We start from the raw sequence: 144,179 nt of genomic DNA on the forward strand, positions 1-144,179 counted from the left end.
GGCTTTTTAATACAATTAGAGAGGGAATAAAAAAAATAAATAATAAATGACATGTCAGGTTGAATTCAGTGAAGATGAAGAAGGTGCTTCAATAGGCAGACAATCTATCATGGTAAGAACTTTGCATAACAGCAACCATCAGCATGAGAGTGAAGATACATTTAAAAAAAATAATAGCAGTTCACCCCCTTTCACTTGGTATTGAAGTTCAAAAGTAGTGCAACAATGCAACTCTGAAAGACACACATTTAATGCGAGAAATTAAAGGCCCCCTGTCAAATAAACCAATAGTACTTCACCCGTTTTTAAGCAAGATGCCCAGTTGAAGAGCACCATCTATATGAAATATGAGGATAGCTATTTTAAATTAAATGAAAAACACACACAAAAAAAAAATATTCAAACTTCAAAGATGAAGGATGTCACCCCCAGGAACAAAGTTTCTAACAACTCTAACACCATAGTCTCTGCTTCTCCCTTTCACAATACTTCTTAAAAGCCTAACGATACACAGAAAAATATAAGAAGGTTTTTTCTCTTACATGCCCCCTTACCAACCTCCTCCTTTGCATGCACCATTCACTAAATCTGGACTATATTAACAATGAAAGAGAATCATACAATCATTTAGGTTGGAAAAGACCCTTAAGATCATCGAGAACACCCATAAATGTAGCACTGCCAGGACCACCACTAAAATAAAAACATCCCTAAGCTACATCTATGCATTTTTTAAATACCTCCAGGGATGGTGATTCAATCACTTCCCTGGGCAGCCTGTTCCAATGCTTGATAACCCTTTCAGTGAAGAAATTTTTCCTAATATCCAATCTAAACCTCCACTGGTGCAACTTGAGGACGTTTCCTCTCATCCTATCACTTGTTACCTGGGGAAGAGAGACCGATATCTACCTCATTACAGCCTCTTTTCAGGTAGTTGTAGATGTCTACCCTCAGCATCCTTTTCTCCAGGCTAAACAATCCCAGATCCCTCAGCCACTCCTCACAGGACTTGTTCTCTAGACCCCTCACCAGCTTGTTTGCCCTTCTCTGGACTTGCTCCAGAATCTCAATGTCTTTCTTGTAGTGAGGGGCCCAAAACTGGACACAGTACTCGAGGTGAGGCCTCACCAGTGCTGAGTACAGGGGGATGATCACTTCCCTAGTCCTACTCACCACACTGTTCCTGATACAGGCTAGGATGCTGTTGGCTGCCTTGGCCACCTGGGCACGCTTCTGGCTCATATTCAGACGGCAGTCAACCAACACCCCCAGGTCCTATTCTGAGTGGCAACTTTCCAGCCACTCTTCCTCAAGCCTGTATGGTTGCATGGGATTGTTATGACCCAAGTGCAGGACCTGAAACTTAGCATTGTTGAACCTCATACCATTGGCCTCGGCCCATGGATCCAGCCTGTCCAGATCCCTCTGTAGAGCCTTCCTACCCTCAAGCAGATTAACACTCCCACCTAACTTGGTGTCATCTGCAAACTTACTGAGGGTGCACTCAGTCCCCTCCTCCAGGTCACTGATAAAGATATTAAAGAGAAGTGACCCCAGTACTGAGCCCTGAGGAGCGCCACTTGTGACTGGACGCCAACTGGATTTGACTCCATTCACCACTACTCTTTGGGCCCAGACATCCATCCAGTTTTTTACCCAGCAAGGAGTACGCCCATCCAAGCTATGAGCAGCCAGTTTCTCCAGGAGAATGCTGTGGGAAACCATGTCAAAGGCTTTACTAAAGTCTAGGTAGACAACATCCACAGCTTTTCCCTCATCCACTAAGGGAATCACCTTGTCGTAGAAGGAGATCAGGTTAGTCAAGGAGGACCTGCCTTTCATAAACCCATGCTGACTGGGCCTGATCACCTGGTTGTCCTGCATGTGCCATATAATGGCACCCAACATGAGCTGCTCCATAACCTTCCCAGGCACTGAGGTCAGACTGCCAGGCCTGTAGGTTCTCGAATCCTCCATGCGGCCCTTCTTGTAGATGAGCATCACATTTGCTAACCACCAGTTAACCGGGACCTCCCCGGTGTGTAAGGAATAATAAAGTATGGTCCGAGTGAGACACAATGGAAAATTACTAGTTGAACCAAACCCAGTATACGTGCCGAGAAAAAGGACCTCAGTACTGTTGCTGCAAAGACTATGTGCGTATCCATGAGAACCTGACCTTCAAAGAAGAAGATAACAAGAAGGGAGTACAACAATGTGGTCGCGTATCAGAAAGCTGCTGTTAGCAAAGCTGGATCATGAGCCTGGTGGGGCTCGCTGCATGCGCTGGCCACGCATGCAGCGACTCTAGCCTGTACTTTTCCACTCAATCCGGTGCAGGATATAGGGGGGCTGTCTCGGGGTGGGAGAGAGAGACATGAGCGCACTTTGAAGATACAGGGGACGCCCTGAACAAGCGCTGTGCCTGCTTCCCTCGGCTGTACTGATGTGGCTCCTCGTTATCCTGCTGCTCGGCGGTGCTACTACAGTCTATGGGTTGGTAAGACTCTCTGAAGTAACTTTTGGGACATTTGGGAACCGCTTTGCAAGGCTTCGCAATAAAGCAGAGTTAACCTTTTTTTTCCTTTTTGTGGGCTCTGGTTTGTACGTTGGAATCTCTCAAAAAAAGAACCCGTTACACCTGTTTTTCCAGGACTGCTGATAAATGACGGAAAGTGGCTTGGTGAGCACTTCTGCCAGCTCCCTCGGTACCCTTGGGTGGATCCCATCCAGCCCCATAGACCTGTGTGTGTCTAAGTGCTGTAGCAGGTCACTAACCATTTCCTCTTGGATTATGGGGGCTTCATTCTGCTCCCCATCCTTGTCTTCTACCTCAGGGGGCTGGGTACCCCGAGAACAACTGGTTTTACTATTAAAGACCAAGGCAAAGAAGGCATTAAGCACCTCAGTCTTTTCCTCATCCTTTGTCACTATGTTTTCTCCTGCATCCAATAAAGGATGGAAAGTCTCCTTAGCCCTCCTTTTGTTGCTAATGCAGTTCTAGAAACATTTTTTTATATTTTATGGCAGTAGCCAGATTAAGTTCTAGTTGGGCTTTGGCCCTTCTTATTTTCTCCCTGCATAGCCTTATGACATCTTTGTAGTCCTTCTGAGTGGCCTGCCCCTTCTTCCAAAGGTCATTTTTTTCCTGAGTTTCAGCCAAAGCTCTCTGTTCAGCCAGGCCAGTCTTCCCCACCAGCTCATCTTTTGGCACATAGGGATGGCCTGCTCCTGCACCTTTAAGATTTACTTCTTGAATAATGTCCAGACTTCCTGGAATCCTTTGCCCTTTAGGACTGCCTCCCAAGGAACCAGTCCCCTAAAGAGGCCAAAGTCTGCCCTCTGGAAGACCAAGATGATAGTTCTGCTGCCCCCCCCCTTGCTTCTCCGAGAATCAAGAACTATCATTTCATGATCGCTGTGCCCAGGACTGCCTCCAACCCACAAGTCCTTCTCTGTTTGCTACAAAAGGTGTGGCGGGGCACCTTCCCTAGTTGGCTCATTCACCAGCTGTGTCAGGAAGTTATCTTCCACACAGTCCAGGAACCTCCTAGACTGTTTCCAGTCTGTAAGACTGTAAGACTGTAAGACCTCCTAGACTGTTTCTAGTTTTTTCCAGACTGTATTTCCAGCAGACATCTGGTAAGTTGAAGTCCCCCACAAGAACAAGGGCTAGCCATCATGAGACTTCTCTCAGCTGCTTATAGAATATTTCATCTGTCTCTTCATCCTGGTTGTGTGGTCTATAACAGACTGTGGGAGTTGGTACATAAGAGGTTAAAAATGCTGGTGTCCACTTATCTCTTGTGCGAACTTTGTGGGTGGAAATCAGAGGTCCTTGTGAGAAGCAGAGGAAGGAGGGAGTCTTGTGGTGGCAGGACAGTCCTGTTCTGGCTAAAGATTGCAGGAAAAAGCAGATAAACAGTTTCAGCACAGAATCTTGAAGGCCGCGGTGCCCGGAGTGAGATCTTTTGCTTGATTATCCATTAAATGAATATTAAAGTTGACACCCCTGAATAAGATAATGAGCTTAAAGAAGGACATGCTAGACATATATGACTATATGTCGTGGTTTTGGCCAAATTGGCCAACGACTGGCGATAGAAGCTCTCTCCCCACCTCTCGCACACGGAAAGGAGGAGGGGAGATAAAGAGAGATTTATGAGTTTAGAAGAAACTAAACTACTTTAATGAAATATTAATAATAAAATAAAAAGGAAATAAAATAGATACAGTATATATAAAACCATATTAAGCTCCCAGGATGATGTCACTGGCAGGCACTGGGGAAGTCCCAGACCGGACTCAGCGACGGGTGGGAACTGGATTCCAGAGCTGGAGTCAGGAACACACAGATCAGGATCAAAGGCAGATGAACAGACAGGGTCCTCCTCGGACGTTGGCCACTGAAGAAAAGAGACCCTGACCCTTTGGTCCCTCAGCTTTTATACTGAGCATGGGGCAGATGGGATGGAATACCCCTGTTGGTCAATTTTGGGTCACCTGTCCTGTCCAATCCTCCCTGCAGGTGGGACCCCTCTACACTTTTCCGTTTCCAACCCTCCAACGGGGCAAATAACAAAATTAGCTGACCTTGGTTGTTATAGCAATAAGTATAAGGCAAGAGCCTCTCCGCGTACCATTCCTTGGCACTAATTGTAACGTTGGTCTTATCACTCTGAGAATGAATAGTTTTCTGCACAATATGCTGTTAATTTCAGAGTGTTAAAAGAGACCTAGATAAGAAGTAAAATAGTTTTGCTGGATGCCACTTGATGAAGGTGGCTCATCACTACTATGTTATCCTGAAAAACACTTCCAGAACACTGTTAGTATTATATAATATTAACATCATACAGCTCAGAATTAAGAATTCTCACTCAGGGTCAAATTTCCTTGAGGTACACACTGAACTTCTCCATTCTCCAGCATCACCCACCAAGTACATCCAGGTCCTTGAGCAAAAACAGTCCCACGAATGGGTTTGCCTTTGCCTGAGGCAGGAAAAACCCAAACAGCTTTCCCCAACATATTCCTTTCATGCACCGCAGGGACTTTATCCCCTTCTACTGTATGTAAAAGGCCTGACTGAGCAGGACCAGATCAATTGATGTATTTAGCTTGCGCTAAATGCTTGTCCCAATATTTAAAGGATCCACCGCCCATTGCTTTCAGGGTAGTTTTTAGCAATCCATTGTATCACTCAATTTTCCCTGAAGCTGGTGCATGACAGGGGACATGATATACCCACTCAATGCCATGTTATTTGGCCCAATCACTTATAAGATTATTTCTGAAATGAGTCCCATTGTCTGACTCAATTCTTTCTGGAATACCATGTCACCACAAGACTTGCTTTTCAAGGCCCAGCATAGTATTCTGGGCAGTGGCATGGGGTATGGCACAGGTTTCCAACCATCCGCTGCTCGCTTCCACCATTGTAAGCACAAACCCTGACATGTTTGAGGGAGTGCGATATAGTCAATTTGCCAAGCCTCTCCATACTAATATTTCACCCATTGTCCCCTGTACCACAAAGGTTTTAACCTTTTAGCTTGCTTGATTTCGGCGATGTCTCACAATCGTGGATAACCTGTGCAATGGCATCCATGGTTAAATCCATCCCTCGGTCACGGGCCCATTTATATGTTGCATCTCGTCCTTGATGACCTGAAGTGTCATGGGCCCACCGAGCTAAAAATAGTTCACCTTTATGTTCCCAGTCCAAATCTGTCTGGAAAATCTTAGCAGCCTAGTCCACTTGCTGGTTGTTCCAATGTTCCTCAGTGGCCTAACTCATGGGTACATGGGTATATACATGGCGTACCTTTACGACTAGTTTCCTTAGCCAGTCAGCAATATCCCTCCATAATTCAGCAGCCCAGATGGATTTCCCTCTGTGCTGCCAGTTGCTCTGCTTCCACTGCTTTAACCATCCCCACAGAGCATTTGCCACCATCCATGAGTCAGTACAGAGATAGAGCATTGGCCACTTTTCTCATTCAGCAATGTCTAGGGCCAGCTGGATGGCTTTTACCTCTGCAAATTGACTCGATTCACCTTCTCCTTCAGCAGCTTCTGCGACTCATCATGTAGGACTCCATACAGCAGCTTTCCACTTTCTATGTTTCTCTACAATATGACAAGACCCATCAGTGAACAGAGCATACCGTTTCTCATTATCTGAGAGTTCATTATATGGTGGGGCCTCCTCAGCGCGGGTCACCACCTCCTCAGGTGGCATTGTGAAGTCTTTGCCTTCAGGCCAGTTTGTGATCACTTCTACGATTCCTGGACGTTTGGGGTTTCCTATTCGAGCTCGCTGAGTGATTAAGGCAACCCACTTACTCCAGGTAGCATCGGTGGCATGATGAGCAGAAGGAACTTTACCCTTGAACATCCAGCCCAGCACTGGTAATCGGGGTGCCAGGAGGAGCTGGGCTTCAGTACCAATTACCTCTGAAGCATCTCTAACTCCTTCATAGGCTGCCAAGGTCTCTTTCTCAGTAGGGGCATAGTTGGCCTCGGAGCCTTTGTATCCTCAACTCCAGAATCCCAGGGGTCGACCTCGAGTCTCCCCTGGTGCTTTCTGCCAGAGGCTCCAGGTAGGGCCATTGTTCGCGGCTGCAGTATAGAGCTCATTTTTAATGTCCTGTCCTGTTCAGACTGGTCCAAGTGCCACTGCATGCACGATCTCTTGTTTAACTTGCTCAAAGGCCTGTCGTTGCTCAGGACCTCACGTAAACTCATTTTTCTTTTGAGTCACTTCATAGAGAGGTTTCACAATCTGACTATAACCTGGAATATGCAGTCTCCAGAAACCCACAACACCTAAACCAGGTTGTGTTTCCTTTTTGTTAGTAGGTGGGGACATGGATGTTATTTTGTTCATCACATCCATTGGGATCTGGTGGCAAGGAGGACTGGGGAGATGCAATGTCAATGCCAGGAAGAGGACTGGGGCGAGGCAGCGTAAACGCCAGGAAGAGATGTTGGGCGACGCAATGTTGACACCCAGGAAAGGTCTTGTCAATGCAGTGTCGATGCCAGGAGAAGGACTGGGTTGATACAGCAGTAACGCCAGGAGGAGTGTGACACAGCATCCTTGTGACGCAGCGTAGTTGCCGGCAGAGGACTGGGGCGAGGCAGCGTCGACGCCAAGTGGAGGAATTGGGCAAAGAAGCGTCAGTGCTAGTGGAGGACTGGGATGACACAGCATCGATGCAAGCGAAGGACTGGGGTGACATTGCATCAACGCCAGGCAAAGGACTGGGGCGACGCAGAGATGCAGTGAAATGCCAAAGTTAAGACTCAATAGCCTCAGTGACTATTAAGCAGGTATTCTTTATTGCAGTGCTGGATGCACAGGGGACTGGTCCACCTAATGTGCACACCGACTGATTTAGATGTACAGTTTAAATACATACTATGTATGCATATTCACTAGTTTTCCAAGAAATTATTACCTATTCATTAACTCATTATTACAGGTTACTGCCCACTCCCGCATGCGCACTAGAGTCTCTCAGTGGTCTTCAGAGACATCTGGTGGTCATTTACTTCCTCCACTCCTCTTCATCGTTGTGACTTCTGGGTGAACTGCAGGCCTCTACTCCTTTATTCTTGCTGGCGCATCAAAAGTGTTAATTTTGACTAGTCTCTGCATTCCTCAGTAATCCTGGGCCCCTTGTTTTGAGAGATAAGCTTCTACTGCAAGGTTATATTGTCCTAAAGCATTCTTTCTTAAAAAATAGGAGATAAGTTCTGACATTTAGTACTACAACTGTTGCATCTGCTCTTTGTACAGCCTTAAGGCACCCAGTCTCCTAAATTAAGCTTCTACTTTAATTTACTTTAATTTATATTAAGCCTCTACTTCAATTAGTTTACAGCTTTAATATATCAAACCCTACTTCAATTCCCCCCTTTTTTTTATCATTGCAAATTCTTTTGCAAATTCTATAACACTCCATCTTTCTGAAGAGTCCGAGCTTCATTCTAACTTCTCTGTAATCTCAACTTCAAGGGTCCAGCCAGTTCAGAAGTCCATTGCTCATTTGGAGCCTTCTTCACGCAGGAGTAGTGGATCCAGGCTGGTTGTTCTCTGATCTTGATTGCAGTGAAGGTGGTCAGTAAGACTTGGAATGGTCCGTTCCACTTCTCCTCTAGTGGATCACCTGAAAAATTCTTAACATAAACCCAATCCCCAGGGCTAAATGGGTGGATCCGATGGTCCAACCCCTTAGCCCTAGCTCCCAAAACATACTTATTAATCTTTTCCAATTGTTTTCCTAAGGATATAACATAATTTTGTAAATACCTGTTCCCTATCTGATTCAAGTCTTCCCCTTGATATTTAGCTTGATATGGCCTCCCATATAATATTTCAAAAGGACTCAGATTTTCCTTAGTTCTGGGTTTTACATGTATCCTGAGTAGTGCAATAGGTAGTGCCTGACACCAATATAGGTTTGCTTCTTGACATATTTTGACTATTTGTTGTTTTATCACGTGATTCATTTTTTCCACCTGTCCACTGGCTTGCGGTCTATAAGGTGTATGTAATTGCCAATCGATTCCCAATAGTTTGCTTACCTGTTGCACTACTTGCACACAGAAATTAGTACCTCTGTCTGATGAAATGATCATGGGTACCCCAAATTGAGGTATTATTTCATTTAATAGTACCTTAGTCACTTCTCTTGCTTTATTTGTTCTACATGGAAATGCCTCTGGCCATCCGGAAAAGGTATCTGTAAGTACCAATAGGTATCTGTACCCTCCTCTTCTTGGAAGTTCAGAAAAATCGATTTGCCAGTGATCTCCTGGTATATTTCCCTTTCCAATGCTTCCCAATTGTACTTGATTTCTAGTATTAGGATTGTTTTTCAAACATACTTCACATTGCTGAGTTACCTGTCAGATTGTAGTGTATAAATTTTTCCCTACTAATTTCTGATTTAGAAATTTATACAGGGAATCTGCTCCCCAATTTGTTTTATTATGTTCTTCTTTGACAATTCCCCATATGTGTTTGGCAGGAACTATAATTCTGCCATCATTCAAGTAGGCCCACCCTTTTGCCCTCCTAACTTTTCTATTAGTTCTTTATCAGCCCTAGAGTATTCGATATTTTCCTGCTCATCCACACTCTTACCTCTATTGTCTGGCATTAGCATTAAGATCTTTTGCGGTCTTTCTGCTGCCTGTTTAGCCTCATAATCAGCCAATCTGTTACCTTTCTCCTGGTCAGTGTTACCCTTCAGATGTCCTCGACAGTGCATGACAGCAACTTTGGTTGTCAGTTGAATTGCTTCTAATAGGCGAAGTATTTCTTCCGCATGTTTAATCTGTTTCCCTTGTGTGGTCAGCGATCCTCATTCCTTCCAAATGGCTCCATGAGTGTGGACAATGCCAAAGGCATATTTGGAATCTGTCCATATGTCTATCTTCTTCCCTTTCACCAATTCTAGGGCCCTAGTCAGGGCAATAATTTCAGCCTTTTGAGCTGATGTTCCAGCAGGTAAGGGCTGGGATTCAATTACCTTATTTGCTGTTGTCACCGCATACCCAGCCTTTCAGATACCTCATCGGACGAAGCTGCTTCCATCCGTGAACCAGGAGTCCTGTGCATCTTCTAGGGGTTCTTCTTTCAGATCTGGTCTGCTGGAGTACCCAGTCTCTATGGTTTCTAGGCAATCGTGTGTCAGCAGTTCAGATGTCACCCCACTGAGGAAAGAAGCTGGATTCGTAACATTAGTCACCTCAATATTCACATCATCAGGTTCAATCAGAATGGCTTGGTATTGCAAAAACCAGGACGGGGAAAGCCAGTGATTTCCTTTCTGTTCGAGTACAGCTGATGCCATGTGTGAGACTAGCACTGTGATCTTTTGGCCTAAGGTAAAATTCCAGGCTTCCTGAATGTTCAAGACCACAGCTGCCACAGCTCGTAAGCATCCTGGCCATCCTTTGCTCACTTCATCAAACTGCTTAGAGAAATAGGCTGCTGCTCTTTTGTAGGGTCCTAGCCACTGAGCTAGGACTCCTAGAGCTATGCCTTGTCTTTCCTGGGAAAACAACCAGAAGGGTTTAGTGACATCAGGTAGGCCCAAGGCTGGGGCTTTCATTAGTTCCTTTTTAAGTGTTTCAAATGCCTTTTGAGCTTCCTTGGACCAGGTCAATTGAGTGGGATTATTCTTCAGGAGCTCATATAATGGTTTTACTATGATTCCATTTTTGTAAATCCATAATTGACACCAACCTGTTATTCCTAAAAAGATTCTGAGTTCTTTTACTGTCTGAGGGAGGGGAGTTCTGCAGATGGCTTCCTTCCATTCAGTTCCCAACTCTCGTTGTCCTCCAGACAGCTCATATCCCAGGTAGGTCACTTGCTGTTGTACCATCTGAGCTTTCTGTTGAGAGACTCGATATCCATTTAGTCCAAGAAAATTTAACAAACTCACAGTCCATTGGATACATTCAGGTTTTTTCTCAGTTGCTATTAATAAGTCATCCAAATATTGTAAAAGGGTTCCATTTTTGGAGGGAGGCCTCCAGGCCTCAAGTTCTTGTGCTAATTGATTTCCAAAAATTGTTGGACTGTTCCAAAAATTGTTGGGCTGCATAGGGAAGACTGTGGCCAGTAGGTCGAGGGAGGTCATTCTCCCCCTCTACTGTGCACTGGTGAGGCCACAACTGGAGTACTGTGTCCAGTTTTGGGCTCCCCAGTTCAAGAGGGACAGGGAACTACTGGAGCGAGTCCAGCGAAGGGCAACCAAGATGATTATGGGACTGGAGCACCTCCCTTATGAGGAAAGGCTGAAAGAGCTGGGACTCTTTAGCCTGGAGAAGAGAAGGTTGAGGGGGGACCTGATTAATGTTTACAAGTATCTAAAGGGTGGGTTTAAGGAGGACGGAGCCAGGCTCTTTTCAATGGTTCCCAGTGACAGGACGAGGGGCAACGGGCACAAGCTAGAACATAGGAAGTTCCGTTCAAATACACGGAAAAACTTCTTTACAGTGAGGGTGACAGAGCACTGGAACAGGCTGCCCAGGGAGGTTGTGGAGTCCCCTTCTCTGGAGATTTTCAAGACCCGCCTGGATGCAGCCCTGAGGGATGTGCTCTAGGCAATCCTGCTTTAGCAGGGGAGTTGGACTAGATGATCTCTAGAGGTCCCTTCCAACTCTGAAGATTCCGTGATTCCGTGATTCCGTGATTCTTGAAACCTTCGGGTAACACTGTCCAGGTAAGCTGGGTTTTTCTGCCAGTGGTGGGGCTTTCCCACTCAAATGCAAATAACTTTTGACTTTCTTTGGCCAAAGGCAGACAAAAGAACGCATCCTTCGGGTCTAGTATGGTAAACCATACCTGACTGTTTTTCAACTTGCTAAGTAAGGTGTAGGGATTGATGACTACAGGGTGAAAATCTCTTATCATTTTATTTACTGCCCGCAGATCTTGCACTACTCGATAAGTCCCATCCGATTTCTTTACTGGTAGAATGGGAGTGTTCTATTCTGATTCACATTCCACCAGTAGCCCATGTTGTAAAAAATTATTAATTGGACCTTCTATTCCTTTACGATCTAATCTCAAGGGGTATTGTTTTTGGCGTATTGGGCTTGCTCCCTCCTTAAGCTCTATTACTATGGGAGTGGCATTTTTCACCCTTCCTGGAGTTCCTGTAGCCCAAACCCCTGGGTATACTTGGTTAATGATTTCTTCAAGTTCTGGTGGTGATTCAGTAAGCTTTTCAGGGTTCATCAGGGCTAGGCTTAAAATTTCAATAAGCTGATCTTCTTTTACTTTTAATTCCATAGTTCCTTAGATTAGAAATTATTTCTGCTTCCAATTGCTCTAATAAATCCCGACCTAATAATGGTTTGGGTGATTTTGGTAAATATAGAAATCGGTGTATTCCAATTTGTTTCCCTAATTTAAATTTGAGCGGTTTCAAAAAGAATGCCTTTTCCTGTTGGCCAGTGGCTCCTATTACATTCGCAAAATCTTTACTTATAGGGATCAATTCTTGATTCAAAACAGAGAAAGAAGCACCTCTATCCACAAGAAATTCTACTTCTTTCTCTGCTTTCCCTAGCTTTATTTTAACCAGTGGATCCACTAGGGTAGATGCCCCAGGTCCCCATCAGTCGGCCTCTGCTTCAGCTATCAAAGCCTGCGGGGTTTCTCTGCGTTTTGGGCATTCATTTTTTCCAATGCCCTATTTCTCGGCAAATTGCACATTGATTTTTTCCTAACCCTCCTCTGTCTCCAAATGGCCTTCCCCTTCCTCTAAATCCTCCTCTATTTACCATCCCTTTCTGCTCTAAGGCTGCTATTACTTTTGTCAATTTCTTTGTGTTAGCATCTTCTCGGTTGCGAAAAACTCTCCACGCCTCTTCAAGTAATTTGTCTAAATTCCTTATTTCAGATTCCTTTAATTTTTGGAGCTTTTTTCTAATGTCGGTAGATGATTGTCCTAAAAATAAAGATACTAATTGCTGTCGCCCTACATCCGAGGAGGGGTCTAAAGTCATATACTTTCTCATAGCTTCTCTTAGCTTATCCAAAAACTCTGTAGGGGTTTCTATTGTCCCTTGTTTGATCGCATATAGAGCTGACCAATTAACAGCTTTAGGAATGGTACTTTCTATTCCTAATTTAATCCACTCTTGATACTTTCTTAACATTCTATAATCATGTGCATCATTGGGATCCCAATGTGGATCAGTCAGGGGAACATGATCGTCTACATGTCCCTGTAAAGTTCCCCCAGTAATTTGAGCTTGCACATGGGTTCGTGCTGTTTTTAACACTAATTGTTTTTCTGTTTCAGTCATCTCTCCCAAGATTAAATCTACATCTGACCAATCAGGATCTTGATTTTTGACTGTCAACTCAAACTGTTTTGCCACTTCAGAGGAGTCATCCCGATACCCTTTAGCTATTTCTTTCCAAGCATCCAAATCAGTGGTGGAGAAGGGAATTTTTACTCTAGCTGGTCCTCCTGCCCCCATTACCTCCTGCAGCGGGGCTATGATTTGTGGATCTGTCTTGGTTTTACTTCTGGTCCCTGCCGTAATTGGAGTAAAAGCTTCTTCCCCCTCCCTACTACTATTACCTGCTTCAGATGGTGATGTCAGATGTGGGGAGGACAAACCCTCGGGTGAAGGAATTTTTGGACATTGGACATTTGGAATTTTTTTGGACAGAATGTCCAAACTGTAACATTTTGACAGTGCCTTAATTCATGTTGTAACTTACAAAGCTTCTTCTCTTTCCATTAATTTCCAGTTTTGATTGCAGAATAGGAGATAAAAGAATGTCATTAAGAATCCACAGTATTAGGAAATATTGGGCGTAGTACGTGTCTAGAGAAATAAGCTCAGAGAAAGATGAATTTAGAGTTCAAAATTACCAAACTGGGTAAAACACAAAAAAACATATACTGTAAAAGTTTCAGGCAGGACTCTGACTGCTTATTTACTCAATGAGACCAAGAGTATTTTTACCAGGGCTAGGTAGGTAAGATAGGACAAGGGGTAACAGGGTTAAACTGAAAGAGGGTAGATTTAGATTGGATATAAAGAAGAAAGCTTTAAAATGTGAAGAAATCAATAAATGCATAAATGTAATTTTAAATTACCATTTATTGTTATTTTGCCTAACACTGGTAATGTGTTCAGAACTGTTCAAATCACCCAGTTAAGTCCCAGTCCATATTCCCTCAAAGTTGACATAATCCTTTCATTAAATGCACTTGGACCTTTTAGAAAAAGAAAACCTTCAGTGTCTTATTGAATTCACTCCATTTCTTGTAAGCTATCATTACGTTCTGTTAGATGTGTCATACAAAACATCCAAAACCCGATGACTAGGCAATCCTTACTTAACATATTTATTTATACAAAATATGTAAACAATTATTTCCATTACACTGATCAATTTCCATTTGAAGACTGCTATGCTATGGCTTGGTGAGAAAGATCCTAATACATGAGGATTTATTTTACGAACTGCTCTAATAAAAAAAAGGAAAGTCACAGAAAGTTTGCCAAAGAAAATTTTTATCCCAAGTAAAAATGTACTACAACACTGCAATTATACAAATTAAATGAATTAGGTGTATGTGGCAAGGTTTTGGTAGCAGAGGGGGAGTGCCGGGGTGGCCTCTGTGGAAAGAAGTCGGGGCTGAGATTCCTTGCAGCCTGTGGAGGACCCATGCCGGAGTAGATTTTTCCTGACAGGAACTGCAGCTCATGGAGAACTCAGATTTGAGCATATTTTCTTCCTGAAGGACTGCAGCCTGTTGTGAGAGTGGACATTGTTGGCTCATGTCCAGCTTTTCATCCACCAGTACCCCCAAGTCCTTTTCTGCAGGGCTGCTCTCTATCGTGTCATCCCCCAGCCTGTATTGATAACGAGGATTGTCCTGACCCAGCTGCAGGACTTTGCACTTGGCCTGGTTGAACTTCATGAGGTTTGCAGGGGCCCACCTCTCTAGCTTGTCCAGGTCCCTCTGGATGACATCCTGTCCCTCTGGCACGTCAACCGCACCATTCAGCTTGGTGTCATCAGCAAACTTGCTGAGGGTGCACTTGATCCCACTGTCTGTGTCATTGATGAAGATGTTAAACAGCCCTGGTCCCAGTACGTATCCCTGAGGGACACTACTTGTCACCCCTCTCCATCTGGACATCGAGCCATTGACCACTACTATCTGGATGCGACCATCCAGACAGTTCCTTATCCACCGAACAGTCCACCCATCAAATCCATATCTCTCCAACTTAGAGAGAAGGATGTTGTGGGGGACCATGTCAAAGGCCTTGCAGAAGTCCAGATAGATGATATCCATTGCTCTCCCCTTGTCCACTGATGCAGTCACTCCATTGTAGAAAGCCACCAGGTTGGTCAGGAAGGACTTGTCCTTAGTGAAGCCATGCTGGCTGTCCTGAATCACCTCCCTGTCCTCTATGTGCCTTAGCATAGCTTCTAGGAGGATCTGTTCCATGATCTTCCCAGGCACAGAGGTGAGGCTGACAGGATGGTAGTTCCTGGGGTCCTCCTTTCCACCCTTTTTAAAAATGGGTGCAATGTTACCCTTTTTCCAGTCACCGTGGACTTCTTCACCTGACTGTCATGAGGTCCATGAGCAAAAGCAATCTCACGGATGAGTTGGCCTTTCCCTGAAGCAGGACTAACCCAGACTGTCTTCACTAACATATTCTTCATGTGCACTACAGTGACTTCATCCCCTTCTACAGTATGTGGAAGTTTTGATTGGGCAGGGCTAGCTCAATTGGTAGATCCCCTGGTGTTAACTGAACAGGTGGCCTTTGCTAAATGTATATACCAAAGTTTGAAGATCCCACCACCCATTGCTTTCAGTGTAGTTTTTAACAGTCCATTGTATTTTTCAGTCTTCCCAGAGGCTGGTGCATGATAGAGGACGTGATATAATCACTCAATGCCATGCTCTTTGGCCCAGGTGTCTATGAGGCTGTTTCGGAAATGAGTCCTGTTGTCAGATTCAATTCTCTCTGGGGTACCGTGTCACTACAGGACTTGCTTTTCAAGGCCCAGGACAGTGTTCCGGGCAGTGGCATGGGGCACGTGGTATGTTTCCAGCCATCCAGTGGTTGCTTCCACCATTGTGAGCACAGGGCAATTACCTTGACGGGCTTGTGGGAGTGTGATATCTCCCCATATTTATATTTCAGTCATGGTCCTCCACACCAAAGAGGCTTTAACCGCTTGGCTTGCATGATTGCAGCACATGTCTCACATTCATGGATGACCTCTGCAATAGTGTCCATGGTCAAGTCCACCCCTCGGTCACGAGCCCATCTATATGTCGCATCTCTTCCTTGATGGCCTGAGGTGTCATGGGCCCACCGAGCTATGAATAGTTCACCCCTATGTTGCCAGTCCAGATCCACCTGACCCACTTCAATCCTAGCGGCCCGATCCACCTGCTGGTTGTTCTGATGTTCCTCCGTGGCCCTATTCTTCGGTACGTGGGCATCTACGTGGCGTACTTTCACAACCAGAATCTATCCAGGCAGGAATATCTTGCCAGAGTTCAGCAGCCCAGATGGGTTTGCCTCTGCGCTGCCAGTTGCCCTGCTTCCACTGCTGTAGCCACCCCCACAGAGCATTTGCCACCATCCATGAGTCAGTGTAGAGATAAAGTACTGGCCATTTTTCTCGCTCAGCAATGTCCAAAGCCAGCTGAATGGCTTTCACCTCTGCAAACTGGCTCGATTCACCTTGTCCTTCACTGGCTTCTGCAACTTGTCCTGTAGGACTCCACACAGCAGCCTTCCACTTTCGATGCTTTCCCACAATCCGGCAGGACCCATCAGTGAACAGGGCATATTTCTTATCATTTTCTGTCAGTTTACTATATGGTGGGGCCTCTTCCGCACGCGTCACCTCCTCCTCTGGTGAGAATCCGAGATCCTTGCCTTCTGGCCAGTCCATGATCACTTACAGAATTCCTGGGCGACTGGGGTTTCCCATTCGCGTTTGCTGTGTGATCAGTGCAATCCACTTACTCCATGTAGCATCAGTTGCATGATGTGTGGTGGGTAAAGGAAGGGTGGAAGGAAGGGCAGGCCACTCAAGAGGACTACAAAGAGGTAGTGAGGCTATGTAGGGAAAAAATCAGGAGTGCCAAAGCCCAGCTAGAACTAAACCTGGCTTCTGTTGTCAAGGACAACAAAAAAAGTTTCTATAAATATATTAGCAATAAAAAGAGGACTAAGGATTATCTCTGTCCTCTAGTAGATGGGGCCGGCAACATAGTGACCAAGGATGAGGAAAAGGCTGAGGTACTTAATGAAGTCTTTGCCTCAGTCTTCAGCAGTAGGACCAGTTGTTCCCTGAGTACCCAGACCCCTGAGCTAGAAGACAGGGATGGGGAGCAGAATGAAGCCCCTGTAATCCAAAGGGAAACGGTAAGGGCCCTGCTTCAGCACCTGGAGGTGCACAAATCTATGGGGCCGGATGGGATCCACCCAAGGGTATTGAAAGAGCTGGCGGAAGTGCTCGCCAGGCCACTTTGCATCATTTATGAGCAGTCCTGGATAACCGGGGAGGTCCCAGCTGACTGGAGGTTAGCAAATGTGACACCCATCCACAAGAAGGGCCGGAAGGAGGATCCGGGGAACTACAGGCCAGTCAGTCTGACCTCGGTGCCTGGGAAGGTCATGGAACAGGTCCTCCTCAGTGCCATTACACGGCACATGCAGGAGAACAGGGTGATCAGGCCCAGTCAGCATTGGTTTGTGAAGGGCAGGTCATGCCTATCAAACCTGATCTCCTTCTATGATAAGGTGACCCACTTAGTGGATGAGGGAAAAGCTGCGGATGTTATCTACTTGGATTTTTGCAAAGCTTTTGACACCGTTTCCCACAGCATTCTCCTGGAGAAACTGGCTGCTCATGGCCTGGACAGGTGTACTCTTCGCTGGGTAAAAAACTGGCTGGATGGCCGTGCCCAGAGAGTGGTGGTAAATGGAGTTAAATCCAGTTGGTGTCCGGTCACAAGTGGTGTCCCCCAGGGCTCGGTGCTGGGGCTGGTTCTCTTTAATATCTTTATCAATGATCTGGATGAAGGGATCGAATGCACCCTCAGTAAGTTCGCAGATGACACTAAGCTGGGCGGGCGTGTTGATCTGCTTGAGGGTAGGTTGGCTCTGCAGAGGGATCTGGACAGGCTGGATCGATGGGCTGAGACCAATGGTATGAGGTTCAACAAGGCCAAGTGCCGGGTCCTGCACTTGGGTCACAACAACCCCATGCAGCGCTACAGGATTGGGGCAGAGTGGCTCGAAAGCAGCCCGGCAGAAAAGGACCTGGGGGTGCTGGTGGACGGCCAGCTTAACATGAGCCAGCGGTGTGCCCAGGTGGCCAAGACGGCCAACAGCATCCTAGCCTGTATCAGGAACAGTGTGGTGAGCAGGACGAGGGAAGTGATCATCCCCCTGTACTCGGCACTGGTGAGGCCCCACCTCGAGTACTGCGTTCAGTTTTGGGTCCCTCGCTACAAGAGGGACATTGAGGTGTTTGGAGCGTGTCCAGAGAAGGGCTACAAAGCTGGTGAGGGGTCTGGAGGACAAACCTTATGAAGAATGACTGAGGGAGCTGGGGTTGTTTAGCCTGGAGAAGAGGAGGCTGAGGGGAGACCTTATCACCCTCTACAACTACCTGAAAGGAGGTTGTAGAGAGATGGGGGCTGACCTCTTCTCCCTGGTGACAAGTGATAGGACGAGAGGAAACGGGTTCAAGTTATGTCAGGGGAGGTTTAGATGGGATATTAGGAAACATTTTTTCACTGAAAGGGTTATTAAACATTGGAATAGGCTGCCCAGGGAGGTGGTGGATTCACCATCCCTGGAGGTGTTTAAAAAAAGGGTAGATGGGGCACTTAGGGACATGGTTTAGAAGTGGCTTTTGTCAGGGTAGGTTAAAGGTTGGACTCGATGATCTTAAAGGTCCCTTCCAACCTCAGCAATTCTATGATTCTATGACCCTTTCTTTGAACATCCAGCCCAGCACCGGCAGTCGAGGTGCTAAGAGGAGCTGTGCTTCCGTACCAACCACTTCCGAAGCAGCTCAAACCCCTTCATATGCTGCCAATATCTCTTTTTCTGTTGGGGTGTAGCGGGCTTTGGATCCTCTGTATCCCTGACTCAGGACCCTAGGGGGGTTGACCTCGGGTCTCCCCTGGTGCTTTCTGCCAGAGGCTCCAGGTAGGGCCATTCTCCCTGGCTGCGGTGTAGAGCACATTTTTAACATCTTGTCCTGCCCGGACTGGCCCCAGGGCCACTGCATGGACTATTTCCTGTTTGATTTGTTCAAATGCTTGTCGTTGCTCAGGACCCCATTTAAAATCATTCTTCTTCCAGGTTTCTTGATACAGAGGGCTTACAATTAGACTGTAATCTGGGATATGCATCCTCCAAAACCCCACAATGCCTAAGAAAGCCTGTGTTTCCTTTTTACTAGTTGGTGGAGACATAGCTGCTATTTTGTTGATCACATCCATTGGGATCTGATGGCGTCCATCTTGCCATTTTATTCCTAAAAACTGGATCTCCTGCGCAGGTCCCTTGACCTTACTTCGCTTTATAGCAAAACCAGCTTTCAGAAGGATTCGGACTATTTTACTCCCTTTCTCAAAAACTTCTTCTGCTGTGTTTCCCCATACGATGATGTCATCAATGTATTGCAGATGTTCTGGAGCTTCACCCTGTTCCAGTGCAGTCTGGACCAGTCCATGGCAAATGGTGGGGCTGTGTTTCCACCCCTGGGGCAGTCGACTCCAGGTGTATTGGATGCCCCTCCAAGTGAAAGCAAACTGTGGCCTGCACTCTGCTGCCAAAGGGATTCAGAAGAATGCATTCGCTATATCAATTGTGGCATACCACTTGGCTGCCTTGGACTCCAGTTCGTACTGGAGTTCTAGCATGTCCGGCATGTCCTGTTCCCTGCAAATAACAAAGAACTTTTCAAATAAAAGAGATTTATGACATTGGAAGTTCTAACTGTCCTGGTTTCAGGTAAAACAGAACGAATTTTCTGTTTTGTAATTTCACTTTTTATCTGGGCCTCTTCTAACTGACTAAACTCAGAAATTAACAGCATATTGTTCAGAAACTGTTCACTCTCAGAGTAATAAGACCTGATTATACCAAGGAATGGTATGCACAGAGGCTCTTGCTTAGACTTATTGCTATAACAACCAAGGTCAGCTAACTTCGCTGTTTTGCCCTGTTAGAGGGTTGGAAGCGGAGAAGCGTAGAGGGGTCCCACCCGCAGGGAGGAGCAGATGGGACAGGTAACCCAAAACTGACCAACAGGGTATTCCATCCCATATGCATCACGCTCAGTATAAAAGCTGAGGGATCAAAGGGGCAAGGGGGGGCTCTGGCTCGTTTTTTTTTCTTCAATGGCCGACATCTGAGGAGGACCCTGCCTGTTCGTCTGCCTTTGATCCTGATCTGAGCATTCCTGACTCCAGATCCGGAATTCAGCTCCTGTCCATCGCTGACTCCAGTCTGGGGCTTTCCCTGTGTCTGCTGGTGACTCGATCGTCATCCTGGGAGGTGGATGCGGTTTTGTTTATATTGTATACTTTTTTCCTTTAATTTTTATTATTCTATTATTATTTCTTATTTCCTTATTTATTATTATTTTCATTAAAGTAGATTAGTTCTTTTTCTAAACTCGTAAATCTCCTTATCTCTTCCTCTCCTCTCTGAGGAGAGATGGGGTGGAGGGCCATCTGTCATTCTGATTGGCCAATCTGGACAAAACCACGACAGATTTATTGGCGCCCAACATGGGGGCTGACTGTGGCATTACCAGAGTTCTGATAGATGGTCTGAATAGTTTGAATTCCAGCTTGCTCAGAGATTGAAACAGACAGCTCACATCATGCTGTTGTTAAACAGATTATTGTATCAACTCTTTGTAAGGATTTCTTTAAAGTTAATTGATACGACAATGCTTAGCTTGCCTTATGTGTTGTATTGCTTGTGCCGTGGTTTAGCCTCAGACGGCAACAAAGAACCACGTGTCGCTCGCTCGTGCCTTCCAAACACAGGAAGAATCGTAAGAAAAGGCAAGACTCTTGGGTTGAGACAAAGGCAGTTTAATAGAACAGCAAAGGGAACAGGCAAACAACAACAACACGGATAGGGGAATATACAAACGCGATTACGGAACCGCCGCTCCCCCTGCCGCTCGCCGCTCGCCGGCCGGACCCGGGCCGCCCCAGCCCGCTTTTAAGCAGCAACTTCCTGCCCCCTCCCCCGGCAGCTCAGGGTGGGCGTGGCTCACATGGCATGGAATACCAGGAAAAGTTAACCCTATCCCCACCGGAACCAGGACATTATCCACCCCTTATTCCATACCATCTATGCCATGCCCAGCAGGTTCCAATGAATTGCCACCACTTTCCCCTGTTATATATATATATATATATACACACATATAATACCCTTAGTTTATGGGTCATCCCTCCAAAGTGTCCGTTGAGTTCTTTTAATCCACGGCTTCGGGCTCCATCTGTTAGAACAGTCTCTCAGGGCAGGTGAGATGCTGGGTGGTGCTGGTCTGTTGCATGCTGTATTTTTCGGAGCTTGTGACTGGTGCACCTGGTGTGGCTCATGCACGCAGTCTGTAGGCTGAAGATGTAGATCTTGAGGAAGTTGCTGGGCGCCGGCTGCTGAGATCAGTTCTTATCCCATCACCCCTGTGCCTTACTTGTAGTACAACTGATAGCAATGAGGACATACAGTGACAGTGTTACTTAGCAATTAACAGCACACAATCTGATTCATTGGCTATTCTCGCCCAAAATCAGATCTCCATGAGGTACACATCGGACTTCCCCATCCTTCCGCATCACCCACCAAGTGCACCCAGGTCCTTGGGCAAAAGCAATCCCACGGATGGGTTTGCCTTTGCCTGAGGCAGGACTAACCCAGACTGTCTTCCCTAGCATATTCTTCATGTGCACTACGGGGACTTTATCCCCTTCTACAGTACGTGGAAGTTTTGATTGGGCAGGGCCAGCCCGATTGTTAGATCCCCTGGTGTTAACTAGCCAGGTAGCTTTTGCTAAATGCGTATCCCAGTGTTTTAAAGTCCCACCACCCATTGCTCTCAGTGTAGTTTTTAACAGTCCATTGTATCGTTCTATCTTCCCAGAGGCTGGGGCGTGATAGGGGATGTGATACACCCACTCGATACCATGCTCTTTGGCCCAGGTGTCTATGAGGCTGTTTCGGAAATGAGTCCCATTGTCCGACTCAATTCTCTCTGGGGTACCATGTCGCCACAGGACTTGCTTTTCAAGGCCCAGGATAGTGTTCCGGGCAGTGGCATGGGGCACAGGGTATGTTTCCAGCCATCCAGTGGTTGCTTCCACCATTGTGAGCACATAGCGCTTGCCTTGACGGGTTTGTGGCAGCGTGATATAATCAATCTGCCAGGCCTCCCCATATTTGTATTTCAGCCATCGCCCTCCATACCAAAGAGGCTTCAAACGCTTGGCTTGTTTGATCGCAGCGCATGTCTCACATTCATGGATGACCTGTGCAATAGTGTCCATGGTCAAGTCCACCCCTCGGTCACGAGCCCATCTATATGTCGCATCTCTCCCTTGATGGCCTGAGGAGTCATGGGCCCACCGAGCTATGAATAGTTCACCCTTATGTTGCCAGTCCAGATCCACCTGAGCCACTTCAATCCTAGCGGCCCGATCCACCTGCTGGTTGTTCTGATGTTCCTCCGTGGCCCGATTCTTCGGTACGTGGGCATCTACATGGCGTACTTTCACAACCAGATTCTCTATCCGGGCAGCAATATCTTGCCATAGGTCAGCAGCCCAGATGGGTTTGCCTCTGCACTGCCAGTTGCCCTGCTTCCACTGCTGTAACCATCCCCACAGAGCATTTGCCACCATCCATGAGTCAGTGTAGAGATAAAGTACTGGCCATTTTTCTCGCTCAGCAATGTCCAAAGCCAGCTGAATAGCCTTCACCTCTGCAAACTGGCTCGATTCACCCTGTCCCTCACTGGCTTCTGCAACCCGTCGTGTAGGACTCCACACAGCAGCCTTCCACTTTCGATGCTTTCCCACAATCCGGCAGGACCCATCAGTGAACAGGGCATATTTCTTCTCATTTTCTGGCAGTTTATTATATGGTGGGGCCTCTTCTGCACGCGTCACCTCCTCCTCTGGTGACATTCCGAAATCCTTGCCTTCTGGCCAGTCCATGATCACTTCCAGAATTCCCGGGCGACTGGGGTTTCCCATTCGAGTTCGCTGCGTGATCAGTGCAATCCACTTACTCCATGTAGCATCGGTTGCATGATGTGTGGTGGGGACCCTTTCTTTGAACATCCAACCCAGCACCGGCAGTCGAGGTGCTAAGAGGAGCTGTGCTTCTGTACCAACCACTTCCGAAGCAGCTCGAACCCCTTCATATGCTGCCAATATCTCTTTTTCTGTTGGAGTGTAGCGGGCTTCGGATCCTCTGTATCCACGACTCCAAAACCCTAGGGGTCGACCTCGAGTCTCCCCTGGTGCTTTCTGCCAGAGGCTCCAGGTAGGGCCATTCTCCCTGGCTGCGGTGTAGAGCACATTTTTAACATCTTGTCCTGCCCGGACTGGCCCCAGGGCCACTGCATGGACTATTTCCTGTTTGATTTGTTCAAAAGCTTGTCGTTGCTCAGGACCCCATTTAAAATCATTCTTCTTCCGGGTTACTTGATACAGAGGGCTTACAATTTGACTGTAATCTGGGATATGCATTCTCCAAAAACCCACAATACCTAAGAAAGCCTGTGTTTCCTTTTTACTAGTTGGTGGAGACATAGCTGCTATTTTGTTGATCACATCCATTGGAATCTGACGGCGTCCATCTTGCCATTTTATTCCTAAAAACTGGATCTCCTGCGCAGGTCCCTTGACCTTACTTCGCTTTATAGCAAAACCAGCGTTCAGAAGGATTTGGACTATTTTACTCCCTTTCTCAAAAACTTCTTCTGCTGTGTTTCCCCATACAATGATGTCATCAATGTACTGCAGATGTTCTGGAGCTTCACCCTGTTCCAGTGCAGTCTGGATCAGTCCATGGCAAATGGTGGGGCTGTGTTTCCACCCCTGGGGCAGTCGATTCCAGGTGTATTGGATGCCCCTCCAAGTGAAAGCAAACTGTGGCCTGCACTCTGCTGCCAAAGGGATTGAGAAAAATGCATTCGCTATATCAATCGTGGCATACCACTTGGCTGCCTTGGACTCCAGTTCGTACTGGAGTTCTAGCATGTCCGGCACAGCAGCACTCAGCGGTGGCGTGACTTCATTCAGACCACGATAGTCTACAGTTAGCCTCCACTCTCCATTAGATTTTCGCACCGGCCATATGGGACTGTTAAAGGGTGAGCGAGTCTTGCTGATCACTCCTTGAACCTCTAGTTGACGAATCAGCTCATGGATGGGAATCAGAGAGTCTCGGTTAGTGCGATACTGCCGCCGATGCACCGTTGTGGTAGCAATCGGCACCTGTTGTTCTTTGACCCTCAACAACCCCACAACAGAAGAATCCTCCGAGAGACCAGGCAAGGCAGACAACTGTTTAACTTCCTCTGTCTCCAAAGCAGCTATGCCAAAGGCCCAGCGGTACCCTTTTGGGTCCTTAAAATACCCTCTCCTGAGGTAATCTATGCCAAGGATGCATGGAGCCTCTGGGCCAGTCACAATGGGATGCTTTTGCCACTCATTCCCAGTTAGGCTCACTTCTGCCTCCAGTACAGTCAACTCTTGGGATCCCCCTGTCACCCCAGAAATACAAATGGGTTCTGCCCCTCTATAGCTTGATGGTATTAAAGTACACTGCGCACCCGTGTCCACTAGAGCCTTATACTCCTGTGGGTCTGATGTGCCAGGCCATCGAATCCACACCGTCCAATAAACCCGGTTATCCCTTTCCTCCACCTGGCCGGAGGCAGGGCCCCCCTAATACTGGTCATAGTATCCATTACTCACTTCTTGCAGAAATGACTTGGAAGTTCCTTCAGGAGGATCAGAAGCAAGATCAAGCCTTCTGCTCTGTCTGGGGAACGGCCCGCTGGAAACTGGGGCGGCACTTTTCCTGGAGGGATCCCCTTTTGTGGTTGTCCTTCCTTGCAACTCCTGTACCCGTGTCCGCAGGATCGAAGTAGGTTGTCCGTCCCACTTCCTCATGTCCTCTCCGTGGTCCCGCAGGTAGAACCACAGGGTGCCTCGTGGTGTGTACCCTCTGTACTCTCTCTCTTGAGTGGGGAAATGCCTGCTTCTAATAGCTGAGATGCTGGCCCGTGCAGGTGGGGAGTAGGACATATTCTCTTCAAGTTGCTGGACCTTCCGCGACAGTTTCTCCACAGCTGAGACAAGGGGGGAAGAGAGACTTTCTTCATATCGCCGGAGCCGGCCAGCTACCTCATCCACCGTTGGTCCCTCTTCACCTTTCCATTCCATTACTGCCAGGGAGTTGGCATATGACGATGGTGCGCTCCGTACAAACTTCCGCCACATGGGCCTTGTGCATCGCACCTCATCAGGGTCTGTGGGTAAGTCTGCATTGTCCAAGTCATAATAAATCATCTCCCGCACGGCTAATTCTCTCAGGTACTGGATACCTCTTTCCATGGTAGTCCACTTGCTTGGCTGACATACAACATCCTCGCTGAAGGGGTACCTCTCCCTCACGCCTAACAGGAGTCGTTTCCAGAGGCTGAGGGCTTGGGTCTTTTTCCCGATCGCCTTGTCAATGCCGCCTTCCCTAGACAGGGATCCCAGCTGCCTGGCCTCCCTACCCTCTAATTCCAGGCTACTGGCCCCATTATCCCAGCACCGGAGCAGCCAGGTGACAATGTGCTCGCCTGAAAGTCGGCTAAAATCTTTTCGCATATCCCGCAGCTCACTCAAGGATAGGGATCGAGTAATTATCTCTGGTTCTGCCTCTTCCTCCTGCTCTCGTGATGGCCCTGGTTCATCATCATCTCTTACTAAGCGAACTGATTTCTTTGTGTACTTCTTCTTCTGTATGGGGGCAACTGATACTGGCATGGGTTGGTTCCCTGGTTCAGTGGCAGTGGCTACCACGGGGGTTGCAGTAGCCGCAGTGTCTGTCGCAAGGATTGCAGCAGCCGCAGGGGCCGCCGCAGGGGCCGCCGCAGGGGCTGCAGCAGCCGCAGGGGCCGCCGCAGGGGCCGCCGCAGGGGCTGCAGCAGCCGCAGGGGCCGCCGCAGGGGCCGCAGCAGGGGCTGCAGCAGCCGCAGGGGCCGCCGCAGGTCTGGTTTCCATCTCTTCCCCTTGAGGGTGCTGCATAATTCTGAGCAGTGCCTGGTAGATACTGGCCAGGGCCCAGCACAGCGCGGTGAGTTGTGCCTCTCTAGAATAGCCACAGCATTTTCCCTTCAAATATTCTACCACTTTATCAGGGTCCTGTAATTGTTCAGGGGTGAAGTCCCAGACCATTGGAGGTGAGTAGTTCTCTAGGTACCTGCCCATGCTCTCCCACATGCCATGCCACCCCTGACTATCCAGCCTCGGAGCAGATCTCCGGGTGGTAGTCTTAAATAGTCGCTTAACCCTAAACAAGACCTGGAACGTATTCAGGAGACATAGCACTACGAACACGCTAGTTTGAGTATCCCAAGGATATTCAAAATTCTCAAAAGCTGTCATACCTGACCCGAAGGAGAAAAGGGAGGCAGAAGGGCTGGGGAAATTATTAACAAATTCTGAGAGACGGTGTCCAATGTACGGACAGGACAGCAAAACCGCATAAACACCCCAAAATAGCCGTCTGAACAGTGATGTTATCATATCATAAACAGATATCACACAGGACAGCAGAATGATAATCCTCATCCCTGATCCAGACATGGTAAACAGCATCGCAGGGAGTACATAAGCCATATAGGAATTTATGTAACACAGCCATGAGAACAAACCAAGCAACATGATGACCAGTGACTACTTACCTAATAAAATAAATGCATACAAAAAAAAACCAAAACCGTTTTTTCCACGTTCTAGTTGGATTCTGTCGTTATCTCAACCCTTCGAGCCCCACGTTGGGCGCCAAAAAGGACTGCCGTGGTTTAGCCTCAGACGGCAACAAAGAACCACGTGTCGCTCGCTCGTGCCTTCCAAACACAGGAAGAATCGTAAGAAAAGGCAAGACTCTTGGGTTGAGACAAAGGCAGTTTAATAGAACAGCAAAGGGAACAGGCAAACAACAACAACACGGATAGGGGAATATACAAACGCGATTACGGAACCGCCGCTCCCCCTGCCGCTCGCCGCTCGCCGGCCGGACCCGGGCCGCCCCAGCCCGCTTTTAAGCAGCAACTTCCTGCCCCCTCCCCCGGCAGCTCAGGGTGGGCGTGGCTCACATGGCATGGAATACCAGGAAAAGTTAACCCTATCCCCACCGGAACCAGGACAGCTTGCTTGCTCTTTGTGTCTGTATGCGGTGGTTCAAATGTGCTATTTTGCTGCTGTGTTTAATTCTGATCCAGGCTGTGATTGAATGTATAGCTTCTTTACCTGCATACCTTGGGCATTATGTAATGGATTCTGTTACTACTTACACTAATTATATTTTGAATTTTACCATGCACATGTTTACTTCGCCCTTTACTTCCTATGCCAAATTGTCACCATCAGAGCCAGGAGAGGGATCTCCTTTGGATATCATGAATGACAGTTTCTTTCCTAAACCCATGCTTTTGGTGTTGATTTTCCTGCATGGGTTGCAGGGGTGGTTTTCCTTTAAATCTCGGTGCAGGAGTAGGTGTTGTACGATATGCACTGCCACTACTCGAACTCCATCGGCACAAGTACAAGTTGCCCCGGTGACCAGAAGGAAAAAGAGGAGGTCAGTAAGTTCCTCTGTCCCTTGTGATAAAGACCAAGTAAAGCCAGATAGCAGGGGGGAGGACTCTTCTGATGAAGATCAAGGAAAGAGTTCTTCTAAAGATGATAAGGGAGAGGCTCCTGCGTCAGCCCAGGAGGAGGAATCAGATACAGAGGTGATCATTAAATCCTTCTCTATGAAGGATCTGCAAAATAGGAGAAAGGATTTACCCGTAATGATGGTGAGACACTTGTCTCCTGGTTGCTCCGATGCTGGAATAATGGGGCTGATAGCATGGAGTTAGATGGTAGCGAAGCTAGGCAGTTGGGAAATCTGGCCAGAGAGGGCGGTATAGATAAAGCTCTTAGGAAAAAGTCACAGACTCTCAGTCTCTGGAGGCGACTCATATCAGCTGTAAAGGGCAGATATCCTTTTAAGGATGATATTGAATGCCGCCCGAGTAAATGGACCAGCATAGAGAAAGGTATTAAGTACCTGAGAGAAATGGCTGTGAAAGAGGTGATTTATGGTGACTGGGAAGTGAATGTAGATCCTGATGAAATGCCATGTAGACGACCTATGTTGCGAAAGTTTGTACAGAGTATATCATCAATATATTCCCATACCTTGTCAATGCTGATTTGGGGAGGATGTAATGATGATTCACTAACTGTAAATGAACTGGCTGGCAGAATGCGACAGTATGAAGACAGTCACTCTCATCCCCTCACTGTAGCAGCTGTGGAAAAATTAACTGATAAAACTGAGAAAATGATTGAGAAAACTGAGAAACTGTTTGATAAACTGTTTGATAAACTATCTAGGATGGAGGAGAGATCTTATTCTTCCCCTGCACAGACCCGTGTTGCAGCCATTAGGAGAAGACCCCCTCGTATGAGACCGACTCAGAGGAAACAGAACACACTATGAAATATCCTGTGGTTTTGCCTCTGTGACTATGGAGAAGACACAAGTAAGTGGGATAAAAGACCTACCTCGGCCCTACAGACACGACTAAATGAGTTGCAAGGTAACACAGATAGAAGAACAAATTCTTCCAGGAGGACTGCTGCTCCAGTCCGCAGGGGGCGATTCTCCGGTCCAGATAGAAACTCATCTACTAATTATAGACATTAGAGGTGCCCTGCCTCCATCCAGGAGGAGGAGAGGGACAACAGAGTTTATTGGACTGTGTGGATTCGATGGCCTGGCACATTAGAGCCACAAAAACGTACAGCCCTTGTGGACACTGTTGCACAGTGCACCCCATTGCCATCAAATCATAAAGGGACAGAATCTGTGACTATTTCTGGAGTGACAGGTGGGTCTCAAGAACTGACTGTACTGGAGGCCAAAGTGAGCCTAACTGGGAATAAATGGGAAAAGCACCCAATTGTGACTGGCCCAGATGCTCCGTACATCCTTGGCATAGACTTCCTCAAAAGAAGGTATTTCAAAGACCCAAAAGGGTGTTGGTGGGCTTTTGGTATAGCAGCTGTAGAGACTGAGGACATTACACAGCTGTCTACCTTACCTGGCCTTTCAGATGACCCTTCTGTGGTGGGACTGCTGAAGGTTGAAGAAGAGCAGGTGCCAATTGCTGCTGCCACAGTGCATCAATGACAGTATCGCACTAACTGAGACTCCCTGATTCCCATCCAGAACCTGATTCGTTGGCTAGAGACCCAAGGAGTGATCAGCAAGACTCACTCACCCTTTAACAGCCCTAGATGGCCAGTGCAGAAGTCTGACAGAGACTGGAGATTAACAGTAGACTTTGTGGCCTGAATGAAGTCACACCACCACTGAGTGCTGCTGTGCCAGACATGCTAGAACTCCAGTATGAACTGGAGTCAAAGGCAGCCAAGTGGTATGCTACAACTGACATTGCTAATGCCTTTTCCTCTATTCCTTTAACAGCAGATGCAGGCCACAGTTTGCGTTCACCTGGAGGGGTGTCCAGTACACCTGGAATCAACTGCCCCAGGGGTGGAACCACAGCCCTACTATTTGCCATGGACTGATCCAGACTGCACTGGAGAAGGGTGGAGCTCCAGAACACCTGCAATACATTGATGACATCATTGTGTGGGGAAACACAGCAGAAGAAGTTTTCAAGAAAGGTAAGAAAATAAACAAGACTCTTTTCAAAGCAGATATTGCTGTAAAAAGAGGTAAGGTCAAGGGGCCTGCATGAAACATCCTGTTCTTGGGGATGTCAAGATGGGCATTGCCATATCCCAATGGATGTGATTAACAAAATAACAGCTATGTCCCCACCTACTAACAAAAAGGAAACACAAGCCTTTTTAGGGGTTGTGGGTTTCTGGAGACTGCATATTCCAGGTTATAGTCAGATTGTGAAACCTCTCTATGAAGTGACTCAAAAGAAAAATGAGTTTACGTGAGGTCCTGAGCAACGACAGGCCTTTGAGCAAATTAAACAAGAGACTGTGCATGCAGTGGCACTTGGACCAGTCTGAACAGGACAGGACATTAAAAATGTGCTCTACACTGCAGCTGGGGACAATGGCTCTACCTGGAGCCTCTGGCAGAAAGCACCAGGGGAGACTCGAGGTCAACCTCTGGGATTCTGGAGTCGGGGATACAGAGGATCTGAAGCCAACTATGCCCCTACTGAGAAAGAGACCTTGGCAGCCTATGAAGGAGTTAGAGATGCTTCAGAGGTAATTGGTACTGAAGCCCAGCTCCTCCTGGCACCCTGATTACCAGTGCTGGGCTGGATGTTCAAGGGTGAAGTTCCTTCTGCTCATCATGCCACCGATGCTACCTGGAGTAAGTGGGTTGCCTTAATCACTCAGCGAGCTCGAATAGGAAACCCCAAACGTCCAGGAATCGTAGAAGTGATCACAAACTGGCCTGAAGGCAAAGACTTCACAATGCCACCTGAGGAGGTGGTGACCCGCGCTGAGGAGGCCCCACCATATAATGAACTCTCAGATAATGAGAAACGGTATGCTCTGTTCACTGATGGGTCTTGTCATATTGTAGAGAAACATAGAAAGTGGAAAGCTGCTGTATGGAGTCCTACATGATGAGTCGCAGAAGCTGCTGAAGGAGAAGGTGAATCGAGTCAATTTGCAGAGGTAAAAGCCATCCAGCTGGCCCTAGACATTGCTGAATGAGAAAAGTGGCCAATGCTCTATCTCTATACTGACTCATGGATGGTGGCAAATGCTCTGTGGGGATGGTTAAAGCAGTGGAAGCAGAGCAACTGGCAGCACAGAGGGAAATCCATCTGGGCTGCTGAATTGTGGCAAGATGTTGCTGACTGGCTAGGGAAACTAGTCGTAAAGGTCCACCATGTAGATGCCCGTATACCCATGAGTCAGGCCACTGAAGAATGTCAAAACAATCAGGAAGTAGATAAGGCTGCTAAGATTTTCCAGACAGATTTGGACTGGGAACATAAAGGTGAACTGTTTTTAGCTCGGTGGGCCCATGACACTTCAGGTCATCAAGGACGAGATGCAACATATAAATGGGCCCATGACCGAGGGATGGATTTAACCATGGACGCTATTGCGCAGGTTATCCACGACTGTGAAACATGCGCCGAAATCAAACAAGCTAAAAGGTTAAAACCTTTGTGGTACAGGGGACAATGGGTGAAATATTAGTATGGAGAGGCCTGGCAAATTGACTATATCACACTCCCTCAAACACGTCAGGGTAAGCGTTACGTGCTTACAATAGTGGAAGCAAGCACCGGATGGTTGGAAACCTATGCCGTACCCCATGCTACTGCCCAGAATACCATCCTGGGCCTTGAAAGGCAAGTCTTGTGGCGACATGATACTCCAGAAAGAATTGAGTCAGACAATGTGACTCATTTCAAAAACAGTCTTATAAGTACTTGGGCAAAAGAACATGGTATTGAGTGGGTATATCATATCATGCATTGGTGTGTAGGAAAATTGAATGATACAACGGACTATTGAAAACCACCCTGAAATCAATGGGGGGTTGTGTAAGGGATAATAGAGGATGATCCGAGTGGGACACAACGGAAAATTACTAGCTGAATCAAACCCAGTATACGTGCCGAGAAAAAAGGGAACTCAGCACTGTTGTTGCAAAAATATGTGCGTATCCATGAGAACCTGACCTTCAAAGAAGAAAACAACAAGAAGGGAGTGCAACAATGTGGTCGTGTATCAGAAACCTGCTGTTAGCAAAGCTGGATCATGAGTCTGGTGGGGCTCGCTGCATGCGCTGGCCACACGTGCAGCAACTTTAGCCTTTACTTTTCCACTCAATCCGGTGCAGGATATAAGGAGGCTGTCTCGGGGCGGGGAGAGACATGACTGCACTTTGAAGATACAGGGGACACCCTGAAGGCGCTGTGCCTACCTCCCTCTACCGTACTGTACCAATGTGGATCCTCGTTATCCTGCTGCTCAGCAGTGCTACTACAATCTTTGGGTGGGTAAGGCTCTCCTAAGTAACATTTGGGAACTTTGGGAAATGCTTAGCAAGGCTTCACAATAAAGCTGAGTTAACTTTTTTTGTTTTCGTGTGAGCTCTTGTTTGTACGTTGGAATGTCTTTAAAAGAACCCGTTAAAGGGGTGGAACCTTTAAATATAGGGACAAGCGTTGAGCACAAGCTACCTGGTTAGTTAACACCAGGGGATCCATCAGTCGAGCTGGTCCTGCTCAATCAGACCTTTTACATAATGTAGAAGGGGATAAGGTCCCTGTGGTGCATGAAAGGAATATGTAGGGAAAAACTGTTTGGGTTTTTCCCACTTCAGGCAAAGGCAAACCCATTCGTGGGAGTGTTTTTGCTCAGGGACCTGGATGTACTTGGTGTGTGATGCTGGAGAATGGAGAAATTCAATGTGTACCTGAAGGAAATGTAACCCTTGGTGAGAATACCCATTCTGAGCTGTATGATGTTAATTGTTACGTAATAGTAATAGTGTTCTGTGTTTTTCAGGATAACATAATGGTGATGAAACCTGAGCTAGGTTCATCAAGTGGTGTCCAGCAAACTCTTCAGGATGGACAAGCTACCTGTGGACACAGAATCATAGAATCATAGGGTTGGAAGGGACCTCTGGAGATCATCTAGTCCAACCCCCCTGACAGAGCAGGGTCACCTAGAGCAGGTTGCACAGGAACGCATCCAGGAGGGTTTTGAATGTCTCCAGAGTTAGAGACTCCACCACCTCTCTGGGCAGCCTGTTCCAGTGCTCTGCCACCCTCAAAGTAAAGAAGTTCCTCCTCATGTTTAGGTGGAACTTCCTATGCTCAAGTTTGTGCCCATTACCTCTTGTCCTGTCACTGGGCACCACTGAAAAGAGCCTGGCCCCATCCTCCTGACACCCACCCTTTAAGTATTTATAAGCAGTGATAAGGTCCCCCCTCAGCCGTCTATTTTTCCAGACTGAAGAGACCCAAATCCCTCAGCCTTTCTTCATAAGAGAGGTGTTCCAGTCCCCTAATCATCTTGGTAGCCCTTTGCTGTACCCTCTCCAGCAGTTCCCGGTCCTTCTTGAACCAGGGAGCCCAGAACTGGACACAGTACTCCAGATGCAGCCTCACCAAGGCAGAGTAGAGGGGGAGGATGACCTCCCTCGACCTGCTGGCCACACTCTTATTATTGCACCCCAGGATGCCCTTGGCCTTCTTGGCCACGAGGGCACATTGCTGCCTCATGGTCATCCTGTTGTCCACCAGGACTCCCAGGTCTCTTTCCACAGGGCTGCTCTCCAGCAGGTCAGCCCCCAACCTGTACTGGTGCATGGGGTTATTCCTCCCCAGGTGCAGCACCCTACACTTGCCCTTGTTGAATTTCACAAGGTTCCTCTCTGCCCAACTCTCCAGCCTGTCCAGGTCTCTCTGTCTGGCAGCACAGCCTTCCGGTGTGTCAGCCACCCCTCCCAGCTTTGTGTCATCAGCAAACTTGCTGAGGGTGCACTCTATCCCTTCATCCAGGTCATTGAAGAATATATTGAAGAGGACTGGACCCAGTACTGACCCCTGGGGAACACCACTTGTCACTGACCTCCAACTAGACTCTGTGCCCCTAATCACGACCCTCTGAGCTCTGTCTTTCAACCAGTTTTCAATCCACCCCACTGTCCATTCATCTAACCCACTCTTCCCAAGCTTCCCTATGAGGATGCTGTGGGAGACTGTGTCAAAAGACTTGCTTAAGTCAAGGTACACCACATCTACTGCCCTCCCCTCATCTATCCATCCAGTCATGCCATCATAGAAGGCTATCAGATTAGTCAGGCATGATTTCCCCTTGGTGAATCCATGTTGAGTACTTCTAATAGCTTTCTTTTCCTCCACATGCTTTGAGATGACGCCCAGAACGAGCTGTTCCATCATCTTTCCAGGGATGGAGGTGAGGCTGACCAGCCTGTAGTTCACCGGGTCTTCCTTCTTGCCCTTTTTGAAGACTGGAGTGACATTGGCCTTCCTCCAGTCCTCAGGCACCTCCCCTGCTCTCCAGGACCTTTCAAAGATGATGGAGAGTGGCCCAGCAATGACTTCTGCCAGCTCCCTCAGCACTCGTGTGTGCATCCCATCAGGACCCATGGACTTGTGGATATCCAGTTGACTTAATTGATCTCTCACTTGATCCTCCTCAACCCAAGGGAAGACGTCTTCTTTCCCCATTAATTCCCCCAATGCCTGGGACTCCTGAGGGCTGGCCCGAGCAGTAAAGACCGAAGCAAAGAAGGCATTCAGTAACTCTGCCTTCTCGGCATCCTCCGTCACCATGGCTCCTGTCTCATTCAACAGTGGGCCCACAACTTCTCTGGTCTTCCTTTTGCCTCCAATATACTTGTGGAAGCCCTTTCTGTTGAGCTTGACATCCCTAGCCAGGTTTAATTCCAAGGAGGCCTTGGCTTTCCTTCTTTCATCACTGCACACTCTGGCAGCATTCTTGTAATCCTCCCAAGGGGTCAGTCCCTTCTTCCACTTACTGTAAACTTCCTTCTTCCACTTGAGCTTTTTCAGAAGCTCCCTGCTCAACCATGCAGGTCTCCTGCGTCCCTTGGCCGATTTCTTTCTCTTAGGGATGCACCCATCCTGAGCTTGGAGGAAATGGTCTTTGAATACCAACCAGCTTTCTTGAGCCCCTTTGCCTTCCAGAGCCCTAGCCCACCGGATCTCTCCAAGCAGTTTCTTGAAGAGGTCAAAGTTAGCCCTCCTGAAGTCCAAGGTTGTAATTTTACTTCTTGTTGTTTTGTGCGTAGTACCCATTATCCTGAACTCTATCTTCTCATGATCACTACAGCCTAGGGTGCCCCCAACCTTAATGTCCTCCACCAGTCCCTCTGTGTTTGTCAGTACCAGGTCCAGGAGCACTCCTCTCCTTGTTGGCTCCTCCACCACCTGTGTCAAAAAGTTATCATCAATGCACTGGAGGAGCCTCCTGGACTCTGCATACCTGGCTGTGTGGTCTTCCCAGCAGATATTGGGGTGATTGTAGTCCCCCATGAGAACCAAGGCCTGTGATTGGGAGGCTGCCTTCAGCTGTCTGTAGAAAGCCTCATCAGCTTCCCCATCCTGATCAGGTGGCCTGTAATAAACACCCACAACAGTGTCCCTCATATTAGCCTGCCCCTTAATCCTTACCCAGAAGCTGTCAACCCTCTCTTCATCTGCCCCTAGTGAGAGCTCAATACATTCCAAATGCTCTCTCACATAGATGGACCACAATGAATTTTAAATCATCTTTTCTGCCCTGAGAATGTGCTATGATAGATGAAAACCTGCAATTATGAACTAAATGAACTTAATGAACTTTGGTGTAAAAAGATAAATCATAAGTGAGAGATCTATGTATGTATTTGATGGAAAAGAAGTGACAGTAATCTGAGCACGACGCAAATGGTATGGAATAAGGGGTGGAATATCCTGGTCTGAGGACAAACTTCGCTGTTTTGCCCCGTTAGAGGGTCGGAAGCAGAAAAGCATAGAGGGGTCCTACCTGCAGGGAGGAGTGGACAGAACAGGTGACCTAAAACTGACCAACAGGGTATTCCATCCCATATGCATCATGCTCAGTATAAAAGCTGAGGGATCAAAAGGTCAAGTCTCTTTCTTCAGTGGCCGATGTCCAAGGAGGACCCTGTCTGTTCGTCTGCCTTTGATCCTGATATGAGCATTCCTGACTCCAGATCCGGAATTCAGCTCCTGTCCATCGCTGACTCCAGTCTGGGACTTTCCCTGTGCCTGTTGGCGATGCGATCGTCATCCTGGGAGCTGGACACCATTTTGTATATATTGTATACTTTTTTATTATTATTTTTATTATTCTATTATTATTTACTATTTCCTTATTTATTATTATTTTCATTAAAGTAGATTAGTTCTTTTTCTAAACTTGTAAATCTCCTTATCTCTTCCTCTCCTCTCTAAGGAGAGATGGGGGGGAGGGCCATCTGTCATTCTGATTGGCCAATCCGGCCAAACCACGACAGTGGTGATGAAGCCACAACACATAGTCCAAGGGGGATCAAAACAGACTTCAGGGCCTTGGGATGGTTGGAAAGGAAACCTGGAGCACAGGCTATTTTTTCCTCTCTCCTTCCAGTTGTGGGCAGCGACATTGGAAGAAACAGACAAGCCCAGTCTATTAATATGTGGCTCCATGGCTGGTGTCACCACACAATTTTGGGTTTTTCAATAATGGGATGGTCTACACGGCACCAGGCTTGCTGGTGTCAGATGGGGTTCTCCTTTCTGAAAGGGGTAAGAGTCTTTGCTCACAAGCTAACTGGGCTCACTAGAGCTTTAAACTAGGATTGAAGAGGGAGGGGGATAATATCAGGCTTGCCCATGACAAGGTGTGGATGACACGCCAAGGTTAGAGGGACGGGGTGCTAGTGAGGACCCTCAGACTGTTGCTCTGAGACATGCTGGCTACACTGCAACACGCTTGAAGTCTTACAGAGCGGTGCCAGGGGCTCCTGAGGTAATAGGAGCCAAGAGGAAAACACCAGTGAAATACCCCAAAGGAATTAAGGGGTGTTCCTCTAAGAAGGTGACACAGCCAACAGCCCAGCTGAAGTGCCTCTACACCAATGCATGCAGCATGGGCAACAGACAGGAGGAGCTGGAAGCCACCGTGCTGCTAGAAAGCTACGACCTAGTTGCCATTACTGAAACCTGGTGGGACGAATCCCATGACTGGAGTGTGGCTATCGATGTCTACGGGCTGTTCAGAAGGGAGAGGTGAGGAAGGAGGGGCAGAGGCATTGCCCTCTACATCAAGAAATGGATGGAGTATGAAGAGCTGTCTCTGAAGAATAGCCATGAGCAGGTTGAAAGCCTATGAGTAAGTATAAGAGACCGAGGCAACAAAGGGAACCATCCTGACATCTGCTGGAAAAGTAGGACAGCAAGCTGTAGGCAATCCAGGAGACTCTTGGAGTGCGTTGAAGATAACTTCTTAAGCCAGGTAATAGACAGCCCCACCAGAGGGGATACAATATTGGACCTGATGGTCACCAATGGAAGTGAGCTAATTGGTGACGTCAAGATTGGAGGCAGCCTGGGCTGCAGCGATCATGCACTGTTGGAGTTCGCAGGGAATATAATAAAGTTAGCTGACCTTGGCTGTTATAGCAATAAGTATAAGCAGGAGCCTCTCTGCATACCGTTCCTTAGTATTAACTATAAACATCAGGCCTTTTCTCTGCTAGAAGCTGACATTGAAAAATATGCTGTTAATTTCAGAGAGTTAGAAGAGGCTTAACTGAAAAGTAAAATTACTGAAAAGAAAATTGGTTCTGTTTCACCTCAAACCAGGACATGGTTTCAGCTAGGACAGAGTTAATTTTCTTCCTACTAGCTGCTGTGTTTTGGATTTAGTATGAGAATAACGTTGATAACACATATTGGTTTAGTTGTTGCTAAATAATTCTTATATTAAGTCAAGGACTTTTTTCAGCTTCCCATAGAAGCTGAGAGGGACCATAAATAGGACAAGCTGGCCAAAGGAATATTCCATACCATAGGTGTCATGCTTGGTATATAAATGAGGGTTTGCCAGGGGACCGAAATCCGCGATCACTGCTCAGGACAGACTGGGCAATCGATCATCGGGTGGTGAGCAATTGTATTGCATCACTCTTTTTGTATATTCTTTCACCATTATTATTATTTTCTCTTCCATTACTGTTCTATTAAACTGTCTTTATCTCAACCTGGGAGGTTTTTTTTCCTTTTTCTCCCTCTTCTCTCTACCCTACTGGAGGTGGGTGGGGAGTGAGTGAACGGCTGCATGGTCCTAGTTCTGGCTGGGGTTAAACCAGAACAATTAGGCACTTCAGAAATGCTGGAGAGATGCAGCCTTTGCCCCAAAGAGCTTGCAGTCTGTAGAACAAGACTCATTCTTCCTATTCTCCATTGGACAAAGTTTAGAAATTAACTTTAATACAGCAAATATTAACAAAGTCCTCACAAAGTGATGAGTGGATGAATACCATACTTTGACCACATTGAAACTCAAAAGATACTTTTAAAAACTTGTCTTCAATATAACAGAAAACAATAACAGTTCAAATGAAGTATAGGTATATTAGCTAATGCTTACTATCTAGACACTATTGACATCTGACTTTTTGGAAGAATTTAAGAATTTGTGAGCTAAGTCATGGGGAGAAAAAGAAAAGCAATTTAGAAATAGTAATATAGGGAGATGGACTGCAAATACTTTATTTACATGAGAAATGCTGCTTTAGTGATTGTGAATCCTACTGCACTTGGTTAAATGAATGACTGGCGTGCAAGAAAAGGACATAATACTTCTAATCCTCACTCCCTGAAAAAGATCTTATCTTAAACCAACTAAGCAGCTGCGCTTCATCTATTTTAGTTCTGTTGAAAGAAATGAGATTACTCAGGATAACGTTAGGAAAATCTTATTCCCTAACTATTGAACCAATTAGTCTTTATAGTATGGAATTGTATGAACTTTCTTAAGAGAGACATATATAGTTTACATTGTATACTGCACAGTCAAGCTTAAGTAAGCATGACTAAAGGACCCCAGCTCATTGCAAGTAGAAGGACAGCCCCCACCCTAAAGAATAAAGGATACCCCTGGATTACTGAGATATAACACCAGCATCCTAGCCCCTCTAACATCTCTGTGAAACCCTCCCATTATCTGGCATCATAGATAAGGAACTGTAGCAAGACTGACTCTAGGGATGTTTAGATCAAGAAAGAAGCAGATGGATGATAATGCCATAGAATTATAGTTGCTTTGCAAAACAGCAGTGTGTGTTATGTAGCGATTGGTCAAATCATGTTGTACCTGAATGTTTGAAACATATAAGAACCATGCGTAAAACCGCATTTGGGGTGCCCCAATTTGAATGGGACACCTCATGTGCACGAATAAAAGAATTACTCTTGTAATTCTATACTTTGCATCCTAGCTTCTCTCCTCGGTTGGCACAGGCCAGTTTCAAAATTTTTGTGACAATAACAGCCATATGTGGATGAGATTCCTAAAATACAAATATTTGGGGACATAGACTTTGTGTTCTATGAGAAGGAAGACTTTGTTGGATTTAAACAGAAATGACCAGCTTTATTAAACTATTTTATCACAATAACAATTTCAAATCACAGCTACCAGCAAACATCCAGTTTTTCAACTTATCTAGATGCCCTAATGTGGTGCACCTACAGCTGTCTCCTTTCATAGGAAGGGAAGGGAAACTAAAAGCCAGGCAAGTTACATGTAGTGATGTACTGTTAATGATGTAACTCAATTGATGGGGGAATTTACATCTACAGGTTTACTCATACCAGACAAGTCAATCCCAGCCAGGCCTAGGCAGGTACACAGCCACCCCAGTGCTTCCACTGAGCCCACCCCGGGCAAGGCCCAAAAGAAGTTACTCCGCAGGCGCACAACCCCCCCCCCCGCGACGGAGCCCGCAGGCCCAAGGACAGGCAGCCTTCAACGGGCACGGGCATTCGCATTCACAACCCTCTCCCCCTATTTCTCCGTTCCCATCTTGCCCTATGAGGAGAAACTGCGGAGGACGGGCGGGAGAAGACAGACACACACGACCCCGACAACGCGAGAGGCTGACACCTCCCACATTCCAACCGCGGCGATACTCGCCCACAACAGCAGGGAGAAAACGAGCTGCAGCGATGCAGGCGCGCACACTACCCTTTTTTCCCCCCTTCCTAGCTTTTCCAATCACGTGGCGCGAGGAGGCGGGGATCGGGGTATCACGTGAGAGCAGGAGGCTGGGGCTGGTGACCTAGGCTGTAGAGGAAGATGGCGGCGAAGGGAGAGTTTCCGCTATTAGTGGATGTACGGTCTGTTGACTTCGGGATGCTGGAGGATGGCAAGAATGTCTTTGCTAGCCCTGTGTCCGCTTTGGAGGTGAGAGCCCGTCCGTCCTGTAGCCGCCCTCTCTCCTTCCCTGGCGCAGTCTATTACTGCGGGGCCCGTCTGTTGCTCAGATCCCTGCGGTGGAGCGTGACTGTGCCGGCGCCCATCGGGCTCTCCTTGACTACCGGGGGTCCCTTTCCACCCTCATCTCGGCCTCGAGCTGCGGCCCTCGCCGCTGTCTTCTCTGGGAGCGGCGGCTCCTTGGTCTTTGCATTTTGGTAGGGAGAGTCGCCTCGCCAGGGGCCCTCTGGGCCCCTCAGCCCCGCATGGACTCAGTCGTTCCCCTGAATGAAGTCTTTCTCCTGTCAAAAAAAACCTCACGGAAAAGTCTTTCTCCAAGTATCACACCTGCAGTTGTTCAGAGAAATCAAGAGTCTAAAAATATATTGTGAATATATCTATAAACCACTCTTGCTTTCCATGCCAGGAGTCTAGAAAAATCACTGCAACTGAACGTGTAAATACTTCTTGGTTCTGAAAAATGCTCATGTGTTCATTAAAGTGGGAGCTTTTTTCTAAGTTGTGGCAATGTTTCATCTGTGCTAGTCTCTTATAGAAAAACTTTGTTCTCCCTGTACACAGTTATCTATTTAAAAATAAAATTGTTTGTGTTCCTCTTTTCCTTAAGTTTCCTGTCCCTAACCTTTACAGTCATAGGATCAGTGTGTATTTTTTTGTTTTGCTCTGACTGTTGCCTGTCCTTAAAAAGGTCAGTAAGTAAAGAGGCACTTAAATGTGTTTTTTAAAGATGCTTGCCTTCTCTGATGTAGCTTAAAATGTTTTGTTTATTTATTTTCTTCTTATAGATAATCTGTGCAATGCTACAGAAAAAAATCTGTGGAAAAATACTGTGAAGGAATAACAAATGATGTTATTTGTGAACCTGCAGATGTCAAGAACTATTTTAATAGGCTTCTGTACATCTGTATGTGGTACAGTGTGTATTATTGGAGTCTTGTTTTGTACTTTCAGAAAAACTGCAGTAAAACATAATTTCTTTATTGATGTGCTCTTGAATTAAATCCACAAGAGATATGATAGAATTAATGCCTAAACCACAGTCTAACGATGAAAAGTCCTCATCTTAATAGTTAAAAATAGTTACTGAAAACTTCTATAGCAGGAAAAACTGGTGAAGAAATGCACTTTCACTGTATTGAGTGGTTTGGTTGACAGTTCTGTTGTGCTGCTTTGTTTTTGTAGTCAGTTTATTTGGAAGAAAATAGTTAAGTAGCAAAGGGAAGCCTCATTGCTTAAAGAGAAACTTTGAAGACAAAGAGAGAGCTTTTTGACTTTTAATCAACTAGAATGCTTAGGAAAGAACCCTGCTCTTGTGAATTTCTAGCAAATTTGGAAGGAAGAGATCATAGAAGGTTGAGTTTGAACTTCTCCCTAGCTTAAAGCTAGATTGGTTCAAGCGTACAGGGCACCTTAGTCTAGAGAAGAATGATTATGTCATGGTGTGGGTCTAATTAAATTTATGTATTAGAGCATTGTCGTAGTGGTGTTGTAGTCCTATAATATTCATGAAGTAGTTGTTTTTAAATGTCAGTGGCAGCTGACTTGACCCTGATCATATGTTTGCTGATTAGAAAGGAGAGCATGGCAGGTGACAGTGAGGTCCAAAGCCAATTTTTGTGAAGGTTATGATGCTTTGAGAGGGTTCCTAACTGTTTTAATCTTGGAGCTGTACCCTTGCTTTTTGCGTGATTAATTTCTGTTCCTGCCTCTCTCCTTTTTTTGCCTCTCTCCCTTTTTTTCTTTCTTTTTGCACTTCACAGAAGACATGCTGTTCTGTTTTTTACCTATAATTTGGCTAAGATAAGCAGTGGAAAAGCTGTAAGATTGCTAATAATTCTTCCAAATAGCTTCAGTGTTAGCATTTTTTTTATAAGAGGAGATTTTGTTAACCCACCTAATTTTGTTCCAACAAAATATAAATTTCATATATAGTGTTAACAATAAAAATAAATTAAAAATTGAAATTTCTTATGGCTGCAAGCAGCTGTGTATTGTTTGAATGGAGTTAACTTGTTCACTTAATCTCTGAAAAACTGGTATGGAGTGCTTGGACGCTTTTTTTCTACATAGAAAAAAATTACTAAACAAAATCTAAATATAAGCCTTTCCAAAAGGACCTTCATAATCTAACTACATTCAGAATGCTAACAAACTTATTCTAGATATTTCTGTAGCAATTTTTCATGTAAATTAAACTTGAGGAAATTGGTATTATTTTTTTTTTTCTGACAGAAATTAAAAGAGCTGCTGACTAGGTTGTATCCTTTGTTTATTGTTATCCCACTAGGAGTAGGAAATGGAAATAGCTGACTGGGCTTCCTTTCTGTACATCTTGCTTTTTTTCTTTGCAATGAAAGAATGTTTATTGCAATACTTATATACTGATATGTGACAACTGGTTCTCTGCTATTTCACTTTTTTTTTTTTTTTTTTTTAACAGTCAAGTCCTTCATCTCCAGAGCCAGCAAGTCTTCCTGCAGAAGACCTCAGCACAAACTCTAATGGTCCAAAGCCAACAGAAGTCATGCCAGATGATGATAGAGAAGACCTCTTTGCTGGTAACTGCTTTTTTTTCTTCTAATGTGGCTGCATAGACTCTTTTCCTCTTGGACTTAAAGGGGTGTGCTTTTGTGAGGAGGAGGAAAACCTTTTAATGCTGTAAAAGGTAATTTCCATGTCTGTAAGGAAATATGAAGCAGTACCCTTGCAATGGAAACTCTGATTTTAAGCTTAAGCAATTTAATATTGTTGTAAATCTTAACTATTGTTCAACCTGTTGAAGATATACTTTCTGGAAAATTTATTAAGTAATGTTTTCCTTTGGATATTAGGAGTATCACTAGTCTTTGTCAATTATTCTTTATTGGATTCAATGATCACCTATTTAATTGAAGTCCTGTGATCTTCTGCAATATACTGTCAAATTTATGATCTTGAAATAATTTGCAAGAAAAGTGACATACGATAAAAGGAAAAACAGCTGACGTTCTTTGCGCAAAGTTTGTTCTACTGTTATTAACACATCTAGCTACTGGTTGAATATTGTAAAACTGTTTTGAAGTGTAGCCTTTTCTTTTTGAACTGCAAGTAGAAGACTTAATCTTGGTTATTAGAGAAAATAAAGTGATATGTGACTTCTCTTTAGGGGTAGATGAGTCCTGTTTAAATTTTTGTAGTAAATTAAAATAGGGGATTTTTTTTCACCAAGTTTGTGTGTTGTCGTCTAAGCAGTAAACACTTTATTACACTCTTGACAATACATATTTTTGTAAAAGAAATATTAAGAATTACATACTGAAGGAATGGCATTTTGAGAAGCTTATTCGATAGAAAAGTTAAATTTAAATGTCTTAAGATCTTGACAGTGATGCATAGGATTTTTTTCTTGTGGGACTCTAGCTTTAGTTAAGTTTGATTACTAAATACAGGTTTCTCTGATATGTACTGTCACTGCATAGTGTGGCAGTGTTAGCTAGTTAATAAATTGTTCTGCTGATGGTAATATAGCATGTCTTGTTATGTAATAATATTCAACTTCATGTGTGTGTAAAAACATGAGGCAAGTCCTTTTTTCCAGTCATGAAGACTGATAATTCAGATCATATTGTAAGCTGGAGGGTATATCTTCTTATTAAAAGACTTTTTTATTATAATAAAAACATGAGAAACTGACATATGGGATCAGTCCTGGCATTTCACTAGTGTAAGACTTGGTCTCTAATATTTGACAGTACTGGACTTTTTAGAGAGAGATGTATGAAAGTTTTGATAAGTAATCAGTCAATTACACTTATTTTTAATCCTTGGTCAGTCACTACTTTGATGTTGGTTTTCTACAGTCTGTTTTTCCTAACATGGATTATGGTTGCTGTCACCAGGTGTAGGAGCATTTACTATTCAAGAAAGGAGATGTAATGTTTAGAACGTATTGTGTGTTGAAAGATGGTTTTAAATGCTTCTTCTCAATGCTAACACTTTTCCTATTAGTGAGTCATTTGGCAGTCTTCTTTGAATACACTCCTTATCTTTGTACCCTGATGTAATTATTTTTGAATAAAGTTTATAGCATTTAGTTCTTGGCTGCTTTATATAGATAAGTGTATACATGTGCCGATTACCTTTGTTCTCAACTTATCAAACTTATATTTGCATATATTTGAACTTACATTCTAACAGTGTCATAAGAAAATCTATTGATTATTTTGCAAACTCTCTAAAATAGTCTTAAGAGAAATGGAGAATAATTAAGAAGTCAGTGATAATCCTAGTAGTTTTGTATTTATATTACCTGATCTTATCACCTACAAAGACTTTGAACACTTTACTAGTACAAGAAAGCTTTATTTTTAATTTGGTTATATAGCTTCAGTATATAAAGCCAGCTTTTTGTAGCTGTATCTATTCAGAATAGATATTTTAGGAAAGCAGATTCTCCTTTAGCTGGAAAATATTAAATTAAGAAAAAAGGTGGCTGGACTAAATATTGATGGGATCCAGACAGAAGTAACATGTTATCAGCCAGATTGTTGCAAGTGAATGGAACACTGAGAAAAGACAGAGAAATGATTTAATGAGTTTGAGTTTTACTATGGAAGACATTTTTTAAAATGCAAGCAGCATTCAGCTGTGAAAGCATCTGACGTGCTGCAGGCCTAATAAAACTACAAGTGATTTTTAAAAGGACAGTTCATATACAGATTAAGGCTAGTACAAACTCTCAAACAGGGAAAAAAAGACTGATTTATAGAGCCTAACACAACTTGCAGAAATGTGATATCTTTAACAGTAGCCTGTTCTAAACAGGAATTTTGCATAATACAGTTCTGTCCTAGTGATAAACATCTAACTTTGTATCACTGTCAGCATATGTGTTCTCAAAAACAATGTCTGATTTGTGTTCCAGTGCTACAGTACTATGTACTCACGAGGATACCTTCTTTTTTTTTCTTGGCACTGTTTTGCTAGACAGTGATGGTCATCCAGCCTTTCTGACACTGATTTGCAATGAACAGAAACAGTGTGAGAAAGCTACATGAGATATGTGTTTCCTTGCTTTCAGCTTGATTGCGTAAGCCTTGTTTTCTATGAAAGCAAGACTCAAGTTTTAAAAAAAATAAAAATTGAATGCAACTTTTTTTTCCCCAATATGCTGAAATTACAAAGAAATCTTATCTTTGCAAAGACTGTGATTCTGTGATTATAGGGACAGTTAACTGGAGGGGAAGAGAATGAACTTACTAGCTTGTGTTGGTCCTTCACGTTGAATTATTAGACACTATAAAACCCAGGTAAAAGGAAGTCCTATGAATGGCTCCTGAAAGGAGGGACTCTGACTTTTGGGGGGTATTAAAAAAAAAATGTAGTTTTGCGGCCTTATTTGTAAAAATGTGATGATATTCCTCTCTAGCTACTGTAGGCTTGATAAATCTTTTTCATTTTTCATCTAATAATGCAACCTAATGGAAAAGAAGGTGAGAGTTCTTTTATAATAATGCAGTTCAGAATCTGGAATTTTTGTAGGATTTTTTTGACTATACTTAAAAACTCTTTGCTACTGTGTTTTTAGGACAGCTATAAGGTTTATCTGCAGTAAACTGTTTTTAGATATTCCATACCTCATCTGTGATGAATCATAAGTGCTTTGGCTGAACTGTTAAGCTGGGTTATGGAGGTGGAAGAAAATGAGATGTTTTTTTTCCATCTGTTACTGGAGACGTAAACTTTGCTGTTCCATTTATTAGTGTTGTGATTCTCAGTTCTGCAAATAAAAAAACTATCTTGCTAAAACCATTTAAGAACTATTTCCTTTAGGATAAAAGTAAAAATGTTGATCATTTTGGCCAATAAAAGCTTAGCTTTCTCCAAATCATGTAGTATTAAGAGTATCTTGGAGGACTTTGGTGGCGTGTATTTTATGGTAGTGGTTGTTGGGGGGGGGGGGGGGGGAGGAGTGTGTGAATGTGCACACAGGGTTCTTTCTGGATCTCAATAAGAAAAGCCCAACAACAAATGTCTTAATAAAGTAGCCGTTTAAACAAGACAGAATAAGAAGAGTAAATCTTATGTCCCTTCAGATGGTGAGAAACCCATGATCGTGCAACCATCAGATTGACCCCAGATAGGTTTCTCCCATGGCATGCTGTGAAGATTCCGTCCGTGGAGCGAAGCTCCTTCTTTTTGGTCATTTGAGATATTATATAATTTTCTTACAAGAAAACAACTCTATTAATAAAGGATGTTCTCATGAGAACTCCTTGCTGCATTGTTAGCTAAAGGCAAGGCCACACAGGTGGCATAATCTCCAGTACCAAGTGGGAGCTGCCTGCAGGCTCCTCTGTTACAATGAGCTACTGAGTTTATCCCGCAGCCAAGGGATTTGTGCGACACAACCTGAAGGCCAAGCTGGGTGTGCTTCCTCAGGTTAACTGTTATGTTCATCGCTGACTCCTCAATGTGCAGTGGTCTCCCGGTCAGGATTCCACCCCTTGATCCACATACAGTTCACCTTTCCCAAAGATATATTTGAAATTACAGATTATATTAATAACATACAGGCTTCTTAAGACTTAAGTATGAGGCCCAATAGAGCAGATATGGCCTGTTCTAGGTCTCTAAATCCTCAAATACAATGTCTTCTGCAAAGCTCCCAATGCGGAGGGGGGGTGGATGATAATGTTGGTTTTCTGTTCGTGTTTTTTTTGGTCAAGAGAATACTGTAGGAACATCTGTTCAGATGATTGTCATCTTGAAACCTGGTCATCCATAAACTTTTTATATAGAGTTAAGAACTAAATCTTGAATGACTGTTCTAAAATGTTGGACTAAAGTTCAGTGTATGGATGAAGCTGACAAAACGTGTCCTGCCTGTGCAGGACATAGCTATGCCTTCTGCTTCTAATGCTTATAGGTGATGAGAGTAAGGCTGTGAAATTATATTATTGCTCTGTCACCTTTTTCAGAAAAATAACAATTTTTTCCACTTCTTTAGTCTGGTAAAAGATCGCTTTTTATGTGTTTTAGGAATGGGTCCTCTCATGCAAGCATCTAACTTCTGGAGAAAAGTGAACATGTTTTTGTTGTTGATTTTGGTTGTGTTTTGTTTTTTTTTAGTATCAGATGCAGATAGATTTGTTTTAGGCCTTTACTTCTCAGAGTTCATACAGAAAAGATGATGCTAATTCTGTGGAGCAAACAAAACATGTACTGGAAGTCCAGTTGAATAGCAAAATTTCTAGCTAATGGCATCTGTCAGGCTATTGTCATGTGAAATGTCTAATCAGAGTAGTTGTGTAGATGCCTGGCTGCTTTTTAGAAGATGGTTATTCATTTCCAGGTCTGTTCTGGAAGAAATAAACACACAGAGGCATTTGAACCTACAGTTTTGAAGTCAGAAGAAAGCCTTATTGGTGTCTGAATGTCCTGTTAATACTATTTATGTTTTCATTAAGATTATTCTTAGCCCTCCTATTATAACGGTAAGAGTCATGGGTTCTGACTTGGGCATAGTAGTTTCTCTCAGTTCTGTTAGGATATTTGCCTCTGAAATAGCACTAAACACTGTGAAGCCTTTTTTAGTAACTTGTCCTCTATTCTGGACAACAGTTTATACTTCAGTTTACTTCCAAATTTGTGTGATAATCTTAGTAAACATTGAATGATAAGCCACTTAAAATACTTAAGTGATGTCAGAATGTTAGAGATCTATGACATTTAGAAGTGTGATAAGTAAAAATAACTTATTCAGCTGAAGTGATGCTGGTTATGAGGAACTGCAAACTTGTACTTTCTAAGATGATGATATTTGACAAATACTAGTGGTGAGATGAAGTGTGGCCGGCAGGTCAAGGGAGGTGATTCTTCCTCTCTACTCTGCTCTTGTGAGACCCCCACCTGGAGTACTGCGTGCAGCTTTGGAGTCCTCAGCAAAAGAAGGACATGGACCTGTTGGAATGGGTCCAGAGGAGGGCCACAAAGATGGTAGGAAGGCTGGAGCACCTCTCCTATGACGACAGGCTGAGAGAGTTGGGGTTGTTCAGCCTGGAGAAGAGAAGGCTCCGAGGAGACCTTATAGCAGCTTTCCAGTATCTGAAGGGGGCCTACAAGAAAGCTGGAGAGGGACTTTTTATGAGGGCATGTAGTGATAGGACGAGGGGTAATGGCTTCAAACTGGAAGAGGGTAGATTTAGATTAGATATCAGGAAGAAATTTTTCACTATGAGGGTGGTGAGGCACTGGAACAGGTTGCCCAGGGAAGTTGTGGATGCCCCATCCCTGGAATTGTTCAAGGCCAGGCTGGATGGGGCTTTGAGCAGCCTGGTCTAGTGGGAGGTGTCCCTGCCCATGGCAGGGCTGGTTGGAACTAGATGATGTTTAAGGTCCCTTCCAACTCAAACCATTCTATGATTCTGTGTAAAGAAACAATAGGTATCTAATGCTGAAATTGAGTTCCAAGCTTAAGTGCTGAAGAATGCTGATAGAAACTTGGTATAGTTTCCTGTGGAATGTTAATTAAGCATAAATAGTCATCTTCTGCAGCAGGCTGAGGTATTCGTGTTCTGTTGGAGTTGAACATTGTGACAGTGATCTTGTATCAAAGACTGTTTATGGACTGTAAAGTAGATATTATTGCATACAAGTCTTACGGCATTAGATTGGTGGGAGTGCTTAATACGTGCTGATAACTGCCATGACTGATGTGACTGTTGGTCTCGATGTGTGGGTTTTTTTCTCCTAAAAGTTGGACAAAGCAGTTGCATCTATTTATGCAAGAAGAGCTTGTGCTTTTGAGTGTTTTCCAGGAAAGCAGGAGACCTAGATTTCATTTTTCGTGTAAATAGTAACACAGAGTTTACAAAAAAGCCTTAAAAACCATCAAAAAAACCTCAACCAACCAACCAAATACTTAAATTTTAATGGGAAAATCTAAACTGAATAACTTAAGAAAATGTTTCTGAACATACCATAGTTTCTACTCTGAAACCTACCAAATTCATCTTTCCATGAAAAAACAAAAGAATTGTCAATGGAACTTCTTAATCTGTAACATGCCCTCTGATTTCTTAAAGTGAAAGCAGAGTATGTAAGAAGTGTAAATGTCATAGAATCATAGAATCTTCATGGTTGGAAAGGACCTTTGAGATCGAGTCCAACCATACGCGCACACACAAAAAAAAAAAACCCCAACCAAACACCAAAAAACCCAACAACCTACAGTCTCTGCCAATAGAGCATGCCCTGAAGTGCCACATCTAGATGTTTCTTAAATACCTCTAGGGATGGTGACTCAACCACCTCCCTGGGCAGGCTGTTCCAGTGCCTGACCACTCTTTCAGTAAAGTAATTCTTCCTAATGTCTAATCTAAACCTCCCCTGCCGCAGCTTCAGACCATTTCCTCTGGTCCTGTCATTATTCACCTGGGAGAAGAGGCCAACACCCACCTCTCTCCAACCTCCTTTCAGGTAGTTGTAGAGGGCAATGAGGTCTCCCCTCAGCCTCCTCTTCTCCAAGCTAAACATGCCCAGCTCCCTCAGCCTCTCCTCATATGACCTGGTCTCCAGACCCCTCACCAGCCTGGTAGCCCTCCTCTGGACACGCTCCAGCACTTCGATGTCCCTCTTGTACAGAGGGGCCCAGAAGTGAACACAGTACTCGAGGAGAGGCCTCACCAGTGCCGAGTACAGAGGCACGATCACTTCCCTGCTCCTGCTGGCCACGCTATTCCTGATACAGGCCAGGATGCTGTTGGCCTTCTTGGCCACCTGGGCACACTGCTGGCTCATGTTAAGCTGGCCGTCCACCAGCACCCCCAGGTCCTTTTCTGCTGGGCAGCTCTCCAGCCACTCTTCCCCAAGCCTGTAGTGTTGCTTGGGGTTGTTGTGGCTGAAATGCAGGACCCGGCACTTGGCCTTATTAAACCTCATACAGTTGGCCTTGGCCCATCGATCCAGCATGCCCAGGTCGTGTTCTTTGGAAAAAAGACTTTCTTAGGAAATAGATTCTCAGCTTATTTACTACTTTAAGACTTCTTTTCTGAGGGGAAAAAATATCTAGACAGTTGTATTGGGTTTGCGTGGCAAGGTTTTGGTATCGGGGGGGGGGGCGGGCGGGCGCTACAGGGGTGGCCTCTGTTGTGCTTCCCCTATGTCTGATAGAGCCAATGCCAGCCGGCTATAAGATGGACCCGCTGCTGACCAAAGCTGAGCCAATCAGCGGCAGTGCCTCTGTGATAACATATTTAAGAAGGGGAAAAAACCCAAACCTGCTGCATGACAGCAGCTGGGAGAGAGGACAGTGAGAATATGCAAGAGACACAACTCTGCAGACACCAAGGTCAGTGAAGAAGAAGGGGGAGGAGGAGGTGCTCCACGTCCTGCAGCCCATGGAGGTTAACAGTGGAGCAGATAACCACCTGCAGCCCGTGGAGGACCCCATGCTGGAGCAGGTGGATGTGCCCAAAGAAGGCTGTGACCCTGTGGAGAGCCCACACTGGAGCAGGCTCCTGGCAGGATCTGGGGCCCCATGGGGAAAGGAACCCACACTGGACCAGGTTTGCTGACAAGATTTGTGGCCCTGTGGGGGACCCACGCTGGAGCAGTCTGTTCCTGAAGGACTGCACCCCGTGGAAAGAACCCATGCTGGAGCAGTTTGTGAACTGCAGCCCGTGGGAAGGACTCACTTTGGAGAAGTTTGTGGAGGACTGTCTCCCGTGGGAGGAACCCCATGCTGGCGCAGGGGAAGAGTGTGAGGAAGAATGAGCAGAAGAGACAGCATGTGATGAACTGACCGCAACCCCCATTCCCTGTTGTCGTAGTTTAACCCTAACCAGCAACCAGGACCACGAAGCCGTTTACTCCCTCTTCCCTCCTCCCAGTGGGATAGGAGAGGAGAATCAGGGAAAAAAGGAAACCTCATAGGTTGAGATAAAGACAGTTTAATAGAACTGTAACAGAAGAGAAAATAATAATAACAAGAATGATAAAAGAATATACAAAATGAGTGATGCAATACGATTGGGCACCACCTGATGATTGATTGCCCAGCCCATCCTGAGCAGTGATCGCAGATTCCTGCCCCCTGGGCAACCCCCATTTATATACTGAGCATGATGTCTGTGGTATGGAATATTCCTTTGGCCAACTTGTCCTGTCTATGGTCCCTCACAGCTTCTATGGGAAGCTGAAAAAAAGTCCCTGACTTAATATAAGAATTACTTAGCAACAACTAAACCAATATGTGTTATCAACATTATTCTCATACTAAATCCAAAACACAGCAGCTAGTAGGAATAAAATTAACTCTATCCCATCTGAAACCAGGACACCCATCCCCCTGTGCCACTTGGGGGGAGGAGGTAGAGAAAAATCGTGAGTGAAGTTGAGCCCGGGAAGAAGGAAGGGATGGGGGAAGGTGTTTTAAGATTTGTTTTTGTTTCTCATTATCCAACTGTGTTATTAATTGGCAATAAATTAAATTTATTTCTCTAAGTCGAGTCTGTTTTGCCCGTGATGGTAATTGGTGAGTGATCACTCCCTGTCCTTATCTTGACCCACAAACCTTTTGTTATATTTTTCTCCCCCTGTCCAGCTGAGGAGCAGGAGTGATAGAGTGGCTTGGTGGGCATGTGGCATCCAGCATGTGGTCAACCCACCACAACAGTGTAGTAGCCTTCAGTTTTTATTAGAGCTAGTACAGACTTCTTTTCCCCTTTAGAATCTGAGTCTTCAATGATAATAGTCTACTTCTGAAATTAACTTTTAATGCTTTGATTCTAAACAAAAAGTATAACATCCTTTTCTCTCTCCCCTTACCCCTTTCCACTGGCTCTTCTGTTTGCTCATCTGGAATTATTTAATGTGTTGGATGCATGCAAACTTGTGGGTGAGAGGTAAGAGGAGGGAGGATGGCATAAATTCCCCTTTCTTCTCTCCTAAAAGAACTGACTTGCTGCTATCAATCAGAAACAGTTAATGTTTCCCTGTCTAGTATAAACTGTCTGTAGTCATTTATCTCCTCTAGTTAGGAAACTGGAAAAGGAGGGTTAGTAGGCAGCAGCTTTAAAAATTTGGTAATGCCCAAACAACCTGGGGTCACACAGCTTGAGAGATACTGGTTCAGATGAAGTCTAATGTTATGTCAGTTGTAATTTTGAAGTTGCAAGTTGGCATTCCTGATGAAAGGAAGCCTTCTTCCATGTCCATCTGGTTGTTCCTGGCCCTTTATCTCTTGCAGAAGTAATGCACTAGCATAGTTTCATCCATCTGCTGAACAGTGGCAAGTAGCTGATCCTTTTTGGGGTTCATGTCAAAAATAATCTAGATCAGTTCATGATATTAATCCATGTGTGGATACAGGTCTGAAAAGGAGGAGTGGTGGGAGAGAGCATGCTACTGTTTCATCTTATAGTGCTGGTATGTTACTTTGAATACATGCTGTTTTTATGAGCCCATACTTTTACAGTAATGGGAATGTTTTCTCAATTGAAGGTGGGAAATCTGTGTGGTCTGAACTGTTTCATGACTTGTATTAAGCATGTCTAAAATTTGAAGATATAGCAAACTGCTTAATGGTGATTAATGTTTTGTTTACCAAACGTGTGTAGGAAAATAGCTGTGACAGAAAAAGAAATAATTTGAGTGGCTTTATATGTATTTTTTTCTTTTTGTGAAATAGTTGTATAACTTCTCTCATTTGGTGGCTAACAGCAATAAGGACTACCTCTTTTCCATACCTAAATGTTGTTCTTCCAAGATCTCAGTCTAAAAGCTGCCTTACGACTATTTTGTCATGGCTTCCCACCTGATCTGAAATTTTGAATTAAACTTCTTTATTGGTCTAAGATGCAATATCCTTCCTGTGGCATTTGAGGGTAGGAAGCCATAATAGAATCATAGAATTGCCTAGGTCGGAAGGGACCTTTCAGATCGAGTCCAACCATCAACCTAACTCTGACAAAAAACATCACTAAACCATATCTCTAAGCACTATGTCTACCCATCCTTTAAATACCTCCAGGGATGGTGCCTCAACCACCTCCCTGGGCAGCCAGTTCCAATGCTTGATAACCCTTTCAGTGTAAAAATTTTTCCTAATATCCAGTCTAAACCTCCCCTGGTGCAACTTGAGGCCATTTCCTCTTGTCCTATCACCTGTTACTTGGGAGAAGAGACTGACACCCACCTTGCTACAACCACCTTTTAGGTAGTTGTAGGGAGTGATAAGGTCTCCCCTCAGCCTCCTTTTCTCTAGGCTAAACAACCCCAGTTCCCTCAGCCGCTCCTCATAAGACTTATTCTCCAGACCCCTCACCAGCTTCATTGCCCTTCTCTGGACCCACTCCAGCACCTCAATGTCTTTCTTGTAGTGAGGGGCACAAAACTGGACACAGTACTGGAGGTGCGGCCTCACCAGTGCTGAGTACAGGGGGACGATCACTTCCCTAGTCCTACTCACCACACTGTTCCTGATACAGGCCAGGATGCTGTTGGCTGCCTTGGCCACCTGGGCACACTGGTGGCTCATATTCAGCTGGCAGTCACCCAACACCCCCAGGTCCTTTTCTGCCAGGCAGCTCTCCAGCCACTTTTCCCCAAGCTTGTAATGCTGCATGGGGTTGTTGAGACCCAAGTGCAGGACCTGGCACTTGGCCTTGTTGAATCTCATACCCTTGGCCTCAGCCCATCGGTCCAGCCTGTCCAGATCCCTCCGCAAAGCCTTTCTACCCTCAAGCACATCAACACTCCCACCTAACTTGGTGTTGTCTGCAAACTTACTGAGGGTGCACTCAATCCCCTCATCCGGATCCTTGATAAAGATATTAAACAAAACTGGCCCCAATACTGAGCCCTGGGGAACATCCCCTTGTGACAAGCCGCCAACTAGATAGAACTCCATTCACCACAATTTTTTGGGCCTGGTCCTCCAGCCAGTTTTTTACCCAACGAAGAGCATGCCCATCCAAGCCATGAGCAGCCAGTTTCTCCAGGAGGATGCTGTGGGAAATAGTGTCAAAGGCCTTACTAAAGTCCAGGTAAACAACATCCACAGCCTTTCCCTCATCCACTAAGCAGGTCACCTTGTCGTAAGAGGAGATGAGCTTAGTCAAGCAGGACCTGCCTTTCATAAACCCATGCTGACTGGGCCTGATCACCTGGTTGTCCTTCTTGTGCTGCATAATGGCACTCAGGATGATCTGTTCCATGACCTTCCCAGGCACCGAGGTCAGGCTTACAGGCCTGTAATTCCCCGGATCCTCCTTGCAGGCCTTCTTGTAGATGGGCGTCACATTTGCTAGACACCAGTCAACTGGGACCTCCACAGTTAGCCAGGAATGCAGGTAAATGATGGAAAGTGGCTTGATGAGCACTTCCTCCAGCTCCCTCAGTACCCTTGGGTGCATCCCATCCGGCCCCATAGACCTGTGTGTGTCTAAGTGCTGTAGCAGGTCACTCATCATTTCCCCTTGGATTACGGGGGCTTCATTCTGCTCCCCGTCCCTGTCTTCTAGCTTAGGGGTCTGGGTACTCAGGGAACAACTGACTCTACTACTAAAGACTGAGACAAAGAAGGCATTAAGTACCTCAGCCTTCTCCTCATCCTTTGTTGCCATGTTACTGCCTTCATCTGATAAAGGATGGAGATTCTCCCGAATCCTCCTTTTATTACTAATATATATATAGAAACTCTTTTTATTGTCCTTAACATCCAAAGCCAGGTTAAGCTCTAGTTGGGCTTTGGCCCTTCTAATTTTCTCCCTACATAGCCTTACAACACCTTTGTAGCCTTCTGAGTGGCCTGCCTTTTCTTCCAAAGGCTATAAACTCTCCTTTTTTCCCCTGAGTTTCAACCATATCTCTCTGTTCAGCCAGGCTGGTCTTTTACCCTGACAGCTCATTTTTTGGCACATGGGGACAGCCTGCTCCTGCGCCTTTAAGACTTCCTTCTTGAAAGATGTCCAGCCTTCCTGAACACCTTTGCCCTTCAGGACTGCCTCCCAAGGGACTCTGTCAACCAGGCTCCTGAAAAGACCAAAGTCTGCCCTCTGGAAGTCCATGGTGGCAGTTCTGCTGAACCCCCTCCTTGCTTCTCTGAGAATCAAAAACTCTGTCATTTCATGGTCACTATGCCCAAGATGGCCTCTAACCATCACATCCCCCACAAAGTCCTTCTCTGTTTACAAACAACAGGTCCAGCAGGGCTCCTTCCCTAGTTGGCTCACTCATCAGCTGTGTCAGGGAGTTATCCCAAACACACTCCAGGAACCTCCTGTACTGTTTCCTCTCAGCTGTGTTGTGTTCCCAGCTGATATCTGGTAGGTTGAAGTCTCCCACCAGGACAAGGGCTAGTGATCTTGAGATTTCTCCCAGCTGCCTGTAGAATATTTCATCTGCCTCTACATCCTGGTTGGGTGGTCTATAACAGATTCCCACAATGATATCAGCTTTGCTGGCCCTCCCCCTGATTCTTATCCATAAACACTCAACCCTATTGTTACTATCATTAAGCTCTTGACATTCATAACACTCCCTAACCTACAGAGCCACCCCACCTCCTCTCCTTCCTTGCTAAGCAATGGTAAGAAAATAAACCTTTTTTTCAGAGAAAGCTTTTAGATAATCCTTGATCTTATTAAAAAATGAAGAATGTAAAAGTTGATTGGTTTTTAGCTGAGTTTACAAATACTATGGAAATTTCTAATCTGAAATTAGGAAGAGCATTGTCAGCAGGTTGAGGGAGGTGATCCCCTCTGCTCAGCCTTGATAAGACACATCTGTAGTTCTGAGTCTAGTTCTGGGCTCCCCAGTATGAGAGAAGAGAAGGATGGTGGGGGGAAACCTTATCTGTTTATATAAATACCTCACTGGGGTCGGGGTGGGTAAAGAAGACTGAGCCGGACTCTTCTCAGTATTATCCAGTGACAGGATAAGAGGCAATGGGCACAAATTGAAATACAAGAATTTCCATGTAAACATAAGGGAAAACTTTCTTACAGTGAGGGTGGTCAGGCACTGGCACAGGTTGCCTAGTGCTGTTGTAGAGTCTCCCTCCTTGGAGATATTCAAAACCTGACCTGGATACAGTCCTGGGTAACTTGCTCTAGTTGACTTTGCTTGAACATGGGAGTTAGACTAGATAATCTCAAGAGGCCCCTTCCAACCTCAGCAATTCTGTGGTTTTATGAAATACAAAGTAGTGACATGTACTGGTTTTGGCTGGGATAGAGTTAATTTTATTCATAGTAGCTCTTATGATGCTGTGTTTTGTTTTTGTGATGAAAACAGTATTGATAACACATTGATGTTTTAGTTGTTGAATAGTGCTTATACAGTGTCAAGGCCTTTTCTGCTTCTCGTGTTGCCCCACCAGCGAGTAGGCTGGGGGTGCACAAGAAGTTGGGAGGGGACACAGCTGGGACAGCTGACCTCAACTGACCAAAGGGATATTTCATACAATATGACATCGTGCTCAGCAATAAAAGCTGTGAGGAGGAAGGGAGAGATGTTTGGACTTATGGCATTTATCTTTCCAAGTAACCCTTTAAGTGCGATGAATCATCAAATGGTTTGGGTTGGAAGGGGCCTTTAAAAATCATCTAGTCCAACTCCCTTGCAATGGACATCTTTCACTAGATCAGGTTGCTCAAAGCCCTGTTCAACCTGACCTTGAACACTTCTGAAGTCCTGCTTTACTGGAAATGGTTAAACGTCTGCCTGCCAATGGGAAGTAGTGAATGAATTCCTTACTTTGCTTTGTTTGCGCATGCAACTTTGCTTTATCTATTAAACTGTCTTCAGCTCAACCCATGAGTTTTCTCACTTTTGTCCTTCTGATTTTCTTCCCCATACCACTGTAGGGGTAGTGAGTGAGCAGCTGTGTGGTGCTTAGCTGCCTGCCGGGGTTAACCCACAACATGACAGCAAGCTTGCAATCTTTCTCATCCCTGAAATAGAGAAGGGTGTTTTTGTTCATTTGTGGAAAAAAAAATAAGGATTGGCAAAAAGTGTTATGGAAGAATGGGAAATAGAACTGACTAGCAGAACATCTTTAAGTAGCAGCAGGGGTGAAGTTGACTGGTTTTGATTGATTATGAATGATCATAATATCACTTTTGTTTGGTAATAATTGATTGGATTCACTTGCTCAGGAGGCTTTTTCCTGTTCTTATTTTTAGATTGCTAATAGGTTGCAATTTTTTCTGGAGTGGTACACAGTGCTGTGGGGGACAAAAATGAGACTTTTTTTTTTAAAAAACAGCATAACTATTCTCACAAATTTTAAAATAGATCTGGTCTTTAAAGTTGAATAAGGGTTTTTTATGTTCATTATACGCATCGAACTTTTAAAAGTTTGGAAGATTTTCCTTTGAAAATTAAATTGTTTATCTAGACAGAAGGTGCAAGAACAGCTCTTCTCCAAATTGCATGGTAAACTATTTTGGTAACTCTGTGAAAGTTGGGAGTAGATCTGCCTTAGTGCCTGAAGCTATATTTGGTTAAGTACTTGGAACTTGCCCCAGGAAGTCTAGTTTGTAACAAATCTTATAATCAGTTGTGACATCAATTTACATATCAAATGATTGTTCTGTGGTAAAATATTATCTTTGATGAGCTAGAGTTCTTTAAAACACACATTTATTGAGAACCACAGCATTAGTTACTTAAACTAGAACAGAAACCTCTGTATACCCAGGAAATTGCAATGGATGCCAGAACAGTTTGAGCAGCACCAGCAGTGCAGGACACAGAGGGATACATGGACAAGTAAAGGCTTGTCTGAGCAGGGGTTGTTCCCCAAGCAACTGACCCCAGACCTGCTGATTGGAAGAGACAGCAAGGGACAGAGCCTGCACCTGGCAGTGGGGGAGATTTAAGCAGGCAAAAAGAATCAGCCCAGCTGATTGCAATTGATGAGCATATATATTCCCAGCAGGCAGGTGCATGGCAGCATGGTGATCATCTGGCAAAAAGCAGTGTCCTCTGCTTCTCCTGGGTTTCTAACACTTGGTAGAACCAATGCAGCCACGCAGACAGAGCTTCTGTTCAAGCGTGTGACAGCCCAGGTTTCTGGCTGTATGGATATTACTAGAGGTGGAAAGTGATTGCAAGCAAGCCTGTGGGAGGTGTGACCAGATAGATAAACTGCTCTGCTTGGTGGCCGAGCTGCAGGAAGACGTGAGTAGACTGAGGAGTATTTGAGAGTCCAAGAAGGAGATTGATCAGTGGAGCCATACTCTGCCATCTGTGATGCATAGAAGCCAACTCAGCATGGCCACTATGGAGGCAGGTCCAGGATCTGCTTTGTGCCAGGAGGAAGGCAGCATCACAAGGGACAAGGAGGGGTGGAAGAAGGTTACTGCACAGAGCTGTAAGTGGAACCCCTCCTTACCCTCTAAGATATCCTTAAAGAACAGGTATGAGGCCCTGAGTATGGTAGATGAAGCGCATAATGAGAGAGAGGAGGAAACTATGTAAGCAGTCTTGCCAAGATCAGAGAGACCAACCCCTCACAACAAAACCTGCTTTAAGACCAGCACCAAGAAAAAACAGCAGTGAGTTATGGTCATTGGTGATTCCCTCCTGTGTGGAACAGAAGGACCCATTTGCAGACCAGACCCTCTTTTCAGGGAAGTTTGCTGCCTCCCTGGGGCCCAAATTAGGGATGTCACAAGACTGAAAAGCCTAGTTCAACCTTCAGACTACTATCCATTCCTGCTCTTTCATGTGGGTACAAATGATGTAACAACAAAAAGTCTGAGGTCAATCAAATGAGACTTCAGAGCCCTGGAAAGAATGCTAAAAAATTCAGGAGCACAGGTAGTGTTTTCCTCAATCCTCCCAGTAATGGGGGGAGACTTCGGAAGAAATGGGCGAGCCCAGGATATCAATACCTGGTTCCAGGACTGATGCCTGTGCCAAAACTTTGGGGTTTTTAAACCATGGAAGAGCTTTTGAGAGACAAGGTACGCTGGGGCCTGATGGGATCCACCTGTCCTGATGGGGAAAATGCGTCTTTGGGCATAAGCTGGTGGAACTGATCGAGAGAGCTTTAAACGAGAATCGATGGGGGAAGGGGATACCAACAGGATTGCAGTAAGTAAGCCAAGGGTTGGCGTGGCATTGCCTGAGGGTGGCAATGCTAGTGGGAATATTTACACTGTTTCTGGGAACACGGAGGTACTCAGGAGCATATCTGAAATGCTTGTACACCAATGCATGCAGTATGAGAAACAGGATGAACTAGAAGAGTTGCTTAGCTCCCATAGCTTTGATATCATTGGTATTAGTGAGACTTGGTGGAATGAGTCCCATGATTGGAGTGCTGGGATGGAGGGCTACAGGCTGTTCAGGAGGGACCGTCAGGGCAGGCGAGGTGTTGCACTATATGTAAGGGAGAAGTTTGATTGTACAGCCCTTACAGATAGTGATGACGTGGTTGAGAGCCTCTGGGTGAGGATTAGGGGGATGAAAAACAGGAGATGTCATAGTGGGTGTCTACTACCAATTGCCCATCCAGGAGGTAAGCACTGATGTCTCTCTCAATAAAAAGGGCTTTTTGTAAGTATGTTAATAGCAAGAGGAGGTCTAAAGAAAACATTGGACCCATACTTGTTGAAGATGGTCACCTGACTAATAGGGATGAAGAAAAACTAGAGGCATTCAATGTGGTTTTTGACTCAGCCTTTAATAATATGGATAGACCTTGAGCTGTCCTGTCCCCTGAGTTGGAGGACCTGTGTGGGAACAGTGACTTTCCATTTGTGGGCGCTGAAATTGTAAGGGACCAGCTGTATCAGCTGAATGTTCACAAGTCTATGGTGCCTGTTAAGATTCATCCCAGAGTACTGAAGGAGTTAGCAGATGGTATGGCAGGATCCCTCTCGATCATCTACCAAAGGTCTTAGGAGTCTGGGGAGGTGGCTGCTGACTGGAAGCTAGCCAATGTTACTCCAGTCTACAAGAAGGGTGTGAGGGAAGACCCAGGAAACTACAGACCTGTTAGTCTAACCTCACTACCTGGAAAAATTATGGAGAAGATCATACTGGGTACTACTGAAAGGCATTTAAAGAATAATGTAATCTTCACACAGTCAACGTGGGTTCACAAAGGGAAAGTCCTGTCTAACTAATTTGATATCCTTCTCTGATAAGGTCATCCACCTAGTAGATGAAGGGAAGATGGTGGATGTAGTTTTTCTGGATTTTAGTAAGACTTTTGATACTGTCTCTCACAGCATCCTTCTGGACAAGTTGTCCAGTTGTGGGATGAGCAGGTTCATGGTGCACTGGGTGAAGAATTGGCTGAAGGGCAGAGCTCAAAGGCTTGTAGTGAATGGGGCTACATCTGGCTGGTGACTGGTCACCAGTGGTGTTCCTCAGGGCTCAATTCTAGGGCCAGACCTGTTCAATATGTCTGTCAATGATCTGGATGCAGGAGTTGAATGCACCATTAGCAAGTTTGCTGATGATACCAAACTGGGAGGTGCTGTTGATGCTCTTGAGGGACAAGAGGCCTTGCAGAGGGATCTAGATAGATTGGAGCATTGGGTAATGATTAATGGCATGAAATGTAACAAGTCCAAATGCTGGATTCTGCACCTGGGACAGAGTAACGCTGGGGACAAGTATAGATTGGGAGAGGAGTGGCTGGAGAGCAGCCCTGCAGAAAGGGATCTGGGGGTGCTGGTTGACAGCAGGCTCAATAGGAGTCAGCATTGTGCCCTGGCAGCCAAGAGGGTAAACTGCATCCTGGGGTGCATCAAACACAGGCTGAGGGGATGACCTCATTGCTCTCTACAGCTTCCTGAGGGAGGGGAAGTGGGAGGTGCTGATCTCTTCTCCCTGGTATCCAGTGATAGGATGTGTGGGAATGGTTCAAAGCCGAGTCAGGGAAGGTTTAGACTGAATGTTAGGAAGCATTTCTTTACCGAGAGGGTAGTCAGACATTGGAACAGGCTTCCTAAAGAGGTGGTCGATGCCCCATGCCTGTTAGTGTTTGAGGCGTTTAGACAATGCCCTTAATAACATGCTTTAATTTTTAGTCAGCCCTGAATTGCTCAGGCAGTTGGAATAGGTGATTGTTGTAGGTTCCTTCCGACTGAAATAGTCTATTGTATGGTTTGGTGGTGAAGATCAATTAGTGGAGGAAAGAAAGCATGAAGGGTTTGCAGAGCAGAGATATATATCCTCTTTATATATAGATGAACTATCTACAGTCTGAAGATAATAAAAATAAGTAGTTAGTCTTACTGGTCAGAGTGCCTCATCTACTAATAGTTGTATTTTATGAGTTGTGGGCTTTTGGTAGGGGGTGTATATATAGCTTTTCTCGGTATGCTCAGTTATCAGCCTATATGACTTAATCAGCTGTTGTTCACAGTGCAAAAACTACATTTGGCATAGGTGCTGAAAAAGAGCGGTCTGTGGTGGAAAAACATCATTAGTTTTCATGATATATCATATAGAAACGAATGATTTAGCAGTTTTGTGACTACTTTAAAAGATTTTACCTGGCAGCTTATAAAAAAAAATTGCATACTTAATTTTACTTTAACCCGTTATTCACTAGAAACTCAGATGTTGCCTCTAGTTTTACCGACATATTTAGAGAAATTATCTGAGACAAATGGATGTTATTTGTAAATGATCATCTTATTTAACTTATGTATTATCACTTTTTAATGTGTATGCTTGGTATCTTTTGTGGTGCACATCTATCTCTATTGTACAAAAACTTTTTTGTGAACTCAAAAATCTTTATCTAGAAGCCACAGAAGAAGTTTCATTGGACAGTCCAGAGAGGGATCCAGTACTTTCACCAGAACCTATTCCTGCAATCACTCCTGTAACACCTACTACATTAGTAGCTCCCAGAATGGAATTGAAAAGTGTAACAGCCCCTGTGATTTTTGATAGATCCAGAGAAGAGGTACTGAGAAAATTTCTAAATTATATTTTGATGACTATGGAAATGTCTTGTTGGGGGGTGGGGTGTGTGTTTGCTATTTGTTGGTTTTACTTTTTTGTTTGTTTGTTTTTAAATCCAGTTCCTAAATTACTCACAGGATCATTATTTGGTAAAGGGAAGTATGCAAGAGAACAACTATTCTGTTTTATTTTGTGTTTAATATGTATTTGACTCAATACTGTGAGTATTCATTGTTTAGGCGATGAGAGATCTGTAGTGTGAGGAGTAACATGCTCCATTACTACAGGATAGGTATTGTAAAAGTGTGTGAAGGGAGCAAGTGTTGAGCTAGATGGAGGAGAAATGTTAAAGATGTGTATTAATTCATACTAGCATGTTACAGGTTTTAACTTGGATTTCTGAAGGTGTTGTTAATGAGGAAGTAGAGCAAACAGTTCTTAGCATTATTCTGCATACTAACAAATAGCTGAGGCTGGTCGTAGTTTTACCGCTTAATTTGCTATTTACATTTGACATTCCATTCAAAGTCTGCATTGGCAAATACCATTCATTCTAGAATCTGCTCCTAGAAAACGTCACTGATGAATGAGGTTCAGCAAACGAGACTTGCCTGGGACTTGATGATGGCTGCTTCCCCAGATATGCCCTAAGCTGACATTTCATTCTTATTTTCTTCCTCTTCAACCTTGGCATGCTTTCTGTTCTGCCATGGTGTTTCTTAACTACTACTGTTCTGTCAAACTTAAATATATTGCATGAAAGATTAGGAAATTCTGTGATCACACAGCTCAGGCAAGTATCTGAAAATTCTATAGTTGTTGCTTTCCCCATCCCCAACTCTTCAACTACAGATACCATTAATAATGAAGAATATATCTGTCTTTTGATTAGAAGCTTATAGAAACATTGCAAGTGAGAGCATTTTTGAACCTCTGCCTGCTGGAATTGGAGGAGATAAAGTGAGCATTTCCCCAAGATAAATGTTTACTAAAACTATGAGACCAACAAGTCTGAAGAAGAGGTTGCCACACTAAAAAAAATTTTCAGGAAGGCTCAAAATTGAAAACCAAGATGTGAAATAATGTTAACTAGAAGAGCTTTTTAGTCATTGAGACATACCGACTCTTCCTTCCCCTGTATCCTTATCTCTGTACCCATACGTAGTGTGAATGCACATTAACTTGCTAAATACGTCATACATTTTTTTTCTAGATTGAAGAGGAAGCAAATGGAGATTTGCTTGATATAGAAATCAGTGTATCAGACCCAGAGAAAGTTGGTAAGTTACTTGAGCCTAGCAAGTCATACGTTAGGCTGTCTTACCTTAAAGACTATTCTGAGCTTTTAGCATAATTTCTTATTCAGTTATTTTTTGATGGTTTTTAGTATGTAAATAAAAAACTATTTACTCTATATTTTGAGAAAAAAAGTGTGTGGAGGGATTAAAGTAACTTGCCTTAGGATAAGTATTTTAATTTTCTTACAGGGGATGGCATGAATGCTTATATGGCATACAGAGTAACAACAAAGGTAACAAGTGCAACAAATATATTTGCAAATAACTTCATATCGCAGCTGAGTAGATGCATCAGTAAGTCATAACTAAAATGACTTTTTTTTTTTAAGACATCCCTTTCCATGTTTCACAAAAATGAATTCTCTGTTAAAAGAAGATTCAGTGATTTCCTTGGCTTGCACAGCAAATTAGCAACGAAGTACATGCATGTTGGTTACATTGTGCCTCCCGCTCCAGAAAAAAGTATCGTAGGTAAGTCTACTTTCTGTAAGGTTGAATGTATGCATGTGATTTCAGTACTATAATATAAATGAAATACTTAAATACCAATTCTGTTTGTAAAATAAATATACATGGAACTTGGTAAGATGGTGGGACTTACTGTTATGTAAGCAAGTTCTGTGTGTGACTTAAGTTCTTAGTGTAGAGACTTTCTTTGGCTATGGATGAGTTGGGAAAACTTGCAGATTCTGTAGGACCTTTCTCCAAAGAGCACAAAGCTCTCATTTTAAACTTGAACTACCTACCCTTCAATGCTTGGGTGGTATTTAGTCCCATCTAAAAGTGTATAGTCCACATGTTTATAATTTTGGAGAGAAGAAGGAAAAATATAGTTTTCTAGGCTGATTTAAAATAAGGCATCTTAAAGCAAAGAGCTGGCAAAACAGCTGAAAGTAGATGACATGCATTTACACTACACGCATGTTTATTTTATTTTACTTTGTAAGTTTGAAGTCTTAATATGAAATGCCCTACTGTTGTGGTTTAACTCTGGTAGGCAGCTAAGCACCACACAGCTGCTTCTTCGCTCCCCCTGCTGAGAGAATTGGAAGGGTAAGAGTGAGAAAACTTGTGGATTGAGATGATAAAGACATTTTAACAAGAAAGGGGGGAAAAAAACCCCACAAAACCCAACACATAAATAAAAACAGAGCCAAGATAAACAAGTGATGCAAAAAAAAAAAAAACCCAAATTGCTCACTACCAACTGACCAATGCCCAGCAAGTCCCTGAGCAATGACAGCCCTGGTAACACACGCCCCACCCCCGCCCCAGTTTTTATTGCTGAGAGTGATGTCATATGGTATGGAATATCCCTTTGGTCAGTTGAGGTCAGCTGTCCCAGCTGTGTCCCCTCCCAACTACTTGTGCACCCCTAGCCTACTCGCTGGTGGGGCAGTGTGAGAAACAGAAAAGGCCTTGACTCTGTGTAAGCACTACTTAGCAATAACTAAACCATCAGTGTGTCATCAACACTGTTTTCATCGCAAATTCAAAACATAGCACCATATGAACTGCTATTAAGAAAATTAACTCAATTCTAGCCAGATGCAGTACAATCTCCACCCCTTGTTCCATACTGTTTACAGCATGTCCACACTATCCCATCCATCACTAACCACCCTTCCCGTCCTTTGATATGTATGCTGATATCATTCCCTTAGGCTATGGGCCATCCCTGTAAAATGTCTGTAAAACGGTGTTCTGGTGCCGGTGGGGATAGGGTTAATTTTCCCAAGAATCTGGCATGGGACACAGATATTCCATACCATGTGAAGCCATGCCCAGTCTATAGCTGGGGAGCTGGTGGGGGGGAGGGAGTAGGAGGAGGTCCGCTTGGGAGCAGGCTGGGGCTACCTGGGTATAGTAGGTGAGCAGTGGTACAGTAATCGTGTTTTGTACACTGCTTTATCAGTATTATTGTTGTTGTTTTCCTCTTTCCTTCGCTGTTCTGTTAAACTGCCTTTATCTCAACCCATGAGTTTTGCCTTTTTCTTCTGATTCTCCCCCACAGGTGTGGGGAGGTTGAGCGAGCAGCTGTGTGGTTCTTTCTTGCCGGCTGAGGCTAAACCACGATAGTCCTTTTTGGTGCCCAATGTGGGGTACAAAGGGTTGATATAACAGCTGATCCGACCAGAGCGTATTAAAATGGATTTGTTATATGCATTTATTGTATTAGTTAAATAGTTGCTGGTCACAATGTTGCTTCGTTTGTTCTCATGGATGTGTTATGTAAATTCTTATATGTTCTATGTACTCCCCGCAATGCTGATTATCATGTCTGGAAGAGAGGTCAGGATTATAATTTTGCTGTCCTGTGTAATATCAATTTTATGATATGATAACATCACTGTTCAGATGGTTATGCTGGGGTGTTTATGCGGCATTGCTGTCCTACCTGTCCTACCTCAGGCGCTGTCTCAATTTATTAATAATCACACCCGATCTATGGGGGAAACAGGGGGGGATACTTTCCCCAGTTCTTTTTGCCTCCCTTTTCTCCTTCGAGCCAGGTATGACAGCTTTTGAGAATTTTGAATATCCTTGGGATACTCAAACCAGCATGGTCCTGTTGCTAGGTCTCCTGAATGTGTTCCAGGTCTTGTTTAGGGTTAAGCAACTATTTAAGACTACCACCCAGAGATCTGCCATGAGGCTGGATACTCATGGGTGGCATGGCATGTGGGAGAACATGGGCAGGTACCTAGAGAACTTCTCACCTCCCATGGTCTGGGACTTCACCCCTGAACAATTACAGGACCCTGATAAAGTGGTAGAATCTCTGAAGGGAAAATGCTGTGGCTATTCCAGAAAGGCACAACTTACTGGCCAGGGCCCAGCACAGTGCAATATCTGCCAAACACTGCTCCATATTATGCAGCACCCTCAGGGGAAAGAGCTAGAAACCAGACCAACAGACACTGCAGCTACTGCAACTCCTGCAGCAGGCACTGCAGCTACTGAAACCCTAGTGTCAGGCACGGCAGCTGAACCAGGAAACCAACCCATGCCAGTATCAGTTGCCCCCATACAGAAGAAGTAGTACACAAAGAAATCAGTTTGCTTAGTAAGGGATGATGATGAACCAGGGTCATCACGAGAGCAGGAGGAAGAGGCAGAACCAGAGCTAATTACTCGATCCCTATCCCTGAGTGATCTGTGGGATATGCAAAAAGATTTCATCTGACTTTCAGGTGAGCACATTGTCACCTGGCTGCTCCAGTGTTGGGATAACAGGGCCAGTAGCCTGGAATAACTAGAGGGTAGGGAAGCCAGGCAACTGGGATCCCTGTCTAGGGAAGGGGGCATTGACAAGGCAATTGGGAAGAAGACACGAGCCCTCAGCCTCTGGAGGTAACTCCTATCAGGCGTGAGGGAGAGGTACCCCTTCAGTGAAGATGTTGTATGTCACCCCAGCAAGTGGACTACCATGGAAAGAGGTATCCAGTACCTGAGAGAATTAGCTGTGTGGGAGATGATTTATTATGTCTTGGACAATGCAGACTTACCCACAGACCCTGATGAGGTCCAATGCACAAGGCCCATGTGGCAGAAGTTTGTACGGAGTGCACCATCATCATATGCCAACTCCCTGGCAGTAATGGAATGGAAAGGTGAAGAGGGACCAACGGTGGATGAGGTGGCTGGCCGGCTCCAGCGATATGAAGAAAGTCTCTCTTCCCCACCTTGTCTCAGCTGTGGAGAAACTGTCCCAGAAGGTCCAGCAACTTGAAGAGAATATGTCCTACTCCCCACCTGTATTAAGAGTCGTATTAAGAGTCGTTTAGATGTGGTGTTAGGGGATATGGTGTAGGGGAGGGCTTTGTAGAGTGGGGCTGATGGTTGGACTCGATGATCCCAAGGGTCTTTTCCGACCTAAATGATTCGATGATTCTGTGTATGGGCCAGCTTCTCAGCTATTAGGAGCAGGCGTTTCCCCACTCAAGAGAGAGAGTACAGAGGGTACACACCACGAGGCACCCCGTGGTTCTGCCTGAGTGACCACGGAGAGGACATGAGGAAGTGGGATGGACAACCTACTTGGATCCTGAAGACACGGGTACAGGAGTTGCAAGGAAGGACAACCACAAAAGGGGATCCCTCCAGGAAAAGTGCTGCCCCAGTTTCCAGCGGGCAGTTCCCCATACAGAGCAGAAGGCCTGATCTTGCTTCTGATCCTCTTGAAGGAACTTCCAAGTCATTTCTGCAAGAAGTGAGTAATGGATACTATGACCAGGATTAGAGGGGCCCTGCCTCCGGCCAGGTGGAGGAAAGGGACAACCGGGTTTATTGGACGGTGTGGATTTGATGGCCTGGCACATCAGACCCACAGGAGTATAAGGCTCCAGCAGATACCGATACACAGTGCACCCTAATGCCATCAAGCTATAGAGCGTCAGAACCCATTTGTATTTCTGGGGTGACAGGGGGATCCCAAGAGTTGACTGTACTGGAGGCTGAAGTGAGCCTAACTGGGAATGAGTGGCAAAAGCATCCCATTGTGACTGGCCCAGAGGCTCCATGCATCCTTGGCATAGACTACCTCAGGAGAGGGTATTTTAAGGACCCAAAAGGGTACCGCTGGGCCTTTGGCATAGCTGCCTTGGAGACGGAGGAAGTTAAACAGTTGTCTACCTTGCCTGGTCTCTCGGAGGACCCTTCTGTTGTGGGGTTGTTGAGGGTCAAAGAACAACAGGTGCCAGTTGCTACCACAGTGGTGCATTGGTGGCAATATCGCACTAACCGAGACTCTCTGATTCCCATCCATAAGCTGATTCGTCAACTAGAGGTTCAAGGAGTGATCAGCAAGACTCACTCACCCATTAACAGTCCCATATGGCTGGTGTGAAAGTCTAATGGAGAGCGGAGGCTAACTGTAGACTATCGTGGCCTGAATGAAGTCACACCACCACTGAGTGCTGCTGTGCCGGACATGCTAGAACTCCAGTATGAACTGGAGTCCAAGGCAGCCAAGTGGTATGCCACAATTGATATAGCGAATGCATTCTTCTGAATCCCTTTGGCAGCAGAGTGCAGGCCACAGTTTGCTTTCACTTGGAGGGGCGTCCAATACACCTGGAGTCGACTGCCCCAGGGGTGGAAACACAGCCCCACCATTTGCCGTGGACTGATCCAGACTGCACTGGAACAGGGTGAAGCTCCAGAACATCTGTAATAATACATTGATGACATCATTGTGTGGGGCAACACAGCAGAAGGAGTTTTTGAGAAAGGGAATAAAATAGTCCGAATCCTTCTGAAAGCTGGTTTTGCCATAAAGCGAAGTAAGGTCAAGGGACCTGCGCAGGAGATCCTGTTTTTAGGAATAAAATAGCAAGATGGACGCCATCAGATCCCAATGGATGTGATCAACAAAATAGCAGCTATGTCTCCACCAACTAGTAAAAAGGAAACACAAGCTTTCTTAGGCATTGTGGGTTTTTGGAGGATGCATATCCCAGATTACAGTCTGATTGTAAGCCCTCTGTATCAAGTGACCCAGAAGAAGAACGATTTTAAATGGGGTCCTGAGCAACGACAAGCCTTTGAAAAAAATCAAACAGGAAATAGTCCATGCAGTGGCCCTGGGGCCAGTCCGGGCAGGACAAGATGTTAAAAATGTGCTCTACACTGCAGCCGGGGAGAATGGCCCTGCCTGGAGCTTCTGGCAGAAAGCACCAGGGGAGAGTCGAGGTCACAGAATCACAGAATGATAGGGGTTGGAAGGGACCTCTGGACATCATCTAATCCAACACCCCTGCCAGAGCAGGGTCATCTAGAGCAGGTGACACAGGAATGGGTCCAGGTGGGTTTTGAATGTCTCCAGAGAAGGAGACTCCACCACCTCTCTGGGCAGCCTGTTCCAGTGCTCTGACACCCTCAAAGTAAAGAAGTTCTTCCTCATGTTTAGGTGGAACTTCCTATGCTCAAGTTTGTGCCCATTACCTCTTGTCCTGTCACTGGGCACCACTGAAAAGAGCCTGGCCCCATCCTCCTGACACCCACCCTTTAAGTATTTACAAGTGGTGATAAGGTCCCCCCTCAGCCGTCTATTTTTCCAGACTGAAGAGACCCAAATCCCTCAGCCTTTCTTCATAAGAGAGGTGTTCCAGTCCCCTAATCATCTTGGTAGCCCTTTGCTGCACCCTCTCCAGCAGTTCCCGGTCCTTCTTGAACCGGGGAGCCCAGAACTGGACACAGTACTCCAGGTGGGGCCTCACCAGGGCAGAGTAGAGGGGGAGGATGACCTCCCTCGACCTGCTTGCCACACTCCTCTTGATGCACCCCAGGATGCCCTTGGCCTTCTTGGCCACAAGGGCACATTGCTGGCTCATGGTCATCCTGTTGTCCACCAGGACTCCCAGGTCTCTTTCCACAGGGCTGCTCTCCAGCAGGTCAGCCCCTAACCTGTACTGGTGCATGGGGTTATTCCTCCCCAGGTGCAGCACCCTACACTTGCCCTTGTTGAATTTCACAAGGTTCCTCTCTGCCCAGCTCTCCAGCCTGTCCAGGTCTCTCTGTCTGGCAGCACAGCTTTCTGGTGTGTCAGCCACCCTTCCCAGCTTTGTGTTATCAGCAAACTTGCTGAGGGTGCACTCTATCCCCCCTCATCCAGGTCATTGAAGAATATATTGAAGAGGACTGGACCCAGTACTGACCCCTGGGGAACACCACTCGTCACTGACCTCCAACTAGACTCTGTGCCCCTAATCACGACCCTCTGAGCTCTGTCTTTCTACCAGGTTTCAATCCACCCCACTGTCCATTCATCTAACCCACGCTTCCGAAGCTTCCTTATGAGGACCCGTAGGGTTTTGGAGTCGGGGATACAGAGGATCTAATGCCTGCTGTACTCCAAGAGAAAAAGAGATATGGGCAATGTATGAAGGGGTTCAAGCTGCTTTGGAAGTGGTTGGTACAGAAACACAGCTCCTCCTAGCACCTCGTCCTTAGCCTCCAACACAGACAGCTGTCAGTCCAGAAATACAGATGGGTTGTGCCCCTTTGTATTCTCATGGTATTAGGGTACACTGTGCACTGGTGTCAACTGCAGCCTTATATTCTTTTGGGTCTGGTGTGCCTTGTCTTTGAACCCACAAAGTCCAGTAAACCCGGTTGTCGCTTTCTTCCCCTTGGCTGGAGGCAGGGCCTGTTTATTCCTGGTCAGCGTATTTATTACTTGATTTTTGTAACTGCAAACCAGAAGTCCCTTCATCAGGGTCAGAAATAAGATCAGCCCTTCTACTCTGCTCAATAGAAACTGGAGCGGTAATTTTCCTGTATAGATGTCTTTTGGCTGTTGTGGGCAAAACAGACTCGACTTGAGGAATTTAACTTAATTTAAAACACTTAATTACTGTTTTGGTGTTTGGGGGGAAAAAAAGAAGACAAACACTTAAGGAAAACACTTTTCCTCCCCCTTTCCCAGGCTTAACTTCAGTCCAGACACCTCTTGTCCCCCCTTCATAGTTTCCACTCCCCTTTTTATCAGTGCATCTTATGCTCAGTCCCTTCACAGGGAGGCCACAGGTGGTGCAGGAGATTGGGGTCAGGACATAGTGGTTTCTTTCTGCCACTCCTTGTTCCTTACTCTCATCTTCTGCTGCTCTTTCCTTCTACTCGTTTCCTCTGCTTTGGCATGGGTTCCTCCACAGGCTGCAGTCCCTTCAGGGGAGTACTTGCTCAGGCATGGAGTTCTCCCTACTGCTCTGGCCTTGTTTCTCTTTTTCCCTTGATATTTACTGCCCTTTCTTAAATATGTTTTCATAGAGGCTCCGCAAACTTCTCTGGCTCAGCTTTGGCCTGTGGTGAGTCCATTGCTAAGCCGGCTGGAACCAGCTGTGACTGGCATAAGGTAGCCACTGACCTCCTCCCACAGAGATCACCCCTGCAGGGCCTGCTTCCTCTCCAACCTTATAATTTATACCCAATACATTACTTAAAAAGAAACCCTAAAAAACAACCCAAAACAAAAAAAAATCCCACACACTTATTTTTAGAAATTAGAAAATACTAGAATAAAAATATTAGTTATGAGCATACTAATCAATAGACTTATAAACTAAGATTTAATTTCTTGCTCTGCTTTATTAGAGTAACTGTTTTCTTCTAAACACAAGTGATCAGTAAGAGTGTGACTTTTACTTAGATTGTTTTCATAAGTGCAAATTCAACTAGTTTTTCAATAACTTCAATCACAATAGATGTATTATAGGAAATTGCGTATTTTATAGATCTGTTTCCCACAAGAGTGTGCAGCATGTGGTATTTGTGTTCTTTGTATTCTGTGCTGCTTTTCATTGTAATTTTGCTTAAATTTAGTTGAGCTTAATGTTCTAATCATATCAGTTATGTTAATGATTTCTTTATGATAACACAAAATCAATATGATGCAATTTTCTTGAAAGGCATGACCAAGGTTAAAGTAGGCAAGGAAGATTCTTCATCTGCTGAATTCGTAGAAAAAAGAAGAGCAGCATTAGAAAGGTAATCTATGTATCTAACTAAAACTTGTTTTGCGTCAAAATGAATTGTAATATAGTACATGGGCTCTCTAACTGGGATCTGGACCATCTGTACTTAGGTAGAGAGTGTGCATTGCTATCTCATGTCCAGCTTTTCATCCACCAGTATCCCCAAGTCTTTCTTGGCAGAGCTACTCTCAATCCCTTCATCCCCCAGCCTGTATTGATACTGGGGGTTGCCCCGACCGTTTTGATGTAAGAGATAGCATATCTCTGTCACTCAGTACTGGCCTACAACTAGTATTGTTCAAATACCTTTGCTATGGAAGGGTGTTATAGGAGAAGAGTCAGAGGTCACTCAGACAGGTCTGATCTACTAGTTTGTTTATTGAGTTCTAATCAGTAAATTTAGGTACGTAAAATATTTAATAAGTACAGAGGGATTGGCAGTCAATACTCTGCTATTTACTACACTTAAAGTTAGTATGAGATACAAAGATCATCATGTAAGCTTACTATACGTATCTAAATGTTATATGCATGCAAAAAATGTCACTTATCAACCCACTGATGCCTAGTGCCAGGTAAGGGATCTCTCAGCCTCAATGGGTAACCTTGAGAGGCATCCCTACTCAAGGGGAGATCGCCGCCGCGCAGCCAGCTGCTATGGAGGGAGAGCTCAACAGACCCTGATGCCTGCATGTATTTATAGCGTAAAGTGGTTGACTCGTCATCAGGTTTTCTGCTGTGTTCATGCAGTTTCTGCATCTTATCAGCCCACTCTCCAGCCAAACTGGTTTTGTGGTTTTGGTGCTGTGTTCTTGCTGATAGCTTTGCACAATAGGATTAACTTCGGTTAGGCCTACTTGTTGAGCATCTGCCTGGACAAAAGTTCAGTTAGTTGAAACAGGAGGAGTGCACCCATCACAAAGGGTACTGACATTGATGTGCTGCATCATCCCTTTGTGTTGACATGGCTGGTAAAGCCTTTCAAAAGCAACTAGTAAAACTTCTATAACATGCTTACATACAGCTGAGTCAAGTATACAGACTTAATTTTGGTATGATTTCATAATATGATGTCACGTCCTGCTCTGAAAAGAGGGAGGGTAAGTGACTTAGATTCGCAAATCCCCAGTGGCATGGACTAAGGTGAGACAAATCTCAAGGTCTGTATACAAACATTTATTAGATTAGTAACCAGGTCTTAACTAGGTCCACGATAATTGGTTAGGTATATAACACATTATGGCAAGCAGTAAGGTATGCATTGCGTTACTTCTTTGAAAGAAAAGAGAAAAGGAAAAGAAAAGAAACAAAGGGATAGAGAAGGAGAGATTGAGAGATAGACAGAGAGAAAGATAAAGAGATCACTGGTCCCAGTTCCAGTGTTAGTCCAGTCAGCGCAGGTTGTAGAAGCACTCCTCTGTAAAATCTCTTCAGGATTTCTTCAGGGAAAAAATCTTCCCAGGTCAAAAATATTCTTCCCCCTTTTATGTTTGCCCACTCCTAGGGGCAGTTTCATCTCCTCAGTACTTTTGACAGTGTTGGGAAGGCTTCACGATATATTCCGTTTCTTTTTTCAGAAAGACCATGAATGTCTTATCTGGCAACAAGCAACTTTTTCATCATATTCCTAAGCCAATTTTAGCTAGCTTTTCCATTCAGAACCAAAAAGTCACCTACCTATTAAGGTGTTCAAAAGGTATTTAAGAGGCAGTGGTTATGTTGCTGTTTCCTAAAGCTGAGGTCATTTGCCCTGGTGCAGGTGCTTTCTGCAGCAGGGCCAGGGGATTGTGGTGTTCAAGGGGGTTTCCTGAGCCAGGGAAACCTCAGGGGAGCACAGAGACCTGCTAGGAGCCCGCAGCTCTCATGAGAGCAGCTGATGAGGTATGGGCGGGGCCAGGAGTAGCGGTGTCCACTCCCCACTCCCACAAAAGGCAGCACTAGAGACCAGGAACGCTGCAAACATGATGGGCAAACAGGGTGTGGTATGGCATTTTGTGCAGCAGTTCGAGTGGAAGGGCACGTGGGGAGGGCGCCTCTTTGAAGGAGGGGCATTCCACTGGCCGAGTGGGAGACTTGAAGGACACATAACCCAGCAACCAGCCACTGTTCTGTGACCATCTGTACAGGTCAAGGGTACTCATCCTACCTGATCCTCAAGGCAGAATGGTGTGCACTTGTCTGAGAGCAAAGGTTGCAGCTCCAGCTGGGGGTCTGCACCATCTACCCCAGTGATGGCTGGTGCCTCCACCTAGACGGAGCTGCTGAAGGGAGAGGCTGCAGTGCAGACCTCAGACTGCAGGAGGTGCCTAGACCTTTCTCCTGGGGCAGGGATAGGTGGCAGACTTGCCTGCAAAAGGTATGCCCAGGTGGAGGACCTCCTGCAGCAGGTGGTTGAGCTGCAGGAGGCAGTGAGAAGGCTGCATAACATCAGGGAGGCTGAGAAGAAGTTAGATAGCTGGTTCCAAGCGCACTCTGCAGTGGGCCCACAGCCAAACAGTCTTTTCATCAGTTCTTCCTGTCAGAGTAAAGGGGTTTGAAAGGGCCAGTTGAATCTGGCAAATCGCTACATGATTGGTGCCGCAGCCATGGTTTTGGCTAGTTAGACCATGGGGCTTGCTTTGAGAAACATGGTCTACTGGGGCCTGAGGGGGTCGGTCTGTCTGTCTGTCAGAGAAGGGGAAGAGCATCTTTGGTCAGAGGCTTGCCAAGCTCGTGAAGAGGGCTTTAAACTAAAACTGCCAGGGGAGGGGAACCTCAGTCCATCCCACTCCTACCAGTATGATGCTAATGCCAGTAATAGATGCCTGGAGAAGGGTTGCAGGTCAACGGGAGAGCACCTGGAGTGCAGCACAAAGGAATACCAGAAACTCCAGCCAGTAAGTCAGCTTCATTGGGGGCCCAACTTAAATGCCTCTATGCAGATGCATGTAGCATGGGGAATAAACAAGAGTCAGAGATGTGCGCACGCTTGCAGGGCTATGATCTTATTGGCATCACAGAGACATGGTAGAATGGCTCCTATGACTGGAGTGTTGGAATGGAAGGATACAGGTATTTCAGGAAGGACAGACAGGGGAAAAGAGGAGGGGTTGTCACCCTCTATGTCAAGGACCAGCTGGAGCACATGGAGCTCTGCCTGGGGATGGATGCGGAGCTGATGGATGAGGAGCTTATGGGTCGGGATTAAAGGGAGGTCAGGGACAGGTGATGTTACAGTGGGTGTCTGCTACAGGCCACCTGACCAGGAAGACTGAGTGGATGAGGCCCTCTATAGACAGATAGGAGCAGCCTCACGTTCACAAGCCCTGGTCCTTGTGGGGGACTTCCGGCAATGTCGGAATCCAATGAGCCGGCAATGTGTGCTCGCAGCCCAGAAATCTAACCGCATCCTGGGCTGCATTGAAAGAAGCGTGGCCAACAGGTCGAGGGAGGTGATTCAACCACACCGATATCTGTTGGAGGGACAGCATAGCAGGGCATAAGCAATCCAGGAGGTTCCTGGAATGCGTCGATGGTAACTGCCATCTCCAAGTGATAGAGGAGCCAACGAGGAGAGATGCCATGCTCAATCTTGTTCTCGCCAACAAGGAGGGGCTGATAGGGAATGTGAAGCTCAAGGGCAGCCATGTTGTCTGTCACCAATCACCTCCTCGTTATCCATGTGCCTTAGCAGAGTTTCCAGGAGGATGTGCTCCATGATCTTGCTGGGCACAGAGGTGAGACTGAAAGAGGGTAGATTTAGATTAGATATTAGGAAGAAATTCTTTACTGTGAGGGTGGTGAGACACTGGAACAGGTTTCCCAGAGAAGTTGCGGATGTCCCATCCCTGGAAGTGATCAAGGCCACGTTGGATGGGGCTTTGAGCAGCCTGATCTAGTGGAAGGTGTCCCTGCCCATGGCAGGGCTGGTTGGAACTAGATGATCTTTAAGGTACTTTCCAGCCCAAACCATTCTATGAAAACATATCAGTGTGCCCCAGAAAGACCAAAAAAATCTGTTCTAGGTTTCCCAGAGCTATGGGGAAAGTGGGCAGGAAAGCAATGTGTCTTTTTTATTAAATTCACTAAAGTTTATGCCTTAGAATAGTGACCTTAAGTACTACAAGTCTGACAGGTGTCTTCAACCATAACTCTAGTTGCTTGCAGTGAAAATGTTAGTTATTTCCCTTGGAGTAAGTGCTATTCTCTAGCAGCAATTTTCTAAGGAAAAAGCTCTGTGCCATGTCAACTTTAACTTGTACTTGCTATTGACTGTCAGAACACTCAAGGAAAAGTTGAGCAATCTAATTTATGAAATAGTTTCAGTGCAACTCTTAGCTTATTTAGGAAGAAAAATAAGGATCTGGTGGCCATATCTAATGGAGGATGGAGAAAATACATTGTGTTTACAATATCAATGTACTCAAACTTTCCATTAAGTCCCAGTCTATATAATTCTCTAGGACGGTTTCCAAGCAATTTGTGACTGTAATGGGGCAGTTCTGGTATTTTACAGCTGGGGCTTGAGCCAAACTAAAGCTTTGCATAATATTAAAATCAGTTATGACAAACTTGCAGCGGTTTTTAGTTAACGAGCACTGTAGAAAATTACCTCTTCAACTCATATTTGTACAATCAGTAGTTTTTAGATCCAAGTAGAAATGTAAAAAATTGCAAAAGGAAGGAGTTGCACTAATTTCACTTCTGGGTGGATGAGTCCTGTAGAACTTATATAGGTTGAAGGCTGTCTAGCCAGTGAATAAATAGTTCATACCCAGAACAAGATCAGTTTGCTTCTCCAAGACTTACTTTAATTCTAAAACAAGCCAGCCAGAATTAGCTGTAACAAAAAGCCTGTTTGCTGTACAGTATGAGAATGTGTTTAAACATGCCCATCTATTTTCTGGCTTAAATTGGTTGTTGTTAGAGCAGGAAGCCTTCACTGAGGTGTTAGAAATATCAAATATATTATTTTAATACTGTGAAACATAGATTTATGGCAAATTATGACACCTTAAGAAGTTTGATGTAAACAATCTAGGTTAGAAACCACTGCCAGCAACTTGTCTTTAGAGGTGACTTTACGTGTGTTCAGACCCCATTAGATAATGAAGAAAGGTTACATGCTACCTTAATTGTACCCATTCTTTTGCTAAAGGACACTTTCCAATGTTGTCAGGCACATGTATTCTGTTTTGTTATCTAATATTTTAACTTTTTTAAATCATAGGTATCTACAAAGAACAGTAAAACACCCTACCTTGTTGCAGGATTCATATTTAAGGCAGTTCTTGGAAAGTTCTGAGGTATTTACATTCTTTTAAGTTCCTTATTTGTTTCCAGATATGGTAATGTACGAAGTAATGTACTATTTGTATTGAGACCTAATCTCCTAAATTCATATGAAATAAAATTGGATTGTACTCTTCATGGGACAGAGTGACAAAAGGCTACTTAGATAATCGTGTACAAAGTCTGTTGCCTTTACCTCTGATAAATCTTAGGTTGGTAGTGACCAAAAGCTATCTGCTGTTCAGTGACTTCTGCCAAGTGAGTTGGTCTGTCCGGTTCTGAGTGAAACTCATCATACACAGAGTGAAAATCCATAATCAGTGCTACTGAGGATTAATTAAGATCATGAATTAAACTGACTTGAAAATAGTTCTTGCGTCTAGGAGTCAAGCTTGAGGTCTATTTGCATGATAATGTGAACAGGCATGCAGTGCTGCTGACCATGCTAGATGTTTTGTGGATAGAGGACTTCAGTCACCAGTACTATCAATCTGTCACCTTTCACAAAATGAAATATATTGCAGAACAGATTGTCTGTTATGTCTCCAAAAACATAAGTCTATAAATGTGCATAGTGGATTTGCTGTAGTAGTGGATTGTCTTTTGGCCAATGTCAATATCTTAGCTATGCTAATAAGTCACAGAGGCCTTGATACTGACAAAAGCATCATTGATAGATAACTTAAAGTGTCAATGCTGCTGACACAAAGTATCAGGTACAAAGGATAAATGGCCTAACATCGGGGCCACTTTGTACAGCATATTTAGACTAACATTAACAAAGAATAATATCAGTTTAAAGTTTGTTAACTTACTCCTGAGGATTTCTAAGTACCTCACAAATGCACAGTTCTCACATACTCGTAAGGTAGGTTTTGAAACCTGGCTTATATTTAAAAGCAAAAAGACATCAACCTTTTATGATCTGTACACAGTGTAAATCTTGCATTATAATGAAGTGTTTTACAGAATTTCTGTATCTTATTGTAAATCTAAGCTTTTCTGTTTCTATAGTGGCAGTTTGTTCTCTGTAGTATATAGGTGGCTAGTTAGGACCTTTGGCTAGTTCATAACTTCTGACAAGTAGGTTGTTCCATTTAAATGTAAAGGTGTAGAAGAAAAGTAAATAGTCTATATTGTTAGGTTTTCCTCTGAGAATGTAAAAAATAGTAAAACTGAGAAATCAGATTACACTATATTGTAACGCGTAGGAGTAAAGAAAATGGTCTATCCTTTTCTTTTCCCCCTTGTACCCAGTTAAACCTCCAGCCTTTTAACCAGTCTGTTTGCCCTTATTTGTCATTCATTTCCAGCTGCCGAGAGCGGTTAACACCCAGGCTCTGAGTGGAGCAGGAATATTGAGGATGGTAAACAAGGCTGCTGACGCTGTCAACAAAATGACAATCAAGATGAATGAATCAGATACAGTAAGAGCTGATTATTTTTTTTACTTGAATAATGAGTCAAATTAATGAGTCTCCACTATTGCATTTTAAAGCTGTAGAAGTAGAAAATGAGATAGTAATTTGCTTATTGGCTTGGATTCTTAGCTGTATCAGTTGACCATCATAGCAATAAATGGATAATTTGCTGCTTTAAAACAATAAATGCTGTTGGTAATATAAATTATAATGCTAGACTCTTTCCTCTTTTGTCAGTGGTTTGAAGAAAAACACCAGCAATTTGAGAATCTGGATCAGCAACTTAGGAAACTTCATGCCAGTGTCGAAGCATTAGTCTGCCACAGAAAAGGTAACTTTACTTCTATGTGACTGCATGAGCTTAAGTGCTTAGAGCTTTAGAAAATGTTAATGAAACAGGAACTTAGTATGTCAGAACTCTTAACTAACAAGTAGTTAGTTTTACAATAAATTTCAATGCAAAAGTTTTCTAACTCTACCTTTTAGTTTAAACTGCTCTAGTATTTCTGGTATATCTGGTTTTAATCTTAATTTTATCCAGAATATATATCATTCCTTCTGTTGAACTTGAAAGTTACTATATTGATTAGCATGAATTTTTTTTCTTGCAGAGATTTGATACCATAACTAGCAAGTGATACGCTACAGTAGACATCTATAAATGTATCTAGATCTCATGGTGTCATCCGACACCAAGGGGACAGACAGATTCTTTTAGGGATCCTTGGCAGAATGATGACAGCATTAAGGCGTAGTTACAATTAAAGTTTTATTTTTCTTAACAGGACTTTATGATTAGTATAGCATAGAATTTATAATCAGAATAGACAAGATTTCTATAAGCAGAATAAGTGTAGTACAATTTTGTAAGTAGTGTAGTACAGAATTTTATAGCACCACTTAGCTTATGGTTTCTAATCACCTGGACCCTCTGCAGATCATGGCAAATCTTAATACTTGCTTTGCTATATCAACATAACAATCATAATCTAGACTTGAAAAACATATAAAAGAATACGAGTCACTCAATGCTCAGAGGAAGCAGACAATGGTGGAGGTATCCCTGGCCACTGGGAGGTTACAGGTCTCACTGTCTGTGTTCTGTACAGTTCTGGTCCAAGTTCCCACTTAGAAATTGTAACTGCTTGATTTTATAGACAGTGCTCCGTGTGCTGTTACACTTCCCTGTTCTGTGGTCATCACCACCACCTGGTTGGCTGGGTGCCTGGGACTTTCAAAGACAGTAATTAAGGGAGCAGTCAGCCTGGCACCCAAGAATCTTGAGGCTGACAGGGAGCAGAAGAAGAAATCCTATCCAGAGGGACCTTGACAGGATTGAGAGGTGGGCCCGTGCAAACCTCATGAAGTTCAACCAGGCCAAGTGCAAGGTCCTGCACCTGGGTCAGGGCAATCCCAAGTACAAGTACAGGCTGGGTGGAGAATGGATTGAGAGCAGCCCTGAGGAGAAGAACTTAGGGGTGCTGGTGGATGAGAAGCTCAACATGATCTGGCAATGTGTGCTTGCAGCCCAGAAGGCCAACGCCATCCTGGGCCGCATCAAAAGAAGTGTGTCCATCAGGTCGAGGGAGGTGATTCTGCCCCTCTGCTCTGGTGAGACCCCACCTGGAGTACTGCGTCCAGCTCTGGAGTCCTCAGCATAAGGATGACATGGACCTGTTGGAGTGGGTCCAGAGGAGGGCCACAAAGATGGTAGGAGGGCTGGAACACCTATGCTATGAGGATAGGCTGAGAGTTGGGGTTGTTCAGCCTGGAGAAGAGTAGGCTCTGGGGAGACCTTATAGCAGCCTTCCGGTACCTGAAGGGGGCCTACAAGAAAGCTGGAGGACTCTTTATCAGGGAGTGTAGTGATAGGATGAGGGGTAACAATTTTAAACTGAAAGAGGGTAGATTTAGACTGGATATCATGAAGAAATTCTTTACTGTGAGGGTGGTGAGGCACTGGAACAGGTTGCCCAGGGAAGTTGTGGATGCCCCATCCCTGGAAGCGTTCAAGGTCAGGTTGGATGGGGCTTTGAGTAGCCTGGTCTAGTGGGAGGTGTCCCTGCCCATGGCAGGGGGATTGTAACTAGATGATTTTTAAGGTCCCTTCTAACTCTGACCATTCTATGATTCTATGAAATCTGTTTGGTTTGTCTACTTGGTTCACAGGACCTTCATGGCTTGATAATGAGGAGAAAGGGGACAAATACGTGACCAGTTCGGTCTCAGAGAATGGCCGTTTGCCTTATAAAATGGCTTTAGTTATGCTAACCATATTACCAAGGGTTGGAGCAGGGGCTACCAGTCACACCCCACCCCCTAACACCATCACAAACAGGGAAGGGTGCCAGTGGTGGTGGTACCGTCACTTCTTGCTCATGGCCTATAGCTTAGTAATGGGATCGTAAGGAGGACTCCACGGCAGTAATGGGGTGCTTGTTGTCTGAAGGCTGTTCATCCGAGGAGGGAGGAGAGTATAAAATGTTGATTTTTAGTAACTGATATGCATAAAGATTTAAAGCAAGATATAACACAAAATAAGATAATTCCAACAGCCATAATAAGAGATAATATTAACAGAACATGACAGGCCCATGCTCTGAACTTAGGTAACCAAGACCACAGCCAAAACCAGGCAGTTGATAGACCTTCTGACAAGGGTTGCTTGAGTTATTTGGTGAAAGGTACGAACTTGTCTTTGAATGATGTTTATATGATATTCAATTTGTTTAGATTCATTAGCATAAAAACAAGTGATGTTTGACAGTACGCATATACCTTCTTGTGACACTGGAAGATAATCTGTGGCCCAACAGTTTTGTATAGCTGATTGTGAAAGTGAACTAATTTACAATTGAAAATTCTTTAAGGCATCTACAGTAGCATTTTGGAAAATTTCAAGCATAGCAGAAATATTTACGATAGCTTTTTCCAACTCAATAATACCTAAACTTGGAAACAATGCACGCATAAATTGATGCAATCTCCTTGGTCTTTTTATCAGGGGATTGATTACAAAACTGTTATGGCATACAGGGTAATGGTTGTGTAAAAAGGTAGTAGTTAAATTTTTGGTTTGAAATGCATAGGGAGCAAGATGTGCTATGGTACAAGTACTTCCCATTGTGGTGGAAGACTTTTATATGTGTTTGTGCTACAGAGCCATAACCACATGGATGCTAGAATGGTAGGCCACCAATTTGATTTCATAAGATTTCTGGGGAAATATTCCTTGCACTGTTGATAAGTCTCTTTTTCACTGTCAGGATGATCAAATTTGAGTAGGAGTGTGGCTCGTTTGAACAGTGTGAAAAGGATTGGCATATATACAGCCGGTCATATTATGCCATTGTTGTTAGTACTTAACCAACCATTACTCTGTAGAATGTAAAATGTAGAATTAGGACCAGTGAAATTGGCATTATCTTTGGCAAAATGTACCATTAATATTCTGTGTGAGATTCAAGAATGGTGAAATATTTTAAAAAGCAGTGTTTGTAATCACTGATTTGTTTTTACAGATCCACATGGCTCTTAAATTGGATTCATTACAAACTCTGTTTCAATTACGGCATATCAGCTGAAACTGTGTTTCTGTCTGGTTGTAGAGCAGAGTATAGTAACAGTGGCTTGTTTTTCCCACCCACCGTTGAATTTGTATGTTCAGGCATTGTAATGTACCATGGGGTTTTATCATACGAATGTGCCTTAAAAGGTTGGGTTTGATAAGTTGGAGGGTTGGGAAGCGAGTATGCCAATTTAGATTGGTACCAAGACATTTCAGGAACAGATTCAGCTATCCACACAGAATTAGTATCTGAAGACTGAGGATGGTGTAAACAATAACAGCAGTTTGATTAATTACCCATTTGAGAGATGATGTTCATGAACTGAATGACACGATTATCGTTCCAGTCATGAAATAAGGAGGAACAGGGTACAAATAAATACAATGCAATGGGTGCTATGATCATGATTTTCCTGCAGCTGGAATTTCCACAAAGGTAAAGTGATGATTCCTTGGGTGCATTCCAGGCTTATTCAGGCCGAAGAATCCATCCAAGTATAGTTCATTACCTGAAGTGATAAGAAATTATCTGGTCTTGGAAATTATCCAAGCCTCAGTGATAGCTAGAGGGAGTCTCCATTTAGGAATGGTTTTCCATATGTCCTTTTCTCAGGGAGTTAGTAAAGTGACAGATATTTTAACCACTGAAAGGTAGTTAATAAGAACAGTGTCACCCTGAGAAAAGCAACAGGCTGACAGTGGGGGTTTTAAAGGTTTTGTTGGTTGGAGAGCAGAAAAATGAGCTCATTCCACTGGGCATCTAGTGGGTGTCTGTCGGTTATTTAAGCATTTGACAGCTTCAGGTAGGGCTTTACCCCATTTTCCTGTATATAAATTTTGCCCTAGAGTTCATTTTAGTAGTCCATTCCATCTCTCGACCATGCCATTACTTTGGAGTCAGTAGGGCAGGTGGAACACCCAGGCAACTCTGTTACGTTCACACCATTCTTGTATGATTTTATTTTTGAAATGAGAGCCATTGTCAGACTGCACAGCAGAAGGCATAGGAGTGTCAGCAAACCATCCATTAAGTCCTGTCACAGTGGTAAGGCCATCAGCTTTCCTGCAAGGAAAAACTTTCCCTAAGCCTGATATTATTTCAACTCCAGTAAGGATATAATGCCACCCCTCATGTGTTTGAGGGAGAGGTCCAACATAATCAATTTGCCAAGTGGACCAGGGGACTTATTTCCTACCCCCTATCCATTTGGTCCTGAAAAAGGTAACCTCCTGACTGGGGCCCTGGCATTGTTTCTTCATCAGTTATTTCAAAAGTCTGTTTAGTGTTGCCCTGCATACAGCTTTTGCTTCAAAGAATATCCATGCACAATATATTTAGGTATCCTAGTAGCATTTAGAACTTGGGGGGTGGCGCAAAAGGGAAGTTCCAATTTTACCTTAACAATGGTATAAGAAACCACTAGTCCATTTACTCCATTTACTAATATTTTCTGATGTTTCAAAGGAATGGCTCCAGGACATGATTCTGCTTTAATCATGGATAATTGTGCTCCAGTATCTATGAGAAAAACAATTTTTAATTTATCATTTACTATGGCCTCTGCCAGTCCAAGAACCTGGTCTAGTTTCCCCAGTACTGCTTTCTGACAGGAGACAAATCAGGATATTTTTGCAGTTTGAAGGGGTTTCGCTATATGGTAGGAGCACTAGGTAAAGGTGTAGATAACTTTTCCTCTTTTTCTCTTTTGCAAGAAATTTTAGATTTTGAGAGAAGAAACGTCCATAAGCTTCATAATTTTTGCTCACAAACTAGTGGGGCTCACTGTCAGAGCTTTAAACTAGGATTGAAGAGGGAGGGGGATAATATCAGGCTTACCCATGACAAGCTGTGGGATGACATGCCAAGGTTAGAGGGACGGGGTGCTAGCGAGGGCCCTCAGACTGTTGCTCTGAGACATGCTGGCTACACTGCAACACGCTTGAAGTCTTACAGAGCGGTGCCAGGGGCTCCTGAGGTAATAGGAGCCAAGAGGAAAACACCAGTGAAATACCCCAAAGGAATTAAGGGGTGTTCCTCTAAGAAGGTGACACAGCCAACAGCCCAGCTGAAGTGCCTCTACACCAATGCATGCAGCATGGGCAACAGACAGGAGGAGCTGGAAGCCACCGTGCTGCTAGAAAGCTACGACCTAGTTGCCATTACTGAAACCTGGTGGGACGAATCCCATGACTGGAGTGTGGCTATCGATGTCTACGGGCTGTTCAGAAGGGAGAGGTGAGGAAGGGAGGGGCAGAGGCGTTGCCCTCTACATCAAGAAATGGATGGAGTATGAAGAGCTGTCTCTGAAGAATAGCCATGAGCAGGTTGAAAGCCTATAAGCATAAGAGACCGAGGCAACAAAGGGAACCTTGTTGTTGGTGTCTACTACAGGCCGCCTGATCAAGGGGAGCCCATTGATGAAGCCTTCTTACTCCAGCTATAGGAGACATCATGCTCGCGGGCTCTCGTCCTGCTGGGGGACTTCAACCACCCCGACATCTGCTGGAAAAGTAGCACGGTGAGCTGTAGACAATCCAGGAGACTCTTGGAGTGCGTTGAAGAGAACTTCTTAAGCCAGGTAATAGACAGCCCTACCAGAGGGGATGCAATACTGGACCTGATGGTCACCAATGCAAGTGAGCTTGATTGGTGACATCAAGATTGGAGGCAGCCTGGGCTGCAGCGATCATGCACTGGTGGAGTTTGCAGACCTGAGGGATATGGGTCAGGCAAAGAATAAAGTCAGGACCCTGAATTTTGGAAAGCAAATTCAAGCTTTTCAAGGAGTTAGTCAATAGGACTCCCTAGGAAACTGTCCTCGGGGAGAAGGGGGCAGAACAGAGCTGGCAGATCTTTAAGGATGATTTCCACAGAGTGCAAGAGCTCTCGATCCCCCGGTGTAAGAAATCAGGAAAGGAGGGCAAGAGACTGGCATAGCTGAGTCAAGACCTGCTGGTCAAAATAAAGGGCAAGAAAGAGATGCGCAGGCAGTGGAATCAGGGACAGATATCCTGGGAAGAATATAGGGACGCTGTCTGGTTGTATAGGGATGGTGTCAGGAAGGCCAAGAGGCAGCTGGAGCTGAACTTGGCAAGGGACTCAAAGAATAATAAGAAGGGCTTCTACAGGTATGTCAGCCAGAAAAGGAAGGTCAAAGAAAGCATGCCCCACCTGATGACCAAGAATGGCAAACTGGTAACAAAAGACGAGGAGAAGGCTGAGGTACTCGACAACTTTTTTGCCTCAGTCTTCACTGGCAACCTTTCTTCCCACACCTCTTGAGTGGATGGACCACAAGGCAAGGACTGGGGGAGCAAAGTCCCTCCCACTGTAAGTGAAGTCAAGGTTTGTGACCACCTGAGGAACCTGAACATACACAAGTCTATGGGACCTGATGAGATGCATCCCAGAGTACTGAGGGAATTGACTGATGTCATTGCCAAGCCGCTCTCCATGATACTTGAAAAGTCATGGCAGTCAGGTGAAGTCCCTGGTGACTGGAAAAAGGGAACCATCGCACCCATTTTTAAAAAGGGTAGGAAGGAGGACCCTGGGAACTACCGCCCTGTCAGCCTCACCTCTGTGCCTGGGAAGATCATGGAACAGATCCTCCTAGAAGCTATGCTAAGGCACATGGAGGACAGGGAGGTGATTCGAGACAGCCAGCATGGCTTCACTAAGGACAAGCCCTGCCTGACCAACCTGGTGGCTTTCTACAATGGAGTGACTGCATCAGTGGACAAGGGAAGAGCAATGGATATCATCTATCTGGACTTCTGCAAGGCCTTTGACATGGTCCCCCACAACATTCTTCTCTCTAAATTGGAGAGATATGGATTTGATGGGTGGACTGTTCGATGGCTAAGGAACTGGCTGGATGGTCGCATCCAGAGGGTGGTGGTCAATGGCTCGATGTCCAGATGGAGAGGGGTGACAAGTGGTGTCCCTCAGGGGTCTGTATAGGGACCAGTACTCTTTAATATCTTCACCAGTGATATAGACAGTGGGATCGAGTGCACCCTCATCAAGTTTGCAGGTGACACCAAGCTGAGTGGTGCGATTGACAGGCCAGAGGGATGGGATGTCATCCAGAGGGACCTGGACAAGCTCAAGAAGTGGGCCCATGTGAACCTCATGATGTTCAACAAGTGCAAGGTCCTACACTTGGGTCGAGGCAATCCCCGGTATCAATACAGGCTGGGGGAAGGGATTGAGAGCATCCCTGCAGGGGAGGACTTGGGGGTACTGGGCGGATGAAAAGCTGGACACAAGCCAACAATGTGCACTCGCAGCTCAGAAGGCCAACAGCATCCTGGGCTGCATCAAAAGAACTGTGGCCAGCAGATCGAGAGAGGTGATTCTGCCCCTCTGCTCTCGCGAGACCCCACCTGGAGTACTATGTCCGGCTCTGGAGTCCTCAGCACAGGAAAGACATGGACCTGTTGGAACAGGTCCAGAGGAGGGCCACAAAAACAATCAGAGGGCTGGAGCACCTCTCCTATGAGGACAGGCTGAGAGGGTTGGGGTTGTTCAGCCTGGAGAAGAGAAGGCTCACAGGACACCTTATTATGGCCTTTGAATACTTAAAGGGGCCTACAGGAAAGGTGAAGACACACTTTTTAGCAGGGCCTGTTGCAATAGGACAAGGGGTAATGGTTTAAACTAAAAGAGGGAAGATTTAGACTAGATATAAGGAAGAAATTTTTTACAATGAGGGTGGTGAAACATGAACAGGTTGCCCAGAGAAGTGGTAGATGCCCCATCCCTGGAAACATTCAAGGTCAGGTTGGATGGGGCTTTGACCAACCTGATCTAGTTAAGATGTTCCTGCTCATTGCAGGGGAGTTGGACCAGATGACCTTTAAAGGTCCCTTCCAACTGAAGGTATTCTATGATTTTAGTCACCTATGTAGCTGTTTTGTCAAGACTGCTTTTCATCATTTTTTTTTTTTAAATATAAATTAAATAAATCAGAGTTTGATTTGTAGTACACAAAAGACTATTAATGTACCTTCTGACACAGATGCATTATGTTTAAGTATGGGGTCACCTTTCAACTCTGCACTTTTAAAAGTACATGAATGTGTCTTAAGTTGCTTTCTCATACCTCTATCAGGAATTATTCTCTGTAGAGGCAGTTGTCTCTGAGATCAGATGTCCTCAAGGTTAAAGATTATTTTAAGATGTAATGAAAATGGGAATGTGTCTGATTTACTGCTGATTTGATGCCTGCTCTTAGATTTTAAGGAATGCTTTTTTTAAAGAGTGATATTTAAATTGTGATAGTTTTAAATAAGTGAATACTTTTCTTCTACAAATAATTCTGGTGTCTGATGATTCTGCAAAAGCAGCACAGTTATAAACAAACCTGTGCTTTCAATCCTTAACTAACTTGGATTGCAGCGAGATTTTGTTCAAAGGTCCTTCATAGGAATTAACATTGTACACGATGACTTAACATGAGGTTTGATAAGGCAGTTCCCTAAGTGTTTCTTAATGTATTAGCTCAAAACTTCAGCTTCATAGATGCCAGCCACAGTGTCACATGCCTTTTTTTTTTTTTTAAAGGCATGTTAAAACCTGACAATATATTACAGTATACACAGACTTGTTAAAGACAATTTAGTCAATAGAACAGTATAATGTTAGCAAATTCTACTCTGGTGTTGATGTTCTCATTGAATAATTCTCTTCGTCATCTTCCTCTCCCCCCACAACTGCATGGAACAACTTCACCTTCACCACAGACCAGTTAAGATTGTCTTGAATTTGCTGTATAGGTGACTTGACTTTTGTTTTGTGGGCTTGGACTTTTTCTGAAGTAAGCAGTTGAATAATACTGAAGTGACAGTTTCTTACATGTATTTTGCAAGACGTGATAAGCATCGCATAAGAGGCTCAGTAAATAATTTACTGATGTTGGAGAGTTTTGGGTGCACTATGTTCTCCTAACTTTGGTTTCATTGTGATCTCCTTGTGTATTTTATCGTGAGCTTTGGGAAATATAGTTTATATTTTTCAGTTGGTAAAGTTAGGGTTGCTGTAGGGCAGAGGTCTGCTTGGTTGATCTATCTTGAAGAGTAACATAACAAATTAACTTCATTGTACTGGATGTCACTCCTGTATTTCAGAGCTTTCAGCCAACACAGCTGCCTTTGCTAAAAGTGCTGCCATGTTAGGTAATTCTGAGGACCACACTGCTCTTTCTAGAGCTTTGTCTCAGCTTGCAGAGGTTGAGGAGAAGATGGATCAGTTGCATCAAGAACAAGCTTTTGCTGATTTTTATGTGTTCTCAGAACTGCTTGGTGACTACATTCGTCTTATTGCTGCATTAAAAGTAAGTACTGCTAGAAAAAATGCTTAATTTTTGTGTTTAGGGTCACACTTTGCAGTTTGTATATTTAAGGTAAATGGACAGGTTGGATGGGGCTTTGAGCAACCTGATCTAGTGGAAAGTATTCCTGCCCATGGCAGGGGGATTGGAACTGGATGATCTTTAAGGTCTCTTCCAACCTAAACCATTCTATGATTCTATGAATGTTTATGCATTTGCAATATGCATGCTTCATTATGCAGTTAAGAGTTGCTGAGTTTTTGCCTGAAATTCCAATCAAGTAAAATGAATGAATCCATGATCGATTATTCCCATGATAAAAGATTGTTGTGACAAAAAATGAGCATGGATTAATAGGATCCAGACAAAATCTAAATGGTGACTATCTTCTAATTAGAGCAATATTAATTGTGCAGAGTATTTAGGGACACCATACTAGTTAGCATGCTGTACATGTTTCTTTCAGGTAACTGATTTTTACAGTATGCTCATAAAATGTTTTCAAGAACGTAATTTGGCCATATTAGATAACCAATAGTTTCAGCAAATAAGCAACAAATATCACTTGTGGATCTACATCTCATTAAAGAAGGTATTAAATTTTGGTGTACAGCATGATTAGATTTTGACATGAAGAGGGGTTGTATTTGGTTTATGTGGCAAGGTTTTGGTAGCGGGGGGGCTGCAGGCATGGCCTCTGTGATAAGAGGCCAGGGGCTGCCCCGTGCCAGATACAGCTGGTTCCATACAGCTCCCCAGCGGACCCACTGCTGGTCAAAGCTGAACCAATCAGCAAACTGGTGGTACCTCTGTGAAAACATATTTAAGAAAGGACAAATTGCTGCTCAGCAGAGTGTGTGTGTGAGGGGGAAGCGTAAGAAGCAATCCTGCAGACACCAAGGTCAGAGAAGAAGGAGGGTGAGGAGGTGCTCCAGGTACTGGAACAGGTATTTCCCTGCAGCCTGTGGAGAGGACCACACCCTAGCTAGTGGATGTACCCTGAAGGAAGCTGCAGTCCTGGAGAGCCCATACAGGAGCAGGCTCCTGACAGGAACTGTGGCCTGTGGAGAGGAGTCCATGCAGGAGCAGTTCTTGAAGGACTGCATCCCAGGGGAAGGACTCGTGCTGGAGCAGGGGAAAAGTGTGAGGAGGAAGGAGCAGCAGAGAGGAACTGTTATGAACTGACTGCACCCCCCCCCCCCATCCCTCCTGTGCTGCTCAGGCAGGGGTGAGGTAGAGGAGTTGAGAACGAAGGAGTGAAGTTGAGCCTGGGAAGAAGGTGGGGGGAAGGTGGTTTAGTTTTTATCTTTGTTTCTCACCTTCCTACTCTGTTTTTAAATTGTCAATAAAATAATCTTCCCCAAGTTGAGTCCGTTTTGCCTGTGATGGTAATTGGTAAGTGATCTCCCTGTCTTCATCCTGACCCACGAGCTTTTTTTTCATCTTATTTTCTCCCCCTGTCCTGTCGAGGAGGGGGAATGAGAGAACAGCTGTGGGTGGGGGTCTGGCAGCCAGCTAAGGATCAACCCATCACAGGGGTGTCTAAGAATTTTATCCAGAAATATCTTTGAACTTGTCAGGCTGTTGAGTATATATTTTTATATTTTATATATCTATATACACACTTAATATATATAGTTATAGTCTATATGTTATTATATATATTGTTATTCTATATATTATATAGAATACATAATATCTTAAAAATGTATACTTTAATTCTACTACCTCCATCCATTACTAACAAAAATGTACTGCCAGTTATGGATATAGTCAATGAAAAAGTTTGCTAGAATCTGTATTTAGAGAAGCATTTGTGTATTATAGCACTTTACAGTGGTTGCTTTGGTAGTATTGTGATGGGACAAGGAACACAAAATGATTTGAAGCACCAAGGTGTCTGCTCTAAAGAGGCTTCTTGAATGCCCTCTGTTATTTTTAGATGGCATTTAGCTGTGCAAGCATGCTGTCAAATGAAATCCAAGACACAGTGAAGTTTCTTTTGAGTATACTTGTTCCAGTTTTATCCAGAAATATCTTTTCCTAATAGGAATTTAGATAGTTTTAACAATTGCAATTACTTAATAAATGCCCATGCTTACAGGGTGTGTTTGATCATCGAATGAAATGCTGGCAGAAATGGCAAGATGCTCAGGTCACTTTACAAAAAAAACGTGAAGCTGAAGCAAAGCTCCAACTTGCCAACAGACCTGATAAACTGCAGCAAGCTAAAGATGATATAAAAGAGGTAATGTTGTCAAGTATTTCTATTATTATGGAGGCCAGGCTTTTTGTACTGATTCATTCAGTCACCATTAATGCACTATTTTATACAATGTTTGTTTATAAATCACGTATTTTCTATTTTCCACATTTACTGAAATTTTTAAAAGGAATTTATTTAAAATATGAGATGTGTACAATTGTTACCCATTCTGAGATATTTAAGGCAGTTGAATACTGTCTCTACAGAGTCTGGGAGATGGGAGGAGGGGAACATGAACAAGTTAAAAAATGCTTTTAACTGTTGCAGATGACTTGGGTAGTCAGAAGAACATCTCTTGGCTTCTAAAGCTAAAATCTAGCTAAAAAGACAAATGGAGAACTGTTCTCATGTTTTGCTTAATGATCTAGCATATCTACTTATATATATATTTTAAATATATACATATAATTTCAGTAAAAATCTAACATGTTGAAGTTTCATAAATTATACACTTTTTCTAACATGCTTCACTAAGGAAATTGAAGAGGTAGGACATTCATTTTCTCATGAAACAATGGAGAACATCATTGCAGATTTCAATCTCTTATGCATTTTATTTTGTTTGGCTGCCTCATTGGTCACTAACCCAAGCTGATTTGCTCTTTCTGCATTTCAATATATTTTACGTACAGTGTTGAAGCTGCTCGTTAATGTGGCTTTCTTTTTTTCTTTAAAAAGGCCCTTGTTGACTGGGGGGGGGAAAAGCATCACTCTTGTGACCACATTCTTGATGGTTGGCTCTCTTGATGTCATCCATCCACCATGCAACAAGTGAGCTGGAACTCATTGGCAAAACTAATTCCTGAGTGTTTGGAGTAGTAGGAAATACTCAATGACCCTTTCTCATTCTTAATGTAAAAAGAATTAATGATGTTGTTCCTGAAGGATTTCTTTTTCCTACTTTATTGTGTCCTCAAAACACCATGTTAAACAAGGGAAAGATTTTTTTCATTGTCAGAAACTGTAAGATGGCAAACTTATCCAGTGACAATTCTTACAAACCCTGGTGTTTGGATATGATGAATCTGGGATGTGGGTCCATAGACCTATAGAGGCTTTCTCTGAAGTCTTGGGCACCTCTAAGATGCTGTAATAGGAAGGCATGAGTTTTTCAAAGCAGTCTTAATCTCTCTTTTCCAGTGCAGGTATGTCTGCAAGGGAGTGGTGGATTGTGGCAAAAAGGGGCTTCTCCTGAGCTTTCTGGAGCCAGGGAAATGCTGGGAGAGTACAGGCAACCCACAGGAGCTGGCAGGTGGCACGAGGGTTGCTGATGAGGTGGGGACAGGGCCAGCAGTAACAGCAGCCACTCCCATAAAAGGCAGCCCTAGGGAGCTGGGCAAACAGAGCGTGGTGCAGCAGTTTGCACGGAAGCTGTACCAGCTTGACCAGGGAGCCATGGTATCTATCCAGTGGAAAGCCTTGACCTCCCTAATCTCTGCACCCAGCAGGACTGATGCAGCTTCCCAGACAGAGCTCTCATGGGAGCACGCTGCCACACAGGTATCAGACTGCAGAGTGTGCCCTACTGTTACGCCAATAACAGATGGCTGCAGTGAGCACACCTGTGGGAGGTGCACCCAGGTAGAACTCCTCTGCTTAGTGATGGAGCTTCCGGAGGAGGTAAGTAGGTTGAGAACTATCAGGGAGTGTGAGAGAGAGACAGACTGCTGGAGTCACGCCCTACCTTCCTTGGGACAGGCCCAACAGGCAGACAGGGCACATAATACAGAGGATTCCCTGTCCTCTCTCTGCCTGGCCGAATGTGGTAACTTAGAGGATTGGGGGACAATGGCAACAAGCTTCTGCCCTGCGTAGCAGGCATGTCTCCCCAGTAACTCCCCCACCTTCCCAGGTACCCTTGCAAAATAGGTACGAGGTTCTGCATGCAGAACTGACCAATGACAAGGACAATGATTCAATTAGTGCGGAGGCATCACTGAGGTTAAGTCGAACTACACCCTGCATCAAAACCTCTTCAGTAAAGAAAAAAAGATGGGTCATTGTCATAGGTGACTCTCTCCTGAAGAGAGCGGAAGGCCCAATATGCAGACTGGACCCACTTAGGGAAGTCTGCTGCCTCCCTGGGGCCTGGGTTAAAGATATAAAGAGAAAGCTTCCTTCCCTGGTATAGCCCTCAGATTATTATCCTTTACTGATTTTTCAGACAGGCAGTGATGAACTGGCAACAGGAAGCCCAAGGGAGATCAAAAGAGACTTCCGGGCCTTGGGACGACTGGTTAAGGGGTCAGGAGCACAAGTCGTGTTCTCCTCTATTCCTCCAGTTACAGAAAAGGACGAGGGAAGAAACAGGAAGAGCCAGCAGATCAATACCTGTCTCCAAGATTGGTGTCAGCGGCAGAACTTTGGGGTTTTTGATCATGGGTTGGTTTATGCAACACCAAGCCTGCTGGCAACAGACGGGGGTATGTCTGTCTCAAAGGGGGAAAAAGATTTTTGCACAGGAGTTGTCAGGGCTCATTGAAAAAGTGTCTTGTGTTGAGCGACACAGGACTAACTTCTCTTCTAATGCTGAGGAGAACTCCCATTTTGGAAGACTCTAGTGTCTGAATTTGTGAAAATGTTTACTTTATAGCCAGCTAGGCTATGTGGGATTCAACGTCTCAGTGTTTCCAAGTCTTGCCAGGTGCAGGGATGAGAAGGAGCGAGGCCTGGGCATTTGACCCAGGCTGGCCAACAGGATGATTTCATACCATGAATGTCACGTTCTATATAAATTAGAAAGTTTGCTGCGTAGTTTCTCTCTCCCTTGATGGCAGCAGTCCAGAGAAACTCCTTGCCCCAGTGCCAGACCCCTGAGGCCTTCCCTTCCTCCCAAAGCCGTTGCGCTCGCAGTGTCTGACATTTACTGTCCACTGCTGGGAGTGCACAGCTTCCTACTGATGTACTGGTTCTTTAGTATTATTGTTAATTATTTAGTCTTCTCCTATTAAATCTATTTATATTTCAAGCCTCGTGTTCTCCTTTGCTTTCCCCGATTCCCCTTTCTGGGTGGGGAGGGGTCATCAGCTGATACAATAATTGTCTAAATGACAATTAATTGTTATGGGTTTTCCTTACCAACAAGGAGGGGCTGGTGGGGAATGTCAAGCTCAAGGGTAGCCTTGGCTGCAGTGATCATGAAATGGTAGAATTCAAGATCCTTCGGGCAGCGAGGAGGGCACACAGCAAGCTCACTACCCTGGACTTCAAGAGAGCAGACTTTGGCCTCTTGAGGGATCTGCTTGGCAGGGTAACATGGGATAAAGCACTGGAGGGATGAGGGGCCCAAGAGAGCTGGTTAGTATTCAAGGATCACCTCCTCCAAGCTCAGGAGCGGTGCATCCCAAGAAGGAAGAAGTCAGGGAAAAAAGCCAGGAGGACTGCATGGATGAACAAGGAGCTCCTGGACAAGCTCAAAAGCAAAAAGGAGGCCTACAGCGGGTGGAAGCAAGGACAGGAAGACTGGGTGGAATACAGAGAAACTGTCTGAGTGGCCAGGAACCAGATTAGGCAAGCTAAAGCCCAGATGATAGAATTAAATCTGGCTAGGGGCATCAAGGACAACAAGAAAAACTTCTATAAGTATGTCAAGGATAAAGGCAAGACTAGGGAAGATGTGGGCCCTCTCCAGAAGGAAACAGAAGACCTGGTCACCCAGGATATGGAGAAGGCTGAGGTACTGAATGACTTTTTTCACCTCGGTCTTCACTGGCAAGGGTTCTGACCACGCCGCCCAGATTGCAGAATGCAAAAACAGGGGCTATGAGAATGAAGAACCGCCCACTGTACAAGAAGATCAGGTTCGAGACCATCTGAGGAACCTGAAGGTGCATAAGTCCATGGGACCTGATGAAATCCATCCAGGGGTCCTGAGGGAGCTGGCAGATAAAGTCGCTAAGCTGCTTTCCATTATATTTGAAAAGTCGTGGCAGTCTGGTGAAGTTCCCACTGACTGGAAAAGGGGAAACATAACCCCCGTTTTCAAAAAGGGAAAAAAGGAAGAGCCAGGGAACTACAGGCCGGTCAGTCTCGCCTCTGTGCCTGGCAAGATCATGGAGCAGATCCTCCTGGAAACTCCGCTAAGGTACATGGAAAACGAGAACATGATTGGTGACAGCCAACATGGCTTCACCAAGGGCAAGTCATGCCTGACAAATTTGGTGGCCTTCTATGATGGTGCTACAGCATTGGTAGATAAGGGGAGAGCAACAGAGGTCATTTACTTGGACTTATGCAAAGCGTTTGTCACTGTCCCACGTGACGTCCTGGTCTCTAAATTGGAAAAGCATGGATTTGATGGATGGACCACTTGGTGGATAAGGAACTGGCTAGATGGCCGCACTCAAAGGGTTGCAGTCAATGGCTCAATGTCCACGTGGAAATCAGTGATGAGTGGCGTTCCTCTGGGGTCAGTACTGGGACCAGTGCTGTTTAACATCTTTGTCAGAGACATGGACAGTGGCATTAAGTGCACCCTCAGCAAGTTTGCCGATGACACCAAGCTGTGTGGCACAGTCGACACGCTGGAGGGAAGGGATGCCATCCAGAGGGACCTTGACAGTCCTGAGAGGTGGGCCTGTGCGAACCTCATGAAGGTCAACAAGGCCAAGTGCAAGGTCCTTCTCCTGAGTCATGGCAATCCCAGGCACAAATACAGATTGGGTGGAGAATGACTTGAGAGCAGCCCTGAGGAGAAGGACTTGGGGGTGCTGGTGGATGAGAAGCTCAACATGACCCAGCAATGTGTGCTCACAGCCCAGAAAGCCAATGGCGTCCTGGGCTGCATTAAAAGAAGTATGGCCAGCAGATCGAGGGAGGTGATTCTGACCCTCTACTCTGCTCTGGTGAGACCCCACCTGGAGTACTACATCCAGTTCTGGGGTCCTCAGCACAAGAAGGTCATGGACCTGTTGAAATGGGTCCAGAGGAGGACCGTGAAAATGATCAAAGGGCTGGAGCACCTCTCCTCTGAAGACAGGCTGAGAGAGTTGGGGTTGTTCAGCCTGGAGAAGAGAAGGCTCCGAGGAGACCTTATAGCAGCCTTCCAGTACCTGAAGGGGGCCTACAGGAAGGATGGGGAGGGACTCTTTATCAGGGAGTGTAATGATAGGACACGGGGTAACAGCTTTAAAGTGAAAGAGGGTAGATTTAGATTGGATATTAGGAGGAAATTCTTTACTGTGAGGGTGGTGAGGCACTGGAACAGGTTGCTCAGGGAAGCTGTCAATGCCCCATCCTTGGAAGTGTTCAAGGCCAGGCTGGATGGGGCTTTGAGCAGCCTGGTCTAGTGGGAGGTGTCCCTGCCCATGGCAGGGGGGTTGGAACTAGATGATCTTTAAGGTCCCTTCCAACTCTAACCATTCTGCGATTCTATGATTCTTAAACCTTAAGAAAGAGCTTTAAACACGATTTGAAGGGGGAAGTGGATGAAACCAGACTTGCCAGAGATAAGCCTGGGGGTGGCGTGCCGATGTTTGCGGGACGGTATGCTAGTGAGGCCCTTTGGTCTGCTGTCTCAGTGAAGGTAGGGGATGGAGATCCATGTTGCAGCAAAGATGCAAGAGTTAGAAACTACGGCAGCGCCTGGGAATGGTCAGGTAGGAATTAGGGCTTCTCCCTTCAAAAAGGTAGTGGGACCATTAGCCCAACTGAAGTGCTTCTACACCAATGCATGCAGCATGGGCAACAAACAGGAGGAGCTGGAAGCTGTTGTGCAGCAGGAAAACTATGATGTAGTTGCCATTACAGAAACGTGGTGAGATGACTCACATGACTGGCGTGCTGCAGTGGATGGCTATAAACTCTTCAGAAGGGATAGGTAAGGAAGGAGAGATGGTGGAGTGGCCTTGTATGTTGGGGAGTGTTACGAATGTCAAGAACTAAATGATGGTGATAATAGGGTTGAGTGTTTATGGGTAAGAATCAGTGGGAGAGCCAGCAAGTCATATCATGGTGGGAGTCTGTTACAGACTGCCCAACTAGGATGAAGAGACAGATAACGTAGTCTATAAGCAGCTGGGAGAAGTCTCACGATCACTAGCCCTTCTTCTCATGGGGGAGTTCAACTTACCAGATATCAGCTGGGAATACAGTACAGCTGAGAGGAAACAGTACAGGAGGTTCCTGGAGTGTGTTGAGGATAACTCCCTGACACAGCTGATGAGTGAGCCAACTAGGGAAGGAGCCCTGCTGGACCTGCTGTTTGTAAACAGAGAAGGACTTGTGGGGGATGTGATGGTTGGAGGCCATCTTGGGCATAGTGACCATGAAATGACAGAGTTTTTGATTCTCAGAGAAGCAAGGAGGGGGTTCAGCAGAACTGCCACCATGGACTTCTGGAGGGCAGACTTTGGGCTTTTCAGGAGCCTGGTTGACAGAGTCCCTTGGGAGGCAGTCCTGAAGGGCAAAGGTGTCCAGGAAGGCTGGACATCTTTCAAGAAGGAAGTCTTAAAGGTGCAGGAGCAGGCTGTCCCCATGTGCCAAAAAATGAGCTGTCAGGGGAAGAAGATCAACCTGTCTGAACAGAGAGCTATGGTTGAAACTCAGGGGAAAAAGGAGAGTTTATGGCTTTTGGAAGGAAGGGCAAGCCACTCAAGAGGACTACAAAGATTTCATGAGGCTATGTAAGGAGAAAATTAGAAGGGCCAAAGGCCAACTAGAGCTTAACCTGGCTACTGCTGTTAAGGACAATAAAAAATGTTTCTGTAAATACATTAACAGCAAAAGGAGGACTAAGGATAATCTCCATCCTTTATTGGATGTGGGGGGAAACATAGGACAAAGGATGAGGAGAAGGCTGAGGTACTTAATGCCTTCTTTGTCTCAGTCTTTAGTAGTAGGACCAGTTGTTCCCTGAGTACCCAGACCCCTAAGCTAGAAGACAGGGACGGGGAGCAGAATGAAGCCCCCGTAATCCAAGGGGAAATGATGAGTGACCTGCTACAGCACTTAGACACACACAGGTCTATGGGGCCGGATGGGATGCACCCAAGGGTACTGAGGGAGCTGGAGGAAGTGCTCATCAAGCCACTTTCCATCATTTACCTGCATTCCTGGCTAACTGTGGAGGTCCCAGTTGACTGGTGTCTAGCAAATGTGACGCCCATCTACAAGAAGGCCTGCAAGGAGGATCCGGGGAATTACAGGCCTGTAAGCCTGACCTCGGTGCCTGGGAAGGTCATGGAACAGATCATCCTGAGTGCCATTATGCAGCACAAGAAGGACAACCAGGTGATCAGGCCCAGTCAGCATGGGTTTATGAAAGGCAGGTCCTGCTTGACTAAGCTCATCTCCTCTTACGACAAGGTGACCTGCTTAGTGGATGAGGGAAAGGCTGTGGATGTTGTTTACCTGGACTTTAGTAAGGCCTTTGACACTATTTCCCACAGCATCCTCCTGGAGAAACTGGCTGCTCATGGCTTGGATGGGCATGCTCTTCGTTGGGTAAAAAACTGGCTGGAGGACCAGGCCCAAAAAATTGTGGTGAATGGAGTTCTATCTAGTTGGCGGCTTGTCACAAGGGGATGTTCCCCAGGGCTCAGTATTGGGGCCAGTTTTGTTTAATATCTTTATCAAGGATCCGGATGAGGGGATTGAGTGCACCCTCAGTAAATTTGCAGACGACACCACGTTGGGCAGGAGTGTTGATCTGCAGGTGGCTCTGCAGAGGGATCTGGACAGGCTGGATCGATGCACCAAGGCCAATAGTATGAGATTCAACAAGGCCAAGTGCCGGGTCCTGCACTTGAGTCACAACAGGCTTGAGGAAGAGTGGCTAGAAAGCTGCCTGGCGGAAAAGGACCTGGGGGGTGGTGTTTGACAGCCTGCTGAATATGAGCCACCAGTGTGCCCAGGTGGCCAAGGCGGCCAACAGCATCCTGGCCTGTATCAGGAACAGTGTGGTGAGTAGGACTAGGGAAGTGATCGTCCCCCTGTACTCAGCACTGGTGAGGCCGCACCTCCAGTACTGTGTCCAGTTTTGTGCCCCTCACTACAAGAAAGACATTGAGGTGCTGGAGTGGGCCCAGAGAAGGGCAACAAAGCTGGTGAAGGGTCTAGAGCACAAGTCTTATGAGGAGTGGCTGAGGGAACTGGGGTCATTTAGTTCGGAGTAAAGGAGGCTGAGGGGAGACCTTATTGCTCTCTACAACTACCTAAAAGGTGGTTGTAGCAAGGTGGGTGTCAGTCTCTTCTCCCAAGTAACAGGTGATAGGACAAGAGGAAACGGGTTCAAGTTGCACCAGGGGAGGTTTAGGATGGATATTAGGAAAAAATTCTTCACTGAAAGGGTTATTAAACGTTGGAACAGGCTGCCCATGGAAGTGGTTGAATCACCATCCATGGAGGTATATAAATGATGGGTAGATGTGGTGCTTAGGCACATGGTTTAGTTGTGGACTTGGAGGTGGTAGGTTAATGGTTGGACTTGATGATCTTAAAGGTCCCTTCCAACCTAGATGATTTTATGATCCTGTTATGACTTATTGCATAGCTCCATAAGTGTACATCTGAAAAGACACTAAGGGAACTTTGAATAAATACAGATTAAAAACATAAATATCTCAAGATATTTATTTGAATAGATGTTCATTACGTATCATAACAGTAAGATGACACTGCACCACAAAATGCTCTTGTGATTAAATAGCACCACTAGATTGCTAGCAGGAATCTACTATATCGGTGTATGTTGCTTCCTGGCTGCTTTTTTTTCTGGGGAAGATAACTGTTACCCGATCTATTAGTTCCCATAATTCAGTTAGTATGTTGAGAATAACAGATACAGTTGCACTTTTAGAATGTCTGTTAGCATGCATATGTCTGAAGTGTCAGGATGATAGCTTTTTTCATAATATACTTTCACAGATGGTTTAAATTTAGCAATATAATAGTTGCATAAAAGGAGGTGCAAAAGAAAGTCTAGTAATGATAAGGTAACATAGCTGGTGATGCTTTCTTAATTGTGTAACTGGATGTCTTTTGACATAAAGTAAGGATAAACATGACCAAGTGTTTTGTAGTATTAATATTAATGCCTTGTTCCCAGTATGGCAAAACCCTACAAGCAGCTTCACTTCCTCTGAATTTTCCTTCTGTGCTCTTACCTGCCATTTTTTATTTTCTTTTTCTTTTTTTTTTTTTTTTTAATTCCTGCTGTCTCTTAAAACAGTCACCACTGAGCAAGAGAGCTTGTGCTTTGGCTTGCCTACATATGTTCTGATCAATAAACACATCCTTGTTAGCTTGTCATCTGCAGCAGAAATATGACAAAGATAAGCATTTACTTGACCATAGGCAGAGATGAAGATTTAATAATCTCTTCTGTGAATAGGAAAGTACAGGTAACTAATTTTTGAGACTTTTTCGTATTTGATTGAACAGGTAAGAAAACGTAAAGATTTAGGTTCCTTTTATAGTAGTGTTTGTGAAGGGATTAGCTAATAAAGCTTTAGAGATCCTTTTTCTTTGCTAAAGAATCTTTAAATTTTTTGTTACTAAATATTTGCTAATAACAATATTAAGATATTTTTATATTTGGTATACAGATAACATTGCCTTAGAGATATCATTGTTTTAACTGATCTGATGATATCCTTATCTATAAATTGTTGTTTTGAAATCACTCTACTGAGACTTTCCCTTAAGTATGTCAAAAACCAAATAGGTGCTTTTCAACTCTTGAATGACTGTCACTAATATACTAAATAAAAGTTCAGATACTGATAGACTGAACAGAGAATGCAATCTTATATCTGCATGTTTTTCCTTTGCCAGTGGGAGACAAAAGTTCAGCAAGGGGAAAAAGATTTTGAACAGATCTCCAAAACCATTCGTGAGGAAGTGCAAAGATTTGAGGCACGTATAATTTTGTACAAATAAATGACAGTTTTGCTTTAGATAATATTGATGTTCCAAGCAAACTTGGTTAAGAGGTTAATCTGCCATAATTATTTACTCTATTAACAGAGGGAACGAGTGAAAGACTTTAAAACTGTTATTATCAAGTACTTAGAATCATTAATGCAAACACAACAGCAGGTATGAAATTTTAAAATTTTTGTACGAGTTAGTACTTAATATGTTCCATATTAGGTTAGTTAAAAAACGCAGGCTTTAAGTATAGCAGTTTCTAAAATATAACTAACTCTAGTCTGTAATAGGAGAACATAGTGATTGCTGTTTCCCAGCTATTACTGTTCTCACTTGCATAGCCCTAATTCAGGGGAGCAAGAGCGAAGCTTTGTTAGGGAGGTGGGGGGAGAGTGGAGAGTCTTTTCTATTCAAGTAATACTTTTACTTGTAGATTGGAGTAAAATGCATGAAATATGTGCTTAGGCTTACTGAGGAGACTTGAATACTCGAATGCTTATCTGCTTAAAAAAAAAAGTACTGAATATTTTACAGCAGTAAAACAGCTTTCAGTGACTCAGAAGTAGGCCTGGTTCCCAAATGAGTGTCTGGAATCTTTCCTTTTTTCAATCTGAGAGTATAACCCTCCAGCTTTGTTTAATAAAAATAAAATAAAATCATTTAAAAAAAACAAAACAAAGCACCTTTAGAGGTAAGAATGGGAAACTCACTGTGCAAGCAAATTCTGTATAACTGTATTCTGTGGCAATGTGCTCAGTGTGTAAAACTAACTCTGTTTGCATGACCAGATTTTTGTATTTATTACTTGTGTTTTTCTTGCATCATGTAATAATGTGAATGGATAATTAATGAATGGACAATGGATAATGTGAATGGAAGCATCTATGTTCTTACTTTGTCCAGTGGAGACAAATTCAGTACAAGAGGAGGAAGGTGTATGTGTGTTCTTTTCCAACATTCAGTACTTAAAGTAAGGTTTGGTGGTGTTTGTTTTTTTTTTCCTTCTCTGCAAGCTAATAAAATACTGGGAGGCATTCCTACCTGAAGCCAAATCCATCGCCTAAACGAAGACTACTGCAAATAACAAGAGCCTCCAGATGTTTGTCCTGGATAAAAACTAAATTCCACACTGAAATCACTTCAAAATCATCCAAATAAACCACTATATATTTTATGAATTAACGTGTGGTGGTTTTATATACCATACCATTTTATTAAAAAGCTGCATGTCATGACCCTCTTTGAAGTGGACTGTGGCATGATGTTCTGCGATACATTGCTGAATTGAACACTATTGTGTCTTAATACTTGCACCAAAATGTGCACTGTAAGGCCAGAAAGATATTTTTGTTCTTTACAATACAATGTTCTGTAGTATGTTTACCTGATCTTTGAAACAAATTTAATTGCATTGATTAACGTTCACTTACACATTCCTGTACAAAATCATGTTTCTGTGATTACGATAATAAAGAAATGTATCTTGTGAAGCATTAAACTCTTATTTTGTTTCTCTAGATATTTACTGGTATTCTTAAAAGTAGCATTTATAACAGATTGAGTTTATATCAAAAGCGGCAACACATAGAATCGTAGAATGGTTTGGGTTGGAAGGGATCTTTTAGAGATCATCTAGTCCAGCCCTCTTGCAGTGCATCAGTTGTCATGCATTGAGCATGCCAGCTTCACACAATATCATTTGCTTGCAAATGGGCCTGGCCTCAGCACCCTGAGACACATTATTTGGTATCTGATTCTTGGTCTGTGATTTGTCCTGTCTCTAGTGCTATCAGCATAAAGTAATTTTAATAGATTCTGATAGTTTGCTTGTGGAAGGTAAAGAATGCACTACAGATTGTCAGGTAGTTTTCTATGGCATGTAACATGGTAGAGGCCCTCATGATGGAAAAATAAGAACTCTGTTTTGAGTGGTATTTAATTGCCCCTCTTCTCAACACCCTGCTGTGGATATCTTTGCTAACTCAGCAGGTTCAAAAACTTAGCTGTTTAACAAAGCAATGTTATTTGTGCTTAATAGTTGTTCACAGGTGAAATATATAGAGAAAAAAACAGTGGCATTGTTTCTCCCTATTCAAAAAGAAAAATGCTCAAGAGATGTAAAAATATTAAGTAATCTCCAGGGACTAAACTGTATGTATTTGATTTTTTTTTTTTCCCCCTCAGTTTTTAAGTTGGTGTATTTGATATAAGTGGCGAGGTTTTGGTAGTAGGCAGGAGGGCTGCAGGGAAGAGGCCGGGGGCTGCCCCTGTGCTGGACACGGCCGGTTCCAAATGGCTCTGCAACAGACCCACCACAGGCCAAAGCTGAGCCCATCAGCAAAGCTCGTGGTGCCTCTGAAAATAAACTGTAGAAAAGGCTAGACAGGGAGAGGAGGAGGGAACACCAAGGTCAGAGGAGGAGGATGCGGTGCTCTACGGCAGAGCAAATATTCCCTGCAGCATGTGGAGAACTCATGATGGATCTGTTGTATGTTCCAGAACGAACTGCAGCCCATGGAGGACCTATGTCAGAGCAGAGCAAAAGTGTGAGAAGAAAGGAGCGGCAGAGAGAAACTGTTATATACTGAGCAGAGACCTCCTTATTCCCCCTGCACCACTCAGGGGTAGAGAAGTCTGGAGTGAAGTTGAGCTGGGGAAAGGGGGGAGGAAAGCTGTTGTTTTAATGTTTGTCTTTTTGCTTCCAACTACCTGAATCAGTAATTAAATATCTATTTTAATTGGCAATAAATTAAGTTAATTTTCCCCAAGTTGGGTCTGGTTTGCCTGCAATGGTAATTGTTCAGCAATCTCCCAGTCTTTATCTCAGCCCAAGAGCTTTCTTGCTCCTATTCCTATTTTCTCTTCCCTCCCTGCCCAGCCAGCCCTGCTGAAAGAGGAAGTGAGCAAGCTGCTGGGTAGGAGTTTGACAGTTAGCCAAGGCTAACCCACCACAGTCAGTGTTGATTATTTGAAGATTAAGTATAATTGATACAGAAATTAATTTATATGCTCTAGAATATAGATTTGTGAAGTTACTTCATAAATTTTTATTATAATAGTTATTTGGGAATTGTTAGATAACTAAATCTTTTGACTGTTTAGAATAATTTACTTGCATTATGAAATAAGTATATGGCATATTTTTTACTCTTCCTTTGATACCACTGAGATTTTGCCATTGACAACTCTGTTCTTTGCATCATTTCATTTCATCTAACTTCCTTAATTGATTACTGTTTGGTGTTAGAGCCTACAGAATAGCTCTTGAGAATTCCGCTGGCACCAATTGATTAATGTGAAGTTGTTAGTGATTTCATCTAAGAAACATTCAAAACCATGTCAGCAATCTGCTCTTAAAAACTGCCAGATCACTGAACCTTGTTATTTTGAACGTTAGTTTGAGTTAACAAGGATTTATCTGGAAAGCAACACATCTTTTAGCGAGTCCTGTGGGAAGATCAGATTTTTATTCAGTTGTACATTACTATGGCATACATGCCCATGCTTTAAATATTTTACTATTTTAAAAAATGTTCTTATTACTATTCATGGTATCTCTGAGGAATATATAAAACTGCTTGAGCACAAACCATTTCTTCTTAGTTTAACGCAGGGAATTTCTAACAGCAGTGTAACTGAGCACCCCATTAGCAAGTCTGTGCAAGTCTGTTGTTTACTTGCACACTTCACCTTCCATATTTGCTTAGCAGTTTTCCTTAACTAAGGAAAATTTTTAAATGAGCCTGCATTTTTCTCTTTCTGTTCTAAATATATTTTTAAAATACTATCGTGTTATGCAATTCCTCAGAGGAATTGTATTAGGATCAGAACTCACTGTCATTATTGTAAATGAAAAAAGGAAAGTTGTGGGGTTTATTTTGTTTCGTTTTGTTTTTTAAGCTTGAGGTAGATCAACTGTTGGAAATATGTTTTGGTTTTCCTTCTTGGTGTGATTTCTTGTAGGATAATTTCTTAAAAGTTAATATAGATTTTTGCAATGTGATAACTGATGTGTGTTACATGTGCATCAATAAAATGGCTCTGCCATATTTTCTAGTTAAAAAATGCTGTCAGTTAGTTGAGGAAGGTACAAGTTAGTTGAGTCCAATGCAAATGCTATTTACACAGGTTGTCCAGAGAAGTTGTGGATGCTCCATCCCTGGGAGTGTTCAAGGCCAGGCTGGATGGGGCTTTGAGCAACCTAGTCTAGTGGGAGGTGTCCCTGCCCATGGCAGGGGGGTTGGAACTAGATGATCTTTAAGGTCCCTTCCAACTCTAACCATTCTATGATACACTTACGAGTTTTGTTTGTATTGGAGGAAAGCCAAATGAGTTAGCACTCAGCAAGCACCAAAACCAACCAAGTACTCTGGTCAGTGTAATCTCCGTATATTCAGATACAGACAGAATGTAGATGTGCATGCACACGCATATGTTTGTGCATATATGAGCACAGGTATGCAGAAGCACATGCATATATCAACAATGGAAGGATTTATTGGGTAGTATTGCAGAGGGGTTTGTTCAAGGTCCCATGTGAGTTGATGTTTTAATGAGCTCGATGTAATAGAGAGTGTGTTTATTTAAATTTGACATCGGCACCAAGGTGAAAGTGACTGTGAATGTTCTGAAAATCAAGAGTAGAATTAATAATAAAATTGGTAAATTGGAAAGATTATTTAAGAAATGAAAAATGGGGTGCAATTCATAGGAACTGATGGCGAGTGCTGCATTTAGCAAAAATAATCAGTAGCCCAGATCCAACAGATTAGATAACAGTTCTTCCTGAAGGAATTTGGTGTTTATCATGCATCACAAAGTGACCGTGGGTCTTAAGCTGACCATGTCACTAATGTCATGCTGTTGCAAAAAAGGCAAATACATGTTGGAGTTTTGACAGATGACTATAAAGTGTAAGAAAGAGGGAGTCATCCTTACCAATGACAAGTGGAATGTATACTTACTGAGCTGGAGTACCATGTCAAATTCCAAGAAAGATGCAAGTCAATGGGAGAGAGAGACCACAGGAGAAAGCAATGTAGGAGAAAATATGACTTATTACACTGCTTTCTAGATCTCTCATCAGTGAGAACAGAACACACCGGGAGTTGTTTAGATCTAAAAAAAACAAGGGAATGCTGAGCAGGAACTTTGTAACAATCCTCACTAACATAAAAGGTTGTTGCAAAGAGAGAGGAAGCAAACAATGTATGGATTGGGGATGCTATGATCTTACGCCCTGAAATTTCTTGTCCTATCCACGAGAAGTAAGAAAGATTCATTAGGAAATGGTTTTGAGTAATAAAGATATTGCAGCATGGGGATAACTTTCAGGAGTAAGGTATGGAAACTCTGTCTTCATGGGGCTTAAATGTTTGTCAAGGGTAAGAAATATAGTTGATCCTGCCGTGAAACAGCAGAGTTAGTTAACTCACAGAAATATAGGACTAGAATAGACCTGAGAACTCTCAGTACTGGGAGAGCAAATAGACTGTAAAATATGCAGAAAACTTATGTAAGCAAATTTTGTGGAAGTTCTGAAATACAGCTGACCGTCTCCTAGAAAAGTCTTCTTAAACCTTTTTTGTAAACCTCTTACCTTTTTTTGTAAGCCTACTCTTATAACTCAGTAATTTGTTCTTTATGATATTTGAAGAATTTTACTTCTGCCCATCCACTAATCTTTTCTCACTTATCAATTCTGCAGCTTTCTAAAGCTCCTGGAAGGTCACCCAAAGTAGCTCTGTTCTCTTCTCCTGTTCCAGCACTGTTTCTTGCTGCTATTCCCCACTCTTGCTTTGTAAAAAAATTAAACTGGGATCCTAGTTCCTTCTGAGTTTTTGTCTTTGTGTTTTCTGTTGGTGTCTCATTACTGTCTAGATAGAAGACAAGGCAACAATTAAGGACAAAGAACCTGAAACTACAAGGTAGGCAATGCAATGCCAGGCATTGCATTCTTTCATGTCTGGCCACTCTCTTGCACTGTAGAAATAATAATGCATGGCATATACTCAATCCAGTGCAATAGAGGGTTTTTCCCTCCTTGGAGAATCTCTTACTGAAAAGGTTGCTGAAACAATCATGAGCTTCTCCATCTCTACATCTCTGTAGAAAAAAATCATAGAATCATAGAATGGTTTGGGTTGGAAGGGACCTTTGAAGATCATCTTGTCCAAACCCTGCCCTGCCATGAGCAGGGACATCTTACGCTAGATCAGGTTGCTTAAAGCCCCATCCAACCCGACCTTGAATCTTTCCAGGGATGGGGCATCCACAATTTCTCTCAGCAACCTGTTCCAGTGTCTCAGTACCCTCATCGTAAACAAATTTCTTCCTTATGTCCAATCTAAACCTACCCTCTTTCAGTTTAAAACCATTGCCCCTTGTCCTATCACTACAGGCCCGGGTAAAAAAATCTCTCTCCATCTTTCCTATAAGCCCCCTTTAAGTTTCGAAAGGCTGCAATAAGGTCTCCCCAGAGCCTTCTCCTCTCCAGGCTGAACAACCCCAACTCTCTCAGCTTTTCTTCAGAGGCGTTCCATCCCTCTGATTGTTTTTGTGTCCCTCCTCTGGACCTGTTCCAACAGGTCCATGTCCTTCTTGTGCTGAGGACTCCAAAGCTGGACACAGTACTCCAGGTGGGATCTCACGAGAGCGGAGCAGAGGGGCAGAATCACCTCTCTCAACCTGCTGACCACACTTCTTTTGATGTAGCCCAGGATACGATTGGCTTTCTGGGCTGCAAGCACACATTGCTAGCTCATTTCCAATTTTTCATCCACCAGTATCGTCAAGTCCTCCTCTGCAGGTCTGCTCTCAATCCATTCATCCCTCAGTCTCTATCGATACCAGGGATTGCCCCAACCCAGGTGCAGGACCTTGTATTTGGCCTTGTTGGACTTCATGAGGTTTTCATGGGCCCACTCCTCAAGCCTGTCAAGGTCCCTCTGGATGGCATCCCTTCCTTCTAGCGACTCAACTGCACCACTCAGCTTGGTGTCATCCGGAAACTTGCTGAGAGTGCACTCTACTGTGTAAGAGACGGACAGTAAATTCCCTGACGAAGGGCAGAAGGCCCTCGAAGTTTTCAATGGAATGCCTCAAACACTCGCAAGAAATAAATAATGCAGGCCTGGCTTTCAAAGAACTGATAAGGCTAATGCTTCTGGCACCTGAAAGTATGGGAGAACTGCCTTGTGAAGACTGGATAGTTCTGCCACTTGTGTGGTGAGCTTGCTAGTTCTCAGTTCTCGAGGCCATTGTGTCCGATAAATGACTTTTGCTTCATTATCCATGAGATGCATATGAAAGCACACACCCCTGCATATGCTAATGAAGATTATAGAGATCATGCTAAACATGTATGACTATGGCACTCGTCTCTCCACCCAAATCATGCTACACGTCACCTGGGAGAAGGGAGAAACCTGAGACGAGGCTGTCATCGGCAAGGGGGGTGGACAGTGCTAATTCAGCAAACATAAAAGGGGAAAATAAGTGCCCCTGGGGAAGGAACAAAGAAGAAACAAAAGAAGACGACCATGCCTGGGAAGATTTTTCCAAGAAAGAAGAATTATGGAATCACAGAATTTTTCAGAGTTGGAAGGGACCTCTAGAGATCATCTAGTCCAACTCCCCTGCTAAAGCAGGATTGCCTAAAGCACATCACTCAGGACTGCATCCAGGCGGGTCTTGAAAGTCTCCACAGAAGGGGACTCCACAACCTCCCTGGGCAGCCTGTTCCAGTGCTCTGTCACCCTCACTGTAAAGAAGTTTTATCTCATATTTGATTGGAACTTCCTATGTTCCAGCTTGTGCCCGTTACCCCTCGTCCTGTCACTGGGAACCACTGAAAAGAGTCTGTCTCCATCCTCCTTAAACCCACCCTTGAGATACTTGTAAACATTAATAAGGTCTCCCCTCAGCCTTCTCTTCTCCAGGCTAAGGAGTCCCAGCTCTCTCAGCCTTTCCTCATAAGGGAGATGCTCCAGTCCCTCAATCATCTTAGTTGCCCTACTCTGGACCCGCTCCAGTAGTTCCCTGTCTCTCTTGAACTGGGGAGCCCAGAACAGGACACAGTATTCCAGTTGTGGCCTCACCAGTGCAGAGTAGAGGGGGAGAATGACCCCTCCCTTGACCTGCTGGCCACACTCTTCCCTATGCAGCCCAGAATTCTGTTGGCCTTCTTGGTGACAAGGGCACATTGCTTGCTCATGGATAGTTTACTGTCTACCAGGACCCCCAGATCCTTTTCTTCAGAGCTGCTTTCCAGCAGGTCCACCCCTAACCTATACTGGTGCTTAGCATTCTTCCTCCCCAGGTGCAGGACCTTGCACTTGCTTTTGTTGAACCTCATTAGGTTCTTCTCTGCCCAGCTCTCCAGCCTGTCCAGGTCACGCTGGATGGCAGCACGGCCCTCCGGAGTGTCAGCCACCCCACCCAGTTTGGTATCATCAGCGAACTTGTTGAGGATACACTCTATCCCCTCGTCCATGTCGTTGATGAATATGTTAAACAATACTGGTACAAGTATTGACCCCTGGGGGACACCACTGGTTACAGGCCTCCAACTCGACCCTGCTCCATTAATCACAACCCTCTGAGTCCTGTCACACAGCCAGCTCTCAATCCACCTCACTGTCCCCTCATCTAGTCCACATTTCCTCAGTTTCCTAATGAGGATGTTATGAGAGACAGTGTCAAAAGCCTTGCTGAAGTCAAGGTAGATGACATCTGCTGCTCTCCCCTCATCCAGCCAACCAGTTATAACATCATAGAAGGCTATGAGATTGGTCAAGCATGATTTACCCTTGGTAAATCCATGTTGACCACTTCCAATGACTTCCTGTTCCTCAACGTGTTTGGAGATGACATCCAGAATGAGTCGCTCCATTGCCTTCCCAGGGACAGAGGTGAGACTAACCGGTCTGTAGTTCCCTGGGTCCTCCTCCTTGCCTTTTTTGAAGACTGGAGAGACATTGGCTTTCCTCCAGTCCTCAGGCACCTCTCCTGTTCCCCATGACCTTTCAAAGATGATGGAGAGTGGCCCAGCAATAACATCTGCCAGCTCTCTCAGCACTCGCAGGTGCACCTCGTCAGGGCCCATGGACTTATGGATGTCCAGTTTGGCCAAGTGGTCTCTAACCTGATCTTCCTCTACTGGGGAAAACTCTTCCTCTCTCCAGACCTTCCCCCTTGCCTCCAGGGCCTGGGATTCGTGAGGGACAGCTTTAGCAGTGAAGACTGAAGAAAAGAAGGCATTCAGTAACTCTGCCTTCTCTGTGTCTTCCACCACTAGGGCACCCGTCTCATTCGTTAGTGGGCCTACATTTTCCCTAGTCTTCCTTTTTCTATTGATATACTGAAAGAACCTCTTCTTGTTATCTTTAACCGTGGTGGCCAAGCTGAGTTCTGCTTGAGCTTTGGCCCTTCTAATTTTCGCCCTGCATAGCTTCACTACATCATGGTATTTTTCATTAGTAGCCAACCCCCTTTTTCAAAGATCATAAACTTTCTTTTTTTTTCCTGAGGTCCATACAAAGCTCTCTATTTAGCCAGGCTGGTCTTCTTCCCTGTCGGCTCGTTTTTCGAGACATGGGGATGGCCTTCTCCTGAGCTTTTAAGAGTTCCTCCTTGAAGTAAGACCAGCCTTCCTGGGCACCTTTGCCCTTCAGGACTGTCCCCCAAGGGACACTCTCAACCATGCTCCTAAGCAGGCTAAAGTTTTACCTTCAGAAATCTAAGGTGGCAGTTCTGCTGGCTCCCCGCCTTGCTTCACCAAGAATCGAAAAGTCTATCATTTCATGGTCACTCTGCCCAAGACGACCTCCAGTCTTTACATCCCCTACAAGACCTTCTCTATTAACAAGCAGCAGGTCCAGTAGGGCACTTTCCCTAGTTGGCTCCCTCACCAGCTGCGTTAGGAAGTTGTCTTCCACACACTCCAGGAAGCTCCAGGACTGTTCCCTCTCTGCTGTGTTATATTTCCAGCAGACATCTGGGAAGTTGAAGTTCCCCACAAGAACAAGGGCGGGCGATCGCGAGACCTCTGCCAGCTGCTTATAGAATATTTCACCGGTCTCTACATCCTGATTAGGGGGTCTATAACAAACTCCCACCACGATGTCCGGCTTATTGGCCTTCCCCTTGATTCTTATCCATAAACACTCAACAATGTCGTCATATGCACATTGTTAAGTTCTTGGCATTCAAGACTGCCCCTGTCATAGAGGGCCACCCCGCCACCTCTCCTTCCTTGCCTATCCCTTCTGAAGAGTTGGTAGCCATCAATCACTGCACTCCACTTGTGTGTGTCTTCCCACCACGTTTCTGTGATGGCAACTATATCATAGTTTCCCTGCTATACAATGGCCTCCAACTCTTCCTGTTTGTTGCTCATGCTGCGTGCATTCGTGTAGATGCACTTTATCTAGGCTTATTGCCTTGCCACTTTATTGGGGGGACAAGCCCTTATTCCCACCTGTCCATGCTCAGACATTTCTGCAGTTGCCAACCTATCACTAGTCCTCATGTCTTTGCTAGCACATGGGTCATCATCTCCCACCTCCACTGCAATAACAGGCTGCAAGACCTTGCTAGCGCTTTTACCCACCAGCAATGGCATGCTGCTTCCAGGCACCACTTTAGTCACTCTGGTTACATCCCCGTCCCCCTTCAAACCTAGTTTAAAGCCCTTTCAACGAGTCCTGCTAACTCCTGTCCCAGAATCCTTCTTCCCCTTTTGGTTAGGCTTTCCCCACCTGTTGCCAGCGTGCCTGGTGTCCTGTATATCAATCCATGGTCAAAGTAACCAAAGTTCTGCCGGTTGCACCAGTCTCTGAGCCAGGAGTTTATCTCCTGACTCTTCCTGTTTATCCCCTCATCAATCCCTGCAACTGGTGGGATAGAGGAGAACAGTACTTGTGCTCCTGATCCCTTAACCAGCTGTCCCAGGGCTCTGAAGTCTCTCTTCATTGCCCTTAGACTTCTGGTAGCTATCTCATCATTACCTACTTGAAATATCAGTAGTGGATAAAAATCTGAGGGCCGAACCAGGGTAGGGAGTTTCCTCCATATGTCCTTGATCCTGGCCCCAGGGAGACAGCTGACTACTCTGTGGGATGGGTCCGGTCGACAGATAGGGCCCTCTGTTCCCCTCAGAAGGGAGTCACCTACTACAATTACTTTGTAGTAATTGTAGAAGAAGATTATGCCTGGGAAGATTCCCTGAAAAAGATGCTGGAACCAGGACTGGTGATCTCTTTATCTCTGTCTTTTTCTCTGTCTTTTCCTTTCTCTGTCCCTCAGTTTCTCTTTTCTCTTGGAGTTGTTAAGTAACGACCTTAAGTACCGCTTGCCATGAGTTGTCCTATACCTGTTGTTAAGTAACACAATGCATAGCTCACCATTTGCCATAATTTGTTATATACCTAACCAATTATCGTGGACTTGTGAAGACCTATACTAATCATTTTTGGAAACTAATAAATGTTTCTATATGGACCTTGAGATTTATCTCACCTTAGTCCTCACCGTTGGAGATTTACGAATCTGAGTCACTTACCCCCCCTCTTTCCTGAGAGTGGGACGTGACATACCGCTATGTCACTGATGAAGTTATTAAATAGTATAGGTCCCAGTACAGACCCTTGAGGGACACCGCTCGTTACTGGTTTACACATGGGCATTGAGCCGTTGACTGTAACTCCTTCTTCACGCCCATCCTTATCCATCTAACAGTCCATCTGTCAAACCCATATCTCTCCAATGTAGCGACAAGAATGTTGTGGGGGACCATGTCAAAGGCCTTACAGAAGTCCAGGTAAATGACATCTGTAGCTCTTCCCTTATCTACTGATGCAGTCGCTCCATCATAGAAGGCCACTAGATTAGTCAGGCATGAATTGTCTGTCTCTAATCACCTCCCTGTCTTCCATATGTTTCAACATGTCTTCCAGGAGGACCTGCTCCATGATCTTACCAGACACGGAGGTGAAGCTGACAGGTCGGTAGTTCCCAGGGTCCTCCTTTTTATCCTTTTTAAAAATGGAGGTGATGTTATCCTTTTTCCAGTCACTCGGGACTTCGCCTGACTGCCATGACTTTTCAAATATGGTGGAGACTGGCTTGGCAACTACATCTGCCAATTCCCTCAGGACCCTGGGATGCATCGCATCAGGTCCCATGGACTTGTGTACTTTCAGATTCCTCAGGTGGTCATGATCCTGATTTTTTCCTACGATGGGAAGGCCTTCATTCCCTCAGTCCCTGCTTTGAGGTTCAGGGACTTGAGAGATGTAGGAAGAGTGAAAACCAAGGCCAGAAAAAAAAAATTGTTGAGTACCTCAACCTTCTTCATGTTGGTTGTCACTAGGTCTATCTTATTTATCAGGGATGGTACCTTTTCTTCAAGCTTTCTTTTCTGATCATCGTGATCATTGTACCTGTTGAAGCCCTTATTTTTCTTCGCATCCCTTGCCAAATTCAGCTCCAACTGTGCCTTAGCTTTCCTGATCCCATCCCTACACATCTGGGCAGCATCCCTATATTCTTCTCCAGAAACATGTCCATGCTTCTACTGCCTATGCATTTCCTTCTTGCACTTCAATTTCACCAGGAAGTTCTTACTCAGCCATGCTGGTCTCCTGCCTTCCTTGCCCAATTTCTTACACGTGGGAATCAAGAGCTCTTGTGCTCTAAGAAAAATGTCCTTAAAGAGCTTCCAGCTCTTTTCTGCTCCATCATTCTTGAGGGCGGTTTCCCAGAGGGTCTTATCCACTAATTCCTTAAACAACTGAAAGTTTGCTCTCCTAAAATTCAGGATCTACTCTTCACTACTCTACTCTTCACCTAGCCCATATCCCTCAAGGTTGTGAATTTCACCAGGATATGATCGTGGCAGCCCGGGCATCTTGACATCTCTAATTAGTTCATCAGTGTTGGTGAGCAACAGGCCTAGTAATGCATCTCCTCTGATCGGGCTGTCTATCACCTGGATTAAGAAAGTATTCTCAACACTCTCCAAGTCTCCTGGACTGCTTACAGCTTGCAGTGCTGATTTTCCAGCAGATGTCAGGGTGATTGAACTTCCCCAGCAGGATCAGAGCCTGCGAGCATGATGCTTCCTGTAGATGAAGTAAGAACACTTCATCAGCAGGATCCCCTTGGTGGGCGGCCTGTAGTAAACACCAACCACGAGGTTTCCTTTGTTGGCTTGGCCTCTAATTTTCACCCATGAGCTTTTGACTTGTTCATCGCTGTTTTTCAAAGACAGCTCTGTGCAGTCAATCCATTCTTTTACATAGATGGCAAACCCCACCCCCACCCCCCCTCCTTCCTTGCCTGTCTCTTCTGAACAGTTTATAGCCATCAATTGCAGTGCTCCAGTCCTGCAGTTTGTCCCACCAAGTTTCAGTGGTATCAATTAGACCATAGCTTTCTAGCTGCACGCTGGCTTCCAGATCATTCTGCTTGTTACCCATGTATATAAGCAGAACGTGCTTGTATACAAGTGCTGTTCAACATCTTCATCAATGACATAGACAGTGGGATCAAGTGCACCCTCAGCAAGTTTGACAACGACACTAAGCTGAGTGGTGTGGTTGACAGGCCAGACAGACAGGATGTCATCCAGAGGGACCTGGACGAGCTAGAGAGGTGGGCCCGAGCAAACCTCATGAAGGTCAACAAGGCCAAGTGCAAGGTCCTGCACTTGGGTTGGGACAATCCTCGTTATCAATACAGGCTGGGGGATGACACGATAGAGAGCAGCCCTGCAGAAAAGGACTTGGGGGTACTCATGGATGAAAAGCTGGACATGAGCCAACAATGTGCGCTTGCAGCCCAGAAGGCCAACGGCATCCTGGGCTGCATCAAAAGAACCGTGGCCAGCAGATCCAGAGAGGTGATTCTCCCCCTCTACTCTGCTCTTGTGAGACCCCACCTGGAGTATTGTGTCCAGCTCTGGAACCCTCAGCACAAGAAGGACATGGACCTGTTGGAGGGGGTCCAGAGGAGGGCCACAAAGATGATCAAAGGGCTGAAGCACCTCTCCTATGAAGACAGGCTGAGAGAGCTGGGGTTGTTCAGCCTGGAGAAGAGAAGGATCCGGGGAGACCTTATAGCGGCCTTCCAGTACCTGAAGGGGGCCTACAGGAAAGCTGGGGAGGGGCTGTTTGCAAGGGCATGTAGTGATAGGACGAGGGGCAATGGTTTTAAACTAGAGCAGGGTAGGTTTAGATTAGACATTAGGAAGAAGTTCTTTACAATGAGGGTGGTGAGGCACTGGCACAGGTTGCCCAGAGAGGTGGTGGAGGCCCCATCCCTGGAGACGTTCAAGGCCAGGCTTGATGAGGCTCTGAGCAATCTGATCTAGTTGAAGATGTCCCTGCTTACTGCAAGGGGGTTGGACTAGGTGATCTTTAAAGGTCCCTTCCAACCCAACACATTCTATGATTCTGTTCATCTGCCTTTGACCCCAATCCATGCATTCCTGACTCCATATCTGGAATCCAGTTCCCATCCATTGCTGAGTCCAGTCTGGGACTTCCCCATTTTCTGCTGGTGACATCATCCTGGGAGCTTGATACGGTTTTGTATATATTGTGTATATATTTCCTTATTTCCTTTTATTACTAATATTTCATTAAAGTAGTTTAGTTCCTTCTAAACTCGTAAATCTCTTTATCTCTCTCCTTTCTCTCCTCAGAGTGAGAGGTGGGGGAAAGCATCTGTCGTTCTAATTGGCCAATCCAGCCCAAACCACGACATGCAAGAGGTATTATGTAATAAATTGCAGTAAAGTTCTTGTGTGCTTATTCCCATGCATATTCCGTTGAGCACTATTATGCTCCATTGCCAGTACTTTGCCCTAAGTCACAGCTACAGGAAGGCAATAAAATAGCGCTACACCACCTGCCATTACAATTCCCTTTTGCTGCTCTTAGTCTGAGACATCCACAAATAGGTTACCTTCATTTTATTCTCAGCGTGTAATTTATGTATTGCTCATGTTTAGTCTTAGCTTTTTGCCCTTAATGTCAAGGAAATGATCAAATAATCTTCTGTGTTTCCTGAAAGAGTAATAATTAAAAACAGAAGGCTTGGTGCAAGGTGTCGGGTATACAGCAGTATGGTGATGTGCCTCGGTCCTGAACACACATTTTTCACTGCTGTCCTTGGCACCAACAGAGTGTATGGTACTAACTGGTTTTAAAATCCCTAGTCTGCTAGATTCATGGTTAATAACAAGGAATGTGATTAAGGTGAAAAGATTTTCATTCCTCATGGCTCAAGCAGGCAACTTCTGTATTTGTCAAGGCAACAGGCTTTTGAGATTATGGTGAGCAGTGTTAGAAACAGGCAACATCAGCCAGCATTTACTTAGTCCCCAGTTGCAGAATTTATAGATTTGTTTGATGAAAAACCCTTTTTACCTCCTGCATTGTAACAGTCCTCAATTTCTAGTTTGTGGATATTGAAACATGATTCCATTAACAAATTGTCAGCAGACTTCCAGAAGAGCACTGGGGACCAATTTATCATTCCCCAGGGAAGGCAAGTTAGATAACTTTGTGTAGTGGCTGACAACCTTTGACTGTCAGACTTTTGGAGGCACTAATACTGGATCACCCCAGCACTTAACTGGAGCAGCTAAGTATTTAATTTTGTCTTAGGAACAATTTCAGTAAAGACATTTCAAAAGAGTTAATGAGACAGAAACTAACTGTGATTACTGACTCATGTCCAAGCCCCACAAGTGGCTTTTACCTGAGAGCTCAGTGCATGCAGACTGCCCAGACACTGGTGGAGGGCAATTTTAGACACTGTCAGAAGAGATGAGGTGCCACAAGGGCATACTAGAAGAAAGAGGTAAGTGTGAAATCCAGAAGCAGCACAAGTAGGCTCTTATATCCATGTAGTCACAGTGTGGCTTTGCACTGATGTACAGAGATCAGGGTTTGAAAACATGTATAGATATACGGCAGTAGTTTGATCAGAGCAGCCTACTGACATAGTAATATTTCTGGTACTGGAGCTGGCTTGACAATAGCTTTGGTATCTCTGTGCTACTTCCTACTACTGTAGAAAGGGAATCAGTTTCCAATAGACTCAGGCCCCTTCACAGAATCACAGAATTGCAGAATGGTTGAGGTTGGAAGGGACCCCCAGAGGTCATCTGGTACAACCCCCTCCACTCAAGCAGGACCACCTAGAGCTGGTTTCCCAGGACTGTGTCCAGATGGCTTTTGAATACCTCCAAGGATGGAGACTCCACAACCTCTCTGGGCAACCTGTTCCAGTGTTCAGTCGCCCTCACAGTAAAAAAATGTTTCCTGATGTTCAGATGGAATCTCCTGTGTTTCAGTTTGTGCCCATTGCCTCTTGTCCTGTCACTGGGCACCACTGAAAAGACCCCGACTCTATTCTCTAAGCACCCTCCCTTCAGATATTTATGCATATTGATATGTATCCCCATAGAGCCTTATCTTCTCTAGGCTGAACAGTCCCAGCTCTCTCAGCCTTTCCTCATAGGAGAGATACTCCAGACCCTTCATCATCTTTGTGGCCTTTCACTGGACTCTCTCCAGTATCTCTATGTCTCTCCTGTACTGGTGAGCCCAGAACTGGACACAGGGCTCCAGGTGTGGCCTCACCAGTGCTGAGTAGAGGGGAAGGATCACCTCCCTCGACCTACTGGAAACAGTCCTCCTAATGCAGCCCACGATACCATTAGCCTTCTTTGCCACAAGGGCACATTGCTGCCTGATGTTCAACTTGGTGTCCACCAGGACACCCAGGTCCTTCCTGCAAAGCTGCTTCCCAGCTGGGTGGGCCCCAGCATGTACTGGTGCATGGGATTGTTCCTCCCCAGGTGCAGGACTTGTCACTTCCCATTGTTAAACTTCATGAGGTTCCTGTCAGCCCATTTCTCCAGCCTGTCGAGGCCCCTCTAGATGGAAGCATGACTGTCTGCTTTATCAGCCACTCTTCCCAGTTTTGTGCCATCTGAAAACTTGATGAGGGTACACTGTGCCCCATCATCCAGGTCTTTAATAAAAATTTTGAACAGGATTGGACCCAGTATTGACCTCTGGGGTATACCGCTAGTTACTAGCCTCCAACTAGACTTTGTGCTACTGATCACCACCCTCTGGTCCTGGCCATTCAGACATTTTTCAGTCCACCTCACTGTCTGCTCCTCCAGCCCATACTTCACCAGCTTCTCCATGATGATCTTATGGGAGACAATGTTGAAAGCCTTCCTGAAGTCCAGGTAAACAATATCTACCATTCTCCCCTTATCTACCAGGCCAGTCATTTAACAATATTAAAAAGATTAAACTGTTGTGAATGTTACTCCTTCTCCAGTAGATGAATCTGTTGTAACATTCTGCAGTGGTTCATGTAATTATTTTTTTTTAAATGCTAGAAACTTAGATTATTAGTTTCAGTTATATAATTCTTATAGCTATCATAGCACATGCTACTTAACATGACCTACATATGATTTATTCTTATGGTTAATGATAATTGATTAATTGGGACACTAATATATATTCTGTTGAAAATATATATTTGTTTAGGGCAAATGATTATTCTGTTAGTAGTTAATTATATTACTGTACTGGTTTTGGCAGGGATAGAGTTAAATTTCTTCATAGTAGCTTATATGGGGCTATGTTTTGGATTTCTGCTGAAAATATTGTTGATAACACACTGATGTTTTAGCTATTGCTGAGCAGTGCTTACACAGAGTCAAGGCCTTTTCTGCTTCTCGCACTGCTCTGCCATCAAGTAGGCTGGGAGTGCACAAGAAGTTGGGAGGGGACACAGCTGAGACAGCTGACCCCAACTGACCAAAGGGATATTCCATACCATATGATGTCATGCTCAGCAATAAAAACTGGGGGTGTGGAGGTTGGCGGAGGACTGGCCGGGCATCAGTCGGTCGGTGGTGAGCAATTGGGTTTTTTGCATCACTTGTTTTTCTTGGGTTTTATTTTCCTCTCTCTTGCTTGTGCAAGCAGCTTTTGCTTTATCTATTAAACTGTCTTTATCTCAATCCACGAATTTTCTCACTTTTACCCTTCCAATTCTGCCCCCCAATCCCACTGCAGGGGAATGAGTGAGTGGCTGTGTGGTGCTTAGTTGCTGGATGGGGTTAAACCACAGCAATTACTTTTTGCAATTTTTACTTAAAAAATACTATCTGTTCTAAGGTATATTGAAATAAGGCATTCCATAAGAGTTTAGAGGTTTTGACATGTAACTGTCAGTGTGACATAATCTCAGCATTTTAGTGCTTTATTGATTGAAACAATGTGTGATTTTAAATGAATGTGGGGGTTTTTATTTGCGTAATGGTTTTCTGCACAGTCATAAATGCTTATTATATTTAGTCTTTTTTCTTCCATCACAAGCAATTTACTTTTTTTAAAATTAAATTTGATTTTCAGGTATATTTGTACACCTATAAATTATAACTTAAAAAAATTAAAAATTATTTAAAAAACCCCAACAATCCCCAGACCCAAACATTTAGTAATAAAATTGAGAGTTGACAGCACTGAGGCCACTTAGGCAGGGAGGAAAGACTTGTTATATCTTACAGTACTCAACCTCATACTAATTTTATAAGTTATTACTTGTACACTGAACTGTGCATAGAAAACAAATTAATAATTTTGCCAAGGATAAGAGTAGGAAGAATGAAACTAGAGGAGAAAGCAAAAAACAATCTGGAACTGCTTGTCATAGAGGCTCTACCTGGAAGCTATGCATGGGACCATTCTTAATTATGTGCCTTCTGTGCAAAGATGGGCCCACATTCAAAGGAACCTTCCTATGAGACATGTTTTCCAAGACAAAGATCCGAATATGTGATACAGGTTGTAGTGTCTCATGCTTTGGGATTCAAGACACTGGACAGATCTGTAAATTATTATAAAATGGTAAATCACATTATAAGTGTTTGTGAATACATACACATTTTTCTTAGTCTTTCAGGATTCCTTTTAAAAATGTACTTGGTGTTTTGTAAATCTTTTATAAGACAACAGCCTATGGCACTGTTGTGGGTTGACCCCGTGCTCACTCCTCCTCATCGGAGAGGGGGAGAGAATGGAAAGAGCAAAAGTGAAAAAAATCATGGATCGAGATAAAACAGTTTAATAAGGGGAAAAAAATATATATATAATTAATGCAAAGGCAAACATTTAACAACAGCAGAGCAATGCCCAGCCATGGCTACTTTGGAAAAACTTCCCCCACTGCAGTTTTATTGATGAGCATGACATTATATTGTATGGAATATCTCTTTGGTCAATTTGGGTTAGCTGTCCTGGCTGTGTCCCCTCCCAGCCTCTTGCCCACCCCTAGCCTACTTGCTGTGGGGGGCAGACTGAGAAGCTTGACCCTGTGCAAGCACTGTTCAGCAATACCCAAAACATTGGTGTGTTATCATCAACACTGTTTTAGTCACAAATGTAAAAGACAACACTGTACCAGCTACTATGAAGAAAATTAACATCATACCAGTCAGACCCAGTACAATCTTCCATACCATTTCCATCATGCTCAATTCCTACAGTATTCAATATTATATTCCAGTATTCCAGTACCTAAAGGGGCCTACAGGAGAGATGGGGAGGGACTCTTTATCAGGGAGTGTAATGATAAGACGAGGGGTAATGGTTTCAAACTGAAGGAGGGGAGATTTAGATTAGGCATTAGGAAGAAATTCTTTACTGTGAGGGTGGTGAGGCACTGGAACAGGTTGCCCAGGGAAGCTGTGGATGCCCCATCCCTGGAAGTGTTCAAGGCCAGGCTGGATGAGGCTTTGAGCAGCCTGGTCTAGTGGGAGGTGTCCCTGCCCATGGCAGGGGGATTGGAACTAGATGATCTTTAAGGTCCCTTCCAACCCAAACCGTTCTATGATTCGATGATTCTTGGCAAAAGCACAGCCTACAAAAGGTGGCCCAGAAACCTGTTCAGTTGAATCTTAAAAGTGTCCAATGATGGGCATCCACCACTTCCCTGGTGAAATTATTCCAATGGCTGATTGTTCTCATTGTGAAAAATTTTCCTCTTGTGTCCAATCGGAATCTCCCCTGGAGTAACTTGTACCCATTACCTCTCATCTTTTCCATGTGACTCCTTGTAAAAAGGGAGTCTCCATCTTCTTTGTTATTGTCATTGTTGGGTCATTGTTGTGGGTCATTGTTGTGGGTGACTCTCTACTGAGGGGGGCAGAGGGGCCAATATGCTGTCCAGACCCACTTCACAGGGAAGTCTGCTGCCTCCCTGGGGCACGGGTCAGGGATGTGTTGGACAAACTTCCTGCCCTAGTAAAGTCCTCTGACTATTACCCCCTCTTAGTATTTCAGGTGGGTAGTGATGAAGTGGGTAGAAGGAGCCCAAAATCAATTAAAAGAGATTTTAGAGCCTTGGGGCGGCAGCTTAAGGGATCAAGAACACAAGTTGTATTCTCCTCTATCCCTTCAGTGGCAATCATGAATGAGGAAATTAACGGGAAGAGGCAACAGGTCAACTCGTGGCTCCGGGACTGGTGTTATCGGCAGGGCTTTGGGTTTTTTGATCACAGGCTGCTATATGAGTCACCTGACCTGCTGGTGGCAGGTGGGACGCACCTGTCCCAGAAGCGGAAAAGAATTTTGGGGCAGGAGTTAGCAAGGCTCATTGACAGGGCTTTAAACTAGATATGAGGGGGGGAAGGGGAGACAACTGGGCCTGTCAGGAATAAACCCAAGGGAGGCATGCCAGGGCTTGAAGGACAGTTGACTAGCGAGGACTCTCACTCTGCCATTTCATTTGAGAGAAGGGACAGACGCTTAGAAATCATGGAAGCACCTGAGAGGGGTCTGGTGGGAAATGGGGCCCACACTCACAAAAAGGTGCTGGAGTCACTGGCACATCTGAAGTGCATCTATACCAATGCATGCAGGATGTGCAACCAGCAGGGGGAGCTTGAAGCCATGATGCACCAGGAAAACTACGACATAGTGGCTATCACAGAAACGTGGTGGGATGCCTCACACGACTGGAGTGCCACAATCAATGTCTACAAGCTCTTTGGGAGGGACAGACAGGAAAGGAGAGGTGGAGGAGTGGCCCTGTATGTTAGAGAATGCTATGAGAGCTCGGAAATCAAGTATACTGATGATGGGGTGGAGAGTGTTTGGATCAGGTTAAGGGCCGATAAAGCTGATATTGCTGTGGGAGTTTGCTATAGACCTCCCAACCAAAGCAGTGAGGCGGATGAAGCTTTCTATAAGCAGCTGGGGGAAATCTCATGGTCACTTGCCATTGTTCTTGTGGGGGACTTTAACCTCCCGGATATCTGCTGGGAATACAACACAGCAGAGAGGGAACAATCCAGGAGGTTCCTGGAATGTGTGGAAGATAACTTCCTCACACAGCTGGTAAGCGAGCCGACGAGGGAAGGTGCCCTCCTGGACCTGCTTCTTGTGAACAGGGAAGAACTTGTGGGGGAAGTAAAGGTTGGAGGCTATCTAGGGCACAGTGATCATGAGATGATCGAATTTCTGATTCTTGGGGAAACAAGGAGAGGGGTTAGTAAAACTGCCACCTTAGACTTCCGGAGGGAAAACTTTGACCTGTTCAGAAGACTGCTGGACAAAATCCCTTGGGAGGCTGCCCTGAAGGATATAGGAGCCCAGGAAGGCTGGACATACTTCAAGAGAGAAGTCTTAAAGGCACAGGAGGAGGCTGTCCCTGTGTGCCGAAAAACAAGTAGGCAGGGAAGGAGACCGGCCTGGCTAAATAGGGACCTTTGGCTGGACCTCAAGAACAAAAGGAGAGCCTATGACCTCTGGAAGAAGGGGCAGGTCTCTCATGAAGACTATAAGGATATAGCGAAGCTATGCAGGGAGAAAATTAGGAGAGCCAAAGCGCAGCTAGAGCTCAACCTAGCTACAGCTGTTAAGGATAACAAAAAATGTTTCTATAAATTCATTAACAACAAAAGGAGGATTAGGGAAAATCTCCCTCCCTTATTGGATGCAGAGGGAAACATAGTCACAAAGGATGAGGAAAAGGCTGAGGTGCTCAATGCCTACTTTGCCTCAGTCTTTAGCAGTGGAACGAGCTGTTCCCTGGGCACCCAGCCTCATGAGCTGGGAGACAGGGAGGGGAAGCTGAACGAGGTCATCACAATTAAAGAGGAAGTGATCTGTGACCTGCTATACCGCTTGGATGCGCACAAGTCTATGGGACCGGATGGGTTACATCCAAGAGTGCTGAAAGAGTTGGCAGACGTGCTCGCCAAGCCACTTTCCATGATCTACCTGAAGTCATGGCTAACTGGGGAGGTCCCAATGGACTGGAGGGTAGCAAATGTAGCACCCATCTACAAAAAAGGCAGAAAGGAGGATCCGGGAAACTATAGGCCTGTCAGTCTGACCTCGGTACCAGGGAAGGTCATGGAGCAGATCATCTTGAGTGCCATTACAACTCACATAATGGACAAGCAGGGGATCAGGCCTAGTCAGCAGGGGTTTATGAAAGGCAGGTCCTGCCTGACGAACCTGATCTCCTTCTATGACAAGATGACCCAATTATTGGATGAGGGAAAGGCTGTGGACATTGTCTACCTAGACTTTCGAAAAGCATTTGACACTGTCCCCCATAGAATTCTCATGGAAAAACTGGTGGCTCATGGCCTGGATGAGCATACGATCTGCTGGATCAAGCACTGGCTGGATGGGCGGTCCCAAAGAGTGGTGGTCAATGGAGTTAAATCCAGCTGGCGGACGATCACAAGTGGTGTCCCTCAGGGCTCCGTGTTGGGACCATTTCTGTTTAACATCTTTATTGATGACCTTGATAAGGCCATAGAGTGTATCATCAGCAAGTTCGCAGATGACACAAAGCTAAGCGGGAGTGTTGATCTGCATGAGGATAGGGAGGCTCTACAGAGAGACTTGGATAGATTGGATCGATGGGCCAATGCTAATGGAATGTGCTTCAACAAGGCCAAGTGCCGGGTCCTGCGCTTGGGCCACAACAACCCCATGCATCGCTACAGGCTTGGGGAAGTGTGGCTGGAGAGCTGCCTGGCAGAAAAGGACCTGGGGGTTCTAATTGACAAGCGGCTGAACATGAGCCAGCAGTGTGCCCAGGTGGCCAAGAGGGCCAATGGCATCCTGGCTTGTATTAGAAATAGTGTGACCAGCAGAAGGAGGGAGGTGATTGTCCCCCTGTACTCAGCACTGCTGAGGCCACACCTTGAGTATTGTGTCCAGTTCTGGGCACCTCAATATGAGAGAGATATCGAGGTGCTGGAGCGAGTGCAGAGGAGGGCAACGAAGCTGGTGAAGGGCCTGCAGAATAAATCTTATGAGGAGCGACTGAAGGAGCTGGGACTGTTTAGTTTGAGGAAGAGGAGGCTGAGGGGAGACCTCATCGCTCTCTACAACTACTTGAAAGGACGTTGTAGAGAGGTTGGTGCTGGTCTCTTCTCACAGGTAATTAGCGATAGAACAAGAGGGAATGGCTTCAAGCTGCAGCAGGGTAGGTTTAGGCTGGACATTAGGAAAAAATTCTTCACAGAAAGAGTGGTCAGACACTGGAATAGGCTGCCCAGGGAGGTGGTGGAGTCACCATCCCTGAATGTGTTTAAGACTCGTTTAGATGTGGTGTTAAGGGATATGGTGTAAGGGAGAACTTTGTAGAGTGGAGATGATGGTTGGACTCGATGATCCCAAGGGTCTTTTCCAACCTAAATGATTCTATGATTCTATGATTCTTGGTAGCCACCCTTTAAATACTGGAAGATTATGGTAAGGTCTCCCCTAAGCTTTCTTTTCTCAACGCTAAACAAACCCAGTTCTCTCAGCCTTTCCTCATATGGCAGGCTTCCCAGTCATTTGATCATCTTTGTAGCCCTTCTCTGGACCCTCTCCAGCCTGTCCACATCTTTTTTGTATAGTGGAGATCAAAACTGAACACAGTATTCCAGGTGTGGCCTGACAAGTGCTGAGTAGAGTAGGATAATGACTTCTTTATCTCTGCTGCTGATGCCCTTGTTGATGCAACCCAGCATCCTGTTGACTTGCTTTGCCGCAGCAGCACACTGTTCACTCATATCGAGCTTGTTGTCCACCAGGACCCCCAGGTCCCTTTCTACAGAGCTGCTCCCCAGCTGGGTAGGTCCCAGCCTGTGCTGCACTCCTGGATTATGTTTTCCCAGGTGCAAGACCTTACACTTGTCCTTGCTGAACTTCATAAGGTTCTTGTTAGCCCATTCTTTAGCTTATCCAGATCTTCCTGCAGGGTGGCTCTCCCTTCCCAAGTGTCCACTTCCCCTCTCATTTTGGTATCAGCAAACTTCATCAGGGTACACTTGATCCCATCATCCAGATCACTTAACATGATATTAAACACTATAGGGCCCAATATCGATCCCTGGGGGACCTTACTTGTGAGAGGTTGACAGTTTGAAAAAGAGCTATTTACCACCACCCTGGGTGTGGCCTGTCAACCAGTTCCCCACCCACTGCACAGACCACTTGTCTAGACCGTAAGACATCGGTTTCTCAAGGAGGAGGCTGTGGAGAACCATGTCGAAAGCCTTGGAGAAATCCAGGTAGACAATGTCCACTGCTCGCCCCACATCAACCGAGCAGGTTACTTTGTTGTAGAAGGCAATCAGGTTTGTCAAGCATGAGTTGCCCTTGGTGAATCTATGATGGCTTTTCCTAATCACGTGCTTCTTTCTGCCCCTCTACTCCACTCTCGTGAGACCCCACCTGGAGTACTGTGTCCAGCTCTGGAGCCCTCAGCACAAGAAGGACATGGACCTGTTGGAACGGGTCCAGCAGAGGGCCACAAAGATGATCAAACTGCTAGAGCACCTATGCTATGAAGACAGGCTGAGGGAGTTGGGGCTGTTCAGCCTGGAGAAGAGAAGGCTCCGGGGAGACCTTATAGCGGCCTTCCAGTACCTAAAGGGGGCCTATAGGAGAGATGGGGAGGGACTCTTTATGAGGGACTGTAGTGATAGGACGAAGGGTAATGGTTTTAAACTGAAAGAGGGGAGATTTAGATTAGACATTAAGAAGAAATTCTTTACTGTGAGGGTGGTGAGGCACTGGAACAGATTGCCCAGGCAAGTTGTGGATGCCCCATCCCTGGAGGTTTTCAAGGCCAGGCTGGATGGAACTTTGAGCAGCCTGGTCTAGTGGGAGGTGTCCCTGCCTATGGTAGGAGATTTGTAACTAGATGATCTTTAAGGTCCCTTCCAACTCTAACTATTCTATGATTCTATGATTCTACTTGTCATAGCCCCCAGTCAATGGGCCATCTCCATTGAAATGTTCTTTCAGTTCATTTAGTCCATGATTTGGGCTCCATCCCTTGCAGTTGTCATTCGGGACAGAAGAGGTGGTGTTATGTTGGATTATTAGGCACCAAAACCAGCTGTGGAAGCAAAACAGATAATGTCTCATAGGCCTTTTTAGGCTTTACTAGTTAAGAAACTTTTGCAGCTAATAGTCTTGCCAGTCAGCACAAATTAATTAGCATAAGAGTAGATTATTCCTAAAAGGATGTACTTTCTAGAGCCTTCTTATCTAAAATATCTCAGTCGCTGTTGTTATTTACCATACCCTTCTTATCTCACACAGTTTTGATGAAGAACGGATTGTATAACCTAAAGGTATATAAACTCTGTAACTGCCCCATTTGGAGAGAGTTCATAACAATCATATGTTCAACAGTTCATAACAGGCTGTCTCTCTGCTGCTCTGTGTTCTCTCCTATAGCTATAGTAATAAACTGCTTCTGATCTGACATGATATAAATTGTAATTCTGGTTATTTCCATGACAGAATTTTGTGAGAAACGCTCCTTATCCAATAACCACGTCTCAGGCAGTAATAGATACAAATACAGATACAATAGATACAATATTTAAGCATTCTTGCAAGAATGGGTGACCTAGCAGGTAGGCACACCTGAGTTCCTGAAATAACTTCTTTTTATTTCCTATCCCCGGCTGAAATTTCCCTCCCCTGTTTCCCCATTGGCTAGGTACTCCAGGGTTTACAGCCTATCAGATTTGCCTAAAACTACTTCCGTTTGCTCTGCCTTTGTTTACTTCTTCCCATCACCCCTCCTAAACCCCTTACTTCACCTGTTTATTTCTTCCCTTTTTTGGTATTATTGCCCATGGTAGCTGGTCTCAGTTAAACATTCATCTTCCCATTAAACTACCGATCCGGCATAGACTGGTTTCTCCTTTGTCTAAGGGATGAGCATTCTTGCATGTCTCTTGATCAGACTTTGTGTTGTTAATCATTCTCTAGCTACATCATTGCAGACTGGCCAGGTTGTTCATATGCAAAAACAATACTTAGATTTTTCTTAAAATCCCTCCCCTTTAATTTTCTAAGTTTATTGCTTTTTGCACTTACTTATCAGGGTATAGTCCCATAAGAAGCTTCTAAGTTTGCAAGCATCAATTCACATTTGTCTTCTTTCTTGTTCTTTTCCTTGAGTTGAAACATTTTCCCAGGGTATGGGGGAGGGTCTACTTCCATTCGTTTCGTTAGGGCAGTTTCAATTAATCGTTGAACTAATCCTCACACACAGGGAATGATACAGCATCCTACAGCCACTAAGACTCCTGCTACAATTATAAGAGAAGTCAATATTGATACCACCATACCTTTCCATTTTCCAAACCAGGAATCCAGCCAACCTGTCAGTGAGGTGTCTATTCCAGAGTTCTCAGCTAACTCATCAGCTAGAGTGGTGAGCCCTTGAAGGGCTTTAGTTATAGTACCATCTGGAGCTGTATTGTTTGGGATGAAGGTACAGCACCGATTCCCTAACATTACACACACACCTCCCTTCTCCGCTAAGATCATGTCTAGGGCGATCCTATTTTCCCATGCTATTTGGCTGGTTGCATCCAATTGTTCCACTACTCCTTTTAATGCATACATTTTTGTTTATAGTTACCCACCAGAAAAAGGCAGATTCAAATCCTGCTCTTATCTGATTCCTTGCTTTGTGTTCATCAGGGACTCCAATGGGATCTATATATATCCGTTCATCAAAGGATACACCCAAACTTCTTTTTACTCTATTGCCTGAGCTCAGGGTTCCTGTTTCTTTTTCAAATGCTAGGGTGAATGGTATTGCCAATTGTACTATTCCACATGTACCTTTCCAGTTAGCCAGCAACACAGATCGCAAGGTCTTCCCTCCACAATACCACCAGAGATCCGCCCGAGGCACTCGTAACGCTGAGTAGTTTCCACACTAAGGGAAAAGGGACAATCTGTGCTGTGGGCCTTCCCGAGGCACAAGCATAGCAATTGCTTTGGTTCAAACTATTAACGGTATATTTTACCCATTCTACCCAAGCATTCGTGTCTCCATATCCTGTTTCTATTTCAAAAGTTTGCTTCAAATCCTCAATTTCCTTAATTGTTACTACCTTTGGGTCATCTTGTGGTTTCCATTTTTCCACTATAGAAAGATGAGTGGTCCCACTTCTTTCTTTACTATAGTTTTGTTCTTGCTTCCACAATACTATCTTGAATCTACCCACAGGGTCTCGTCCACTAATATCTGTTCCTAATCCATAAGTTCAGTTCACTAATGAATCAGCTCCTGTTACAGTAATTATCAAAGGGTTACAATGTAGGTTCTGGCATCCGGGCGGGGTTTGACCTTTCTAAAAAATAATTTTCATTTTTAATGGTACCCAGGATGGGGACATCCCTTCCATGCTAACAGTCCACCTACCGTACTGAGTTGTCCACCAAACATCACCCCATGAGGGACAAGGTGGTGCTCTACTATACCCTTCCCCATTTCCCAGTTGAGGCTCTGGGCACAGATTTATTTTTTTTTTCCCCCGATATGAAGTGCTGTGACTTGAATTCACACGTCCTGCTTCACCTGGGAGGACGATAGTCTGCCCCCTGCTGAAACCTCTTGTCACCACTCAGAAAGTTATGGGACCTTTTGAAATTGCTACTGGGGCTTTGGTCAAGGGTCTTGCGATCGATTAACCTTGGCTGGCTGCCAGGTGGCCACCAAGCTTCTCTCTCACTCCACCTCCTCAGCAAGACAGGAAAATATAAGATGAAAAAGCTCATGGGTCAAGATAAGGACAGGGAGATCACTCACCAATTATTGTTACAGGCAAAATAGACTTGATATGGGGAAGATTAATTTAATTTATTGTCAATTAAAAATAGAGTAGGATAGTGACAAACAAAAACAAAACTAAAACCACCTCCCCCCTACCCCATCCCTTCTTCCAAGGTTCAACTTCACTCATAACTGTGCTACCTCCTCCCCCCTGCCCTGAGTGGCATAGGATGGATGGGGAATGGGGATTGCAGTCAGTTCATAACAGTTCCTCTCTGCCACTCCTTCCTCCTCACATTTTTCCCCTGCTCCAGCATGGGGTCCCTCCCATAGGATACAATCCTTCACAAACTGCTCCAACATGGGCACCTCCCATGGGGTACAGTCTATTCGGAACAGACTGCTCCAGCGTGTGTTCCCCACAGGCCACAGTTCCCAACAGAAAACCTGCTCCTGTGTGGGCTCCTCTTCACGGGCCACAGTTCCTGCCAGGAGCCTTCTCCAGTGTGGACTCTCCACGGGCTGCAGCTTCCTTCAGGGCACATCCACTTCCTCTGACATGGGGTCCTCCATGGGCTGCAGGGTGGATATCTGCTCCTCTGTGGTTCTCCATGAGCTGCAAGGGGACAAACTGCGTCACCATGGTTTTCACCATGGGCTGCAGGGGAATCTCTGCTCCATTGCCTGGAGCACCTCCTCCCCCTCCTTCACTGACCTTGGTATCTTCAGGGTTGTTTCTCTAAAATTTTTCTTACTCCTCTCTCTCCCAGCTGCTGTGCTGTGTTTTTTACCCTTTCTTACCAGCATCGCTGATTAGCTCAGCTTTGGGCAGTGGTGGGTCCATTTTGGAGCCAGGTGGAACTGGCTTTGTCCAGCATGGGGGCAGCCCCTTGTCTCTTCCCACAGAAGCCACCCCTTCAGCTCTCTGCTACCAAAACCCTGACACATAAACCAAATATAATTGTCTGTAGGCTCCTGTGGTGTTCTTGGATAGCTGAATCCCTACTTTTAATACAGGTTAGTTCAGAACCTAACTGCTGCTGTTATTCTGGTAGGATTTAAGAAAGGTATGTCAGGAAAAGCCTGGGTTGGTTTCTGGTATTAATATGGCATGAATGTAGAATGAAAGAACTGGTTCAGGACAATGCTGAAGCCACACACAGCCTTCACAAACCACTCATGAGCTACACTGGCAATGGCTGGAGTAACTCGAATGCAAGGGCATGTGGTGGAAGTTTGGTCCTCGATTGCAAGTTATTCCCTTCCCTTTCCTGTTTCTGGTTCCAGTATGAGCCTCCTCGGGTTCCAATGTTAATGGCCCCAACCTCAAAGAAGACAGTGGGTTCAGGCTAGACATTATGAGCAGGAGGACCCCTTGTGTGTCTTTTCTCTTTTCCTTTAAGTATTTTTTGATTGGTATGAGGGGGCCACCAAAACAAAAACAGAATACCAAACCAGAAGTTTGAGACTCTCAGGAAAAATCGAAAGATGAAGTAAAGCATCTTAAGGGACAGTTAGAAAAAACACCCATCAGCTGCTGAAACAGAATGTGGCTTACTATTTGCCTGAAAAGGTGAAATCTTACAAAAGTACACTGTAGTAAAGAAGTAGAGTGGGACAAGCGTGAGAGTGTGTGTGTGTGTGTTTGGTGCATTAAGCTGGACCACCCAGTGAATAAAAGACCTGTGAAGCAGGTCAGAGGGTCTGGGATCCAGGCAGGGGTACCAAGAGGACAAAAGGGTCTGTGCCAGTCCTTGGTGGATCTGTGAATGTGCTTTTGAGTCTAGAGTGGCACTAGTGAACTTCTATCTCTAGCAGCCGAAAAAGAGGAAGGGGACTTGGCTGTCTATGTTTATGTTTTATGTGGCTGCTGTTGACGGCAATACTTTGTCTATGGCAATCACAGAATCACAGAATGGTAGGGGTTGGAAGGGACCTCTGGAGATCACCCCCCTGCCAGAGCAGGTTCACTGAGAGAGTCTGTGTAGCTGTGTCAGTGTCCTGTGTGCATCTCTGGGATAGGTGCTCAGCTTCGCTACTGGTTGAAAGTGCAAATGAGAAAGTGGCAACTGCATCCCTCAGCTTGGCCGGAGACCCCAGGTCCCCAGGGGACACCAGACTGGTCTCTAGTGGCTGGACAGGAGGGGTCCTGGGCCAGAGCCGCTGAAAGAGATGGCTGCTCTTAACATCCTTTAACAGTTTTGTAGTAGACAAGATCCAGTTGAGTTGTGACTATTCCTGAGTGTGCATAATCTGTATGTGATGGGGGATACTGATCCTTTGCTAATGTGCTTACAGTGATAAATTTGTAACTAAACTTCTAGAGCATTATGTGGGCATGCAAACGGGACCTGTGGTGGTAAATTCTTGGATTAATTGGAACAACTGGATTGGGAAAAAAAAATAAATTAGCAAAACATTGGAAGGATAATAAGAGGTGTAAATGGCTCAAACTGCAGTCCTGGTGACCTGAATTTGCATTTTGGGGGATGAAAAGAGTATGTACAAGACGTCCTGTAACAGATCACTTCTACCTACCAAATCGATAAATGATATTAGCTATAGAGCAGGAGGAAACATGAGAGAATCAGGCTAAGGCTGAGCTCTCTACAAATTGAATTACCAAATTTGTGAAGAATCAGGGTTGCAGAAGAGTCTTAGCTTACAGAGATTTAAACCTGAAATCTGATGGAGCCAAGTAGTAGACCTGAGTATTACAGAGGAAATTGGTGAATTATGGGGGAACAAACATCACTTGACTCTGCAAATAATGTACCTAGTAGAAATGCAAATCTCTTGCGGCTCCTGTCATTAGACAAATGCACACCATTATGCTTATAAACAAGTGGCTGGACGGGTGTATTTGGTTTACGTGGCAAGGTTTTGGTAGGAGCAGGGCTGCAGGGGTGGCTTCTGTGAGAAGACACTAGAAGCCGCCCCCATGTCAGACAGAGCCAGTTCCAGCTGGTTCCCAGAAAGACCTGCCACTGGCCAAAGCTGAGTCAATCTGCAGTGTTGGTAGCGCCTCTGTGATAACATATTTAAGAAAGTGTAAAAACCGCTGCACAACAGCAACTGGGAGACAGGAGTGAGAAGATGTGAGAGAAACAACCCTGCAGACACCAAGGTCAGTGAAGGAGGAGGAGGAGGAGGTTCTACAGGTGCTGGAGCAGAGATCCCTTGCAGCCTGTGGCGAAGACCATTGTGACACAGGTTGGTGCCCAGCAACAGGACAAGAGGCAATGAGCACAAACTGAGACACAGGAGATTCTGTATGAACATCAGGAAACCCTTTTTTATTGTGACTGAGCACTGGAACAGGTTGTCCAGGGAGGTTGTGGAGCCTCCATCCTTGGAGATATTCAAAAGCTATCTGGACGCAATCCTGGGAAACTGGCATTAGGAGGACCCAGCTTGAGGGGATGGTTGGACCAGACCACCTCTGGAGGTCCCTTCCAACTCAATCATTCTATGATTCTATGAAGGTTGGTTTTTCTTGTGAGTGTATTTTTCAGATATTTGTCTGTTCTCAACATTATTTTGGAATGTGATTACAGCAATTAATGTTGGTATAGCTGAAGATACAGCTAATTCTGAAAAAATAAAGTTGAAGCACTTTAAATGTGATTTCATCTTTTTTTAATGGTCCACATAAATTTAGGGTTTGTATAATACATACACATTTTTATTTAATCAAATAACTCTACAGTTTGAATGACCAGGAAGGCACTTATATTTATACAGAAATCAAGGTGTAAAAGATTAAAGCTTGCTAGTAAAGTATTGTTTTAATGCTTGAATCTTCATATTGTTAGGAAATCTTTTCAACAAAATACTATAGGACAGCAGTAGAAGAATAAGTATAGCTGCACCAACCAAACCAAGGGGACTATTTGTAAATTTGCAAAATTACTTTATTTAGATGCCTAAATACTGTAATTTTGAGTATATCATTGTCATTTTTAATATGTTCTCAAGATGAGTACAGGCCTATCCTTGTAACCATGAAGATGCAACAACTGTTGAAAAAATTGCTGAAAGAATTCCTTGGTTTGGAATTCTCCTAACAATAGATAGTGATAGGAGGACCCATTTTACTTGATAGATCATAGAATCATAGAACCACGGAATGGTTTAGGTTAGAAGGGACCTTAAAGATCATCTAGTTCCAATCCCCCTGCCGTGGGCAGGGACACCTCCCACTAGACCAGGCTGCTCAAAGCCCCATCCAGCCTGGCCTTGAACAATTCCAGGGATGGGGCATCCACAACTTCCCTGGGCAACCTGTTCCAGTGTCTCACCACCCTCACAGTGAAAAACTTCTTCCTGATATCTAATCTAAATCTCCCCTCTTCCAGTTTGAAGCCATTACTCCTCATCCTATCACTACATGTCCTTGTAAAAAGTCCCTCAGCATCTTTCCTGTAGGCCCCCTTTAAGTACCGGAAGGCTGCTATAAGGTCTCCCCAGAGTCTTCTTTTCTCCAGGCTGAACAACCCCAACTCTCTCAACCTGTCTTCATAGGAGAGGTGCTCCAGCCCTTTGATCATCTTCGTGGCCCTCCTCTGGAACCACTCCAACAGGTCCACGTCCCTCTTGTGATGAGGGCTCCAGAGCTGGACGCAGTACTCCAGGTTGGGTCTCACAAGAGCAGAGTAGAGGGGGAGAATCACCTCTCTGGATCTGCTGGCCACGGTTCTTTTGATGCAGCCCAGGATGCCGTTGGCCTTCTGGGCTGTGAGCGCACATTGTTGGCTCATGTTGAGCTTCTCATCCACCAGCACCCCCAAGTCCTTCTCCTCAGGGCTGCTCTCTATCATGTCATCCCCCAGCCTGTACTGATAATGAGGATTGTCCCGACCCAATTGCAGGACCCTGTACTTGGCCTGGTTGAACTTCATGAGGTTTGCTTGGGCCCACCTCTCTAGCTCATCCACATCCCTCTGGATGACATCCTGTCTGTCTGGCCTGTCAATCGCACCACTCAGCTTGGTGTCACCTGCAAACTTGCTGAGGGTGCACTTGATCCCACTGTCTATGTCACTGATGAAGATATTGAAGAGTACTAGTCCCAGTACAAACCCCTGGGGACACCACTTGTCACCCCTCTCCATCTGGACATCGAGCCATTGACCACTACCCTCTGGATGCAACCATCCAAACAATTCCTCTTCCACTGAACAGTCCACACATCAAATCCATAGCTCTCCAACTTAGAGAGAAGGATGTTGTGGGGGACCGTGTCAAAGGCCTTACAGAAGTCCAGATAGATGATATCCGTTGCTCTCCCCTTGTCCACTGATGCAGTCACTCCATCATAGAACGCCACTAGGTTGGTCAGGCAGGACTTGCCCCTGGTGAAGCCATGCTGGCTGTCCAGAATCACCTCCCTGTCCTCCATGTGCCTTAGCATAGCTTCTAAGAGGATCTGTTCCATGATCTTCCCAGGCACAGCGGTGAGGCTGACAGGTCGGTAGTTCCCAGGGTCCTCCTTCCTACCCTTTTTAAAAATGGGTGCGATGGTTCCCTTTTTCCAGTCACCAGGGACTTCACCTGACTGCCATGACTTTTCAAATATCATGGCGAGTGGCTTGGCAATGACATCAGCCAATTCCCTCAGGACTCTGGGATGCATCTCATCAGGTCCCATAGACTTGTGTATGTTCAGGTTCCTCAGGTGGTCACAAACCTTGTCTTCACTTACAGTGGGAGGGACTTTGTCCCCCAGGTCCCTGTCTTGCAGTCCTTCAACTCAGGAGGCGTGAGGAGAGAGGCTGGCAGTGAAGACCGAGGCAAAAAATTTGTTCAGATCCTCAGCCTTCTCCTCGTCTTTTACCAGTTTGCCATTCTCAGTCATCAGGGAGGGTACGCTTTCTTTGACCTTCCTTTTCTGGTTGACATACCTGTAGAAGCCCTTCTTGTTATTCTTCGAGTCCCTTGCCAAGTTCAGCTTCAGCCATGCTTTGGCCTTCCTGACCTCATCCCTACATGCTTTAAAATCCTAGAGAAAGTCTCATATGATCGTACTGTAGGTGATTTCACCCTCTTTTTAATTTTGTGTTAGAAAAAACAGAAAAACTCAAAGCGCTTAAGACAGTACTTTTGTCTTTTCTACAGCGACATAGCATGTGTATTCAAAAAGGTTTTTTTACTGGAGAAGAATATTTTGAACCTATAGCATGTAAACATTTTCTTTGTATCATATGACACCATCTATACTGGGGTCTATATACCAGTTTGCTTTCAGCATGACAACAAAGCATTTTATTGTTTCTGTTTCTCTTCCCCTTTAATTTACAGTGTAAGTTTCACTGTAAAGAGCTGTGCATGCATGCTAATTGGAAAGGTATCTTTAAACTTACTGCATATTCCAAGTGCCTTTAGTGTTGGAGATGTCTGTAGTGAGTAATAGAAGTAACTTCTGTTGGGAACAAACTTGGTAGAAAACTGGAATAGAGAGTAAAGGAGAGATTGTTCCATTTGCCTGATAAGAACATACCACACTAACATGTATGCAGGAAGGACTCCATACCTTATATGAGATAAGAGATTTTTCATTCATCAGAATACCAATTAATGTTTTGATTCATTTTGATTTTTTTTAACAAAGCAGTTTCCAAGATCATGGCTGAATTGGTCGCCTTTCTGTGTTCACCTTTTCCTACATTCTAGTTGTAGAAAAATCTAAACCCCATTTCCTGTGCAATCTGGCTGTAATAAAAAAGTTTTAAAATCTTTTCAAACCTTGTATGATATATTGGGAGTACAAGTTACTCCTTTGACAGAAAACATCCACTGCTGTTGACCTTGTTTTCATACTTTGCATAGGCCCTTCTAATTTGGCCTGGTTATGAATGGGCAAGCTAGGCTTTTCAGGCTCTGCACTCTTCACATTACAGTATTGTTTCAAATCTCAACAGTTTTTTTATTATTTTCATGTGAAGAAGTTTTTAGAAAGAATAAAAATATTTCTGCCTGTAAAAATAGCTAAAGATACTACTGTATGTTTATATTTATTCCCTATTTCCTTTTTATATTTCTTTTTTCCTTACATTTAAATATATTGGTCGTTCTTTTTTTAGTACCAAAATGAAGGTGACAGTATTATGGCTATTGCAGTCAAATCTGCAAAAATACTAAGTTCTATGTCTTGTTTTGCAGGTTATTTATAATTATAATTTATAATTATGTTTATAATTTTAGAACAATTACTCTATACTCTAAATTGTATTAACTTACCGCACTTTTGGAAAAAGAATTCATTACTGAATAATGAAGCCATCTTTTAGACTTGAGGAAAATAGAGACTACAGGATGTCAAATAAGCATTAGGTCAGTGTTATAGACAGATGGTTTCAGATAACTGTCTCATTTCTAACTTAAATGTGTTTACCTTAAAGGGACACTATTATATTTTGGTTTTCTCTGGGTTTCTTTCTGTTTCTTTGTTTGCAGCTCAAGAAGTTCGTAGGAACTCCAGACATCCCTTCAAGGCATGTAAGGAAAAGGGTCCCAAAGGTCTTGGAGCAGCAATGGCAAGGCTTGGAGTTGTACTTGCAGGTGAGTCTCCTCTCATCAGTGTGAAAGCAAAAGCAGCATACCTTTTCAGAGCTGTAGTATCCAAAGCATACTGCAGGTATTAAGTGCTGTGTTTTACTGTTATGCAGTACTAGATGTGGGAAATGAGTTGTGTACTTAACAGCAATGATTTGTGTTCACTTAGCAAGACTTTAGCAGCTAGAAATCTGAACTGTTTTTTTTTTCTTTCTGACGCTGGCATAGGCTGCTGTTCTTTAACCCTCAGCAGTCCTACCACAGAAGGGTCATCTGAAAGGCCAGGTAAGGTAGACAGCTGTGTAATATCTGCAGTCTCTACAGCTGCTATACCAAAAGCCCACCAACACCCTTTTGGGTCTTTGAAATACCCTCTCTTGAGGTAGTCTATGTTAAGGATGCACAGAGCATCTGGGCCAGTCACAATTGGGTGCTTCTCCCATTTATTCCCAGTTAGGCTCACTTTGGCCTCCAACGCAGTCAGTTCTTGAGACCCACCTGTCCCTCCAGAAATAGTGACAGATTCTGCCCCTTTATGATTCCATGGCAATGGGGTACACTGTCCACCAGGGCTTTACACTTTTGTGGCTCTAATGTGCCAGGCCATGAAATCCACACGGTCCAATAAACTCTGTTGTCCCTCTCCTCCTCCTGGCTGGAGGCAAGGCCCCTCTAATTTTGAGGACAACATCTACAATTAGAAGATGAGTTCCTGCAAGGACTGGAGAACTGCTTACAGTGGACTGGAGCAGCCATCCTCCAGGAAGAATTCTTTCTTCTATCTGCATTACCTTGCAGCTCAAGCAGTCTTTCTTGTAGGACTGTGGTACATTTTTGATCCCATTTATCCATATCCTCTCCGTAATTGCAGAGGCAAAGGCACAGGAAATCTCAGAGCAGGTACTGTTTCCCTTGAATTGGTTTCGTAGGAGGGTGTTTTTTCTTAATGACTGAGATATGAGTCTGTTCAGGGGAAGAGTGGGATTCTTTCCCCATCTCAGATGGTTTTTCAAACAGTTTTTCAAATGGTTTTTCAAACAGCTTATCATTTTCTTAGCTATTTCCTCATTTTCCTTGGCTATTGTGTTGGTGATTTCCTCTATTTTCTCAGTCATTTTTTCCATGGCTGCCAAAGTAAGGGGACAAGAGAGACTGCCTTCATACTGTTGCACCTTGTTAGCCACTTCATTTACAGTTGGTGCATCAGCATCAGATCCTCCCCAGACCATTGCTGACAATGTATGAGAATACATCAATGGTGCACTCTGCACAAACTTTCTCAACAAAGATTGTTTGCATGGCATTTCATCAGGGTCTACATTCACTTGCCAGTCACCATAAATCACCTCTCACACAGCCAGTTCCCTCAGATACTTGATACCTTTTTCCATGCTGGACTGTTTGCTTGGACAGCATTCAATATCATCCTTAAAGGGATACTTGCCCTTTACAGCTGATAGCAGTTGCCTCCAGAGACTGAGAGTGTTTCTCTTCTTCCCAATCACTTTATCAATCCCTCCATCTTTGTCCAGGTTTCCCAAGTGCCTAGCCTTTGTACTGTCTAAATCTATGGAATCAACTCCATTGTCCTAGCATCAGAGCAACCAGGAGATAAGTGTCTCCCCTTCATGACGACTAAAGTCCCTCCTCATATTTTGCAAATCATTCACAGAGAAGGATTTAACGATTATCTCTACATCTGAGTCCTCATCCTGAGTTGACGCTGCTCGAGAAGGACCCTCTCTTGGATCTATTTGAGAAGGACCTTCTCCTGGATCTGCTTTAGAAGGACCCTTTCCTTCATCTTCGTCAGAAGAACTCTCTCCCATGCTGTCTGGCTTGAGCTGGTCTTTGTTGGAAGGGGAAGGGGAACAAGCTGATCTTGTTTTCTGCTTCCTGGTCACCAGGGCAACTTGTGCCAATTCTGTTGGTGTTTGTGTAGCAGTGGTTCTTGTTGTTGAGGCTGGAGTAACTGGTGTCAGTGCAGGCGACGGAGTAACTTTTACCACATGCTGCTGAGTGATTGGTGCCAGGATGGGCTGGAGCGTGGCCTGAACTGGTGGGGGGGTGGCTGGCATGGCCGATGCCACTGGGGCCGGTACCGCAGCTTCCATCGGTACAGGCAGGGGCAGAGGCCTGGCCTGTGTGTGGTGGGGTAGCTTGGGGAGTTGTTTGTGTCTGTGCTGGCTGTGAATTGGCCTGTGGGATTTGAGTAGCAGCTGCACATGTCACACAATACCCACTCCTGCACCGATTTTTAACACAAAACCACCCCTGAAGCACATTCAGGAAAACCAGCAACAAAATCACAATCTTTTGAAAGTAACATTCATTTTCTAACCAAGCAGTCAAAAAGGTTTCCATCTCCTAGGTATTTGACATAAGTATAAAAGGGCGAGATAAACCTTTCCCAGGTGAAACCAAAAGTGTAATTAGCAATAGAATCCATCACATGATGCCCAAGATATGCAGGAACATCCATTATCCAGGTAATCATATTATACACCTGAATGCCAAACCATACAAAAATAGCACGTTTAAACCACTGCATACAAATACAAAGAGCAAGTAAAACATGTAATATATTCAGCAGGTTAAGCAACATTGTATCTATTAACTTAAAACAAAGCTCTCTAAAGGCATGATATAACATTTCACTTAGGAACAACATTCCCTGAGCAAGCTGGAAGCTTGTGCCCTACGTTGGGCACCAATAAACCTGTCACAGTTTTAGGCCGGGTTGGTCAATGACAAGATAACAGATGCTCTCCCCCACCTCTCGCTCCAAGGAGAGGAAAAAGACAGATAAAGAGATTTATGAATTTAGAAAAAACTAAACTACTTTAATGAAATATTAAAAATAAAATAAAAAGGAAATAATGAAAAAGATACAATATATACAAATATATACAAAACCAGATCAAGCTCCCAGGGAGATGTCACCGGCAGGCACTGGGGAAGTTCCAGACTGGACTCAGTGATGAATGGGAACTGAATTCTGGAACAAACTGATGAGGATCAAAGGTAGAAGAACTGACAGGGTCCTCCTCAGACCTCAGTCATTGAACGAAGAGAGCTGTTGAAGAAGAAACCAGCCATTGAAGAAGAGCCAACCTGACCCCTTTGATCCCTCAGTTTTATATCGAGCATGGCAGATGAGATGGAATACCTATTGTTCAGTTTTGGGTCACCTGTCCTGTCCCCTCCTCCCCACAGGTGCAACCCCTCCACAGGGTAAACAACCAAGTCAGCTGACCCTGGTTGCCACAGCAACAAGTGTGAGCAAGAGCCTCTCTCACTGAACAGAAAGTTTGCTTTGTTCTGCTCCACCCCAAACCAGGACAGAGAGATAAAGAGATTTACGAGTTTAGAAGGAACTAAACTACTTTAATGAAATATTAATTAAAAAATAGAAAGAAAATAATGAAATAGATACAATACATACAAAACTGTATCCAGCTCCCAAGATGACGATCGAGTCACCAGCAGACACAGGGAAAGTCCCAGACTGGAGTCAGCGATGGACAGGAACTGAATTCCGGATCTGGAGTCCGGAATGCTCAGATCAGGATCAAAGGCAGACGAACAGACAGGGTCCTCCTCAGACATCGGCCATTGAAGAAAGAGACTTGACCTTTTGATCCCTTAGCTTTTATACTGAGCATGATGCATATGGGATGGAATACCCTGTTGGTCAGTTTTAGGTCACCTGTCCTGTCTGCTCCTCCCTGCAGGTGGGACCCCTCTACACTTCTCCGCTTACGACCCTCTAATGGGGCAAATAACGAAGTTAGCTGACCTTGGTTGTTATAGCAATAAGTATAGGCAAGAGCCTCTCTGTATATCATTCCCTGGTATAATCAGGTCTTATCACTCTGAGAGTGAACAGTTTCTGAACAATATGCTGTTAATTTCAGAGTTTAGTCAGTTAGATGAGGCCCAGCTAAAAAGTAAAATTACAAAACAGAAAATTGGTTCTGCTTTACCTCAAACCAGGACACCTCTTCACGAGGTTGGCAAGCCTCTGACCAAAGATTCTCTTCCTCTTCTCTGACAGATGGACCCCATCAGGCCCCAGTAGACCAGGTTTCTCAAAGCAAGTCCCATGGTCTAAGAAGCCAAATCCCTGGCTGTGGCACCAGTCCTGTAGCCATTTGTTGATTTGCCAGATTCAATTGGCCCTATCCACCCCCTTCCCTTTGACTGGGAAGACTGATGAAAAAGATACCTTCACCCCAGAGTCCCTGACTGCTGCTCCCAGGGCTCTTGACATTCGTCAGGCTGGTGTCCACGTGAAACAGCAGTAGTGCATAATAGTCAGAGGACTATATGAGGCTTGGTAGTCTCTCGGTGACATCCCTGATACGAGCCCCTGGTAAGCAGCACAACTCTCTAGAGAGTGCATCAGTTCGGCAAATGGGTGTCTCAGTACCTCTCAGAAGAGAGTTGCTTACTACTATCACCCATTGCCTTTTCTTAGTTGTGCTGGTTGTTATACAGGGAGCAGATCGGGTTGCCTTACTTAGCTCCAGCATCTCTCCTGATGTGATGGGTCTTTCCTCTTCACTCTACGGAGCTGTGAAGTGGTTCTGCAAGGGCACCTCAGGCTTCGGGGGAAGTCTCTTCCTCCTGCTGGTCCTTGAACTTTTCTGCTTCCAACCCTCCAAGTTGGTGCATAACTTAGCTGACCTTGATTGTTATAGCAATAAGTATAAGCAGGAGCTTCTCTGCATACCATTCCTTAGTATTAACTATAAACATCAGACCTTATCTCTGCTAGAAGCCAACACTGTGTGAAAAATATGCTGTTAATTTCAGAGAGTTCAGTTAGTTAGAAGGGGCTTAACTGAAAAGTAAAATTACTGAAAAGAAAATTGTTTCTGTGTTACCTCAAACCAGGACACATTGTCATTTGTTTTGTCTTGATTTGTAAATCTAATAAGGAGACAACAATTGGGGGAAAATGCTTTTCCAATTTGACCTTAACTGCTAGAGCATGAAGCGAGATAAATGCTCCTGTGTTTCCAATTAAAAGACTTGTTTCCAGCAAGCACCATTAAATCCGTCTTTCCCAATCTGATAAATATGCTATCAAAGAGTGGAACTGATTAATTGAGAGCAATTAGGTCAGAGCTTAGTATAAAAGTCAGAGTAAACCAATATTATCAATGAATGCAAATTTTACAGAAAGCAATAAGAAATACTGAAGCAACAAAAAAGGCTTGAGATTAGCCCCTAAACAAAAAGAAATATATCTGTGATACAAAAATTAGTCTTGTTTATTTCTCTTTGCAACAAAAGCACTAAAAGCCATTTCTTTTCAAGGCCTCTGTTCTGGGAATGTCAAATTGTATTTGACAAAGTTGCTACATACATTTCTCTTTCAACATGCTGCAGGAAATAACAGACATGGGAAAATCACAGATCCCACAAGTTAGATGGTCACAAGATTTATTCCAATTGTATCTAAAACTAAAGAAATCCCTGTGTATACTATAACATTTGAGTTTGTTACTGTGTAATAAACTTGGTAATCTCTAAGTTTGATTTGTTTATGGTTTATGTTAATAAACAGTAACCCCTGTGTTTGGTAGGGACTTCAGCCTAGCACATTAGATTTTGATTCCTCCCTAATATGGGTGGGTCTCCTTAATGATATATTGTCCTGGGTTGAGTGACACAAGACTAATTTCTCTTCTAATGCTGGGGAAAACTCCTCTTTTAGAAGACTCTAGTGTCTGAATTTGTGAAAATGTTTACTTTATAGCCAGCTAGGCTATGTGGGATTCAAGGTCTCAGTGTTTCCAAGCCTTGCCACGTGCAGGGATGAGGAGGAGCGAGGCCTGGGCATTTGACCCAGGCTGGCCAACAGGATTATTTCATACCATGAACGTCACATTTTATATAAATTAGAAAGTTTGCTGCGTAGTTTCTCTCTCCCTTGATGGCAGCAGTCCAGAGAACTCCTTGCCCCGGTGCCAGACCCCTGAGGCCTTCCCTTCCTCCCAAAGCCATTGCACTCGCAGTGTCCGACATTTACTGTCCACTGCTGGGAGTGCACACAGCTTCCTACTGATATAATTGGCTGAGTATAATTCTTGTATATCTTATATTAGTATTGGGATTAATACTGGTTCTTCGAAGAATCGGAAAAATAAGGAAAACATGTGGGTTGAGATAAAGACAGTTTAATAAGTAAAGGAAAAGCTGCACATGCAAGCAAAGCAAAGCAAGGAATTCATTCAGCACTTCCCAGGTGTTCAGCCATCTCCAGGAAAGCAGGGCTCCATCACGCATAAAGGTTACTTGGGAAGACAAACACCATAACTCCGAATGTCCCCTACTTCCTTCTTCTTCCCTCAGCTTTATATACTGAGCATGACATCATATGGCATGTAATATTTCTTTGGTTAGTTGGGGTCAGCTGTCCCAGCTGTGTCTCCTCCCAACTTTTTGTGCACCCCCAGCCTACTCACTGGTGGGGTGGTGTGAGGAGCAGAAAAGGCTGTAAGGACTCTTAAAAGCCTTATAACTTAGCTCTCTATTTTCATTTCTCCCTCAGTAATGGGTGTTCCAGCAACACAGAGAAAGTATGATAGATTATTATAAGAAATAAGTTTTAAATGTTTTATTAAAAGCAATAATATTAAAAATCTGTAATAACAATGCATTCCTGTGGCGTGATCTCCTAAGGTTAACGAAGTGGTCTTGTTCAAGTTTTAAGCAAGATGTTACTGTTATAATTGGCTGATGAGTAGGTTTGGACCTAACTAGAATGCTAGTGTTCAAATTCACAGTGTCCTCTGTGACGATATGTCACCATTTACCCTGGCTTTAGTGACAATTTTCTAAAAAGGAAAAACTGGGAAATCATTATGCTGTTTATATGTCTCCCTTCTTGGAGAGCATTATCATGTGATATTTTAGCACTGTTTTCCACTGCATGATGGCATCTAGTTAAGGTTAAGGCAGAACAAGTCCCTTTGCAGTTTTGTGACATTGTTTTACTTGCTGAAGGAGAAAAGATGATAAAAAATTAAGCATTTTGGATGTCACTGAAAGAACATGTGCAACTAATCCATGACATTCCTAAGGAACATGATTTTATGAAACTGATGAAGTAGGAAAAAAAAGGAATTGCTGTAATTTTCTGATCACAGAACGTAGCAGGTAGTAATGTTTACAAGGCAATGTCATATATTAACGTGAACAAATACTATTTTGGGGAATATTATATCACAAATGATATGCAGTGATTTAGAGACTGGACCTCCTGGTTCCTTTTATGCTCAACTATTTAAAGTTTATAGACTTTGCAAAATATGCATTTCTTAAAGTTTTTAGTCAGAAATTAAAAATTTTTCATGATATGGGTTGTTAAATTGTGGTGGGTTAACTTTGACTGGCCGCAAGGTGCCCATCAAGCTGCTACTCTCACTCCCTCTCCTCAATAGGACAGGGGGAGAAAATATGATGAAAAAGCTCATGGGTTGAAATAAGGACAGGGAGATAACTTACCAATTACTGTGACAAGAAAAAACAGACTAGACTTGGGGAAGATTAATTTAATTTATTGTCAATTAATAACAGAGGAGGATAGTGAGAAATATAAGCAAAACTAAAAACACCTTCCCCTCACCCCTCACTTCTTCCCAGGCTCAACTTCACTCATGACTCTTCTACATCCTCCCCCCTGCCCCTAGCAGAGCAGGTGGGATGGGGAATGGGGGTTGCGGTCAGTTCATAACACTTTGTCTCTGATGCTCCTTCCTCCTCCCACCGTTCGCCTGATCCAGCATGGGGTCTCTCCCATGGGAGGCAGTCCTTCACGAACTTCCACGTGAGTCCTTCCTACAGGCTGCAGTTCTTCAAGAACTACTCCAGCATAAATCCTTTTCCATGAGGTATAGTCATTCAGGAACAGACTGCTCCAGCGTGGGTCCCCCATGGGATCATAGTTCCTGACAGAAAACTTGCTCTTGCATGGGCTCTCCACAGTCTGCAGCTTCTTTCAGGGCACATCCACCTGCTGCGGCATGGGGTCCTCTACATCCTGCAGTGCAGATATCTGCTCGACTGTGGTCCTCCATGGGCTGCGTGGGGACAACCTGCTTCACCTTGGTCTTCACCACGGGCTGCAGGGGAATCTCAGCTCCAGTGCCTGGAGGACCTCCTCCTCCTCCTCC

At 44.6% G+C, this 144,179-nt stretch overlaps 1 protein-coding gene across 2 annotated transcripts; it reads left to right on the forward strand.

Moving 5' to 3' along the window:
• Positions 1 to 39,717: 39,717 nt before the first annotated feature.
• On the forward strand, positions 39,718 to 101,726 carry LOC128901935 (sorting nexin-2-like). 2 transcript variants are annotated; one of them, XM_054184085.1, is made up of 15 exons: positions 39,718 to 39,836; positions 42,307 to 42,424; positions 61,625 to 61,788; positions 63,001 to 63,067; positions 63,275 to 63,318; positions 63,415 to 63,556; positions 71,494 to 71,572; positions 76,769 to 76,844; positions 78,144 to 78,257; positions 78,489 to 78,582; positions 87,952 to 88,157; positions 90,259 to 90,402; positions 100,195 to 100,275; positions 100,387 to 100,458; positions 101,304 to 101,726. In XM_054184085.1, exons 1-15 carry the CDS (start codon positions 39,729 to 39,731, stop codon positions 101,352 to 101,354), a joined length of 1,560 nt encoding a protein of 519 aa, XP_054040060.1. In that variant the 5' UTR covers positions 39,718 to 39,728; the 3' UTR covers positions 101,355 to 101,726. The 2 variants fall into 2 exon arrangements, with proteins under 2 accessions (XP_054040060.1, XP_054040061.1); XM_054184086.1 differs by having other exon boundaries at positions 61,628 to 61,788.
• Positions 101,727 to 144,179: the final 42,453 nt, after the last annotated feature.

Source organism: Rissa tridactyla, chromosome W (assembly GCF_028500815.1).
Source record: "Rissa tridactyla isolate bRisTri1 chromosome W, bRisTri1.patW.cur.20221130, whole genome shotgun sequence".
Taxonomy (NCBI): Eukaryota; Metazoa; Chordata; class Aves; order Charadriiformes; family Laridae; genus Rissa; species Rissa tridactyla.

Excerpts from the sequence above, each read along its gene's own strand:
- LOC128901935 (XM_054184085.1), top strand. The coding sequence starts at position 39,729 with ATGGCGGCGAAGGGAGAGTTTCCGCTATTAGTGGATGTACGGTCTGTT. Across the intron at positions 61,789-63,000 it reads TTGATAGATCCAGAGAAGAG|ATTGAAGAGGAAGCAAATGG; the intron begins GTACTGAGAAAA and ends TTTTTTTTCTAG. Across the intron at positions 63,557-71,493 it reads TCCAGAAAAAAGTATCGTAG|GCATGACCAAGGTTAAAGTA; the intron begins GTAAGTCTACTT and ends TTTTCTTGAAAG.